We start from the raw sequence: 142223 nt of genomic DNA, 5'->3' as shown, positions 1-142223 counted from the left end.
AAGAAAAACCCTTGAATGAGTAGGTGTGTCCAAACTCTTGACTGGTACTGTATATATAATAATTGACGACATAATACTGAAGTTGTTAGCCTGTCCTCTTGGAATACCATAATAACCAGACCTGTGTTTTCCTGTGGTCCATTAACACATTTCACTAAGATGTCTACAGCTCCATTACTATGGTCTCTTCTTTCCCCATGCCTGCTTCCAGTGGAAGTCCTGATCTGCCTCAGTAAACCCTGTGGTTTCTGAATTCTAAAATGGATGGAGGGTCAAACCTATCTGCTTGAGTTTTAAGCTGTATCCCAATAGTCTGAAATAGGTTCCTTTGCTTTACTAGTTTCCTTTTTCTTTAGAACCTGACAGGTGAAATGACTGGTTATGTACCAAACATATGGCGCACGTCTATACATTTGTGAGGGAGCCGTTTTAGGACTATTGAGACATGGCCATAGTGACAGTGATGACCAGTTATCACAATGGAATGGATAATCCATAGAATTGACTAATTCTTCTGAAGGGTGGATTTTTCATGGTCTGGCATCACTGTTAACAGTATTCCTTTGATTACATTTTCAGTGTGACAGGCCTGAATGTTAATGGTAAATCATTGATGAAAAGATCATCTGGCTTTTGTCCCTCTGCTGAGAAAATGCACTCTTCTCTACTTTTGTATTTTGTATTTCATATTTCACTCGTATAGTTTTGTTTCTGGCTGCACCACAAATACTCTTGCAACCTCAAGTCATTTGAGGGGGCATTGACCATGATATTTTTACATTTTAGTCATTTAGCAGACACTCTTATCCAGAGCGACTTACAGTTAGTGAGTGCATACATTTTCATACTGGCCCCCCGTGGGAAACGAACCCACAACCCTGGCGTTGCAAGCGCCATGCTCTACCAACTGAGCTACAGGACTGTAATTAGTCATTTGTACAGTCTGTCCACATTGAACACTACCTGATTCACCAACATTGTCCCTAGTCTCATGGAGTTTCTGGCACAACTTCTTGAGACCTTCTGAAGTTTCTCTAACCTCAGTGGGAACTTAACCTCTCATCTCTACTAGGGAATAGAGAAGGTGTCCTGGTTGCTTAAAGGCCCAGTGCTGTCGAAGTGATTTTCCTGTGTTTTATGTCATATTGTACAACAGCTGATGAAACTAACACTGTGAAAAGTGTTATTTCCTGATAGTTGCTGGTTGAAAATACAATCTACACAGGACCTTCTAATTAGCAAGTTTGCATGGGCGGGAGTTTCGGCTTTCCTTAGTGACATCACCATGCGTTAAATTGGTTAATAGACCAATAACAAAGAGTTCCAAACCTCTGCCAATTACAGCTGGTATTCAGTTTTCCCCTCCCCACTCAGACCACTGCCAGACTGCCAATTTTTATGGAAATCTATTATAGTAAGGTACTTAATTGTTACCCAGAAATGATTTGATATTAATATAAAAATGGCTGCTTTGGGCCTTTTTAAGTGTAGGTTCCATGTCTCATTGGAAATTATGAATAGTGTGAATAATCAGTTGACTCATCATGGTCGTATCCTATTACATCCGACTTTGGGTTTTACAAGGTTTCCATGGAACTGGTTGAGTACTCTTCTGTTAAATCAGATCCTGACATTTTTTCTGTGTTTGTTTCATGTTTATTTTCTTGGACAGAACTGTCAAATCATCATGACAGATAATCACTGAACACTAAGTGGGCACTAGGAGATGGAATTATTGGATCAGAATGAATATGGAGTGTTATGATCATTACCTATAGCAAGAACCGTACAAAATATCGGTCCCTAGCATCAGAAAAGTGCACTAACATTATAACACATTTTCGATATGGTTTTTCACTCAAGCAATCCCATCAGGCAGTTCACTTGAAAGAGAATGGTTGACTTTGGGGAGAGAAACCTTCTACATTTGAATAATCTACTTAATACAGACTTTTAGAAACTCGTAATGCACCGTGAAGTATTTGCATTTTAATTTCTCTAAAGGAATGAAAAAAACTCTCTAGGCAACTGTTTTAAATGGTGGTAGTGATGGACTTAACAGTTTTGTGTGGATTTAATTGTGTGTGGTGGGTAAAATGTTTTTTCACTCATTGGCTGAGGTGACTGGGGTGCTTACAGCACTTAGGGTTGATCTATGGAAAATGTTTAGACATGACAGCATGATTTATTGCTTTTAACTGTTGTAAAACAATCATCCTTATAGGAAAATGCTTCCTTAACACTGTTGAACATAATACGACAATGTGATTTTAAGGATACATTGATTGAGATCATTGATTCTTTGACTTGCATGTACTACATCTGTATCAATTGGATACATCTGTAAATGTATTGAGTTGATATTTATCAGAATCCTGCTATTTTTTTTGTCTGTAACGTAGTTTTAAGAGGATATGAGTAAGGAAGCCAGATTATCTTGCACTGAAAGATAAATGAATGTTTATGGCTTGTATATTTGTGGGTGTAAAATTATTGCTTCTGTGTATAATATTGTGAATTCACTTTAGACCAGGGTTAAAATATATTTGTATTTGAGTATCTGGTATTTAAAATACTTTTCTGTATTTTCAAAGCCCAAAATAACTACTTTTATTTGAGTATTTTAAATTTCATTTGTGTAAAAAAAAAAACTTCTTAATTAAAATACTATTTTCAAATTCCTGGGTTAAATGCATGTGAATGAGTATTTTCAAATACTTTCCAAATGCATTTCCAAATACATTAAAATATTCAACTACTTGTCTTTTCAAATTAAATATATATGAGTACTTACTTTGAATGTATGTGAAAGTAATTGAGATATTTTCAATAGTATTTGAACCCAGGTCTGATTCACTTTGCTCCCTGAAAGTTTGGATAATCTGACACAGTATGACTTGTATACTGTGACTCACATGCTTTAGGTGTGGTGTTTCATAACCTTCAAGAGACCTTCTCTTACATTGGGTTGGTGTGTTCAAATGTTCCCCATTTGGTAATGACAGAAATCGAACCAAATTCCCCTGTTACCCAGAAAAAGGTTGATTTTAATATAGACGTGGAACAGACACCTAAAGTCTTAAAGCTCTACCGTTATTATAGTGATAATCACTAGTCACTACAACATGCTCACAGCACTCTATTTCAAATTGAATTCCTAACAGTCATCAGCATTAACAAACAAGGCTTTTTGGTTCTGTCATTTCTACAGAATAACTTGTCCACCCTTCCCTTGAATAGTGCTGCTGTGTGCAATTGTCTTAAGGTCCTCAATCAACCCCTTTATTTGGTCTGCATAAACAAATTCCTTGAGCTCCTACAGTTATTGAAATTCCAATGAAAAATAAGACTGTGGCTTTCATTTTAGGCAGCGTTTAATTTAGGATTTCACTGTGGCGTGTAATATTTCCTGCAGAACAGTCATTCCAATAATGGTGGGAGGAATCTTCGCAAAAAAACAGGAGTTCTCTTTTTGCATACTTTGACGCTTCTGCTGGGGCCCCTTGCAAATGTATATACAGTACTGTGTACATATTTCTGTATATATCTAATAAACCAAATTGTACTTTATGGAATGTGTGACTGTCTCTCCAACACAATGCTCCATTGGAGGGCAGTCCTGTAAAAGGCTCTTAGTAGAACCCATAAAACACAAGCTGGAGAGCACAGCCTGTTAATTCCAGATACTTAGTGACTAAAATAAAATGGGAAATGCATCTTGTTCTGAAAGATCTTCCAACCGAGGATGAAGCCATTTACCTACTTCCCCAGAGTCTGAGGAACAGGAACAGCGAGCACGCTAACTGTAGACTTCGTCATTGTGCTAACGTTAATTAGCATTGGCTCGTGAGACTACCTCTGCGTCCAGTATGAAGGAAGTCAGACATAAAAATGGTATCCATGATGGTATTCTGTTGCAGCTAGCAATTTTCACAAAAATACCCACATTAAAAAAAAAATATTTTAATTGTGGAGCCCCTGCAGTACCCCCACAGACCTGTTTTAAAATCAGTAGATTTTGCTACAGTTGAAGATGTAAACTCAATGCATCAAAGATAATGTATGGAGATTCAAAACTGTCACACTTGAACCGAGACCAACTCCCCTCCCATTCTTCCTCCAAGGTGACAGCCCTGTAAATCACACTAACAGAGGAGCAAGTCACACAATATGAGAAACTGCGATAAGTATCCATTGCCAAATGGCGAAGCTGAAGAAAATACCCGTCTTCGGTCATCAGTAGAAAAGAACATCTCCACCCAGACCAGTATGTGGGGCTAACTGTTCATGCAGAGTTAAAATAAACATGTATTGGAAAAATAGGTAGTCAGAGTCATGGCAGTACTGTACATGCATTACTTTTATTCTCCAGATAGACAAATATACATTAATGGTGTGTATAAAACCTTGGGTAGACTCATGTATACAACTTGTTACAAAGATGTGACAATCTGACATTATGGCTAACGCTAGCCTTATGAGTCAACATGTCATGAGACAGACTATTTTAGCAAGCGTTGACTGAGTATTCACAATAGCTCTTCATTATTATTTTGGTTGTTTGGAAAGCAGTGGGATAGCTGTGGATGAAGGATGGCTCCCTTAACGGTCTCAGAAACTGAAATGGTTCTTGATGTCCTTGATCTGTTTCATCATTTCTCCTATGTGCTCTCCCCTGGAAGAGAGAGGGAAACAAGAGGCTACTTGAGGGAAATAACACTGCTAGATCATATTAGACAAGACTCAGGACCAACATTAAACAGTAGGGACAACATTCAAAGTTTGGGATCATCTCCAAACAAAACGGGTCAATGGGTGTCATATGGCCAGCAGGCTGAACACCCAGGGAAGAGCAGCTCATACTCACTGTTCTTTTATAACCTCCTGGACACACTTCCTCTGGTGCGCGTTGAGGGCAACAGTAGCCCTGGCTGGAGACACCCCTTTGTCCATCTGTTTCTTCTGGTACTCCTCCTTCATATTTACCTGGGAGAAAATAAGACACCAGCCCAGTTATTACTGTGAACCAGTACGAGGCTCCATGAGGATGATGACGAAGACCTCAAGACATATCAGTGTGGATGTCGGATCACCACCTCAAGCTGAACCTCGGCAAGACGGAGCTGCTCTTCCTCCCGGGGAAGTACTGCCCGCTCCATGATCTCGCCATCACGGTTGACAACTCCATTGTGTCCTCCTCCCAGAGTGCAAAGAACCTTGGTGTGACCCTGGACAACACCCTGTCGTTCTCCGCTAACATCAAAGCGGTGACCCGATCCTGCAGGTTCATGCTCTACAACATTTTCAGAGTACGACCCTGCCTTACACAGAAAGCGGCACAGGTCCTAATCCAGGCACTTGTCATCTCCCGTATGGATTACTGCAACTCGCTGTTGGCTGGGCTCCCTGCCTGTGCCATTAAACCCCTACAACTTATCCAGAACGCCGCAGCCTGTCTGGTGTTCGACCTTCCCAAGTTCTCTCATGTCACCCCGCTCCTCCGCACACTCCACTGGCTTCCAGTTGAGGCTTGCATCTACTACAAGACCATGGTGCTTGCCTACGGAGCTGTGAGGGGAACGGCACCTCCTTACCTTCAGGCTCTGATCAGACCCTACACCCAAACGAGGGCACTACGTTCATCCACCTCTGGCCTGCTAGCTCCCTCTACCTCTACAGAAGCACAGTTCCCGCTCAGCCCAGTCAAAGCTATTTGCTGCTCTGGCACCCCAATGGTGGAACAAGCTCCCCCACGACACCAGGACAGCGGAGTCACTGACCACCTTCCGGAGACACTTGAAACCCTACCTCTTTAAGGAATACCTGGAATAGTATAAAGTAATCCTTCTACCCCCCCACTCAAAAAAAACTTTACAAAAAGTGGTTGTCCCACTGCCTATCATAAGTTGAATGCACCAATTTGTAAGTCGCTCTGGATAAGAGCGTCTGCTAAATGATGTAAATGTAAGAAGGCGGCTCACCTGTTTGATGCCGTTGCCCAGGTGACGCAGCTGGTCGTTGATAGTCTGCAGTTCTTTCTTCATGTCCTTCTCACTGTCAGACAAAACGGGCAGCTGACCGCGCAGACTGCCCAGAACCTGCTTCACCCTGGAATAGTTGATGTAATAGAAGCTCTGAAGCAGATAGCTTTTGTTTTTTGAGAGGAAGTCAGTTCTTATGTTGCTTGAGTCTGTCTGTTTTGAAGACTTTAAAAACAAAATGTATAAACAAATGTAAAGACTTCTGAAACAAGCCATGAAGAAAGTTTAGATTTGAAAGAGGAGCGTAGAGAGACGGGTGTAGCTAGCTACCTGTTCATGGTGGCCTCCTGGCGATACTTGGCATCCTCGTACTTATCAGCCAGACGCTCTGCAGACTCTCGCAGGCTTTTCCTATTGATAGAAAAAGAAATACAAGATGACATATCTCCAAAGTATATGAAATGCATGGTAAAGCTCATATGAAGCCTCAGTACTTCCATCACTGTAATTCAAATGCTTCTGTTTGGCCTCTAATTGCATTATCAACCCCAGACTGCCGGTCAAACCAAATCAGTCACATCACATTCAATTACATATGACATGACCTCATTGAATATTCATAGTATATGTACACTGGGAGCAAACAGGATAATAAATACACATTATTACTCAATTAAACAGTGCTGAGAGTATACTTTTGTTCTAAGACTACTTGGAGCACATTTCTGCCACTGCTGATAACTCTGATGCACTGTAAGATGCATTTTCTGAAGCCTTTTCCACATCTGCTGCTACCTGCTCTTGTTCTTCATGCAATACATGTCCCTGTCTTTCACTTTACCTCAGCATAGCGTAAGTGAAATGCATTAGTATTACAATGTTCCATTAATATTTTAAGTGCTTTAATTGTTATAGCACAATTCTGAGTTGCTGTAAACCTTGGGAGTGCATAGCTATGGCCATCAAGTACTAAGTTTCTTGGGAAACTTTGGTGTCTCTAGTTTACCTCTCCTCTCTGCAAAGGGCCAGGTCCTCAAGCTGCTTGTTCTTCTGTCCTGTCAGCAGTTTCACCCTGAAGAAGAAACACCAATCAGCAACATGCTTCCTGACATGGCTGTGTCTGATTACCCATACCTGCGTTCTAAATAGTATGCTTTTTGGGTATGCCGAAAATAGAAAGTTATATAGTATTTGAGATTTCAAAAGTTTTGTATGCTTTAAAATGTCAGGATGTCATACTCATTTCGGCTTTTCATCAAGTAGAATTCGCTGAACACATTGAGGAAGAGAATTGTCTTTTCACACTCACGTGTTTGACAACAGCTGATAATTAGAATAGGGGACGCGCTCTACAAAAATGTACGATTGGCGGGGAACAAGCACGATTGCGATTTAGATGACGCCTTTTCAGTATGGATGAGTAGTATGTTGTGTTGCTTACTGCACGTTTTTCCTAAACGGTCCGTTCTAAATAGTATGTAGTAATATCAGTACACAGTATTGAGGTTTAGTAAAAAGTAGGCAAGACAGATTTTGTACACAGCCTGTGTGTGTGTGTGTATCAGAACTACAAGTGATCATGTGTGTTGTTGATTAAATGTGTGTATGCATGTGTGTGTGTATGTATCTGTTAATGAGAGTGACATTTACCTTCTCTGCATATCCTCGCGGGCCATATCCTGTTTGAGGATGTACTCCTCTCTGAACACCTGGGTGGCTCTGCTCAGCAGCTGGAGACACTCTGGAGGAGGGGACGATGTGTCCTTGTCCCCTGCCCTAAACGCACAGGACAACACGACTGAGTATACACAATAAACCAAGCATAATAGTGATATTTTTGTTTATAGGGGAAGATGGGCATGCTGTAAAGTTTTATCTAACCGTTATCAAGCCAGTTCATTGAGAACTAATTGTCCTTCACAAAAACGGCCATAAGGGAGAATACTACATGTCAAAATGGCACAGCATGATGCCAAAGCATGTTGCCATGGAGTCATATGGCATCTGTGCAAATCCAAGATCTCCTACAGGGGTGTTTTCAACGCACTGTGGTGAGTGTGTTACCTCAGCATGAGAGGATTGGTGGAGCTTCGGGCCAGGATGTTTCGAATGTGCTGCTCAAAGGAGTCGTCATGCAATCCACGCAGAGGAGAGCTAGCTGAGCCTACTCCCGGGTGGGAACACAGCAGGGGAGGAGAGGGAGGCCGGATGGAACTCCTAGGACACACACAGACATGCACCATCAGCCTGTGACACACTTTCCTATCTAGATATTTTTTTAATTGCCCCCTATATAATGAAATAAAAATGTTTAGGCCATTATAGGCCAGAATTGACAATCAAAAAGGAAATTGAGTAAATACTGAACCGTACAGGAGAGGCAGTAGTAGACACTCGTAGGTGCTGGTAATGCAGATCATGGTGGCACCCAAAGACAGGTCAGACACAATCCAGAAGCCCCGTACTGGAGCTGACAAACTGTGGCCAGAGAGCGAGAGAGGAGACTTTAAAAAAAAGTTAAATACACGAGCAAACAACATTTACTGCCACGTTGACAATCTATGACAACAGTCCCCAGTTGGTACTTATGACTAAGGGGTGCCAAGGAGAATCTCAATCTATTCAATGACGTCATATTAATATCTGGTGCCTTGATAGTTGTGCTACCTGCTACTGAGGGGCCTGGTACAGAGGATGTGCTCTACGATGCAGCGGTGCTCCGCAGCCAGCTCCTGAAGACTATCCTTGTCCTCCTCATCTGTGGAGAGAGAGCATTATGACAAATCAGGCAAATTAATGCACTAATATGCACTAACCACCTCCGATTTATGTGGTAAACAAAGTAATTGAATAGACACCCCATCTGGACATGAAGGACTCACCTGACTGGAGGAACTTGTGCAGTTTGTTGAACCAAGTGAGGCCTACACTGTGCACTCCTGCCTCATGCGTACAGTGGTATCTGTGCTGGCACAGGGGGTCTGCAATAGGGTATAAAGCAAGTTTCAATGAAACATAAGGAACACCACAGAAAAAAACAAAATCACATTGAAAGTACATTAGACAAACATGATGATGGCGTGTGGACTTTTGAGACACAGCCAGACCTGGTGGGAAGTATCAATGAATCCCATTTTAGCATTCAACTATATCAACCAATCAGCATGACTCACTCACCTCTGTGCAGTCTGATTGGGCAGGTGAAGTCAGACTCCACAGGCGGCTCCTCCTCCCCAGCGGCCAGTTTGAGGGTGAGCTCCAGTTCCACACACTCAAACACATAAAGAGAGGGCACCGCCTCAGAGCCCCGCATCCACCTCTCCACTGCCTGTCAATCACACAGAGAAGAAGATTCCTTGGTGGACATACAGTGTACACTCCTGGGCTGTATTCAGTGAGGTGAAATGTTCAGAATATATGTAACGAAGAGCCAACACGATTCCCTGTTCTACTGGACAGACAATCATATCTGTTTTTCACAGAACATTTCTGAATATTCTGTAACGCTGCACTGTCTAGTACAGTACTTACTCCTGTCTCCTCCTCCTCCTCCTCTGCTTCCAGCACCACGCAATGATACAGTGTGCCCGTTTCCGTGGCAATGACCAGGATGTTGGGCACGCAGGGCAGGCAGAGCACGGCACAGGCGTCATAACCATAGTTATCCTCTGCCGCGGGGTACATGGGTAAGGGCCCAATGGGCTTACTGAGGCTACCCGAACTGAAAGACAGAAAAATGTGGTCTAGGAATGAGATTCAAATGAGATTCCTACTAATGGATGATCTTTTATCACATTTTCCTCAAACAGTAGCATAATATACTGAACAAGAATATAAACGCAACATGTAAAGTGTTGGTTCCATGTTTCATGAGCTGAAATAAAATATTCTAAAAAATGTTCCATGCGCACAAAATGCTTATTTCTCTCAAATGTTGTGCACAAATTTGTTTACATCCCTGTTAGTGAGCATTTCTCCTTTACCAAAATAATCCCTCCACCTGACAGGTGTGGCATATCAAGAAGCTGATTAAACAGCATGATCATTATAACAGGTGCATCTTGTGCGGGGGACAATAAAAGGCTACTCTAAAATGTGCAGTTTTGTCACAACACAATGCCACAGATGTCTCAAGTTGAGGGAGCGTGCAACTGGCATAATGACTGCAGGAATGTCCACCAGAGCTGTTGCCAGAGAATTTAATGTTCATTTTTCTACCATAAGCTGCCTCCAACTTCGTTTGAGAGAATTTGGCAGTACGTCCAAACGGCCTCACAACCGCAGACCACGTGTAACCACGCCTGCCCAGGACCTCCACATCTGGCTTCTTCACTTGCGGGATCGTCTGAGACCAGCCACCCGGACAGCTGATGAAACTGAGGAGTATTTCTGTCTGTAATAAAGCCCTTTTGTGAGGAAAAACTCATTCTGATTGACTGGGCCTGGCTCCCCAGTGGGTGGGCCTATGCCCTCCCACGTCCACCCATGGCTGCGCCCCTGCCCAGTCATGTGAAATCCATAGAATAGGCCCTAATGAATGCATTTAAATTGACTGATTTCCATATATGAACTGTAACTCAGTAAAATCTTTGAAATTGTTGCGTTTATATTTTTGTTCAGTATATATTTATAAGGTCGACTGAATAAGCTTCACCATGTTTTATTCATTGCAATTCAATCAGACCAAGCCAGAGAATACAACTAACTGCAAGCTGACTCTGCCTTTCCCTGGCTAATACAAATCTTGGTCGACCGAGAGTCATCTGTTCTTTTGACCAATTGATTGGTCTAAATTTTAAAATGTGCGTTTCTCCATATATACACACCCTACAGTGCAGTCGGGAAGTATTCAGACCCCTTCCCCTTTTCCACATTTTGTTACAGCCTTATTTTACTCAATCTACATACAATACCCCATCATGACAAAGCGAAAACAGGTTTTTAGACATTTTTGCAAATGTATTACAAATAAAAACAGAAATACCTTATTATTGCTATGCTATGAGACTCGAAATTGAGCTCAGGTGCATCCTTTTTCCATTGATCATCCTTGAGACGTTTCTACAATTCAATTGATTGGACATGATTTGGAAAGGCACACACCTGTCTATATAAGGTCCCACAGTTGACAGTGCCTGTCAGAGCAAAAACCAAGCCACGAGGTAGAAGGAATTGTCCGTAGAGCTCAGAGACAGGATTATGTCGAGGCACAGATCTGGGGAATGGTAGCAAAAAATGTCTGCAGCATTGAAGGTCCCCAAGAACACAGTGGCCTCCATCATTCTTAAATGGAAGAAGTTTAGAACCACCAAGACTCTTCCTAGAGCTGGCCGCCCGGCCAAACTGAGCAATCGGGGGAGGCCTTTATGGTAGAGTGGCCAGATGGAAGCCACTCCTCAGTAAAAAGCACATGACAGCCCACTTGGAGTTTGCCAAAAGGCACCTAAAGGACGCTCAGACCATGAGAAACAAGATTCTCTGGTCTGATGAAACCAAGATTGAACTCTTTGGCCTGAATGCCAAGCGTCACATCTGAAAAAACCTGGCACCATCCCTATGGTGAAGCATGGTGGTGGCAGCATCATCCTGTGGGGATGTTTTTCAACGGCAGGGACTGGGAGACTAGTCAGGATCGAGGAAAATATGAACGGAGCAAAGTACAGAGAGATCCTTGATGAAAACCTGCTCCAGAGTGCTCAGGACCTCAGACTGGGATGGAGGTTCACCTTCCAACAGGACAACAACCCTAAGCACACAGTCAAGACAATGCAGGAGTGGCTTCGGGACAAGTCTCTGAATGTCCTTGAGTGACTCAGCCAGAGCCCGGACTTGAACCTGATCGAACATCTCTGGAGAGACCTGAAAATAGATGTGCAGCAACACTCCCCCTCCAACCTGACAAGAGCTTGAGAGGATCTGCAGAGAAGAACAGGAGAAACTCCCCAAATACAGGTGTGCCATGCTTGTAGCGTCATACCCAAGAAGACTCAAGGCTGTAATCGATGCCAAAGGTGCTTCAACACAGTACTGAGTAAAGGGTCTGAATACTTATGTAAATGTCATATTTCAGTATATATATATATATATATATATATATATATTTTTTTTTTATTGCACAAAATTCTTAACCTGTTTTTGCTTTGTTATTATGGGGTATTGTGTGTAGATTGATGAAGGATAAAAAAACAATTTAATCAATTTTAGAATAAGGCTGTAATGTAACAAAATGTGGAAAGAGTCAAGGGGTCTGAATACTTTCCAAATGCACTGTATGTGTTTTAATAAAATCAACTATGGACTGAGCTTGTTTGATGCTTTAAGAGCACTGTTTTATGAAATAATTAAGACACAAATAACTCAAGATGGAGCCAAAGATCAAGATAACCAGATGAAAAAAAAACTGTTCCCGACCCTCCTTCTTCCGCTGCTGCTGGCCTTCGCAGATTCTGCCGTTATGCTCCTGAAGTTGCCGGTAATAGGCTAAAAAAAGGGGTCGGCAACTTTTTTCATGTGGATTGCCAATTTACCTTACCATTTCTACCGATCTGCATGCCAGTTATGATTTTCATATGCACATTTTCGTGGAACAGTTTCATTTCAATAATAATGTCTTCGTATCTCAAAATCATTGCCATGTGGTTAACATAAATTATATCTAAATGATACAAAGCTAAAATTAATATAACTTAAGAGCGCCTGCCTCTGCCAAATGGACACATTGTCCATACACAGTTGCTGCTTTTCGACTATAAAGCCAGTGTTACACTAGTGTACACACCCTTATGTTATACTAGAGAATTTGTGTTTCCATAGCTTGGACTGACAGTCAGAATTTGTGAAGAGCAGAATCAACAATACCTGCATAATCAAAACAGATGCTTTGTGAGAAGGTGTTAAAGTTCACAGTTAGCCATTGTTATGTAAATAGAGGCTAAAAAGTACCAGTGGCCTGCCTTTGGCCCCAAGTGAGAGCAGGTCCGCCGAAGCCATGGCCCAGTGAGACACAGGGTGCCGGCCGGCCCATGTAGAGCCAAGTCTGAGCCTTTTGGGTAAAACACTGGGGTAAATCCTGTATGGAAATGGCAGCTAAAGAACATAGCGCAGAATGCAGAGATAGGCCTATATACCAATGCAAGTAGGCCTAACTTCCATTGCTAACTAGGTAAAAATAGCCTACATAAAGCCAACAAATAAAAACATTGCAGGTAGAAAATATCCTGATAAAAATAAATATTCTATAAATCACATTGTCTATGCAGTTTGTTCATGTTCTTTCAATCACAATCCTCTCTCTACTCCGCCTGTCTGCAATGAACTTGAAACATTGTATCAACTACTGTATGTCAACTGGATCCAGCCTGAAGCTTGTGCTAGCAAACTTGCAACATTGTCTCAACTATTCTGGGCCCTCAAGAGTTTCCCAGCTCTGGACAGACACAGCTGTATGTGCGCAATGTATACGAATAAATCAGGTATTTTATGACGTTTGCACTGGATCAGAGCATGACATTTTTCAGTTTCACGCCGAGGCTAGGTGGTTATTGAAAGGAAGAGAGCTGGAAAGATTTTTCAAATACATGAAAAGTCAGTCTCAATGGATGTAAAAACAGACTTTGTTTACTTGCTGTTTGAGGTGAAGAAAAAATTACTTTGAGATGCTCCACAGCTCATTAGTGGTGGTGAGATAAGACAATCAGAAATACTATCAGCCATCCCCAAATGGGCACATTTATACATTTGCACGCAGGCCAGGTAGCCTAGACCTACTTCTATGCGAAATCACCAGTAGTACATTTACCGTTAATCTCCATAATTTCTAATCTACAATATTTGTTTGGATTCTGTTAATGCATTCAATATATTATTATTACAGTCGTTTAACGTTCTCATTGTCGGAGTGGACACATTTGCAGAGCTCACAACCTATGCTACACTTGTGAGAAACAAGTTTTGGTTTATTTCATTCCATTTACGTGTTTTGTCAATTTATTCATTGTCTTTTGTTTGCAGCGCTCCTGTCAGTGTTGAGTAAGGACGTGTTTTACCCTTATTCAACACTAACAGGAGCGCTCCAAATAAAATAATGAATAAATTGACAAAACTCTCAAATGGAATGAAATAAACCAAAACTTGTTTCTCACAAGTGTAGCATAGGTTGTGAGCTCTGCAAGCATGTCCGCTCCGACAATGAGAACGGTAATCAACTGTAATAATAACATATTGAATGCATTAACAGATTCCAAACAAACATTGTAGATTAGAAACTATGGGGATTAACAGAAAATGTACTACTGGTGATATATGTAATGGGAAATTGATAGACTAACAATCAAAGGGAAAACAATTCACACAATGAAGTTATGAAACAGTGAATGTGCACAAATTGGCAGGAGAAAGCGCATTCTGGAAAGAGACGCGCTTGGCAGTCTTCAAGTTCAGAACTCAGGTAGTTGTAAATGACAAAAACAAGAGTGTACCCTGTAATTGTGCATCAAGACACTGCCTCTGAGCCCCTTACCTGTGTGCGAGGCTGGTGTAGCTGAGATAGGTCTCTCCATTCTCATAGAGTATGTAGAGAGGGTACACCAGCACATCCTCCTTGGACCGCTGGCCTGTGAGCTGTCGAGGGGCACCTGCCACAGGTCCAAAGTCGAACGCCACAGCGATCTCCCCCAGAGAGGCTGCATAGGAGCGCCTGAGAAAGAGGGGTGAGCGACAGAGATCTCATTAGTAAGCCAGATAGCAGGGTGTAGGTCAATTACATTTTGATTCGGTCAATTCAGAGGATGAAATAACTCACCCTCGAGTGTGTACACTGCTGTCCTCCTCTGATTGGGACACTGATAGCGCTCTAGCTGGAGTCTGAGGCTCTTTCAACCCATAGAACCTATACACACCAATCAAATGTCAATGCAGTGTAATTGTATGGTCAATACACATATAAATCACTCGTAGGAGCTGGTGGTGCAGATCACAGTGGGGCCCTAGCTAACAAACCCATTGATTGATGAGACATAAAAATAAATTAAAAAAGAAAACTATCACAACTGTCATTATATCAGTGCTTTGTAAATGGTGCTGTGCATGTTCACCTGATGGTGTTGTCAGAGGTCAGCAGCACTAGGTGGGGCTCCTCCGTCTCACTGGGGAACCAGGCGGCCTGCCGCAGGGTCACTGAGGCTGAGCTGGTGAAGAATCGCTCAGCTACAGGAATAGTCCTGGTAGAGGGTAAATCACATTTCACTCAGCACAGAATCCTTAATTAATCTACCCCATGGAATAGAGTCAACACAGGATTTAGAGTGGTGTAAGAATGTTTATTTGATATGAACCAAAATATGAGATTTTCTTTGAACTCAAGACAATAAGCGTGGGATGGGGATACTTCCTTACAGTAGGCTATATGGGCCATTTAGTTACAGCCCACGGCACAATTCTGTTATAGAGAAAAATAAACTATGATACAGGTGCTTCCTAACTGTTCAAGTAGGGACCCTGCAGAGTGCTCTTCAGATCCCTAAAGGGACCAAGATATAAAAATAAAAATAAAATGAGTCAGATAGTTATTTATGATAGAAATGGGTATTGGGATAACGTTTCATACTCACTTGCAGTTAACTTCGCTCCGTCCTCCTTCAAACTCTGACCTCTTGCCCCACCGCTGTGGTAATTCTAGAATGGTGGCACCCCGTTGTCCAATGAGTGCGACATGGTACTGTGTTGGGCTCAGCAACACCTGGCATACTTCGAACCGTGGTGGATTGATGCACAACAGAGTCTGAGGAAAGAAATGAAAGTCAACTGATGTAAGTCTTCAACATCACAATGCTTATCACCAAAAAATACACTGACTGTACAAAACATGACAGACTGACCAGGTGAACGCTATGATCCCTTATTGATGTCACCTGTTAAATCCACTTCAATCAGTGTAGATGAAGGGGAGGAGACATTTTTAAGCCTTCAGACAATTTTGACATGTCTGCCATTCAGAGTGTGGATGGGCAAGACAAAATATTTAAGTGCCTTTGAACGGGGTATGGTAGTAGGTGCCAGGCGCACCGGTTTGCGTGTGTCAAGAACTGCAACGCTGCTGGGTTTTTCCCGCTTAACAGTTTCCTGTGTATCAAGAATGGTCTACCACCCAAAAGGACATCTAGACAACTTGACACAACTGTGGGAAGCATTGGAGTCAACATGGGCCAGCATCCCTGAGGAACGCTTTCGACACCTTGTAGAGTCTATGCCCCGACGAATTGAGGCTGTTCTGAGGGCAAAAAAGGGTGCAACTCAATATTGGGAAGGGGTTCCTAATGTTTTGTACACTCAGTGTAGATGGTAACATTGATTAGGAGTTGAGAGGATTTCATTTGATTTAGGCAATATGATAGCTCCACCTTGCCCGAGCTAGGTGGAATATTTGCCATATTGCTTCCACCTGTCCAATCCTCTCAGATCTCCACAAGCGCTAGAGGGTAGTATATAGGGGTAATGTGTTGTTTCTGGACAAGGCCTGAAACAGTATCTGGGCAGAGGAGGAGATGATAAATATGACGAGTCTCCTCTCTAGCCCAGTTAGCTACCATTCATTTTCCCATTAGATAGCTCTACAAGCGTTATGTCAAAATACTGCATGTTCGTTACTCACCAAATATGGAGTTTCGCTTAGCAACTATTGTCATTTACTGCCGTCACGCCCAGTATGTACTTCCAAAAAATTTCCTTTATTTTTTTGCAAACAAAAAAATAAATCACTCATTACTGTCACACACAGGTCGGCTGATCCAGCAGCCGTACAGTATCCCGAATGATCATTGATTATCACCTACAACAGTGTATGAATGTCATATCAACCTGTTGTTTCACATGCACTACATGGAATGCAATAATATTTAAATTAAGTAGACAATATAGGGTATGTTTTTAGTGATATTTCCAAAGAGGTGGATTTGGCACATGCGCACTTGGTCAAAAACAATACATAGCCTAGATAAATTTTTTCAGTTGCTTGTAAATTTCTATTTAGACCTTTTTTAGAAGCACGCACCGGCCGTGATGGCAGTAAATGACGCTCAGCAAAACTCCATATTTGGTGAGTAACTAAAGTATTTTGACATTATATTTTGACACTGATTAGCCAGTTCATCCTCTTTTAGACTGCTGATTGGCTAGCTCATTCTCCTCAGGAGTATGGCATCATACTCCTTGAGGAAATTGCAAGCATTTTTTAAATGGTCTGTTTGAGATACAAGTTTGAGATTGAGTTTTTTAAGTGTTCTTTCCCCAATGTATGCTTTGGCCACAAATACAAGTACAGGACGAGTCAACAACATTATTTGGATACAGTGGCGGCTCCTGAAAAAATTCTCAGGGGGGGCAAATTTTCTGATGATTTAGGTGACCTACACACATTTTAAAAAAGATATGTCCAGCAACAACATGAAGACAGGGGCAGCATATAAGTCAATACCAGAAGCATTTATTGACTGATCTCAAAAGTGTTGGCTTACCAGGGTTGGTGGAGCCCTCAGTTTCATCTTTGCCTCGCAAAGCTAACTCAAACACTCCGCAAAACTTCACACACTAGATTAGCCGGCTGAGGATGTGGCGGTTCTTGCTAATGTCGTAGTAAATATATTTGTTATAGTGAATATGGAATATGATATGTTGAGTAAAATGTTGTGCTAAGATCTATTTAGGTCAGGAGCTGGTTATAAGTTCTGTTCCTATCCAATAACAATGGACAAAAGGGTCCTATCTTGTCAGCCTTGTCAGTTTCAGTTCTCCAGTAAACTTGTGATTATCAACACTAACCTCATCGTTGTGGCGGCGGACAGCTAGCCTGTATCCCTCATCCAGTTGAGTGGGAATGTTCACTCTCCCCAAAGCAGACAATCTCAAACAGGTATCCATGTGGGTCTTTGACAGCTCATGTTTCTTAATCTTTCCTGAAAGATGGTGCATGTCCGTTACACACCAGTCGCTGTCCAAGCGGTGCTGTCTGCCATGCCGCCTTCAGGGTGAAAGAGTAAGCAGGGGGTAGCAGAAGACTGCATTAGCTACATCGCAGCCTGCTAGCCAGGTTTTTCGTTCGTACCAATTTTTGGAAAATCCTCGGGTGTAGGACTTCCCCCCTTTAGTAGAAACCTGTTGAATTATTAAATTTGGTCTGGGAGGTCCTAATTGTTTCGTTGCCAATTTATCTTCATTTGTTCGCCGACAAAAAGGAACTTCTTTCAAAGACACAATCGAGTTGCACTGAAGCCTAGCCATTTTGACAGTAATACTGAATTGATTGACGCTGCTACCCGCTCTTTTCTTAGTTACGTTCATGGTTATGTTACGTATGACGAAAGCGCGTAAGTGCAAGCCCTCAGAAACCCATAGAGATTGTATTGAAAGCTCTGATATTTGAAAAAAAATAGATTTTACATGGGAGTCTATGACAGACTTCTGGGCGATTTTCAACCTGACTGAAATCGCCCCAAAAGGGGGGGGGGGGGCATTTGAAGCACGACTTTAGCCTGATTGGACATTTAGTGGCACTGTGGCAGATCAGACGTCTAGATTACAACACTGATAACTACTGTTGCCGTGATATAATTGATTAGAAAAAAAATCCCTTCCTTTTCCCGTTTGGCAGTGCGTCGCCCATATCGCCCTATTGAACACACCGCCCCTGTTTGGATATGAGTTAACAGAATATGAACTTTCAAAAGTGAGAGTTTCACTGGACAGTTACTTTAGAACTGCAATTATTTCTCTCAGCCCCATGACAAAATGTGTAGAATTGCAATTCTAAACACATTCTGCTAACTTTGCCACCGCTGCTTAAAAGAATACTAGGGGAAACACTGGGTTCAGACAAGGCCACTGTGAAAGCGATTGCATATTGTGCCAGGAATTAATTGGAATTAATGGGAGTGGCAACTGACTGTAATTACATTGCCGAGACTATTCTAGCTAATATAATTCGTTAAAAAAACTTGTCAGAAAGTAGCTAGCTAGATGAAGAACCAACCTTTAACCACGTTATCTAGTAACTTACTCACCTGGTATTTCACACTCTCATTGCTGTCCTCTGAATTGAGCTGCCTCAGGTTTGTCGTGTAAAAAACACTGTCTGCGTCATTCCACAAGAATATGTCACCATTGAGGCAAAATGTAAGACTCTTTGCAGTTCTTCTGCAATTCGCTTTGGGTTCCAAATCAAGTTCCTCTCGTAATTTATTAAAAATATCATGACTTGGGAGCTCGCTTCGCCATCGCTCTCCAGCAAACACCGCCATTTTTCCTGTCTTCTTCTTCGATGAGGTTTAACTGCGGTTGGCATCCAATTTTTTGCATTACCGCCACCTACTAAACTGGAGTACAACTCCCTTTTATTTTGCTTGAAAAATAAAATTAAGAAATACCCTACCATCTAACACTACACTCACAAATTCAAAAATATTATTAATCATTAACACCACCCTACTCCACTATTTAAATATATTCATTCCTACCTCATGCCCTCAACCTGAAATGATGGGACATCACCACTCCCTGTAACCCTTACATTTTTACATGTTAGTGATTTAGCAGACGCTCTTATCCAGAGCGACTTACAGTTAGTGAGTACATACATATTTTTTTTTCATACTGGAATGGGTTCGCCCCGAGAGAGGGGCCCAAGCCCTGGAAAGCGTCGCGGTTCTGATGTCAAGACTCGCACACACAAATACCTCTCTGCAGCTGCCACCACAACCTCAATTTTCTTCGATTTACCTTCAATCCCTGCAGTACAATTAATAACCATAGCTATAAATGCTAAAAATCCAATCTTACTGAAACATATATCACTTGTTGGCCTATCCCTCTGTACTGGTACATATCTACTACTCTCACCACTCCTCCCCCTTTGACCCATCTTCCTCTACTTTCTTCACTGCCTCAGCATATGATAACTTCTTCACACTACTCTTACCCTGGAAACCTCAACCTGCCTCTCTCGCACGGGACATTTCTGATCCCCAGCCCCATGGGCAACAATTTTAGAATCCTACCAATGAAAACGAGCTTCAGAATTCATACAACTCAATCATCCAATCAGATCCAGATGCAAGCTGAACGCGTACAAAAAATGGGAATTGTAGTTTTTACAACCACTGATATTGAAACGAAAGTTGCCTCAAAAGTTGATACATAGTAACAACATAGCTGCTACAAAATTACGCAATGTAACAACAATCAAGGAAGTGAAAATGGTTGCAATATTTCATTTGCGAGACTCACACAGCATAACTGCACACTTGCCTACATACATTTAAAATGCTTTAAAATGTAAGCTACATAATGTTTAATATTTCATACATATTCTTTATTTTTAATTTTTTACTCATTTTGGGGTATTTAGGAAATACAGGACTTCAGCAGGCAATAATAAAATACTTCCAAACAAAATCGTGGCAGAGGTTTCTTACTGTTTATAACCTTTGCTTATAAACGACCGTGCCTTCCTGTGGTTGTCAGTGGCATTACATTAGCTGCAAACGTGGTAAGTATGTGTCGCTGCATCTTGTATTGTCTCCGCCAACAGAAACGTTCCATTCTCACTACGCGGTCTGCTTCAACACAACACGCGCTTGTGGCTGTGCTATTCAATGCGAACGAAATGGAACCAAATGGGCATGCAAACGAAGTCGTCTGAACTGCGTGTGAAGGAATACAATGTCCAATTTTAAGGACACGAACTCTATCCCAGACGGGTATAGGGCTCTAAACACCAATGAATTGCAGGAGCTTTTACAAGATGAAGAAAAAATGGACCAGATCGTCCGACTCAATGAGAAGGTATTTGGTTCTACAATGTGGCAACTATCGAATAAAACCACACAGTTTTGCTAAATTTATCTGTCAGTTACATGTGGTTGATATTTAATTTTCCATACTATTAGGCTACATTCAAACTCAATTAGGTCTCTACATTATGTTCTCTGCTGATTTCTATAGAGCGCGAAATAATTGCTTTGATGCCTCATCCTATGGCACATCATGTAGGCTATAGGCCATGCATGAGCCGCTTTAGTATCCTACTATGGCTCTCTGCATTATTGTGCGTGGCTTCCAATGGGAAAAGCTTCGTTCATATTCCATTCGTTTTTTACAGAATGGTTTTCCATACCAATCAACCTTAACAGGGAATTCCTGCTTGCCATACAGGACATGTTCAGTGAGCAACAGGATCAACCTTTTCAAAATGCTATAAAGGCACTAAAAGGTTCCTTTGAAAACATATAATCGGTCTCTCTGTCGCGCAAATGCACCTCTTTCTGTCTTTCTGTCTTATTCCTCACTAGAACATCTATTCCTAAACGTAATGTTAAATTACTAGGGCAGTTTGTTCTTGTCCTATTTGTCTTGCACAGTTCAAAACATTGTGATTCATGGTACATAGCCCTCTGCTTGAACTCATCAGGTTTGGCATTCATTCTTGGACAGAGAGAAAATCGTTACTCGCATGTGTCCAATTCAGATCAAGACATGACATTTGAAACCTGCCTCACTGCTGCAGGGAATGAGAGATGTTTCCAAAGTGGTTGCATCTCACTGAGAGAGGCCATGGAATTCTCCCAAGGGACTGGATCAGAATTACTTATCTAGAGCCATGGTAGGGATTTCAGTAATGGTTGTAGTAGCAGCTGCATTCGACTTGACCAAGACATTTGACCGAACATACATTTATAAAGTGTTACATGCCAGTAATAAGCCAGGCAATATGATACTGTAGGTTAGTTAAGACATTCACACACACACACACAATTCTCATTTACACTTTGTGTAACTAAACATCAGTAGGGTGTCTGGGTGTGCCCCCCTCCCAGTGTCCTTCCTGCAGTTGCCATTGTTAGTTTAATAAAGCCCCCATATGCATGGTTGACTGACATGTGAGCATGTGGTAGTGGTAGTTGAACTCATTGTGGCGGCTGGGTCCACAGCCCCTATGATCCACTGGTGAGCAGCGCTCCAATTCATTAACGCTTTGGGGTCTCCAAGGGCAACCACCCTGAAAGGGTCATTAATGGCACAATAAGATGGATGCTTGTGTAGAGCCCATATCTCACTAGCTACTGGCTAGCTCCCTCTGGAGAATGTTCTCAGCCTCCTGACTGGCATAATTGCTATCCTCTACTGGCTCCATGGGATTTGACATGGGGTAGTAAGCACTAACTGGGAAAATTTAATTACAGTCATCTGGACACTGTCACTGCTCCATTTGAAGACACTCAGTCCCTGAGCACCTCAGCTTACCACAAATGGCAGTGAAGGAGAAGAGCAACACTCAAGCCCTTTTCCCCCAAGACAAATCTAACTGGTAAATTCTTGCAGGTTGTACAGACTTGATGGAAAATGAGCATATTAAATCATAACACAGTTGTCATGTTTGTATAATATATTTCCCAATATCAAATGTCAAACAATTATATTTTGTACTAGGTTCACATCAATTTTTATTGTATTTCCAGTTCATGTATCTTCACATATTGACCCACAGAAACTGCCACAACAGTACATTTTCAACTCGAGAAGTTCAAACAACATTGTACTTCTTTCCAAATCCAAAGTGCCCTTCAAGTGTTGTTTGTCAGTGACGGCAAACACTGTCAGGTGGTTGACTGAGTGGCGCAGTGGTCTAAGGCACTGCATCGCAGTGCTAACTGTGCCACTAGAGATCCTGGTTCGAATCCAGGCTCTGCTGTAGCCGGCCGCAACCGGGAGACCAATGGGGCGGCGCACAATTGGCCCAGCGTCGTCCAGGGTAGGGGAGGGAATGGCCGGCAGGGATGTAGCGTTGATAGAGCATGGCGTTTGCAATGCCAGGGTTGTGGGTTCGATTCCCACGGGGGGCCAGTATAAAAAAATATGTATTCACTAACTGTAAGTCGCTCTGGATAAGAGCGTCTGCTAAATGACTAAAATGTAAATGTAAAATGTTTGCTTTACAACCAGTGCATCATCACAAGCACACAGAACCAGGGACTCCTGGACCTCCCGCTTGCTAAACAGGGGTAGGAGCAGCCACAGCAGGAAATGGAAGGTCTGTTGCTATTCCTGTTTAGGGAAAAACGCTGGCGATTATGAATAGCCATGGATGACAGGGATTTAGAGTAAAATGAGCAGTACAGTGTCCTTGTAGTCAGGAAATTCAAGGGAGAACAGTGGAGCTGCAGTGTCTTTGTGTACACAGTGCTTATTTTGACTCTGGGCCAAATGCTCCGGATTCCACAGAACCTGGGGCTCTGATTGCCTTGCAAATGATCATTATACAAACCACAAGTGTAAGACACTTGTGGATGGACTGAAGTAGCCCAGTGTTGAGGGAGACTATTGAAAAACACTTGGAGCTAAATCACACTTTAGCAAAATCACAGGAACTGTTAGACACTGATAGAATCTTTAGAGCACTTTCAAATGGGCTGCTAAGATTTGTGGTCTCTCTAAATTGCGTGCGGGCCACACAGTGTGGTGTCATAGAAGTAGTTTAATACCCTATAGACTATGCCATCTTGCCTGCTGTGACGTGACAATGCAGACATTTCAAGCTGCTCCGATGACAAGAATGAAGTATGCACAAAGAGGTGTGACAAGCCTAAGAGACAGAATATTGGCCTAGATACGAAAACTAGAGGGGCTCAGTTTAGAAAGTTCGAATGCATTTGGGAATGGCAAATATACTCCATTAACCTACAATTAATAACTAGACTAAACGTTAACATTCAGATTATTTTACTACATGGAATGAGTGTTTAAATATTTCATTCTCATTTAAAATGAATACAGAAGTGGAATACTAGAAGCAAATACACTACATTTGGAGCATTTGTAACACAGCAAGGAAATCCAACCTCAAAGCAAACACACACAAGCTAAAAACGTGTTTTAAAAGCTTTTTCATGCTTATACAGTTTAATTTCAACACATTTTAAAGTTACAATATTCTTAAAAGCAATCAACAAGTAATCCAGAAAAATGTATAATGTAACCTGTAGGGCATATTCTTGTTTAGATTAAGTCGTCAAATGAAAAGGTATGGAAATAATTGATCACCCCACCAGATGATCTACATAAACTAAATCTTGACCTGACAAAGAAAAGTTGGTCAAGAAACAGTTCCAGGGAAAAGTGTTTGCACAGTATCTTGGGTAACATCTGTGGAATAAGTCACACATTTTTACTGATGACTTTCATGTCAACATGTCAGTGTCCACCATCATTGGTTGCTTTGAAAAGTGTCACCTAACCGGCAGTAAAACGGCAGATGAGATGTTTCTTGGGGTAGAATTCTAACCTCTCAGCATCAGATGTCCCTTCGTCAAGGTAATCCCAGAGAGCTGTCTGAAACGAGATCACATATGCAGCTGTGATGTCCAGAGCCATGATCCAATTGAAGCCACAGTCTTTTATTTCCTGCGGCTTCCTACTGGGCAAAAACTGGTTGAATCAACGTTGTTTCCATGTCTTTTCAACCCCAAAAATAAATGTGATGACATTGAATCAATGTGGAAAACTGATTGGATTTGCAAAACGTCATCAACATAAGGGCATTGTGTTTTGTTTACCCAACTTTTAACCTAAATCCAATGACATGGTGATTTTTTTTTGTTTTGATTTCACGTTAAATTAAAATTCACATTAGTTGACAACTCAACCAAATTTAAATCAAAACTAGACGTTTAACTGACGTCTGTGCCCAGTGGGTTGTGACTGAAATCATATTTCAAGCCGTCACTACTTCATCAGATTATGCATTTATCATGTTGTACAGTACATCCTCCACAGGGGATTTTTAGTCATTGTAACAATCAGACATACTTCTCATTTGTGTATACAGTCAGTCAGTTAGTGGTCTGAAACATCTGCATGTCCTTACATACCCAAGCCTCTCGATGATGCTGAGGGAGAGGGCTAGGTCTTAAGCAGTTCTGAGAAGGCCCCTTCATTCATTTGAGAATGGGAGCCCTTGTTAAAAAAGTCCCTAAGACTTTTTGTTATTTTCCTCCATTTGATTCATAATTTTAAAGAACACAGATTAAAGACTTGCTGGTACATTCCACACTCCCCTCCCTTTTCAGCCCATCATAGCTAAATGAAATACTTTTTTCAAAGTGCTTCTTCAACCTCAAAGTCTGAGACGACTAGGGGTTTAAGTATCGAAGGGGAAATACATGTATTTTGGACCCGCAAAGCTTCTTTGATTATTACAGTGCAGGGTTTGTAAAAAAGCCTGATATGTCCAGCCAGACACTTTTCACTGAACTGGATTCCCGGGAGCGATGACATAGTTTTGAAGTTGGCCAAAGTTAGAAACAGCCTTCTTCATGCTGACTGCCGAGTTAAGCTTTTAATTAGCAATTGATTATCACCCTGAGCCAGAAGTCTTCTCAGATAAGGTGGGCAGTTTGAAATGTTCTCTCATTCCCTGTACATATAACTGGCTTCAATTAGAGAAGAAGTCTTATCTAGCATCTTGCTCTGCAGTTTCAGCTTGCAGGAATGGAAACATTTAATCTGAAGAAGACTTTATATTCCCCTCCATTTTGCGAGGTGTGAGGCATACAAGGCACCTTTGCTTGGAGACCACTATGATTGGATCAGTGGTTTCTGACTTTCTCTGGTTGGGGGGTGGCATTCGCTTCGGATTCCTGTTGCAAGAAACTCATGTGGTTTCAGTCGATGAAGTGAGGGTTATACGGAAACTCTGAAGTCGAAAGAAACCACTTGAGGAGCCATTGACTGAGCATTTCAAAACCATAATTCAAGCTGCAAGAAAACTCAATGCTACCCAGCTGCATCAATGACAAAGATCACTATCAGTGATTGTGACTCAGTAACTTGGGAAACATGCCAATAAAAGCTGTAGATAATAATCCTCCCTCCTAATTCCCTTTGGCCACTCTGCAACAGTACGCCCTCTCTGTCTCATGAATTTGACCTCCCTTAATCCCACTTTCTGGTGACACTGAGAAGCTCTTCTTCCTTGGCTCTTTTTCAGTCTAAAGCACTTTCAACAGACCCACTTTGTTGTGTGTTTGTTCTTGATGCAATGAACATAAAGTCTCACATTCATGTAAGCAAATTCATTTAAAGTGGAGGCATGCCCCATGAGGACAGCCAAACTGGATTTTGGTCATAAAGCAGAGTATTAAGTGAGGCAAAAATCTCATATTCATTTAACAAAATAAACCATTAATCCTCGGTATGCTTTTGTGAGCTCAGCCAGAGTTAACAATATCCCTGAGTTTTTAAACAGTGGAATTGGCAGCTAAATAACCTCTCCGAATTCATAATTTTACTTCAGGCAGAATAGCGAATCTCAATAAAAGCCTCCACACTTTTGACCTCAGACAATTGGAGTTAACAGTGGGGGTTGTGGTTTACAATCCTGTCTGTGCTATGCAAATGTCTTCCATGAGGACATTGGTTGGAATTCCTCGAGCTCCATAGCTTAAGTTCGCTGGTGGCTATTGGAGTGGTCTTGAAGGAGCTTTTTGTGTCATTTTAGGAACAAGATGGATGGAGCTACCGATGACAAGCCACAGAATCACTTCATCATGCGACTGTGTTTTTCTCATTGGGTCCACAGTGATGCATAGCAAAAAAGCCACTGGACACACCATTAGTCCTGACCACTGGACCGCTGGGGCTGGCCCTTTAAATGGAATACTTCTCAATACATATTCTAATTGTACTTCAGTTTGAGGATTATTGCCATATATGGACACTTACTTAAATGCAAAACAGGTTTTTGTATAATTGAAGCCTTTCGCCTTGATCAGACCGACAGCACCAGAAGTACATACATTTCCAATGGAGTTTGCCTTGCAGCATTGCAGAGGCAGTTGCAGTGCGTTCTGTGTGGTGCATACGCTGGATTTTTCCAACGTATGCAACAAATTGTATGCGTAGACTTGACAGAAATAGTAGCAAATGGTAAATGTTGAACTTTTTTCTTATTTTTACTATTTTCTACATTGTAGAATAATAGTGAAGACATCAAAACTATGAAATAACACATATGGAATCATGTAGTAACCAAAAAAGTGTTAAACAAATCAAAATATATTTGAGATTCTTCAAATAGCCACCCTTTGCCTTGATGACAGCTTTGCACACTCTTGGCATTCTCTCAACCAGCTTCATGGGGAATGCTTTTCCAACCGTCTTGAAGGAGTTCCCACATATGCTGAGCACTTGTTGGCTGCTTTTCCTTCACTCTGCGGTCCAACTCATCCCAAACCATCTCAATTGGGTTGAGGTCGGGTGATTGTTGATGGTTTTTGCGACTGCACTTGAAGAAACTTTCAAAGTTCTTGAAATTTTCCGAATTGACTGACCTTCATGTCTTGAAGTAATGATGGACTGTCATTTCTTTTTGCTTATTTGAGCTGTTCTTGCCATAATATGGACTTGGTCTTTTACCAAATAGGGCTATCTTCTGTATACCCCCCTACCTTGTCACAACACAACTGATTGGCTCAAATGCATTAAGAAGGAAAGAAATTCCACAAAATAACTTTTAACAAGGCACACCTGTTAATTGAAATGCATTCCAGGTAACTACCTCATGAAGCTGGTTGAGAGAATGCCAAGAGTGTGCAAAGCTGTCATCAAGGCAAAGGGTGGCTACTTTGAAGAATCTACAATCTAAAATATATTTTGAATTGTTTAACACTTTTTTGATTACTACATGATTCCATATGTGTTATTTCATAGTTTTGATGTCTTCACTATTAATCTACAATGTAGAAAATAGTAAAAAATTAAGAAAAACCCTGGAATGAGTAGGTGTGTCTAGACTTTTGACTGGTACTGTATAGCCACAAAAATGTTGGATTGCATAATGAAAAAAGTTTGACTGAATAATTTATTACGCAGTATTGATGCAATGATGCTGTCGGTTTGATCGAGGCGTTAGTCTGTGGAACTGTCACTATTAATTACTGTACATATATGCATTTTCTTGCCTGTGGTATGAAGATTCTTGAAAGTGTAAGCAGTAGCCTGACTTTAGTCTTGAGTTTGGTTTTTGCACAACTTTAAATGGTTGATATGTGAAGTAAGCAAAATGTTACTTCACTAGTGCCAAGTCATCAACTGAATCCTCCCAGTGTGTATGCCAAAGCCACAAGCGTAGTCATGCGGTCCATGTGTAACATGAGCAAGGCTCTTGACCAGGAATTCAAAGTCCGCTATTTGCCAGAGGTGGAAAGTCACATTGGTTTGGGAATGTGGCATATCAATTATTTTTTTAACACCAACTTTTATTGATCTTGTTTAACACATCTTGACTTAACCGTCACATGAAATTAGATTTGTCACTGGCTGAGATGTTCTTAGTATCAAGTGCCCTCAGTTTTATTAAGCCTGGCTGGGAAAGTCCTTTGATAGATTCAATATTTAGCATAGACCTACTAGCTGAGGTTCACACCTTGGAACAGGTTTTGTTCTTAAGTAACTCACCGTCAAACGTTCATGTATATATAGTACGCCCTTGTTCCTTCCTGTGTTTCTGGCCCTCAATGACCCTGCTGTTTCTCACAGTTTCATACTTTCCATATTGACTAACCCCTTTGCTGTTGCTTTCTCTGCTCAAACCCTATGAGAAAACATTTTCCAGCTCAATACATTTCAAACTCAGTGTGTAGAGCATTTCCTGCAGAGTGAGGTTAACCTTGAAGATCTATTGTTGCTTGACAATTTGTTTTATTTAACTATGAATTCTGGGAAGGCTCAGTTGAACAGATTTTTAAACATCATAAATATGTACATTTCCAACTGTTATGCCAACTCCTGTTTATCAAGATGCTATAAGTAGGTTGATACACGTACACCTGTATTACTGGAATACTATTTTAAACATGGCAGCTCACCATCACAGTCTGCTATTGTTTCAGTTAATCCATTGACCTTTTATTTGTGTGTGCTGAGCTGTACATTCTCAGGGTTCTGACTCCATGCCTGTCTCCAGTTTCAGGAGCTGCAGGTGGACAGAGAGATACTGCTGACCTCCAACCGGAGCTTGGCCGAGGAGAGCCTCGCCTGGCGACCCCGCCTCAACAACGGCAAACTCCAGCTGGCTGAGAAATACTGGGATCTGACCAATCTGGCAACCGCCTGCCGGGAAAAACAGAGCCGGCTCGGTGAGTCTACATGTGCCCAAGAGAGGCAAAGGGGAAAAGAAGACTGTCTCTGTTTCTGGGTGTACATGGAATATTGCTGTCAGCCATGAGTCAGGATTAAGAATATAAAAATAATGTATGGAAATATATTGTCTGTGTGCGGCGTGTGTGCGGCGTGATCATAGACCAGGGAATGAGGTTTTGATGAGCTGTTGTAGCAGACTATTTTTGAGGTAAGCCGCAAAATCTACAATGGTTTATTAATAACATGTAAATAATCCCAGGGTGTGTGCCTTTGTGTCTGTGGAAACACATCATAGTTCCATAACAACGCCCTAATGTCAGCTGTTTCATTTATGAGACCAGTGTTGCGACCTCATGTGAATTGTTATTACATTTGACAGGTTGGCGGGTGAAATCTGCTGGTATTGTTGGGATCCAAACCCTGGACCTGGTCCACCCCCCTCCCCTCCCGTCCCCCTCATGGGTGTGAGGGGCGGAGGTGGGGGTCTTGCAGAGCGATCGTGTTCCCATGGGTGAGCTCAGGCAAAGGGGTTCCCACCTTGCTGTTCCACCCCACTTTCAACACTAGCCAAGAATTACCACTGGAGCATGTATGAAATAGGACTCCTGCTCCACATGAGCCTGTTTAATTTCCCAAACAGTGAACAGGGTCGCTCCTCTGCTAAGGGAGCTGTTGTTATAGTTTTTTTTTCATTTGGCCAAAAGGACTGAATATTGTGTTTCTCCTGGTTTCCTTCTTGGCAGTGTAAGAAACAGACTGTTTTCTCATGGTCAGACAGAGTCGCACATCTCAGGGTCATCTTTGACTCGCTGAACCAAAGAATATGATATTTAAACAGACAAATAAATAAACAGAATACAGAATAAAATGCTTTTTCATATGGTACTGTTCATGCAACTTGCTGAGCTACCCACAAGGCCAAAGTAAACTAGGCAGAAACCTCAGCACCCAAAGGAGCGCCATCACTCTAACGTCCTCGGGCTGAGTAATTGTATTGTTTAGTCCACGGTGGCCCTCATTGCCTTACCTCGTGTTTTCTGAGACAAAGGGGCCCCTTATTGGAGCAGTCCTGCTGAGACTTGAGAGAGAAAACGTCAGTCTTGCTTTCTTATCGTAGCCCTTTACACTGGGTTGAAAATGGCAGATTTGGGCACTAATAAGCGCCTAAATTGGAACATAGTGGCTGTACAGTAACATGCTATACATGACGTCAGAGATCTGCGTCTGCACTTCACAGCGCTGTATGGGTTTTGACTGACAGAACTGCACGCGACAAGAAGATGGCCCCATCCCTCCCGGTAATTGGAGAACTTTAGAAATGTTTCGGGTAGCCTTCCACAAGCTTCCCACAATAAGTTGGGTGAATTTTGGCCCTTTCTTCCTGACAGAGCTGGTGTAACTGAGTCAGGTTTGTAGGCCTCCTTGCTCGCACACGCTTTTTCAGTTCTGCCCACACATTTTCTATAGGATTGAGGTCAAGGCTTTGTGATAGCCACTCCAATACCTTTACTTTGTTGTCCTTAAGCCATTTTGGCACAACTTTGGAAGTATGCTTAGGGTCATTGTCCATTTGGAAGACCCATTTGCGACCAAGCTTTAACTTCCTGACTGATGTCTTGAGATGTTGCTTCAATATATCCACATAATTTTCCTTCCTCATGATGCCATCTATTTTGTGAAGTGCACCAGTCCCTCCTGCAGCAAAGCACCCCCACAGCATGATGCTGCCACCCCCGTGCTTCACGGTTGGGATGGTGTTCTTGGGCTTGCAAGCAATCCCCTTTTCCCTCCAAACATAACGATGGTCATTATGGCCAAACAGTTCTATTTTTGTTTCATCAGACCAGAGGACATTTCTCCAAAAAGTACGATCTTTGTCCCAATGTGCAGTTGCAAACCGTAGTCTGGCTTTTTTATGGCGGTTTTGGAGCAGTGGCTTCTTCCTTGCTGAGCGGCCTTTCAGGTTATGTCGATATAGGACTCGTTTTACTGTTGATATAGATACTTTTGTACCTGTTTCCTCCAGCATCTTCACAAGGTCCTTTGCTGTTGTTCTGGGATTGATTTGCACTTTTCGCACCAAAGTACGTTCATCTCTAGGAGACAGAACGCGTCTCCTTCCTGAGCGGTATGACGGCTGCGTGGTCCCATGGTGTTATACTTGCGTACTATTGTTTGTACAGATGAACGTGGTACTTTCAGGCTTTTGGAAATTGCTCCCAAGGATGAACCAGACTTGTGGAGGTCTACAATTTTTTTCTGAGGTCTTGGCTGATTTCTTTTGATTTTCCCATGATGTCAAGCAAAGGCACTGAGTTTGAAGGTAGGCCTTGAAATACATCCACTGGTACACCTCCAATTGACTCAAATGATGTCAATTAGCCTATCAGAAGCTTCTAAAGCCATGACATCATTTTCTGGAATTATCCAAGCTGTTTAAAGGCACAGTCAACTTAGTGTATGTAAACTTCTGAACCACTGGAATTGTGATACAGTGAATTATAATTGAAATAATCTGTCTGTAAACAATTGTTGGAAAAATTACTTGTGTCATGCACAAAGTAGATGTCCTAACCAACTTGCCAAAATGATAGTTTGTTAACAAGAAATTTGTGGAGTGGTTGAAAAACGAGTTTTAATGACTCCAACCTAAGTGTATGTAAACTTCCGACTTCAACTGTATATGGACGAGCGATGTCAGAGCGGCATGGATTACGATTCAGTAGAATAGTATAGAATACAGTATATACATATGAGATGAGTAATGCAGGTAAGGTAAACATTATTAAAGTGACTAAGATACAGTAGAATAGTATAGAATACAGTATATACATACACTGCTCAAAAAAATTAAGGGAACACTAAAATAACACATCCTAGATCTGAATGAATGAAATAATCTTATTAAATACTTTTTTCTTTACATAGTTGAATGTGCTGACAACAAAATCACACAAAAATTATCAATGGAAATCAAATGTATCAACCCATGGAGGTCTGGATTTGGAGTCACCCTCAAAATTAAAGTGGAAAACCACACTACAGGCTGATCCAACTTTGATATAATGTCCTTAAAACAAGTCAAAATGAGGCTCAGTAGTGTGTGTGGCCTCCACGTGCCTGTATGACCTCCCTACAACGCCTGGGCATGCTCCTGATGAGGTGGCGGATGGTCTCCTGAGGGATCTCCTCCCAGACCTGGACTAAAGCATCCGCCAACTCCTGGACAGTCTATGGTGCAATGTGGCGTTGGTGGATGGAGCGAGACATGATGTCCCAGATGTGCTCAATTGGATTCAGGTCTGGGGAACGGGCGGGCCAGTCCATAGCATCAATGGCTTCCTCTTGCAGGAACTGCTGACACACTCCAGCCACATGAGGTCTAGCATTGTCTTGCATTAGGAGGAACCCAGGGCCAACCGCACCAGCATATGGTCTCACAAGGGGTCTGAGGATCTCATCTCGGTACCTAATGGCAGTCAGGCTACCTCTGGCGAGCACATGGAGGGCCCCCCAAAGAAATGCCACCCAACACCATGACTGACCCACCGCCAAACCGGTCATGCTGGAGGATGTTGCAGGCAGCAGAACGTTCTCCACGGCGTCTCCAGACTCTGTCACGTCTGTCACGTGCTCAATGTGAACCTGCTTTCATCTGTGAAGAGCACAGGGCGCCAGTGGCGAATTTGCCAATCTTGGTGTTCTCTGGCAAATGCCAAACGTCCTGCACGGTGTTGGGCTGTAAGCACAACCCCCACCTGTGGACGTCGGGCCCTCATACCACCCTCATGGAGTCTGTTTCTGACCGTTTGAGCAGACACATGCACATTTGTGGCCTGCTGGAGGTCATTTTGCAGGGCTCTGGCAGTGCTCCTCCTGCTCCTCCTTGCACAAAGGCGGAGGTAGCAGTCCTGCTGCTGGGTTGTTGCCCTCCTACGGCCTCCTCCACGTCTCTTGATGTACTGGCCTGTCTCCTGGTAGCGCCTCCATGCTCTGGACACTACGCTGACAGACACAGCAAACCTTCTTGCCACAGCTCGCATTGATGTGCCATCCTGGATGAGCTGCACTACCTGAGCCACTTGTGTGGGTTGTAGACTCCGTCTCATGCTACCACTAGAGTGAAAGCACCGCCAGCATTCAAAAGTGACCAAAACATCAGCCAGGAAGCATAGGAACTGAGAAGTGGTCTGTGGTCACCACCTGCAAAACCAGTCCTTTATTGGGGGTGTCTTGCTAATTGCCTATAATTTCCACCTGTTGTCTATTCCATTTGCACAACAGCATGTGGAATTTATTGTCAATCAGTGTTGCTTCCTAAGTGGACAGTTTGATTTCACAGAAGTGTGATTGACTTGGAGTTACATTGTGTTGTTTAAGTGTTCCCTTTATTTTTTTGAGCAGTGTATGAGATGAGTAATGCAAGATATGTAAACCTTATTAAAGTGGCTAGTGTTACATTTGTGGCCAGTGATTTCTAGTCTATGTCTATAGGCAGCAGCCTCTAATGTGCTAGTGATGGCTGCTTAACAGTCTGATGGCCTTGAGATAGAAGCTGTTTTTCAGTCTCTCGGTCCCAGCTTTGAAGCACCTGTACTGACTTCGCCTTCTGGATGATAGCGAGGTGAACAGGCAGTGGCTTGGGTGGTGATGTCCTTGATGATCTTTTTGGCCTCCCTGTGACATCGGGTGCTGTAGGTGTCCTGAAGGGCGGGTAGTTTGCCCCTGGTAATGCGTTGTGCAGACTGCACCACCCTCTGGAGAGCCTTCCGGTTGCGGGTGGAGCAGTTGCCGTACCAGGCGGTTATACAGCCCGACAAGATGCTCTCAATTGTGCATCTGTAAAAGTTTGTGAGGGTTTGTCATATACAGTGTCAACGTTTATGACCACTATGTTTGATGTACAGTTACAAGATTACATGGCATCATACCCTGGGTTGTTCTGATCAGAATGAGCCTATGTTTGTTTATTGTGAAGCGCGTCACACGCACCTGAATGCATTCATGACCAATGTTCCCTCAAAAAAATGTTGTCACTGAGCAAATTTCAGGTCTGCTGAGCGCAAAGTTGAATGTTGTGAAAATTCTGTGCAACTTCCAGGACGCGTTTACTGTGGACACTGAGGCTGTACCCGCTTTAAATTACAGTTTTAAGTAGGCTACTGTGGCTATTTGATCATAATGTAGGACTACAAGAGTGGCCTACCAATAAAAACAATGGAGAAAATGCATCCCATAACATTTTAACATGGAAAAAGCTGTTCTATCGTTCAGCCTACAGTAGCAGCCAATGTGTGGTGTTCAATGTAGGCCTACATTCCATGAGACTTTTGAAAAAAACATGCAGAGCTTGACATTAACTTGTTTATCCACTTGTCCTTCAGACAAGGAGGTGACTGAAAATGTTGTTGTGTTGTTTGATGCAAGAAACCACTTTACAAAATAAAATGCATCATTATTCCCATACCATTATTATAGAGAATCAGACAAATTATGCTACCCTCTGCCTATTAGCTACTTAGCTTATTCAAGCCTGTCTCAAAATACAACACTGCCCCTTTAAGACAAAAAAGCTCTTTACCTGACTTGCTTTTCAAAGATGTCTAGAAATGCACATGTTTTGTGCTTTTGTAGGAAGCAATCACGCCTCCATTGCTGACTACAAATGATCTATAACTGGGCTAATAACTCACTAACTAACAAAGGATATGAACAAATGTACAAATGTGCACACTTAGCTACATGTAGCTCTCGCTTTGATCTCAAAACAAGTGCATCTACTCATGACCGCTCATGCTGTAAAAACAGTCCAGCTCAACGTGAATGGCACAGATCCATATATGGCAAGGTCTATTTGTAGATAGGCCAACTGCAGCTCTGATTGGTTATGGCGTACCGGTCTGTGTAGAGTATGGGCCTGAGTCGTGCCTGTCAATAGAATCCTACTCCGATGCGTTCTGCCTACAACAAAATCTCTTGCATAGTTCGTTTTGCATACTATGACGTGCATAGTTCATTTTGTTTCAGTATGTTGCATTGAAAGTTACTAATATTGTGTTGATTCGATCACAATTCCCACAGTAAAGGGAAATGTTGATAGTGTTAACTAACAGGGAAAACTCTAGAAAGTTGAGTGAAGTTCAATCTCGTGCTTCTCTGTACGGATTTATATTTATTATGCGCAGCAGTTCCAGGGAGCACAGCTTAGAGGGAACATTTCTCATGTCTCCTTTCTATGCACACCAAAATTACGATCTGTTTCTCTGATTTGCCTTGTGAAAGCCTAACACTGTAAGATCGTATTTTATAACTTAGCTAGTCATGTTGGCAATAGAACAAGCTTTCAAATCATGCCTACCTGTCCCAGATTGCGATTTATAATGAACTGTTTTTTAAATTGTGTAAACAACAGTAAATGTGTGATGGCGGGTTGTGTTCCAAATGAAACGACTACAAGTGTGCTTGCTGTAGTTCCTCAACGGCACAGCTAGGAGAGCATTGACATTGCTTAGGAACTGTGCACACTTGGAGACACCAGTTAGTCCCCTCACTCAAACCCTTGTAATTGTTTTGTCTTATGTTGCACCTACCCCAAATTTTTCAGGAATATTCTTATCATGTTACTGAATGTAACCAGAATATTTTCAAATGCGACATAAAGTACAGTAAATGTAAAATGCACATAAAATCAATAGTGTAATGTTTGGATTCAGTATTGTGAACTGTTGTGTACTCACCTTTGGTCTAATACATTTCCCCATTATCTCCAAACTGTTCCCTTTGTTTTTCATATTTCTTCTGTAAGAAACATTTCAATTTAGCTCTATCCATATAGACCAATTCCCACGAGTGTAAAGGGTTAAACGGTCATCTTTGTTTGAACTCCACTCGGCTCTTCAACAACCCGGGCTCAGCGCACTGCGAATGAATTATTTAGATTATGGACATTTAGGGGAGCACAAAACAAAGTCTAGATTAGCTATAAGTCTCCCAGGTGCACCAAGTTATGCAGTAGATAAGAGGACAAGCATAGGAATGAGATTGCAACACCTCCCCACCCTACTTCCATTCAATCCCACTCCCAACCTGCATTTCCCTACAGCCTCAGCCAGTGTTCTAGCATTCAAATCAGACAAGGAGATATTAATTATTTCTTGACTTTCACCCCGCCCACCCCTCTCCCCTCCCCACTGTTGTACAGTCCATGTGGTGCTGCAAATCTATATGAAAGGCTTTTGTCTGCTGCTCTCCCACTAGCTGGTAGTTCAAAGACAAGGGCAAGTTTCACATGATTGTAGATGGTTGCTTCCAAAAGCCTCTTAAGGCAAGCAGCCCACCCCTCAGGCTGGGTTTTCGCGGCTGTAACTGTGTGCAAGCTCACCAGCTAATGGTCATGGGAAAGATTGGGCGCATCAATGCCAGCAGGAAACTGAGTAGTTGTCAGGGGATTTGGGGGTGGAAAGGGGCCTTGTCTTTGCTTAGCAGAGGCATGCTGTTGACAGGACGACAGTAGAGCTGCACCAGTGGGGTATGTTAGAGCTCTTAAATGCTTTAGCAGAGCAGCAGCCGCTCGGTAGAGGAAGCCTTAAACCCCTCTTCCTGAGCCTCATGGGTGATAGAGCAGGTGCTGCTCAGATCCACAGATGTTTAAATCAGTTAAATTGCCGAACACCTATTTTGATGTTTATACTAATTTATCCATATTATGTAGATTAGGAAATCTCAAAAGCACCTGATTTAAATTAATCCTTGTGTACAACGGGCATGTTTTGAAGCCAATCGTTCCTCCCCTTTTATCCCCTTTTACAGCCTTAGCAGCTGTCCAATGATGGAAGGAGGGTGGAATGTTCACCTTCCTGTCACCACACACACAAACACACACACACACATACTAGGCACATGTACTGTACCAACACTCCAGCTGCACCAACAAAGCAGGATGGGTGGGAGTCCGTCCGTCCGTCCTTCCTCCACAAAACATCTGATTCTCATTTGGCCAGACGAGAGGGAAAAAGGTGGAAAAAAAGAAGAATTCCTGAGGCAAGAAATCGCAGAAGAGTTACGCTGTGTTCTGGCTCAACGTAATGCGCGTATTGCGTAATGCAGCTTGCTTAGAGATGGGTCAAGGTTGCTGTGGCAGCCTTGGTCTGTTTGTCTGTCACTCGTCACATCAACTTCCCACCACCAGCTCACGTTCTCTTCTTTTTAGCTTGTTCCCACTATTGCTAATTAGTAGTATTGACTTCCAAGTTGAGATATATTTCTCCCCCTCGCTTCAAATTACTGTCAGCACTGAGGCTTAAGCTTATTTGTGAATTTTGTTTGCACAAGTTTCGGCTATAACTTCTGACAGAAAGTTGGCCACAAATCTGATCTATGTATTTAGAGTTTCTTATTTTTCTCTATAGTTGGCATGTGTTTCTGATGTCACCTCCTCTCTTCAGAACACACAGAAATAAACCTGTGGTTGATGCTTCCGCCCACATTGAATTTACTCAAAATGGGACTGCTGCAGAAAAGTATGCCCCCCTGCTCTCCAACGTGGGCTCTTCCCACTCACAGCTAGAGATCTTTCAGCGTGGCTTGAGAACCCATCTGGAACCATTACAATAAAGGGCCAGGGGGGGTGAGAGAATCAGGTCATTATACATGCAAACGTGAAAAGAAGCACCAAGACAAACAAAGTCCACTTCTCTGAGTGACCATGAAGTGCAAGGCTTTTAATGGCTGCTTACACACCCACGGCTTCAGACTGATCGGAAGCCAGACACTTTAGTGCGAGAGTGTGAGATTGCACTGTGACTGGTGGGAGTCAGTAATTAAGTCCATTTCATTTTGGTATGTGTGTTGGTGGGGGTAGTTATCAAAGTTGGATTAAGGCTATTGAACTCCCCTTACACTAGACCTTACCACATGGGGGGAGAATGGGGCCCTTTGCAGGCTTTTGTACTCAATCCCCCTGAGAATCAAACCACAACTGCCAGCTAGACAAAGACAGCCCTCACTTATGTGTAACAAATGATACATATAGTAGTTATGTAACAAATGGAAAACAGTTTTTCTCAACATTGTACATTCCAATGGGAATTGTGTATGCATAGTTTTGTACAGTGTGTGTGTGTGTGTGTGTGTGTGTGTGTGTGTGTGTGTGTGTGTGAGAGAGAGAGAGTCATCTCTGCAGCATGAGGAGACCTTCAGTAGTCTGAACATGTTTTTTTTGCCTGCACCCATATTTAACTATATTCTTCCCATTACCCTTTCGAGAGCTGTTAAATCTGACAGGGGGGTAATTAAACATGTTAGCAATGGCCTATGTAAGGTGCTTTCCCTCCATTACCTCACACAGTGTAGGCCTGCTGTAAGGAGAAAATAAAAATGCCCAACAAATGTGATATAGTGGTGAGCTGTGAAAGCACACACTGTAGGCAGTTATCTAGAGACAAAATCCTCCACCTTTCAACTAGCCTGAAGGTGTAATCTATCTTGCTGGATTTGTATTTAGAATTCTTCTCATGTTATTTTTAGCTGCTGTAGAGAAACAGTTATGTCGTTAGCTGCTGAAGGCACTAGAAGATGCTAACGGTGTTGCTGTTGTTAGACTGTACTGTGGTAAAGTAAAGATGAAGCCACAGAGCTGCTGTCACGACTTCCGCCGAGGCTGCCTCCCCTCCTTGTTCAGGCAGGCTTCGGCGTTCGTCGTCACCGGCTTACTAGCCACTGCCGCTCCATATATCATCATTCCATTTGTCTTGTCTTGTCAATTACACACACCTGGTTCATATCCCCTCATTAGTCCGTGTATATGTGTTCCCTCTGCCCCCTTGTCCTAGTGGGTGATTGTTTTATGTGAGTTGAGTGTAGCTCAGTGGAGCTACTCATACCTTGTATTGCCGGGTAGAATATTCCCCTGTGCCTGTATTTTGTTGGAGCTTCCCGTACCTTGTATTGCCGGGGTAGATTGTTCCCCTGTGCCTGTATTTTGTTGTCGCTATCCAGCGCAACTGTGTACGACGGAATAAACTCTGTATTCAGTGATTTACCCTCCTGCGCCTGACTCCTAATCACACTCATCACAGCTGCTACACACTCAGCTCCAATCCGGAGAGCTAGCACTGCTCTAACCTCTTCTGCTTGCACACAGTCTTCTTGGATCTGAGGAGAGCTGAGAAACCATTCTGTACTAATCTCATTATACAAGATGCTGGGGCCCCATTTATAACCGTTGCGTAAATTTCACACTAAATATCTGCGTGCGGTATTTCTGAAAAGAATACATATGTTAAAAAATATTGAGATTTATAAACTTGGCGCACGCCATACATAGGCTACGCATGTTTTCCGTTATAAATCAGACCTGTCGTAAAACTGTGCGCGTGTGTGTAACATGTTTGGTTGTGTTTCCACTTGACACTTCAGAAATATGTATTTATGTATTCCTATTGGTTGGTTGAATTTAAATATCAATAAAGTGTTATGCCATTGATCATGCTTGCAGATAGGGGGAGAACGTGAACGTAAATTCTTCCCAGTCTGATATTGACATGCAAGCGGTAGGTCACGTTCTGAAATACTATATTCTATTATCATATTTAACGTGTACGAGTTCACTATGTACATGTCCAGATTTATTTACAGTGCCTTCAGAAAGTATTCACACCCCTTGACTTTTTCCACATTTTGTTGTGTTACAACCTGAATTTAAAACGTAATAAATTGAGATCAGTGGCGGTCGGTGACGTTTAAAATGAGGGAGGACAATTTCTTTATTTTTATGAGCATGGCGTTATTTCTATTACAGCATATTGGATGACTGTCATTCGTATTCCATTAACCCAGCTCCATGTAACATCGATAGGCTTACGCTACTACCTGATATTCAAATTTTCCGTATACCCATCATGAGGTTGCTACAACCTAGCCTATGAATGAAAGTTTACAATGTAGGTGCACAGGTCGAGAGAAACAATTGAGTAATCAAGGTGTCAGACAGTGACACTTTCAATACCGCCTTGCAGACTCTTGCCTGCATCTAGCTGATCTAGGGTGTAATCATTAGTCCAACAGTTGCAAATGAGAGTTTCTATTGGACAAATTCACGAATGTTTATCCCCGTTTTGTTTTGTTTGCTTCCGTTTAAGATACTTTCTTCAACAGAATCGGCGGAATGAATACACCCCTGATCACATGCAAACACAGTTCACTTTCATAGCAGCCACATACAAACAGCATTATCATTTTGCACGTTGTATAATTCCTTCTCGCATCTACTCGCTCTCCTACTCTCACCTTTTCCCTACGCTTGTGGACTTCAGTGCACAACACAACAGCTGTCTGTGACCAGGCGAAAAAACCTTTCCAAGCCACACCTTCATATCATAACCGCTATGTACACCATATTAGCTAACGTCATAGTCAACATAGCTACTAGAACTAACGTGTCAGTAAACCCGCTACAATAATGCAGTACAGTTTACAGTCAGCAAGCAGTTTAGCAGTTACCCCGGTGGCAATAAATTAATAAAACCAAAAGCTTACCTTGACTTGGAAGAGTTCCAGTGTTGGATAGCCATAGCCAGCTAGCTAACATAGCATCCCTCTCTGTTTGAGCCGGGTGTTTGAGTAGGCTAAACTAGTTAGCTACATAGCTAAGTGAAAGTTTAAAAAATAATAAAACAATGAAATATAGCTAGATCTCTCTCCCTCTTGCTTCTCCTTCATTTTTAAATGAATAGATTTGTTCAAAACTGTTCAACTATTGTATTTCTCTCTCTTTGAGTCAACTAGTCACCACATTTTATGTACTGCAGTGCTAGCTAGCTGTAGTTTATGCTTTCAGTACTAGATTCATTCTCTGATTCTTTGATTGGGTGGACCACATGTCAGTTCATGCTGCAAGAGCTCTGATAGGTTGGAGGACATCCTCCGGAAGTTGTCATAATTACTGTGTAAGTCTATGGAAGGGGGTGAGAACCATGAGCCTCCTAGGTTTTGTATTGAAGTCAATGTACCCAGAGGAGGACGGAAACTAGCTGTCCTCTGGCTAGACCATGGTGCTACCATACAGAGTGCTTTTGAGGCTACTGTAGACCTTCATTGCAAAACTGTGTTTTAGTAAATTATTTGGTGACGTGAATATATTTAGTATAGTTTTATCTAAAAAGGATAACTTTTTAAATGTTTCACTATAAAAAAATAACAATAAAAATCACTAAGGAGGATGGTCCTCCCCTTCCTCCTCTGAGGAGCCTCCACTGATTGAGATTTTTTGGTCACTGGCCTACACACAATACCCCATAATTTTTACAAATTAATCGAATTGAAAAGCTGAAATGTCTTGAGTCAATAAGTATTCAACCCCTTTGTTATGGCAAGCCTAAATACGTTCAGGAGTAAAACATTTGCTTAACAAGTCACATAATAAGTTGTGGACTCACTATGTGTTTAATAATCATTTTTAACATGATTTTTGAATGACTACCTCATCTCTAAACCTCACACATACAATTATCTGTAAGGTCCCTCAGTCGAGCAGTGAAATTCAAACACAGATTCAACCACAAAGACCAGGGAGGTTTTCCAATTCCTCGCAAAGAAGGGCACCTATTGGTAGATGGGTAAAATAAAAATAAAAGCAGACATTGAATATCCCTTTGAGCATGGTGAAGTTATAAATTACACTTTGAATGGTGTATCAATACACCCAGTCACTGCAAAGATACAGGCGTCCTTTCTAACTCAGTTGCCGGAGAGGAAGGAAACTGCTCAGGGATTTCACCAAGAGGCCAATGTTGACTTTAAAACAGATACAGAGTTTAATGGCTTGAAAACCTGGTTCAGTCTGCTTTCCACTGGGAGAAAATTCACCTTTCAGCAGTACAATAACCTAAAACACAAGGAGTTGGTTACCAAGAAGACAGTGAATGTTCCTGAGTGGCTGAGTTACATTTTTGACTTAAATCTGCTTGAAAATCTATGGAAAGACCTGAAAATGGTTGTCTAGCAATGATCAATGGGCTCCTGAGTGGCGCAGGGGTCTAAGGCACTGCATCTCAGCACTTGAGGCGTCACTACAGACCCCCTGGTTCAATTCCAGGCTGTATCACAACCGGCCATGATTGGGAGTCCCATAGGGCGGCGCACAATTGGCCCAGCGTCGTCCGGGTTTGGCCGGTGTAGGCCGTCATTGTAAATAAGAATTTGGTCCTAACTGACTTGCCTAGTTAAATAAAGGATAAAATAAAATCAACAACCAATTTGACAGAGCTTGAAGAATTTTGAAAACATTCATAATCGGCAAATGTTGCACAATCCAGGTGTGGAAAGCTCTTAGAGATTTATCCAGAAAGACTCACAGCTGTAATCGCTGCCAAAGGTGATTCTAACATGTATTTACTCAGGGGGTTAATCTAATCAAGATACATATTTGTCATATTTTCTTTCTTTTTTAATGTTAGAATTTTTCTTCCACTTTGACATTACTGAGTATTTTGTGTACATCGTTGAAGAAAAAAAATACAATTAAATAAATGTTAATCCCACTTTGTAACACAACAAAATTTGGAAAAAGTCAAGGGGTGTGAATACTATCTGAAGACACTGTATATGTGTACAGTACCTATTAGATATTGGAGGCATCCTGGGATGTGCTTTAGTATGTTATTGATGTAAGAGTGAGTAAGCTAGCATGCTCTAATTGTAATGGCTGCATTAGCTCCCTGCTAATTCAAAATTATTTTCATTCTACATTTTACATATTGTCATTTAGCAGACGCTCCAGAGCGACTTACAGGTGCAATTAGGATTAACTGTCTTGCTCAAGGGCACATTTTTCACCTAGTCAGCTCGGGGATTTGAACCAGCGACCTTTCGGTTATTGAACAAACACCCTTAACCGCTAGGCTACCTGCCAAATCAAGAATCTACAGCCATCAACATACTGTTCTCCTAATGTGCTTCCTTGTGTCTATCATCAGAATAAACACCAATCAACTGGGATCGCTGGCTGGACAATCCTTTCTTTAATAACATAACGCAAGAGAGTTACGAAGTACGATCACATCTGTTACACTGGTGCCGAGACCAGTCTTCTTGTCTTTGCTGGACATCTGTTACATGTGAACAAGCATTAAAACTTTGCCTTGAAAACGCCCTCCATTCACCTTTTATGGTAACAATAACACCCTCTATTTTCTGTATAATTTGGCACTATTGGAATTAGACCACTGTTTGTAAAAGAAAGCGCAATGGCATATTTGATCACATTTCTGTAGAGGTTTGGGCAGAACGTTTAGTTACAGTAGGCTACATACAGTAGTAACATACATACACTACATGACCAAAAGTATGTGGACACCTGCTCGTCAAACATCTCATTCCAAAATCATGGGCATTAATATGGAGTTGGTCCCCCGTTTGCTGCTATAACAGCCTCCACTCTTCTGGGAAGGCTTTCCACTAAATGTTGGAACATTGCTGTGGGGACTTGCTTCCATTCAGGGTAATTAGGCCTGGCTCGCAGTCGGCGTTACAATTCATCCCAAAGGTGTTTCGATGAAGTTGAGATCAGGGCTCTGTGAAGGCCAGTCAAGTTCTTCCACACCAATCTCAACAAACCATTTCTGTATGGACTTCGCTTTGTGCACGGGGGCATTGTCATGTTGAAACAGAAAAGGGCCTTCCCCAAACTGTTGCCACAAAGTTGGAAGCACAGAATAGTCTAGAATGTCATTGTATGCTGTAGAATTAAGATTTTCCTTCACTGGAACTAAGGGGCCTAGTCCGAACCATGAAAAATAGCCCCAGACCATTATTCCTCCTCCACCAAACTTTACAGTTGGCACTATGCATTGGGGCAGGTAGCGTTCTCCTGGCATCCGCCAAACCCAGATTAGTCTGTCAGACTGCCAGATGGTAAGGTGTGATTCATCACTCCAGAGAACGGGTTTCCACTGTTCCAGAGTCCAAAGGCGGTGAGCTTTACACCACTACAGCCGACGCTTGGCATTGCGCATGGTGATCTTAGGCTTGTGTGTGGCTGCTCGGCCATGGAAACTCATTTCATGAAACTCCCGATAAACAGTTCTAGTGCTGACGTTGCTTCCAAAGGCAGTTTGGAACTTGGTAGTAAGTGTTACAACCGAGGACAGACAATTTTTACGTGCTTCAGAACTCGGTGGTCCCATTCTGTGAGCTTGTGTGGCCTACCACTTCGTGGCTGAGCCGTTGTTGCTCCTAGATGTTTCCACTTCACAATAACAGCACTTACAGTTGACCAGAGCAGCTCTAGCAAGGCAGAAATTTGACAAAGTGACTTGTTGGAAAGGTGGCAGCCTATGACGGTGCCACGTTGAAAGTCACTGAGCTCTTCAGTAAGGTCATTCTACTGCTAATGTTTGTCTGTGGAGATTGCATGGCTCTGTGCTCAATTTTATACACCTGTCAGCAACGGGTGTGGCTGAAATAGGCACATATATTGTACTTTAAAGTAAAATATCAATTGTCATGATGTTCACCTTTTTAATTTGTCTGTAGGCTATAAACCACGCTGCTTATGGGATCACATACAGCAAAACTTGAAATACATAGCGCATATCTATTTACATAGTGTCACGCCCTGGCTCTGGGACTCTGTTATGTTGAGCCAGGGTGTGTAGTTTCTATGTATTTGTGTTCTAGGTTCTTTATCTAGCTCATGTGTTTCTGTGTTGGCCGGGGTGGTTCTCAATCAGAGGCAACGAGTGTCAGCTGTTGCTTGTTGTCTCTGATTGGGAACCATACTTAGGCAGCCTGTTTTCCACAGTGTTTTGTGGGATCTTGTTCCGTGTATGGTTTGTGGCTGTTACCTAGGACTTCACATATCGGTTTGTTGTTTTGTTTCGTATGGTGAATCAAATAAAAGTATGTTCACTCATCATGCTGCGCATTGGTCCACTTCCTCCAACGATTGTGACACATAGGCCCAATTAAATGAGAGATGCACATGGTAATTTGCTGTATGACTACTTCAGTAATATGAACTCATCACAGCCAGAAAAGGTGAGGAATTTATTCTGCAATTTATTCTGCAATAAATATTGAATAAATAGGAAATAGGTTCCTATGTCTAATTATTTTAGATTCCAAAAATAAAACACACTTGATTTTCGCTTTTCTCACTAACGGCAAATTGCTGCATCTTGTTAGTTTGTTTTTATGAATAAGTGTGTCATCATTTCTCCATTTGCATATCCCCCACTTGCCTGCTTGCTATACAATACTTCAACTACTAGAAGATGTGCATACGCATGGTCTAAAGTTTGCGTGGAGGAAAGGACATTCTCACGTCATGTTCAGTTTTTATAAATGCCAACTTTTGCGGGATAACTGGCGCACGCACATTTTGGGGTATATTTTGTACGTACGGTTTATAAATGAGGCCCCAGGTATGCATTTTATCCTCCTCATCTACATCCTAAAAGATTTTTGGGAAGTCTACCAAACTTGTCAGAGGGAGGCATAGCAAATGTCAGCACAGTGCCTTTATGTTATAAAAAACTTGAAACGTTGCAAAGAGACAGGGTGACACATTCAGAAAACATTAGTGTGTGTCTCTTTGTGTGAAGGCCATCAAGCTCATTTTATCATCCCCATTCAAGAGGAGCAGCAGTAGTCTGCAGTATTTACAGTATCTCCACATACCCATGAGAACACCCACTGTTATGACAGGAAGAGTGTGTGTGTGTGTACGCATATGTGTGTGTCTGGGGGAGGGGGCTTTCATTTCACTGTATAAAATGGTATAGGAGCTTGCGTGCTTTGTCTTTTTCATCCTGACCTAATTTGAGAGAGAAGACATGTTGGGCTATGTAGGCATCTAAACCGGGCCAGGGTCCTGCAGAGTTATAATTTCCTGCTGACCCACTGGCTAATTTTGAGGGCTCTAATACACCAAGCCCTGCAACACCCCATCTGTGATACTATGACCTATTTGCGTAGCATCAGTATACAGCAGTACGAGCTTCCACGTTAGAGGTTTAATATGAATTCCCATATTAATTTGATAGGTACACTACCATTGGAAAATGAGATTCCTTTGGACACATGGCCTTTCATTGGTGTCTAGCTGCAGTGCTGCAGGCATACCAGTCAGCAGTAATGCTATCTAATAGCCATTGACAAGAGACAATGTCAGCCGCAGTTCAATCCTAAAATCGGTCTTCTTTCTGTTGGCTTGGTCGGAGAACAGACCTTTATACTGTATGTTGTACTGAAGGAGTCCAAAGAAGTGTTTGGAATGTACTACATACTCTTTTTCAAATATCTTATCAATAATCAGTTCAAATACAGTTCAACATGGGTTCATTTCTACTGGTCAGTGTTTTGTCAATAAAATCCATCACCATTATCTATGAATGCATGACGCAGTCAAAATGTAAATTGATTTGAAGGTCAATTCCAGTAAAAGACATTTGCGTGTTTTCCCCCAAAAGTGGGAGAAACTTTCCTTAACCCCAGACATTCCAATAAAGACACCAGGTCAGTTACTACAGGGCCTCCTGGAGCTCAGTTGGTAGAGCATGGCGCTTGCAACGCCAGGGTTGTAGGTTCAATTCCCACGGGGGGCCAGTATGAAAAATGTATGCACTCACTAACTGTAAGTCGCTCTGGATAAGAGCGTCTGCTAAATGACTAAAAATGTAAATGTCAGTTCAATAAAACTTTAATAATATTACATGAATGCAACGTATGTAGGGTTACATTCTCACAGTCAGTCTGGGTCACATCGCTATGGCTCCTGTTCTTGACGCAATCCGCTAGTGTGTTCGGCTAAAAGGTTGGTGGTTAGAACCCGGGGACGGGTTGCTTTCATGAGTTGACTGTTGCTTCAGATAATAGGGGCAGTTAACTGACCATATCTTGTTTTCTGAAAACAGTGGGGTGAAAAATCCTAAATCCTCTGCTGTGGGTGTCAGCACGCCAACTGCCACTCCCAGAGGATGGGGTTGGTGTTGCTCTTCCCCCCCACACAATTCCCCCCAGAGGTGGACCCACTAGTACTATTGTGTTAGCCAGTTAGCCTACCAGCCTGCTGAATTATTTATTCCCTCAATGTAGGTCACATGCAGCTGCTCCTGTAGTGTGTCTGGATGTCTGTCTCCTCCCATTACACCCCAACATCTGTAACACAGGGTCATGCACGTGGCACGCCTCACCATTTCCCGCATGCATGGTTCTCACGTATTTGAAGGTACATGTTCACACAGCTCTTGCCAGAAGAGGCCTTACTGTTGGTTTGGATTATTCATGTTCAGGCAATGGAGACATGAATGGAGGCGTAGGTGCAAAGTTGTAATGGGCTTGTTGTTGGAATGTTCACTATGGTTTGTTGTTTTTGTGTGAACACTGCCTGTGGTGCTCTGTATAAATCATTAGCTTGCTAAAATGCATTATCATAAGTCGACTGAAGTGACATGTTAAAGGGAAGATCTTGTGGAGACATGTTCAACTACGGTGGTAAAAACACCACTAATTGGCTGGACAAACAAGGAGATAGTGTACAATTAGCTATTATGCATTTGTTGAAAAATAGTAGGCCTGTTTGCCACAGCTGTTGGGCTTGTCTTTGCATATCCTGCATTTTTGGCTCCATCTGTCTAGATACAAGGGTGGGGGCTTCTCTCAGTAGCGCAGAAAGATAGTGTCATCACCGTGACCTTTCTTTGCTCCACGGTTACGCTGGCCAACTTGCCTGTGCCACTTACTACCCTGCAGCCGTAAACAAATGAGGGCACGTTAGTATGATGACATGTTTCCATAGTAACAGCAAAGCTACACTTCAAGGGACAAGCCCCCATTTTTCATCAGCTGGGTTGAGCTAATAGATTGTGTTTGCCTTATTCCCCTGCCCTGGGTCCTACTGATGACACTGCAAACATTATTCAATGGAAGTGGAGCCTTGCTGTGTGTGGATGCCTCTTTCTCGTGTTGACAGGCTGAGAGAGAAATGCTAGAGGTTTTTCTTCAGCTGAGCAAACCTCAATGTTTTTAAATGTTTACTCACAGGCAACATTTACAGCTCTCCAGGCCCTCACACACCCCTAAAGGGGTCTACAGACAATCCGCAAACAGGGCCGACGGAGCGTAGCGCAGTGTTGCAATGTCGTTTTTCGCCACAAAAGAGGCGGCTCCTTGTAATACGCGCCGTCATTCAACACTGTTTTTTCCTACCTGCAAAAAGACCCAACGTATCATTCCTTGCGAATACAGAGGGGCAGGATTGAGTGAGTTTTGCAATGTAAGTCCCGCCCCTGTGTCTACGTCATATATTCTGTAAACACAGAAGAGATGTTCTGCTACTTCGCTTCTACTATTTGCAAGCTTCCTTTTTTGTGCTTTTTATTTTGAAATTTGCTAAGCGCTGTGTCCAGTTTAGGGGAGTGTCTGTGCGAGCTGATGAGACAATACGAGAACCTTTACAACCCTTCAATGCGGTTGTATTCGGACAAGCAAGCAAAAGTCAACAGCTGGTGGGAGATATCTTGAAATTTGAACACCGATACTGATATCAAAGAAACATGGAGAAAGATTCGGAACCGGTATGTAAACAATCTGAAAAGGGTGAAGGAGACGAGGAGAGGCAAAAGGAGTGGGGCTGCTGCTGGTGTGTCCCACTGATTGTCAGACAACTAGATTGGCTTCGTGTTCACGTGAAACATTGTCAGACAGACACCAATATGCCAGACACAGTATGTACTCATCATTCAGCCGAGTCCTTTGGTACAATCAGTGTGTGTGTGTTTGTGATCTTATGTTTAGTAGACCTAGTTAGAACATGTGACATCAGCTCTTTTCTGGATGGAGGAAATTGTGAGTGGGAAATATTCAGTGCCTGTGTTATCATAATGATCAAACATCAGAAAACAGACAGTGTGTGTGTTAATTAGATTGAGGTGTTTATGAAATCAGTTATTTTGGGAAAAACATTTTAACTCCATGGAGCCCATATTTTAAGATTGCTTGCATTGTATTCTAATGTATTCGCCATGTGCTTGTAGGTGTTGGAGGGGGGTGATGTTTTGGACAGTCCAGAGATAGAGATGAGGGCCCATCTACAGGTGGTTCATCGCCCCTTGATTCATCATCTCCCCAGCCTGGTTCATCACCTGTCCGGCCCCTCTCTCCAACACCCAGGCCCTTCTCACCAACACCCAACCCACTATCCAGGCGCACCCGTGCCCTCTGCCCTGCAACTCCATCAACCTCCACCCCATCTCCCTGACTCAGCTCCAATGGCCGTAAGAGGAAGACAGCTGAAGATCCTTTGGACACTGACATTATGCAGCGGGTGGATGACTTAAAGAAACAGCAGCAGTGTCCAGCAAAGGCCGTCTACAACGTCATGGTACCATGGATGGGTCTATTCCTGCTGATCAACGTCTCCCGTTTGTCTCACGACAAAAACTGTTGTTGTGTGGTTCTTTTTTCTTATTCATATGTACATTAGGGTGGTGGGTAATTTACTGCCGGTTTTTGTGCATGTTTCTTATAATTATTTTCTCATTCACATGTTACTTAGTTTTTTCTCTTATTTCCCCTTTCATCACACTTTTCCCCTGTGCATTACATTGATTTTACATTGCACTATTGTGATAGTAAATACATATCTAAAAAGGTCTGCAAATGTATTTGTCTGGTTATTTGTACTTGTGGCAGAAAATATTACTGTTTTGAATCAGTCACTCAGTAAACTTGTACTGCTTTGTACATGAGCTATGTAGATGAGGTTATTGTTTTGGGGGGCTCTGTCCTTATTGTCTACAGCTGGACAGCCATTCTCACCCATTTGCTATAGCAGGAAAGTTCTCATTAAAAGGCCACTACACAACACAAGGTTAGGTAAATGTCTTGAGGGTCTAGCCTCCCAAAAAATATTAAAACTGAAGTGACAGTCATTATAGTAATCAACCAGAAGAAGAGACGGTACAGTGAGGGAAAAAAGTATTTGCTCCCCTGCTGATTTTGTACGTTTGCCCACTGACAAAGACATGATCAGTCTATAATTTTAATGGTAGGTTTATTTGAAAAGTGAGAGACAGAATAACAACAAAAAAAAACAGAAAAGCGCATGTCAAAATAGTTATTAATTGATTTGCATTTTAATGAGGGAAATAAGTATTTGACCCCTCTGCAAAACATGACTTAGTACTTGGTGGCAAAACCCTTGTTGGCAATCACAGAGGTCAGACGTTTCTTGTAGTTGGCCACCAGGTTTGCACACATCTCAGGAGGGATTTTGTCCCACTCCTCTTCGCAGATCTTCTCCAAGTCATTAAGGTTTCGAGGCTGACGTTTGGCATCTCGAACCTTCAGCTCCCTCCACAGATTTTCTATGGGATTAAGGTCTGGAGACTGGCTAGGCCACTCCAGGACCTTAATGTGCTTCTTCTTGAGCCACTCCTTTGTTGCCTTGGCCGTGTGTTTTGGGTCATTGTCATGCTGGAATACCCATCCACGACCCATTTTCAATGCCCTGGCTGAGGGAAGGAGGTTCTCACCCAAGATTTGACGGTACATGGCCCCATCCATCGTCCTTTTGATGCGGTGAAGTTGTCCTGTCCCCTTAGCAGAAAAACACCCCCAAAGCATAATGTTTCCACCATGTTTGACGGTGGGGATGGTGTTAGGCAGCATTCCTCCTCCTCCAAACACGGCGAGTTTAGTTGATGCCAAAGAGCTCGATTTTGGTCTCATCTGACCACAACACTTTCACTCAGTTCTCCTCTGAATCATTCAGATGTTCATTGGCAAACTTCAGACGGCCCTGTATATGTGCTTTCTTGAGCAGGGGGACCTTGCGGGCGCTGCAGGATTTCAGTCCTTTACGGCGTAGTGTGTTACCAATTGTTTTCTTGTTGACTATGGTCCCAGCTGCCTTGAGATCATTGACAAGATCCTCCCGTGTAGTTCTGGGCTGATTCCTCACCGTTCTCATGATCATTGCAACTCCACGAGGTGAGATCTTGCATGGAGCCCCAGGCCGAGGGAGATTGACAGGTCTTTTGTGTTTCTTCCATTTGCGAATAATCTCACCAACTGTTGTCACCTTCTCACCAAGCTGCTTGGCGATGGTCTTGTAGCCCATTCCAGCCTTGTATAGGTCTACAATCTTGTCCCTGACATCCTTGGAGAGCTCTTTGGTCTTGGCCATGGTGGAGAGTTTGGAATCTGATTGATTGATTGCTTCTGTGGACAGGTGTCTTTTATACAGGTAACGAGCTGAGATTAGGAGTGCTCCTAATCTCAGTTTGTTACCTGTATAAAAGACACCAGGGAGCCAGAAATCTTTCTGATTGAGAGGGGGTCAAATACTTATTTCCCTCATTAAAATGCAAATCAATTTATAACATTTATGACATGCATTTTTCTGGATTATTTTGTTGTTATTCTGTCTCTCACTGTTCAAATAAACCTACCATTAAAATTATAGACTGATCATTTCTTTGTCAGTGGGCAAACGTACAAAATCAGCAGGGGATCAAATACTTTTTTCCCTCACTGTATGTGTGCACACGTTTTCCAAACCATACTCCAACATTTACTGTAGGGTGCCACGTGTGATAGCAGCATCCTAGAAAGACACTTGACCTGTTGATGTGAGGATGTAGTCCTTGAGGTTGTTGCGCACATCTATAGCAATTCTGGTTGCACTGTCTGACGATATGTTTCTTGGGTCCAGTAAGCTGGTGACCCTTGTACCACTTGTCTCCACTTTCCTGGAAGCAGGCCCCCAGTGGATGTGGAGTGGTCAACAAACTTGGGGTGGATGTACTGTGTTGATCAATCTGTGTTGTCTGTGGTGCAAAGGTAGTTGTGTAAGGCCACGTAGGCCTTCACAATGGTCTCAGCTTTCTCTGGGGCAACCTCAGGGGCTCGTCCCAGGATCCTCCATCTTGCAGCAAGGATCCCAAAGCAGTTCTCTGAAATTCTTCTGGCTCTTGAGTGGCGGTAGTTGTAGATCTTCTTGGCGTCATCAAGGCCAGAAGAATCTTTGAATAATTAAGTGTTTCCATTAGTATTGAACAGGAACATAAATGCTATCAAATGTGAACTGTAACAACTGTGTAGCCTATGCTTTGGACATAGGCCCCCATCCTCTTATTGGGATCACTTTTATGTGAGGCATATTACAACATCTATATTGGTATCATTTTCACATCATATGTATATAGTCACATGTATTTAGCGTATCTTACCTGGATATGGTCGGTACCTTGCATCGCAGACTGCCATCAGGACCATTGAGAAAAAGCCCTTGTAGTTGTAGTAATCACTGCCCGTCGACAGTTCCTGCACGATATGGATAATTCCAACGATCCCCAAAATCTCTGCAGATTTCTGCCCATTGTGCAATGGAGAGATAAGCAAAAAAATCCTCCTTCAGGACATGCCAGATAGCCTGGCACACTTCCGTGATGATGGCACAAACTGTCAAGATTCCTAGCTTATAAATTATAACACACAGCGATACTTTGCTGTGTGCTGCCACTTGCCAAAAACCAAAGGGTCACACAGCATTTCTGCAACAATTACGGGCAAGCTGTGAGTTCTCTCGTACGGAGATGTAAAGGGCAAGCCGCTGAAGCAAGTCGTCAAATCTGGCAACCGATATCTGAAAGTATTGAACATGTCTTTCCTTGTCAATGCTTCGCAAAGATGGACAAGAGACGTGTATTCTCACATTTTTCTGTCTTGTTTTTCTTCTCCACCTGATTAATAGTAGCATTTCAAGCTCTTGCTGTTCAAGCTCTAGCAATTGCAATTCAAAAAGAGACATGTTTGCTTCTGTGGCTAAAAAGTAGTGTTGTAAAGCATAGAACACCAGACATGGAGCTAGCATTTGTAAACTCTGTAGCTCAGCTGGTCCTCTGTAGCTCAGCTGGTAGAGCACGGCGCTTGTAACGCCAAGGTAGTGGGTTCGATCCCCGGGACCACCCATACACAAAAATGTATGCACGCATGACTGTAAGTCGCTTTGGATAAAAGCGTCTGCTAAATGGCATATTATTATATTATAGTAAACAGGCATATAACACCGGATCCGGAAGTTCAAACGTCATCGCTAGCCAGAGTCAAAAAGAGTGCCTTGGCTCCTCTTGCTTGGTAAGCTACTCTGGCTCCCCAAACCCCATAGTGGATATATACTACACAAGGCAGACTCGTGGGTGGAATGCAACGAAAAGAGTCCGCTGCTAAAAAAAAAACACTCCACCCACGAACATGCTGTAGATCTACGCACGTTAACCATGTAGACCCCTTAAGGGACGGATCAAAATATACAGAATAGTTACCTGGACGAAAATGGGGGAGGGTCATGCTTTTTAGTCTGTTTTTAATCTAGTCCAGGGGAGGGTCATGTAATTTGTAATTGATAAAATGTCTATATTTCTCAGTGTTTTAGAATGAGTTGCTTATTAGGCTATATATCGGCCTGATGCCGCCCCTCATCTCTGATTCTCCGCTGGGCGAGCAATATCAATTGCGCCTATAGGCTATTTAGTGTGGTCTCAATCAAATGATCCATAGCCTTTAGCCTACGAAGTGCATGCTCGGAGAAGCACAGAGCAAAATTATATTTCTAAGATAGCTGCTGGGATGGTGTAAATAAAACTACGCTGCCTTACACACTGCAATGGATATTCCAACCCTGAGCCCAGGCCTGCTCTGCTCTTGCTGATCAAAAACGTTTTTGTGTGCTGCTTAACCAATGGCTGTGCTGTGTAGGGCTACAGTGGCAGTTCAGGAGGGTAGTCAAAGGTTTCTTCCGAATGTTTTTATTTATTAGGCCTAGTCCCAAAAATTCACCATCTTGCTTGCGGACTACCCTATAGCCTGTGTTCTGTTCAGTTTGAGAAGGAGAGCGCGAAGATGAGAAGGAGGACTAGCTCTCCTCAAACTGAACAGAACACAGGCTATAGGGTAGTTCGCAAGCAAGGCCTAATAATTGTATTAAAAACAATATGTTTCTTGCCCATGATGTATTTATCTGATTTATTGACCTCACAATAAGCTAGATTCAAGTAACTTACATTGTGGTACATTGTCAATCCAGAATCAATTGGAAATGGACAGCTGATGGTGCTGAAAGTAGGCAAATTCGTGTAGGCATAATTCATTTAAACCGTCTTTATTTTAATTAGACTTCACCAACAACAAGAGGGCTTTGTGTTGGAGCCTATTTTTTCCTATTTAAGAAATAAGAGGTAAGCCTACCTGTTTGACAGACGAAATTAGGGTATAGGTTGCTATATCCATACATTTGTTGGTCTACCTTTTATGAAAGAAAATGGCAAAAAGCACAGGCCCAACCCTTGTTAGATTATACACTGAGTGTACAAAACATTAAGGACACCTTCCTAATACTGAGTTGCAAATCCCAGCAGCGTTGCAGTTCTTGACACAAACCGGTGTGCCTGGCACCTACTACCATACCCCGTTCAAAGGCACTTCAATCTTTTGTCTTGCCCTTTCACCCTCTGAATGGCACACATACACAATCCATGTCTCATTTGTCTCAAGGCTTACAAATCCTTCTTTAGCCTGTCTCCTCCCCTTCATCTACACCGATTGAAGTGGATTTAACAAGTGACATCAATAAGGGATCATAGCTTTCACCTGGTTTCACCTGGTCAGTCTACGTCATAGAAAGAGCAGGTGTCCTTAATGTTTTGTATACTCAGTGTATAACGTGATCTATAACAGTGCTTTGTTCGCGAAACAAGCAGTAAAATACCTGGTAAAGACGTGATTCCGATGCATATGGGGATATCATTGTTTCGTGTCTTAGATATTCAGAGGCTGACTTCGCTTGGGAAAATTCTGTCCCTATCAATTGATTAAGCTATTCACTTCAGCCACCTCTCAGAGTCTGGTTCCTCTCTAGGTTTCTTCCTAGGTTCCTGCCTTTCTATGGAGTTTTTCCTAGCCACCGCGCTTCTACATCTGCATTGCTTGCTTTGGGGTTTCTGTATAAGCATTTTGTGACATCTGCTGATGTAAAAAGGGCTTTCTTTGTTGTTGTATTTCGTGATATCCAATTGCTGGTTACAATCTTGTCCCATCGCTGCAACTCCTGTACGGACTCGGGAGAGGCTAAGGTTGAGAGCCATGCATCCTCCGAAACACGACCCTGCACGTTTAACCCGGAAGCCAGCCGCAGCAATGTGTCGGAGGGAACACCGTACAACTGGCGACCAAAGTCAGCGTGCATGCGCTGGAGTCACTAGAGAGCGATGGGACAAGGACATCCCGGCTGGCCAAACCCTCCCCTAACCCGGACGCCGCTGGGCCAATTGTGCGCCGCCTCATGGGTCTCCTGGTCGCAGCCCGCTGCGAAACAGCCTGGGATCGAACCCGGGTCTGTAGTGATGCCTCTAACATTGCGATGCAGTGCCTTAGACCGCTGCGCCAGTCGGGAGGCCATAAAAAGTGCTTTATAAATAAATGTGATTGATTGATTGACTTTCTGTACAATAGAATATGTTTAAACCCAGTCAGCTTTTAGGGAAACACTTGTGACCTTCTCTCATTGGGTTAAGGTGGGCCTAACTTTTGAAAGTACCGTTCCCAGATTCCCAGATGACGTCTCAGATTTAATCAATTGACAGCCCATGCATCCCATGAGAAACCGGGGAGCCACAATTGAGCAGGAGGCATGTGACAGCCCTCAGTTGTCTCTCTCCAGAATGAAAGGCCTCCCCCAACCCCCATAGCCTAGCCTATACTGTATGTCCACATCACATTTAATTAATAACACTCTGTATTCCACACAGTCTGCTCAACGGTCTTTACCATGAGCCACAACCTTCTGGCCTGCAGCCCTGTGCATCAGAATTCCTGCGTTGCCATGTAATGCTTACAGGACGAAGAACAGTTTCTAAAACGTATATCTAAGGCTCTGATCTGTCTAAGAAGTGAGGGTAAACAGTAGACATGTTCTCTACTATCCATTTTGTTTTAATTATTATTTTGGGTATAGGGGAGGGTCACTTGTTTTTTCTTCAAGCATTCAGAGAGAGTTTAGGTAAAATATATTTTGCGGAAGGCAGGGCCATCCATTTTCATTTCAGAGAGGTCCGATTTTGAAATAATGTTCATTCCCTAAAATGTTATTTGTTTTAAAATGATTTAATCTCTCCTGGTTTCTCAGTGACTAAACCACCCTCAGTCTTGAGCTAGTCATAAGTCACTCTTTTGGTAAGCTCTTTTTCTTAACTGCTCCCTCTATCACTGTCATTCCCTGTGAATCAATTATGTTTCTTTGTCCTTGCAGAGGCCGACATACAGAAGCACAGTCTCCAGACAGCACAGAATCTTCTCCAGGAAGATGTGGCGCGTGCTGATGAACAGTCCGAGGTAAATCCAAAGCCCTAACTCTAATGTTTAGTCTTAGCATAAACCACTGAGTGTGTTCTTTGCATTGTCAGCACTAGTGTTGAATAATTGAAAAGCCTCCGCGCCAGTCAACAGCCAGGCCACTTTTGTTCATTCTGCACTCCAGTAAAGTCGGACAGATTACTGCTTGTTCTAGGAATAGTCCATGAAACTCATGTGTACTTGAGTATTCAAGCCTGCAGCAGTTATGATCTACACTGTACTGGTTGCCGTTTTCAAGTGAGATTTAAAAAATGAAGGATTTTGCCCAGCGTTTTCTATGCCCTATACTACACCTGGTCACGATTTCAATAGAAATGTCCATAGTTTGAAAGAGAACATTTGCCTAGACCTCTTGATTTCAAAAGAACCAGTTCTTTCAAATGTTCATTTGCGTATTAAACACACAATGTTATTGACAACCAGACAGTTAACAGAAATCCATACATGGGGATGACCCGCTCCATTTCCAAAAATGTTCTAGACTGAGCAATAGTGTAATCACTGTACAAATCAATGGACAGCCCATGCATCCCATGAGAAACCGGGGAGCCACAATGGAGCAGGAGTCATGTGACAGCCCTCAGTTGTCTCTCTCCAGAATGAAAGGCCTCCCCCAACCCCCATAGCCTAGCCTATACTGTATGTCCACATCACATTTAATTAATAACACTCTGTATTCCACACAGTCTGCTCAACGGTCTTTACCATGAGCCATAGCACAGAACCCCCCCTAATGCCTCATCTCAGTTCGTGTGATATTCCGCAAATACGTGTGAGTGAAGGAGGACAGGGAATATTTATAATGTTAACAGCGCTGGGAAATGTAACACTCAAACGCTGACATGGTTGGGTGGATTTATAGATATAGGCCTACCTTTGATGAATTATAGCATGTGCATACATTTACATAAATGTGTATATGTATATTCAGCTACTTTTTAACGTGCACTGCAAGTTAACTGGCACGGTTTACTGAAAAATGTAAATACCTCAGTAACCTAAAGCTACAATTTTTATATAACTACACTGAACAAAAATATAAACGCAACATGTAAAGTGTTGGTCACATGTTTCACGAGCTAAAATAAAAGATCCCCGAAATTTTCCATACGCACTAAATGCTTATTTCTCTCAAATTCTGTGCACAAAGTTGTTTACATCCCTGTTAGAGAGCTTTTCTCCTTTGCCAAGATAATACATCCACCTGACAGGTGTGGCATATCAAGAAGCTGATTAAACAGCATGATCATTACACAGGTGCACCTTGTGCTGGGGACAATAAAACACTACTCTGCAGTTTTGTCACAACACAGTGCCACAGATGTCTCAAGTTTTAAGGGAGCGTGCAATTGGCATGCTGACTGCAGGAATGTCCACCAGAGCTGTTGCAAGAGAATTGAATGTTCATTTCTCTACCATAAGCCGCCTCCAACGTCGTTTTAGAGAATTTGGCAGTACGTCCAACCGGCCTCACAACCGGCCTCACATGCATAAACCGTCTCAGGGAAGCTCATCTGCGTGCTCTTCGTCCTCACCAGGATCTTGACCTGACTGCAGTTCGGCATCGTAACCAACTTCAGTGGGCAAATGCTCACCTTCGATGGCCACTGGCATGCTGGAGAAAGATGCTCTTCACAGATTAATCCCGGATTCAACTGTACCGGGCAGATGGCAGACAGCGTGTATGGCGTTATGTGGGTGAGCGGTTTGCTGATGTCAAGGTTGTGAACAGAGTGCCCCATGGTGGCGGTGGAGTTATGGTATGGGCAGGCATAAGCTACGGACAACGAACACAATTTATCGATGGCAATTTGAATGCACAGAGATACTGGGATGAGATCCTGAGGCCCATTGTCGTGCCATTCATCCGCCACCATCACCTAATGTTTCAGCATGACAATGCATGGCCCATGTCACAACGATCTGAACCCAATTCCTGGAAGCAGAAAATGTCCCCGTTCTTCCATGGCCTGCATACTCACCAGACATGTCACATGTTTGGGATGCTCTGGATCTGCGTGTATGACAGCGTGTTCCAGTTTCCACCAATATCCAGCAACTTCGCACAGCCATTGAAGAGGAGTGGGACAACATTCCACAGGCCACAATCAACAGCATGATGAACTCTATGCGAAGGAGATGTGTCGCGCTGCATGAGGCGGATTGTTTTAGTTTTGTAGGCTACCTATTTAATTATTTAATTATGGATCAAGCTTTAGCAGTCAGTCTGATCTCGTTCTCAATGATCAGTGCTTTAGTTTATTATGTTACTGTCCAGCGTTTCTGAATTTGCGATGCACCCGACTGTCTACGTTATTCTGTGCAATAGCCTTTCGATTTGAACATTTGAAAAGGTTTGGTGTGTGTACTAGGCTATTTGATTTATTTTATATACGTTACAGGACTTTGGTTTCACTAATAAATACAGTTGAAGTCGGAAGTTTACATACATCTTAGCCAAATACATTTAAACTCAGGTTTTCACAATTGCTGTCATTTAATCTTAGTAAAAATTCCCTGTCTTAGGTCAGTTAGGATCACCACTTTATTTTAAGAATGTGTAATGTCAGAATAATAGTAGAGAGAATGATTTATTTCAGCTTTTATTTCTTTCATCACATTCCCAGTGGGTCAGAAGTTTACATTCACTCAATTAGTATTTGGTAGCATTGCCTTTAAATTGTTTAACTTCGGTCAAACATTTCGGGTAGCCTTCCACAAGCTTCCCACAATACGTTGGGTGAATTTTGGCCCATTCCTCCTGACAGAGCTGGTGTAACTGAGTCAGGTTTGTAGGCCTCCTTGCTCGCACACGCTTTTTCAGTTCTGCCCACAAATTTTCTATAAGATTGAGGTCAGGGCTTTGTGATGGTCACTCCATTACCTTGACCTTGTTGTCCTTAAGCCATTTTGCCACAACTTTGGAAGTATGCTTAGGGTCATTGTCCATTTGGAAAACCCATTTGCGACCAAGCTTTAACTTCCTGACTGATGTCTTGAGATGTTGCTTCAATATATCCACATAATTTTCCTTCCTCATGATGCCATCTATTTTGTGAAGTGCACCAGTCCCTCCTGCAGCAAAGCACCCCCACAGCATGATGCTGCTACCCCCGTTCTTCACGATCGGGATGGTGTTCTTGGGCTTGCAAGTCACCCCCTTTTTCCTTCTAACATAACAATGGTCATTATGGCCAAACAGTTCTCTTTTTGTTTCATCAGACCAGAGGACATTTCTCCAAAAAGTACGATCTTTGTCCCCATGTGCAGTTCAAACCGTAGTCTGGCTTTTTTATGGCGGTTTTGGAACAGTGGCTTCTTCCTTGCTGAGCGGCCTTTCAGGTTATGTCGATATAGGACTCGTTTTACTGTGGATATAGATACTTTTGTACCTGTTTCCTCCAGCATCTTCACAAGGTCCTTTGCTGTTATTCTGGGATTTATTTGCACTTTTCGCACTAAAGTACATTCATCTCTAGGAGACAGAACGTCTCTCCTTCCTGAGCGGTATGACGGCTGCGTGGTCCCATGGTGTTATACTTGCGTACTATTATTTGTACAGATGAACGTGGTACCTTCAGGCGTTTGGAAATTGCTCCCAAGGATGAACCAGACTTGTGGAGGTCTACAATTTTTTTTCTGAGGTCTTGGCTGATTTCTTTTGATTTTCCCATGATGTCAAGCAAAGAGGCAGTGAGTTTGAAGGTAGGCCTTGAAATACATCCACAGGTACACCCCCAATTGACTCAAATGATGTCAATTAGCCTATCAGAAGCTTCTAAAGCCATGACATCATTTTCTGGAATTTTCCAAGCTGTTTAAAGGCACAGTCAACTTAGTCAAATCAAATCAATTTTTATTTGTCACATACACGTGTTTAGCAGATGTTATAGCGGGTGTAGCGAAATGCTTGTGCTTCTAGCTCCGGCAGTGCAGTAATATCTACCAATTACACAACATATACCCAATACACACAAAAAAGTAAGGAATGGGATTTAAGAAAATATACATATATGGACAAGCAATGACAGAGCAGCATGGACTAAGATACAGAAGAATATTATAGAATAGAATGCAGTATATACATATGAGATGAGTAGTGCAAGATATGTAAACATTATTAAAGTGACTAGTGTTCCATTTCTTAAAGTGGCCAGTGATTTCAATAGGCAGCAGCAGCCTAGTGTATGTAAACTTCTGACCCACTGGAATTGTGATACAGTGAATTATAAGTGAAATAATTTGTCTGTAAACAATTGTTGGAAATATTACTTGTGTCATGCACAAAGTAGATGTCCTAACCGACTTGCCAAAACTATAGTTTGTTAACAAGAAATTTGTAGAGTGGTTGAAAAACAAGTTTTAATGACTCCAACCTAAGTATATGTAAACTTCCGACTTCAACTGTATGTTGAAATGGAACCAAATGATCTGTTTCTGTCTTCAGTCCTTTTTAAATAGGATAGATGGGCTATATGGGCTATGGTATAGTTTGAATGTGATAGTCTGCCTATAAGCAGCCTGAGTAGGCCTATAACTCCATTCCTATTCTATTCAGAGTTTAGTTAAATTAATTGAATTGGAAATGAGGTATTATCAGGCTCGTTAATGCGATGCATGTCTGTTGAATTTGGAAAAATCCACCCGCACTCGGCCACGCCCCACCTACTCAGCTAGTCAGGAGCCGCTACTGTGTTGCGGCCTTGGCATACTGCATACTTTTTACTAAACGGTACGTGCTAAATAGCATGCGACAATGAGTACATAGTATGCCGTTTAAGTATGTAGTACGCTTGTATGGGTATTCGGATATGGCCACTGTTGTTTTCAGTAACTTCTTTGTTGTTGTAATATCGAAAACAGATGTGGCTAGCCCATCCATAGAAGAGCACAATATGTACTGCAATTTTTTTATCATGCTGCAAGACGCTCCTCAGCTTGGCAACAAAAACAATAACAACGGAGGTGGGGCGGCCAGTGGCGCAATTTACCCTACTGCGGATTCCATCTTTAAGTCTTTATAAAGACTTCAACATTGACAGTGTACAAGATAAAATATTTTTGCCATCACACAACAGAACACTTAAACTGGAACGACACTCTCAGTAATGGTTGCACAAAAAGAACAGTGTGCAAACCACGTCTCAAAATATTCTAATGAGCCCCCGCCTCTAGATTATGAAGTAGCTGGGGTTGGTGTGGGCTAGCCCGTGTTGGGCTTGGTGTGGGCAAGCCCGTGTTCGGTTTGGTGCGGGCTAGCTCGTGTTGGGTTGGTGTGGGCTAGCCTGTGCACACCTTGCCAACCGCACGGGGCAATGGAAATGGAATCATGGGGTCATGTTTGCTAGGTATATATCGGTATGTTTTTACCCTTGTGTGAAAGGTTATTTTTACAAGACAATTTGTGCAACCTCGACACATTTAATCCGCCCTCACACGGTGCTAGGTGATAAAACATTTTATTTGGAGAGGAACGTATGGCACTACACATTTATTGAGCTTGAGCCATTAGCAAGTGGTCCTTGTAATCCTTCATTTAACAAACCATTTAAGTAGGTGACCGAATGCATAACCGTGAACAGACAACAGTCCTATACAGCACGTTCCCATCATGAGAAAGGCTTACTTCCACAGACTATCCCCCCACACACAATCCTTCCAACAGGTTTTGATTTATCCATGCAAGGCCGTCCAGCTAACAGATGTAAATAAACGGTGCTTCCTCCACCTCACACAACCCCGATTGATGGCTCCATGACTCAAAGTTGTTAGGGCAGCAGTCAGCCTGATTGATTGGGTGACCCTCATCATAACAGGACTGTGTTGAGTGATGGCTCTTAGCCAGCACTGAAAAAACACAGGTCACTTGAAAATAGACGACCTCAGCCCATTTGTTTATTAGATGGATTTCACACAATCAATTTCTCTAACATATGGCAGTAAGGGTGGTTCCTTTTGTGTGTTCCAGCCTTCTGACACCATTTGGTCTTATGTATCGCCACACATGAATATCTTTAGCGGCTCCGTGTTGAAGCTGCCAGATTTCAGCCCCCGAGGCCAAAGGTAATATCATAGAGGGTTGATTGTGTCAAGCCCTCTACAGCTGGCAACTGTGAAGAAAGAAACAGTGTCCAGAGCAATTATGGTGGTACTGTGGGGACCATTTGCACTGCTCCGATATGGAAGAGACACAGTAATGACCTAAGCCTTTTTTGTGTGCGTAGCCAGTGGCTGCCCGTTAATTGAGTCATTTCCATTGGCTATGCTCAGACAAAGGTTAGAGTGTTTGGGGAGGTGGGCTGTGCAGACTAGACTGTCATCAATTATTCACTCCCCCCATACTGGGCTAGACGGGTCTTCCACCTGCTCCCCATGACTGGGGGCACAGTTGCCAGTCAGACTGATTACAGTCATTCTAGGGCTGTTCCAGTGGAAGTGTTACTGGATGTACAGGTTTGGCCTATGTAAAAAAAGAAAGAAATGATCTACACTTACAACTGTTTCAAAGTTAATGGAAAAACATAAGTTAATGTGAAATCCCCTTTTACAGGTGAGGCTGTGTTTGAACTGTTCCCAGGGGTTGGGAATCCTTTTGTTTGAATTCCTGTCTTCTGATACCCGTTTATTTGTGGGCCTCTCCTTCACAGGACCTCCTGGAGAAGTTCATGGAGGGGAATGTGCCCCTGGAGGGGTTTCTTGATTCCTTCCAAAGCTCCAGGAAGAGCTACCACATCCGCCGTGCTCAGGCCGAGAAAATCCAGGAGCTCAACCGAGCAAAACAGAATTCCAGCAAACCCAAAAAGCCAGAGGAGCGAGAGGACAAGATGCGGGAGGTGAAGAGGGACGAGCACCCGGAACCCCAGCGGCCCAACGGCTTCATGGCCCAGGGCCCGCCCCGGGTCTTCCAGCTCCGCTACGGCCTCACCCCCGCCATCCTGCTTCCCCACTTCCCCCTGCCACCCTCCTCCACCACCTCGCCCTCTGCCCCGACCCACACCAGTCTACCTCCGCTGGACTCCCAGCCAGGCCAGACCCACATCCTGAGCCCCAGTGCCCCGCTCTCTGGACATGGGCATCCTGTGAACCTCCGGGTCATTGGACAGTTACCCGGTGGCTGGTCAACCAGACCGATGCGGTTACAGCAGCTCTATAGGCCCGCCCCTCACCAGCCTGAGCCTCCATACAGATAACTGAGGAATGGGCCCTAGAGGTCTCTAGACATGGAACCAAACAGTGGCTACCAGACTCATGCACGCAAAGATGGCTGTTTGTGGAATTGATCTGAATCATATGTTCGCCATCGATGACACAAAATGTAAACATACCTAAAAAAGGGAGATAACCGGAAGCCATAAAGCACGGAAGAAATTTAGTTGAAAGCAAGGGAGTAAATGAAGGAGAAACAGGGCATGGTTTTCATTTTTTATTTGAATGTTACACTTCCAGGGCATTACAGTGTTGTAAAACACAGCTATGATATGGAAATGTCACAGATGGACTAGTGTCTCCAGTTTGTCATAAAGGACCTCATTGTCCATTAATCCGACTGAGAACTGCAAGGCTTCTATGAAATGGCCTGGTGTCATTTTGCTGATGATCAATAAAGTCCAAATCATGGTGTTTATTATTAACCTAAATCCTTGTTATTACTTGTTTCATAGTTCGATCCAAGCAATGCATTCATATTTATGCAGCTTTGGAACCATTTCCAAGCCATCGTCCTGAAATTGCAACACAAAGATTAACCAAGAACACGATATGTGGCAGCGTTTATGCAGCTTCCATTTTCAAATGCACATTTAGTGCAGATGGTCTAAAATGTATTATTTATCCAGCCAGTAGATATACACTGGCAACACAACTGTTTGCTCTTCAAAAAATGGTGTTATCACGTGGATTTTATTAAATGAATAATATCGCTGAGAGGGGATATGGGGAAACACAGTAACATTGTTATCTTTGGCCAGGCTCCCAAACAGGGCTACATTTTCTAAAGGGTCATCAAGATTCTCAGGCGAAGTTGATTACTGTCACAAATAAACCTTGAAGAGCGCCCAACTCTGTGTTTGTTATTTCACAAACAGTGTCGAAGCATTCACATCTGCAAATTATTTACGGAAATTCTATTTTAAATGCCCAGCTACAAAGGCTTTTGCTTATTCTGATAAATGAGAAACTGCATTTACATTTTAGTTATTTATCCAAAGCGACTTACAGTAGTGAGTGCATCCATTTTTTGTACATTCACATACTGGTCCCCCGTGGGAAACGAACCCACAACCCTGGTGTCATAAGCACCATGCTCTACCAACTGAGCCACACAGGATCTTTCAGGAGATCAGATTTGTTTTATTTTCTCCTCCGAACTGAGTAGGAGAGCGTGTACATTTTATCTCTGTGAGAAAGCCAGCCTTCTGCAGGCTGATCTTAGACAGCACATACTGTTATGATTTAATATGAAACTATTTATTTCCTCAAATTTCCTTACTACCAGTCCAGCATATAAGTGCACTTTGGGGAAAATAGGATAATTAAGCAATAAGGCCCGATGGGGTGTGGTATATGGCCAATATACCATGGCTAAGGGCTGTTCTCAAGCACGACGCAACGCTGAGTGCCTGGATACAGCCCTTAGCCGTGGTAAATTGGCCATATACCACAAACCCCAGAGGTGCCTTATTGCTATTATAAACTGGTTACCAACGTAATTAGAGCAGTAAAAATAACTGTTTTGTCATACCCGTGGTATACTGTCTGATATACCACGGCTATCAGCCAATCAGCATTCAGGGCTCGAATCACCAAGTTTATAATAGGTAATTATAACGTTCTGTTTTTGCAGTTCAAATCGATGGGGTGCTAAATTTGCAGCAATAAAATAAATGTCTCTCAATGATGTGATTAGCATTAGATTCATTGGGAGAGAGCTACTATCACAGCAGCCCGACAAGGTCCATTACATCAGTAGGCACAGGAATCTCCACGCGACAAGTCACGCCTCCAACCAACCAAAACACCTTGTTTAGCCTCTAGCATTATGATGGACAGTATCAAAGGCTCCAAGGTGAGTGTGAACTTTATAGCTCAGATCTTGTGCCCTCCCATAGGAGACCCCTGCCAGAGCGAACAACCATGGCATGACTGGGGGGGAGGACTCTGGTCACAAACAAGTCTTCCCTTATGTCCTCAATATTTTATTATGGCAATAAGATTGTACAGAGTTCATGAGTGACTTAAGGGACTAGAATAAGAGGACTTTATTGAGCCCACATTAATTGTTTACCAGGCCTTTCAGCTCATGTTAGAGTACTGAAGTTACTTGTGTTTTAACACGTGTGACAGTGCAGATTTAAATTCTAACCCAGATATTAGGCCTAATGATAATAAACAGAAGCTATCACAGAAAGTCTTTATGAAAGGGAATGGTATACATATATCAATGTGGGGTTTCCATTCTGTTTCAGGATCACATCTAAAGCTTTTAGCATTTTGTCCAGTACAGTATCTTTCTCTTCCCTCATCAAGGTAACTGAATACTCTTGCATATTTCCTGAAAATGGGGGGGAATGTGAATTAGAGTACATCAAATCCAATGTGGTGGTTATTCACTAGCCAAAAACAATACTATTGACATGAAAAGCCCACTTTTCATATCAGTAGATTATGGTTGCAAGCACTTCTAGGAAATGTCCAGAGTATGTCAAAATGTATCATTCAATTTCCCCTTTTTTGCCTGTTGTGTATTTCACTGCAATGTCTCAATATGAATGCGTGTGGCGTCTAAAATATGAGTGTTGAGAGAAAGGGCCCCGGGGCAGGCCGCTCCGAATAAGATCATGGTGAATAAGATCATGGCGTCTCAGTAGGTAAATGTCCATTTGTATGCATGTCTCGACACTGAACTGCCAGTGACCTGATTGCGTGAGGAGAAAAAAAACAGAGTTGCGGTTGTGTGTGAAGAAGCATACTAAACGAGAGACAACAATGATTCATTACAATACTTACAATCTCATTATTTAAACTTGGCCTGCATCAACAAATCGTTTATTGTTTTTCACCCCTTTTTCGTGATATTCAAATTGGTAGTTACAGTCTTGTCCCATCGCTGCAACTCCCGTACAGACTCGGGAGAGGCGAAGGTCGAGAGCCATGTTTCCTCCGAAACACGACCCTGCCAAGCCGCACTGCTTCTCGACACACTGCTCGTTTAACCCGGAAGCCAGCCACACCAACGTGTCGGAGGAAACGCTGTAGAACTGGCGACCGTGTCAGCATTCATGCGCCCGGCCCGCCACAGGAGTCGCTAGAGCGTGATGGGACAAGGACATCCCGGCCGGCCAAACCCTCCCCTAACCCGGACGCCGCTGGGCAAACTGTGGGCCTCCTCATGGGTCTCCCGGTCGCAGCCGGCTGAGACACAGCCGGGGATCGAACGGGGGTCTGTAGTGACGCCTCAAGCACTGTGTTGCAGTGCCTTAGACCACTGCGTCCCTTGGGAGGCCTAAACATGATAAAATCTTAACAAACACAAAGTAGAAATACACACAATGTTTAGCCTACAGTATATCGTAAATTAAAGACGTTGGCCTTACTTGTATTCCCTACAGGAGAGGGGCAGAAAGCCTGGCCATCTCTCGGTTGACTTCCCACCCCATGGGCCATCTGGAGTCTCATCAGCCTCCTGTGCTCTCTCTAACAGGCCCCATGGGCAACTCAGTGGCCGTGGCTGGACAGAGGGGGCAAGGCTTGACAATGGGTAGTAGCACCACAGGCCTTGTCAAATAGAGGAATGTTTCCTGCTCTGTTCAGCAACATTTTATGTCAACAACAGCTTTTGTCACTGGTGGTTTATCTGACAAAATTGCCCTCTGTCATCAGCTCATTATTAACCTTTTAGCTCTCTTTGGGCAAGGAGTTTTATTTTATTTTAGAAGAACCCATGCTCACTTTCTCCCAGTGTTTTTTGTCCCTGCCAATTTCATCTATTAGGAAGAAACACTATTTTTGAATTCATGAAAGCAGCATTGATAATGTTAGAAATATGGACTGATCAGGAACAGCAAATCCTTCAGGTTTGAGATATTCACTTACATTAGAGCATAATGAATGCAGCATTTTGATCTAGTCTTAGCCTACCACACCCTAACATTGATGTGGCAGGTAGCTTAGTGGGTAAGAGCGTTGTGCCAGTAACCGAAAGGTCGCTGGTTCTAATCCCCGAGCCGACTAGGTGAAAAATCTGTCGATGTGCCCTTAAGCAAGGCACTTAACCCTAATTGCTCCTGTAAGTCGCTCTGGATAAGAGCGTCTGCTAAATGACGTAAATGTAAATGTAAATAAATGTAAATAAAACGTGGCCATATGTGGAATAATTAATATTTTCACCATAGTAACCCAGTCAATGCAAATGAATGTTTTGGCACAGTGATTAGGTGCGCCTTCAATTTCTTTGAAGCTTAACTCCAGCTCCAATCCTTTGCATTCACACCATAAGAATCATCAGCTATATTTCATAGTTGAAAGATACATTTGATCTATGAAAACAGATTAGCCTTTTTCCTATGTACAGTATAGAGATTTAAGTCAGGTGAATATTTTATGTTTAATTAAGGCAGAAATATTTTATATTTATTTTCCCTTCCAACTATTCACAGTATGGGATCGGGTGAAAACATTGTGTGCGAGTGTTTATGTTGCTCATTAGCCCTATCAAATGTCCCTGTGGTGGGGGGGGGACGGGACATTTATCCGCCTTTGATCTTTTAGCAGGGTCTATCTGGTGAGTGGTTTGGGATAGAACTGAATTTGAGGAGAGGAAGGGGCAGGGCCGATCAATGTCAAATTCATGAGGGCTGTATCAAATTAACATAAGCCCCTGTGCCCCAAAGACAGGGGGCTGTAGCACAGCATATCCAGTACATCTCTCTCTCTCTCCCCCCACCCCCCCCCCCTCTCTCTCTCTCTCTCTCTCTAATCCCCAACCCTTCCATCCAGATTCATTTTGCGCCCATCTGCAAGTTTTAAACATCACATTGTGAGTGTGCTACATGTTACGTAACTGGGACATCCCTGCTTACATTAAGATGCTGTGGGCGTAATAGGGAAAATGAAATCATATAGACTAGAGCCCACACAACGCCTCCAGAGAATGCCACGCAGGGCGAGTGGCATAAACAAGTCCTGTACCCTAGAGAGAAACTCTATGGGAGGTTGGGGGGGGACTGAGGGGTAACCGAGCAAGGGGTGAGTACAGTGTCTGCTTTAGCCAGGCATTCATGAAGGGAGTCTGCGAGCACATTCACAAATCAGCTCAGACAGGGTTTACTGGGAGAAACCATCCTGTTGCTTCTGGATCTCCCTCAACCTGTTAAGCACATGTGCATGCACAAACGCAGGCATGAACAAACACACACACTCACTCAGTAAGTGTGTATGGTGTATGTGTGTCTATTGGGAGTTCAATTATGTTTATATCTGCCTGGTTGACTCCCCATAAACATGTTCTCCCTATGGTTGATGTGTAGAGGGGGGAAATATCCCTACTGCTCTCTGTTTAGGATGTAACCAGTCGAATTAATTCAAACGCAATGAGTTGATGCATTTTGAGTGTGTATCATAATTGCCTTGCGTAATTGCCTTTCTCGGAGGGACTGAAAGTAAGCCTAATTGAAACAGCATTTTCTCTGTAACGCTGTGGCTTTGACCATTCAGAGCATTTTGCATAAGAGTTGTTATATGTTTATTGTCATAACAGAGACCATCGATTGTGTGTTGGCTTTAGTATAGATAGGTGAGGTTAGGTTGTTCTGTACTGAGCAACGTGCATGATGTTGATGTTCAGGCTAGATGATAGCATGTTCAGAGTCTAACTAGGAAAGCTACACTAAATAAAACAAAATATTTCTTTTATGGAAAGGAATTGAGTTACATGCATATTCGTTATTTTTCTGAGGGTTAGGGCTAACCTTACGCTTGCTCCTCTCCTGGGTGATGCTGATGCATCATCTTATACCAACAGGCCTAAAAAGCATTAGTTGTTGAGCAATGAGCAATAAAGAAATCATGCATCTTATCTCAAGTAGGGGAGTTGGTTACATGGTCACAATAAATGGGATGTCACTTTTAACGTGCAAGGGCTGTGGAATCTGTTTCTCAAGGTAGGACCAAGCCAAGCCTCCCAAGCTTTTGCCTTTAAAGGGGCAATCCACTGTTGAAACAATAACAAAGCGTTTCCCCCACCACTGTTTGGGTAAAAAGCTGAGGGATGGGGCTGGAGTAATGCAACCACTCAAATTCATAGACAGAGCTATGGATGCAAGTACTGACCATTATATAAACATTATAGTTTTAAGCCTGTTTTGAGTCTATAAAGAGTTTGTTTACATATACTTTGTTCACAAACATTGGAGTAAAACAAGCTTAGGCTATATTTTGGGTTCTGATGGGGTATGACAGTTGAACTAAGCTCATGAGGCATTTTTAAGTTAAAGTTTATGTGAAATAAATTGGCACCCTTGCACCATTCTTAAATAATTCCCAATTTCTTCTAAAATGAGTTGAAATAATAAATAAATGAAAACGTTTGGTCACCACACATTGTTATTGAATTTTCTACATTGCAGAACCAATTGTATTTTTTTTAACTTAAGTTTACAATTTTTATTTAGAAAATGGAGACAAACGGCAGTACTAGCACCCAGCACGCCTTTTGCCATGATAACTGCAGACAAACACTAGGCGGCAGGTAGCTTAGCGGTTAAGAGCGTTGTGCCAGTAACTGAAAGGTTGCTGGTTCTAATCCCCGAGCCAACTAGGTGAAAAATCTGTCGATGTGCCCTTGAGCAAGGCACTTAAACCTAAGTCGCTCTGGATAAGAGCGTCTGCTAAAATGTAGCCATCAATGAGTTTGCTACACCTTTCTACTGGCAATTTGGCCCACTTTTAAGGAGCAAACTGCTGTAAATCTTCAATGTTTGAGGGGTGCCCTCCACCAACTGCTGTTTTATGATCTTGCCGTAGATAATCTGCTGATTTCATGATGCCTTGCGCACGCATGTTCAAGGCCCCCAGTACCAGAGGCAGCACAGCAACCCCGCGATATGCAACTTTTCAGGGAAGTCAGGAACCAATATACACAATCAGTTAGGAAAGCAAAGGCTAGCCTTTTCAAACAGAAATGTGCATCCTGTAGCACTAACTCCAAAAACGTGTTGGGACACTGTTAAGTCCATGGAAAATAAGAGCACCTCCTCCCAACTGCCCACTGCACTGAGGCTAGGAAACACTGTCACCACCGATAAATCTACAATAATCGAGAATTTCAACAATCATTTTGCTACGGCTGGCCATGCTTTCCACCTGGCTACCACTACCCCGGCCACCAGCTCTGCACCCTCCGCTGCAACTTGCCCATGCCCCCCCTGCTTCTCCTTCACACAAATTCAGACAGCTGATGTTCTGAAAGAGCTGAAAAATCTGGACCCCTACAAATCAGCTGGGCTAGACAATCTGGACCCTTTCTTTCTAAAACTAGCCGCTGAAATTGTCGCAACCCCTATTACTAGCCTGTTCAACCTCTCTTTCGTAACGTCTGAGATCCCCAGAGATAGGAAAGCTGCCGCAGTCATCCCCCTCTTCAAAGGGGGTGACACTCTAGATCCAAACTGTTACAGACCTATATCCATCCTGCCCTGCCTTTCGAAAGTATTTGAAAGCCAAGTCAACAAACAGATCACCGACCATTTCGAATCCCACCGTACCTTCTCCGCTATGCAATCCGGTTTCCGAGCTGGTCATGGGTGCACCTCAGCCACGCTCAAGGTCCTAAACGATATTATAACCGTGATCGATAAAAGACAGTACTGCGCAGCCGTCTTCATCGACTTGGCCAAGGCTTTCGACTCTGTCAACCATTCTTATTGGCAGACTAAATAGTCTTGGTTTCTCAAATGACTGCCTCGCCTGGTTCACCAACTACTTCTCAGATAGAGTTCAATGTGTCAAATCGGAGGGCCTGTTGTCTGGACCTCTGGCAGTCTCTATGGGGGTGCCACAGGGTTCAATTCTCGGGCCGACTCTATTCTCTGTGTATATCAATGATGTCGCTCTTGCTGCTGGTGACGCTCGGATCCACCTCTATGCGGATGACACCATTTTGTACATGGTGAGTGGTTTGGGTTAGAAGCTGGAGACTCTTATCTCCCTCACTAACTTTAAGCATCAGTTGTCAGAGCAGCTTACCGATCACTGCACCTGTACACAGCCATTCTGAAATTAGCCCACCCAACTACCCCATATTGTTATTTATTTTGCTAATTTGCACCCAGTATCTCTATTTGCACATCATCTTTTGCACATCTATCATTCCAGTGTTAATACGAAATTGTAACTATTTTGCACTATGGCCTATTTATTGCCTTTCCTCCATAACTTACTACATTCGCACACACTGTATATATATTTTCTGTTGTATTTTTGACTTTATGTTTTGTTTACCCCATATGTGACTCTGTGTTGTTGTTGTTGTTGTTGTTGTTGTTGTTATCTCACTGCTTTGCTTTATCTTGGCCAGGTCCCAGTTGTAAATGAGAACTTGTTCTCAACTGGCTTACCTGGTTAAATAAAGGTTAAATAAAAATAAAAAAAATTATCTAAACTCTCCATGTTTGATTGTAGGGAGGGTGTTCTTAATGTAATTTTTTTTTGTTTTACAAAAATTTAATTATTTCTGCAATGTTGCAAATCCAATAACAAGGTGTGGATACCAACGTTTTTTCAATTTCAACTTATTTTAGAATAATCCCATCAAAATCCAATCAAATGTTATTTGTCAAATGCGTCGAATACAACAGGTGTATGTAGACCTTACCATGAAATGCTTACTTACAAGCCCTTAACCAACAATGCAGTTTTAAGAAAATAGAGTTAAGAACATATTTACAATATTTACTAAATAAACTAAAGTAAAAAAAAAAAGGCTATATACGGTCCAGAGTCAATGTGCAGGGGTACAGATTAGTTGGGAATAGAGAATTATATATTTTTTAAAGTGCAAGGGTGCCAATATATCTGGCCGCAACTATATATTCTTCAAGAATCAATGGGTACATATCATTAATGTTTAAGTCTACAAATGGTAGTAGCAACTGAAGATTGCCCCTTTAAACTAGGGCAGGGTTCCCTAACTGGCAGCATGTGTGCCTAATTTGGCCTGTGGGTGATTTTACTTGGTTCCCCAAGTTTTCTGAGCCAAAATAGATTTTTTTTTATTACATTTTAGTAAATTGTTGGACATAAAGACTGTAAAAACACCAGCAGGTCAGCTCCAAGTGATTTTCATTTTGGAAATCTGTTCCAAAGTATTCCCATGCATAATCGAGAGATATATGCATAATCGAGAGATATATGTGAGCGTATACAAATGTAAGCAAGGTTTGAAATGATTATGTTTTAATCAAATGTTATAGACTCCCAAGTGGCGCAGTGGTCTAAGGCACTGCATCGCAGTGCTAGCTGTGCCACTAGAGATCCTGGTTCGAGTCCAGGCTCTGTCGCAGCCGGCCGTGACTGGGAGAACCGTTGTCCAAGGTAGGGTAGGGTTTGGCCGGCAGGGATGTTCATTTCAACTATGAAAAAAAAACATGTATGCATTCACTAAGTAAGTCGCTCTGGATAAGAGCGTCTCCTAAATGTGTATCTGTTTGGGCTTCGTGCGGTCAATTTGCAGTCTACAAATTATTTTTAATTATGTTCCGGCCCCCTGACCATCCGATCAATAAAAAAAAATAGTCCCACGTCTGAATCTATTTGATGTACTCCCGAGTGGCGCTGTGGTCTAAGGCACTGCATCGCAGTGCTAGCTGTGCCACTAGAGATCCTGGTTCGAGTCCAGGCTATGTCGCAGCCGGCCGCGACCGGGAGACCCATGGCGGCGCACAATTGGTCCAGCGTCGTCCAAGGTAGGGGAGGGTTTGGCCGGCAGGGATGTGGGTTCGTTTCCCACAGGGGGATGAAACAACAACAGTATGAAACAACAAAAAAAAATATATAAAACAAAAAAAAACATGTATGCATTCACTAACTGTAAGTCGCTCTGGATAAGAGCGTCTGCTAAAGGACTAAAATGTAAAATGTAATGATCCCTGAAATAGGGGGAGGAGTGCCCCCTACTGGCCTATCAAGACCTCTGCATTACAACTTTCCCAAGGAGGTGCTGAGCCTACTTTAGAATAACGTTCTGCAAGGTAAATCCACTACCTTCATTTGAAATAACATCGTTAATTGTGTTTTCTACGAGTGCCTGCCTAATATACCAACAATAAAATAATAACCTCACCAATTTAGCTCAATACTCATTTATAATTTCCAGGAATGCACCAATACGCTAGGCGGAGCTAAACCTTGTACTTACAAATCAATGTAGAAGAAGACAAAGATCATATTCTAAAGATGGCGGTGACCAAGGAACAAGATGGGCGACCAGGGAAGCCGCCAGGAAAGGAATCTCAACGTTTGATTATAGCCAAAACTCCCGTAGAGGAGCAGCGCCTGAAGTTGGAGAGATTGATGAGAAACCCTGTAAGTGGCTGTGGTGGTTCTGGCCTTTGAGGATATCTTCAAATGGGCACATGTTTATCTCCACAGCTAGCAAACGATGTTAGTTAGCACCAACAGCAGTGAATCTGTGCTTAATTTTATGGTAGGTAACTAGAACAGCGAGTGACTATAGCTACTAACGTTAGCTAGTTAATTTATCGTAAAAAATCAACGAATACTTACGTATGTTTGCAGGATAAACCTGCTCCTATCCCAGACCGACCGAAAGAATGGAACCCCCGGGCTCCTCCGGAGTTTGTGCGGGATGTGATGGGTAAGCCTGCAATCTGGCGGATGAATTTGTGAATTCTCAGGTAGCGGCATGTGCGGTGCCCTTTTATTGAAGCCCAAGAGTAGAGCGAGCCCTTGCAAGAGAGAGCCATATTGACGGGCATTTTTTGAAATCACTTTAGCCCAGGCAATATGTTTTAAACCCACTGATGAGATATGTAATTAATCTCCTCCAGGCTCCAGTGCAGGAGCTGGCAGTGGAGAGTTCCATGTGTACAGACACCTTCGCAGGCGAGAGTATCAGAGACAGGACTTCCTGGACAAGATGACTGAGAAGGTGGGCATCTAGTTTTTTTTAAGGGGGTGCCCCAAGGATAGCCGACTACATCATTTCTCATCTGAACCAATTTCTTTCAAGCGTGGGGTTAACCAATAAGAAACACATAAAATGTTTACTTGCAGCAAAAGATGGATTTGGTCTATCTTGACAAGGTCTCAGATAACCAACAGGCAGCTGATGAAAGAACAGCCAAACGCAGGAAGAAAAGGTTGGTGCATTAATCAAGGACATACTAAAAATAAAATGTATTGAGCCTATGGCTTTTATTCTTTGAGTCTCTGCTGTAAACTTTATACTTGCTGATGGTTTATGTTACACATATGTATGTGTATTTCAGGGAAAAGCTGAAGCAGAAGAAGCTTATGGCAAAAAAAGCCAAGCAGGATGCCAACAAAGGTGAAGGTAAATGAAAAAACAACATTTAAGTTATGGATTTTATTGAAACGTCCCCTTCAGATGTTTGAAGTGTGACAGAGCAAGTCCACTACTTGTTTTGCTATTGCCACACTTACAAAAAAAGATAGCAGTTTTGAAACTACAGTAAAAGTGCAGTAACTGCAGTCGAATGTGGTATTTTGGACGCAGTAATTGCAGAGTTACTGCAGTTATACTGCACTCTAACTGCAGTTACACTGCAAAATTACTGCAGTAAAAAAATGTATTTTGGATGCAGTATTTGCAGCATACTGCACTCTAACTGGCATGGAACTTAAGCCTATGAGTGTTTTAACGATGCATTGTTTTCGTAACGGCCAAAGATGTAACATGCGTTTCCCAAAACACATTGACATATTAGTCATTTAGCAGACACTCTTATCCAGAGTGAATTACAGGAGCAATTAGGGTTAAGTGCCTTGCTCAAGGACACATCGACAGATTTGTCACCTAGTCGGCGCGGGGATTAGAACCAGAGACCATTCCCTTTTTTGCATATTCGAATCTGATATTTTTTCCTGTAGTTTCTACAGCCAAAGAGCACATGGAATCAGATATTTCCATCCACATTTCAAACCACTTTCATAGGTGGTTTAAAATCAGATATTAATCTGATTCCTGGCCATGGATCTTTTCTGAACAGTTAAATCTGATTTATTTGCCCTCAAGTGTTTAAGAGTTATTTGGCATATCCTGGCCCTTGCTAGTTAGAACATGCTAACTAGCTTGTTAATTGTTTACAAACAAATGCGTGAATGTGCTAGCAAGCTAAACAGCTACAGTGGGGGAAAAAAAGTATTTAGTCAGCCACCAATTGTACAAGTTCTCCCACTTAAAAAGATGAGAGGCCTGTAATTTTCATCATAGGTACACGTCAACTATGACAGACAAAATGAGAATTTTCTTTCCAGAAAATCTCATTGTAGGATTTTTAATGAATTTATTTGCAAATTATGGTGGAAAATAAGTATTTGGTCAATAACAAAAGTTACTCAATACTTTGTTATATACCCTTTGTTGGCAATGACACAGGTCAAATGTTTTCTGTAAGTCTTCACAATGTTTTCACACACTGATGCTGGTATTTTGGCCCATTCCTCCATGCAGATCTCCTCTAGAGCAGTGATGTTTTGGGGCTGTCGCTGGGCAACACGGACTTTCAACTCCCTCCAAAGATTTTCTATGGGGTTGAGATCTGGAGACTGGCTAGGCCACTCCAGGACCTTGAAATGCTTCTTACGAAGCCACTCCTTCGTTGCCCGGGCGGTGTGTTTGGGATCATAGTCTTTCTGAAAGACCCAGCCACGTTTCATCTTCAATGCCCTTGCTGATGGAAGGAGGTTTTCACTCAAAATCTCACGATACATGGCCCCATTCATTCTTTCCTTTACACGGATCAGTCGTCCTGGTCCCTTTACAGAAAATCAGCCCCAAAGCATGATGTTTCCACCCCCATGCTTCACAGTAGGTATGGTGTTCTTTGGATGCAACTCAGCATTCTTTGTCCTCCAAACACGACGAGTTGATTTTTACCAAAAAGTTATATTTTGGTTTCATCTGACATTCTCCGAATCCTCTTCTGGATCATCCAAATGCACTCTAGCAAACTTCAGACGGGCCTGGACATGTACTGGCTTAAGCAGGGGGACACGTCTGGCACTGCAGGATTTGAGTCCCTGGCGGCGTAGTGTGTTACTGATGGAGGCTTTGTTACTTTGGTCCCAGCTCTCTGCAGGTCATTCACTAGGTCCCCCCGTGTGGTTCTGGGATTTTTGCTCACCGTTCTTGTGATCATTTTGACCCCACGGGGTAAGATTTGCGTGGTGCTCCAGATCAAGGGAGATTATCAGTGGTCTTGTATGTCTTCCATTTCCTAATAATTGCTCCCACAGTTGATTTCTTCAAACCAAGCTGCTTACCTATTGCAGATTCAGTCTTCCCAGCCTGATGCAGGTCTACAATTTTGTTTCTGGTGTCCTTTGACAGCTCTTTGGTCTTGGCCATAGTGGAGTTTGGAGTGTGACTGTTTGAGGTTGTGGACAGGTGTCTTTTATACTGATAACAAGTTCAAACAGGTGCCATTAATACAGGTAACGAGTGGAGGACAGAGGAGCCTCTTAAAGAAGAAGTTACAGGTCTGTGAGAGCCAGAAATCTTGCTTGTTTGAAGGTGACCAAATACTTATTTTCCACCATAATTTGCAAATAAATTCATTAAAAATCCTACAATGTGATTTTCTGGATTTTTTCCCCTCAATTTGTCTGTCATAGTTGACGTGTACCTATGATGAAAATTACAGGCCTCTCTCATCTTTTTAAGTGGGAGAACTTGTACAATTGGTGCCTGACTAAATACTTTTTTTCCCCACTGTAGCTAGCTAGTTGACTGTTGTGGTTAGCCAAAAAGGACTAGTTTTGAATCATCTTATCCTCTGAGGCTTTAAAAGTGTTCTTACACTATGATTTCGAACATTCAAAGCAACTGGGAAACTTCCATGGCAGGCATTGACACCTTAGCTTGCTACACAACTTCTGAGTGAGAGGAAGCACCACCACCAATCAGCCTATGCCACCTCACACACACACACTAGCGTTGCCATGTCAGCAAATGACTACAGTCTGAACACACACAAATCTAATGTCTTTGCTGTTTGGACAGTCAGTATTCCAAAACAGATTTGAAAAACAAAACTGATTTGAGCATTAAGGCCTGCAGTGTGAACAAGGCTTAAGTGTGTTGTTGTATACTGAGTGTACAAAACATTAGGAACATATTTCCTAATATTGAGTTGCGTTGCGCTGCACTGCCTTTTGCCCTTAGAACAGCATCAATTAATCGGGCATGAACTTCAAGGTGTTGAAAGCGTACCACAGGGATGCTGGCCCATGTTGACTCCAATGCTTCCCACAGTTGTCAAGTTGGCTGGATGTCCTTTGGGTGGTGGACCATTCTTGATGCACACGGGAAACTGTTGAGCGTGAAAAACCCAGCAGCTTTGCAGTTCTTGACACACTCAAACTGGTGCGCCTGGCACCTACCATACCCCATTCACAGGCACTTAAATACACTGCTCAAAAAAATAAAGGGAACACTTAAACAACACAATGTAACTCCAAGTCAATCACACTTCTGTGAAATCAAACTGTCCACTTAGGAAGCAACACTGATTGACAATACATTTCACATGCTGTTGTGCAAATGGAATAGACAACAGGTGGAAATTATAGGCAATTAGCAAGACACCCCCAATAAAGGACTGGTTTTGCAGGTGGTGACCACAGACCACTTCTCAGTTCCTATGCTTCCTGGCTGATGTTTTGGTCACTTTTGAATGCTGGCGGTGCTTTCACTCTAGTGGTAGCATGAGACGGAGTCTACAACCCACACAAGTGGCTCAGGTAGTGCAGCTCATCCAGGATGGCACATCAATGCGAGCTGTGGCAAGAAGGTTTGCTGTGTCTGTCAGCGTAGTGTCCAGAGCATGGAGGCACTACCAGGAGACAGGCCAGTACATCAGGAGACGTGGAGGAGGCCGTAGGAGGGCAACAACCCAGCAGCAGGACCGCTACCTCCGCCTTTGTGCAAGGAGGAGCAGGAGGAGCACTGCCAGAGCCCTGCAAAATGACCTCCAGCAGGCCACAAATGTGCACGTGTCTGCTCAAACGGTCAGAAACAGACTCCATGAGGGTGGTATGAGGGCCCGACGTCCACAGGTGGGGGTTGTGCTTACAGCCCAACACCGTGCAGGACGTTTGGCATTTGCCAGAGAACACCATGATTGGCAAATTCGCCACTGGCGCCCTGTGCTCTTCACAGATGAAAGCAGGTTCACACTGAGCACATGTGACAGACGTGACAGAGTCTGGAGACGCCGTGGAGAACGTTCTGCTGCCTGCAACATCCTCCAGCATCACCGGTTTGGCAGTGGGTCAGTCATGGTGTGGGGTGGCATTTCTTTGGGGGGCCGCACAGCCCTCCATGTGCTCGCCAGAGGTAGCCTGACTGCCATTAGGTACCGAGATGAGATCCTCAGACCCCTTGTGAGACCATATGCTGTTGCGGTTGGCCCTGGGTTCCTCCTAATGCAAGACAATGCTAGACCTCATGTGGCTGGAGTGTGTCAGCAGTTCCTGCAAGAGGAAGGCATTGATGCTATGGACTGGCCCGCCCGTTCCCCAGACCTGAATCCAATTGGTGTTTGGACAGTCAGTATTCCTCAGTAATTTTCCATCCAATTTGTCAGACCCTGGTGGCTTGTCATTGTTGATAGACAACAATAATGTCTTCATTTCCACACTCACTTTACGGAATTCAAAATTACAATGCTTGTCTTTCATAATTTGGTCAGATATACTTGGATGTGTAGTGTCAGCATTTGTTGCTTGCATGTCATGCCTAAATTTGCTAATCTTGCCAAGTAGTTGGCAAAATGTGAGGAATGAGCAATGTAATTCAATGAATGATGGCGCTGTGTTTGCCTTTTTGCCCAAAATGTCATTTAAGGTGCTTCAAAGCTTTTTACTATCATTTTTTTTGTCATTTGTCTTTGTTTCATAGTATAGTTTATTCTTATTTTTATTGAGTTTAGTCACATGATTTCTCAATTTGCAGTACGTTTGCCAATCGGTTGTGCAGCCAGACTTATTTGCCATTCCTTTTGCCTAATTTACATTTTAGTCATTTAGCAGACGCTCTTATCCAGAGCGATTTACAGTTAGTGAGTCCATACATTTTTCACACTGGCCCCCCGTGGGAATCGAACCGACAACCCTTGGGTTGCAAGCGCCATGCTCTACCAACTGAGCTACAGGAGGCCTCATCCTGCTCAACCATCAGCTATCCATGGGGATTTAACTGTTTTTAGTCTTTTTCTTAATGGTTGCATGCTTATTAGTAACTGGGATAAGCAATTTCATAAATGTTTCAAGTGCACTGTCTGGTTGCTCCTCATTATACACCACAGGCCAACAGATATTCTTTACATCAACAACATAGGAATCACTACAAAACGTATTGTATGACCTCTTATACACTATATTAGGCCCAGCCTTTGGAACTTTGGTTTTCCAAGATATGGCAACTATATTGTGATCACTACATCCGATGGATTTGGATACTGCTTTAAAGCACATTTCTGTAGCATTAGTAAAGATGTGAACAATACATGTTGATGATTTAATTCCTGTGCTGTTTGTAACTACCCTGGTAGGTTGTCTGATAACCTGAACCAGGTTGCAGGCACTAGTTACAGTTTGAAGCATTCTCTTGAGTGGGCAGCCTGATGAAAGCCAGTCAATATTTTAATCACCCAGAAAATATACCTCTCTGTTGATATCACATACATTATCAAGCATTTCACATATGTTATCCAGATACTGACTGTTAGCACTTGGTCTATAGCAGCTTCCCACCAGAGTGGGCTTTAGGTGAGGCAGATGAACCTGTAGCCATATTATTTCAACAGTGTTTAACATGACATCCTCGCTAAGCTTTACAGGAATGTGGTTCTGTATATAAACGGTAACACCTCCACCTTTGGCATTTCTGTATTTTCTGTAGATATATAACCATGTATTGCTACCACTGTATCATCATAGGTATTATCTAAGTGAGTTTCAGAGATTGTCAGAATATGAATGTCATCTGTTACTAACAAATCATGTATTTATTTCATGAACCTTGTTTTTTAAGCTACATATGTTAACGTTGGCTATTTTTAGCACTTTTCTGGGATGCTTGATTGTTTTCATTGCTTTAGCTTAGCAGAAGTAGACATGCTCATGTTATTTATGTTCAGGGTGAGCTGCACACAGTGGACTTCCTACTAGGGCACACTACCTCAGTGCTAACAGTATAACTCTGGTTCATAGGCACATGACTACTGCATACAATAGCTGTGGGATCAGCAGAAGCTTTCAGGGCAGTAAGAGGGACATAAATTAGGTTACTTACATTGTGCCTTCCAACGTCCCTGGGATAATGTACATTTGCTGAAGCGTTATGACAACTCAGCAACACTATGGTAGAGATTAACTTAGCTGGGCTTGGGTCATTGATAAGTCATTGTCTCAACTTAGCCTTATAATGCTGTGAAAGGAACCAGGAACCCAAATGATTTGGGTGGATCCCATCCTCTTTATAAAATGAGCTTTGTTTCCAGAAGGTATCAAAATTGTTAATAAATGTTACACCCACAGAGCTGCAATAGTCTTGTAGCCAATTATGGAGGGCTAAAAGTCTGCTGAAACGTTCAATGCCACGATTTAGGGAGGGCGGAGGGCCAGATATTATGGGTTGTTTGTTGGTGTCAAGCAGTGACCAAATCAGTTCTTTAAACCCATCTTCAGCTGTTCTGAACTGCCCTTCATAATGTCATTGAATCCCACATGAACTATGATAGACGCAATTTCCTGATGCTGGTTTAAAGTGTTTGGGATCAGCTTATTGATGGCCTGTACTCTTGCTCCTGGATAGCACAACGTTTTTGCTCCAGGGACTGAGACATTTCTCACCATTGAACTGCCCAATACAACGGCCGGAGAAGGGAATGGAGAAATCTGCCCATTCCTAGCATTTACACAATTCGTTGAACAATTCGTTTGAAAAAGTGTACATGTAATGTTGGTGATTTACTGCCACCTGCAGGACTCCTGAACCAACTCTCGTGTCATTCATGTATTGTGTCCACTAGATGGCGGTGATATAGCTTGAACCATAGGCAACCCAATTTTAAGAATACTCTGATTAGGGCTGTGCTGTGACGGTAATGGAATATACAAGGTGTTGTGTAGGAACTAGAATATTCCAGTTATATTTCTGCTGTGCGCAGCCTTGACAGATCCCATGTGATGATACAGGGATAAGCCTATTGTTTGCTGTGTTATAGGCTATAGCCCTATTTAGACTGAACTAGTATTACTAGAGACGTTCGTAATATTAGTTTGTTTCAATGTTTATTCGCCACATGCACAGGATACAACAGGTGTAAAACAGTACAGTGAAATTCTTACCTCGAGAGCTCTTTCCCAACAATGTAGTGATAATTATAATATAGGGTAATAGAAAATATAATGAAAAGTAAGAATAAAAACCACACAAACTACGATGAGTTAAAGAAACACGAGAATGCAAATGTATACAGGTCAATACCAGTACCTTATTCAATGTATAGGCGTACTGGAGAAGGGTTTAGGTTGGTTTATACATAAAAAGTGACTGGTAGTAGGAATATATAAATACTACCTGATGAAGCTGATTGAGAGAATGCCAAGAGTGTGCAAAGTCTGTGGGAGAGAGAAAGCACTAATTGTTAGCCATGTAAGGCCAGGGGATAGAAGCTGTTTAGGAGAGTGTTTTTCTGAGCCTTGATGCACCGGTACCGCCTGCCGGATCGGAGCATGGAGAACAGTCCATGTCTTGGGTGGCTGGAGTGTTTCACAATTTTTGGGGCAAATTGGAGTGGGTCTGGGATGATGGCGGTGATGTGTGCCATGACCAGCCTCTCAAAGCACTCCATGATTACGATGTTAGTGCTACAGGGCGGTAGTCATTGTGACGGGTAGCCTTGGAGTTCTTGGGAACAGGAATGATGGCCAGGTTGAAACAAGTAGCGATTAAGGAAGTCAGTGTTTGGTCTATAGAAACAGTCCTTTAGCTTTCTAAATCTGGGTTTGCTTTTGAACACAATTGCTGCGCTCCTCTGGAGAGGAGACTTGACTTCTATACAGCAGTCTGAAAGGCACAGTCACATAGACACTCAATAAGAAAGGACTAAAACAGAAACACAAAAACACAATATTATAACAGTGTATCAGGGGCGGCAGGTAGCATAGCTGTTAAGTGTTGGGCCAGTAACTGAAAGGTTCGAATACCCAAGCCGGCAAGGTGTAAATAATGTTGTTCTGCCCTTGAGCAAGGCAGTTAACTCCCAACAACAACACTTCTCGGGTGCCTTTCAGACTGCAGTATAGAAGTCAAGTCTCCTCTCCAGAGGAGCGCAGCAATTGTGTTCAAAAGCAAACCCAGATTTTAAGGCAGCCCCTCACACCTCTCTGACTCAGAGGGGTTGGGTTAAATGCGGAAGACACATTTCGGTTGAATGCATTGTTGTGCAACTGACTAGGTATCCCCTTTCCCAGGTTGATTACAGACTGGGACAAGGAGAGATTGAAAATGACTGTGAAGATGCCTGCCAGCTGGTCTGCACGTGCTCTGAGAACACGCCCTGGGATACCGTCTGACTCTGTGGCCTTGCGAATGTTGACCAAATTAAAAACCTTACTCAAGTCTGCCTTGGAGAGCGAGATCACCCAGTCCTCTGGGACGGCGGGGGCCCTCGTGCACAGCTCGATGTTGTTTTTGTCGAAGCGTGCATAAAATGCATTGAGTTCGTCTGGTAGAGCGGCATCGTTGGCTAGATCACAGCTAGGTCTACCTTTTGTAATCTGTAATGGACTGTAGCCCCTGCCACATGCGTCGGAGCCAGTGCAATAGGATTCCATCTTGTTCCTATATTATCCTTTTCCCTGTTTGATGGCTCTGCGGAGGTCATAGCGGGACTTCTTGGACGCGTTCCTGTCCTCAGCTGTAGCCTTGGGGTTGGCTGTGATAGCCCTGTGTGTGGTAGCTCTGTCCTTTAGTTTAGCGCGTACCTCAGTGTTAATCCAGGGCTTTTGATTGGGGAAGCAGCGACCCTTCACTGTGGGGACAACGTCGGCGATGCATTTCTGAGGTGGTTACCTCGTCGAATCTATCGGCGGAGTCCCAAAACATATTCCAGTCAGCGCTAGCAAAGCAGTCTTGCAACAGCCTCCGATTCGGCGTACTATTTCTCAACGGAGCGCATCACGGGTTCTTCCTGTTTGAGCTTCTGTTTGTAAACAGGAAAGAAGAGTATAGAGACATGATCTGATTTGCCTGGTGGCCGACCTGACTATGCCTGGCAGTGCCCCTCCCCTCTCTCTCCCTCGCTAGCTCGCTCTTTCTTTGATGTGAAAGATGCAAGAGTTTCTGTTGTCTGAAGTAGCCTACGGCAACTATTCTGTCTCCTCCGTTGCAAAAATACTGACTCTAAGGACTCGATTCCTAGTGAAATCGAAGCTTGACACCCAGAAATTGGAGTCGATACCAGGAGTCAAAGGGCAAGTAGTCGAGGAATCAGGTAGTGGTGAACGACATTAACTGGGCGATTGATTATGAATGCATATGGAGCCGTCTGACAATATCTACTAACCTAAATATTCAAGGCTAATCAGTAGCCTACGTCAGCCTAGTTGCTTAGGCAAATTGTATTATTATTATTTATTTTGGGGTCTACTCTCCACGACTACATGTTGCATACATACTTGACGTTCGCTAGCCTAGCATGGATCTCAACTTCGGTTTTTATAACGTCATTGATGATTGACTTTAGCTTATAAATGTCCACACTCACCAAGAATGATATTTGATAGCTAATTTCAGCATAGTGGTGATTTAAGGGTGTATGTTAGCATATTCTACCATATTTACAAACCAGCACTGTAGTACAGATAATGTTACAGCATCAAAGGGAGCGCATTTTGAAGGAGAGTGTGTGCGTTGGGAGGAGATGGAGACAGTTTGATATAAATGGATTCAGGTAGCAAAACAATTGTTAACAATTATAAATTTACACTACTGCTATTGGGAAAGTATATCTACTACTTGAATGAAGTTGATAATACATTCATTTTAGAAAATATATTTTGAAGACGGTTATGGCGTTTTTGTTTTTCATTAACATCGGTTACACGATTATGCAATTAGCGTGCCAGCCCTAGCACTGATCATTGCCTGATCGCTCCCAACCCATAGAAATCCCCACCCTGTTGACTACTTTTAAATGGTGGAAGCCGTCAATTGCAATCTCCATGCTAAAAGGAGTTATATTCATCTAGAGCCCACTTTCACCTCGTATGTTGTAAATTGACTTGGGAATGCAAAATATAATCTAACGACGCACTTAGCAGTTCTACGAGTGGTTTGATGCATTCGTTAGATTACAAGCGCAACGTTATTAATGATGGTTTTGGGAAACAGATCGGTTTCTTAGTGGAAAATGTTAAGGGTAATAAATTATGTCAGAAGAGGCTGATTTTGATTATTTTTGGTGTCCCCTCTGTTTAGATTCTGAGAAGTCCTCCTCCAGCAGTGAAGAGGACGACCAGGAGAGAGAGGCTGAGGATGATGCGGAGGCGCCCAGCTTCGTCATGGGGAAGAGGTGAATGCATGGCACCTGGTCATGAGACATGTTCCAAGAAGAAATTGAACGGGGGGCCAACATCTAATACCTGTACAGTCAACACAGCCGAGCAACACAGCCCAGCTTTGATCAATGTCATGGATTCAGACATTGTCTGAGAGAGAACTAAGGGAGATGAGCCTCTGTTGGGTAACTGATATTCTTCCCAACTTGTGGTTGTAGTTAGATTCTGTGAATTGAGGTTGACAAAGCTGGGTTGTAACCAAATGGAAGAAAACGGGCTGAAACAGGGAGGGACTACCTGAACTTGAAATAAGACGTGCTCATTTTCGTTTTCCGTTGCAAAAAGCTTTTGCTACAGTGTTCCCTGATTTAATATGATGATCAAGGTGTTAATTTCATGCATGTCTCTACTTTGAAACAGTTTCCTGTTGTGTGGTAGCATTATTTCTCACATTTTATTTTATACTATGCTTGTGTATATATTTTTCATAAACATCTGGGTAGAATTGGGCCTATATTTGCTGTATTTTTCCCCCTATAGAATCTTCTGGAATGTATCACTAAATGATAACCCAATTTCACTAGCTAGACAATTACTTTAGGTAGCACTTTCAAGCTATTTCCACAATGCTGAGCAGGACATAATACTCCTATAGGGGTCGCTCTCCACTCATTCCACCCTCCATGTGAAATGAATTTGGATGGCATTGCAGATGACTATGTAAACAAGACCTGCCTATATCTAGGATGCTATCGTATGTATTGTTTACGGTCTCATATCAACAAATTTTGTTTGTAGTCTTTAATGGAATGAGTTTTTAACTAGTTTGCTGGTATGGCATACCTTTTGACCTTGACTTGCAAATCGGCTACCGGCGGTTCCATTGTACAACAAGATTGGTGTAATGCTTTGTTATTTTCCTTTCTCAAATATGTGTATTGTTGGTTGCCAAGGACTCCCACCCACAGTTACTCAGTTTTCACACCTGCTAGACAGGTTCGGTGGCTATTGTCAAGGGTCTGAAGTTTTCTAATCAGCAGTAATGGTATCCCAGGCATTTTCATCCTTGGCTAGTACACCTTACAAAGGAAGCCTATTGAATAATGGGAGATGACCATTTAAAAGTTGTAGTAAACCGTGGCCTCTGGGGAAATAGCCATAGGACTCATTATGTGTGTCTGGATGAGTGTCATCAAAGCAGAGGGTAAGTTTGATCATCTGCTTAATTGGCTCCCCTTCTTCCATGACATACGGTGTTAAAGATTACTGTACACTGTACCTTTTTGTATTTAATTTGGAATCAGACATTTGAGTAGATATAATTGAGATTATATACCATTATTTGTGTTTTTGTAACATGTTTTGTAATGTATTACACATTTTCAATGGTGCTTTGTCATAACTGCATGAGCAAATGACTGACATCCACTGATCGTATCACAAAAGCCAAAGATCGATTGACCAGTACAACCATGATGCCGGAACTACCACTATGCTACTTCGACAGCCTGAGCAGCCTTGCTTGCGCTACAAACCAATGTGAGATATGGTTGGTGGTTGCCAAGAATACTAGTGAGTCCATGGATGTCTTATAATGGTGAATAGAAATGTCAGGGGAAAGAGATTCTGTTCCCCATGATCAAAGTGATTATTTATATTTTTAGATGTGTGAATGGCAAGCTCCTCTGATGTCACTATTATAATAGTTATTGACAATCTCACCAACAGGCATTGAGGTTTGAGAGCGAGAAAACAAGCAGTGACATTTTGATCAAGTCACCTTATTCAGATGCCTTCCGGACTCAAGTATCCCCAAACTACTTCCTGACAAAGGTTGGGGCTCAGAGCAGTTTGCCTTGTGGGGGTATGTCCTCTGGAGCCTCCTACTTCAGAGTGGGGGCCCAAGTGGTCTGTGAGGAGACCAACTGCAATAGGGTCCTACCAATAGGCTCCACTGTCAAGTAAGAATTTACTTATGTGTTTTCTCCTACCGAACTGCATCTTACTTGCTCTTACCAGATGCTTATGTCTGTAGGCTTTGCCATTCAGCAGAGATGATTTGGTTTACATACAGGTTGAAATAAGTGGCATTATTGACACGGTCCTGTTATAACCTGTGACCATCCTTATTCTTGTGTATCTCCCCTTTCTTCTAGAGTAAAATACGTACTGGTGGACTCAAACAGCAAAACAATACGTTCTGAAACTAGCTGGTGCCCAACCTGTAACTCTTATAACACCTATGTGCTCACATTTTTTAGACATTGTAAAAGAAATTTGCAAAATTACCATACGTTTTTGTATTTTGATCATGTCTATGTGTGTTTCTCTGTCTGTGGAGCGATGTCCTGGTCCTCCATAGATGAGTTTATAGGGAAGCGCTCTGGTGGAATGGTGGTCATCACAGTCATCTCTTCCTGTCTGCTGGCTGTCCTGCTACTACTGCTGGGAGCTGTGCTGCTGCTGGACGGGTGAGGCACACAGGGAGTGAACCTAACAATGGGTACTTTTAACCTGGAATCAAATAGTAGTTAGCTATTTTAATTTCAATAAATGCAAAGGCAACAAAATTATGAAATTATCAGGTCATTTCTAAGTAATACCAGGTTATATAGACCATTTATTACATATCCTTTACCAATTTAATGTCTCTTGGGGTTGTGTGTTTGCAGTTATGGCTGATCCAAAGACCAGATAGAGAGATCAACTTCAACTGCACTCAGCCATGGGATCGCAAACTACAACGCACACCACCTTAGTAACAACTACTACAGCATGTCCATTGAGGAAAATACACTTTGCTTTACAATGGAGAAGACCTAACATGTCCTTTCTTTTAAAAACAGTGACCTCCTATCACTACAGTTTTACACAGATGATGAATCAGGTTTTGTCTCATTTTGAAAAACAATCTCTGTATCAAGTCCTACAGCAAGTGTTATATTTAACATACAGTACCAGTCAAAAGTTTGGACACCTGCTCATTCCAGGTTTTTTTTAATTTATTTTTTACTATTTTCTACATTGTAGAATAATAGTGAAGACATAAACTATGAAATAACACATGGAATCATGTAGTAACCAAAAAAGTGTTAAACAAATCAAAATATATTTGAGATACTTCAAAGTAGCCACCCTTTGCCTTGATGACAGCATTGCACACACTTGGCATTCTCTCAACCAGCTTCATGGGGAATGCATTTCAATTAACAGGTGTGCCTTGTTAAAAGTTAATTTGTGGAATTTCTTTCCTTAATGCGTTTGAGCCAATCAGTTGTGTTGTGACAAGGTGGGGTGGTATACAGAAGATAGCCCTATTTGGTAAAAGACCAAGTCCATATTATGTCAAGAACAGCTCAAATAAGTAAAGAAAAACGACAGTCCATCATTACTTTAAGACATGAAGGTCAGTCAATCTGGAAAATGTCAAGAACTTTGAAAGTTTCTTCAAGTGCAGTTTCAAAAACCATCCAGCGCTATGATGAAACTGGCTCTCATGAGGACCGCAACAGGAAAGGAAGACCCAGAGTTACCTCTGCTGCAGAGGATAAGTTCATTAGAGTTAACTGCACCTCAGATTGCAACCCAGATAAATGCTTCACAGACGCATCTCAACATCAACTGTTCAGAGGAGACTGCGTGAATCAGGCCTTCATGGTCGAATTGCTGCAAAGAAACCACTACTAAAGGACACCAATGAGAAGAAGAGACTTGCTTGGGTGAAGAAACCCGAGCAATGGACATTAGACCGGTGGAAATCTGTCCTTTGGTCTGATGAGTCCAAATTTGAGATTTCTGGTTCCAACCGCTGTATCTTTGTGAGACACAGAGTAGGTGAACGGATGATCTCCGCATGTGTGGTTCCCACCATGAAGCATGGAGGAGGATGTGTGGGGGTGCTTTGCTGGTGACACTGTCTGTGATGTATTTAGAATTCAAGGCACACTTAACCAGCATGGCTACCACAGCATTCTGCAGCGATACGCCATCCCATCTGGTTTGTGCTTAGTGCTATAATTTTGTTTTTCAAAAGGACAATGACCCAACACACCTCCAGGCTGTGTAAGGGCTATTTGACCAAGAAGGAGAGTGATGGAGTGCTGCATCAGATGACCTGGCTTCCACAATCCCCCAACCTCAACCCAATTGAGATGGATTGGGTGAGTTGGATGGCAGAGTGAAGGAAAAGCAGCCAACAAGTGCTCAGCATATGTGGGAACTCCTTCAAGACTGTTGGAAAAGCATTCCAGGTGAAGCTGGTTGAGAGAATGCCAAGAGTGTGCAAAGCTGTCAAGGCAAAGGGTGGCTACTTTGAAGAATCCAGAATATAAAATATATTTTAATTTGTTTAACACATGATTCCATATGTGTTATTTCATAGTTTTGATGTCTTCACTACTATTCTACAATGTAGAAAATAGTAAAAATTAAGAAAATCCCTTGAATGAGTAGGTGTCCAAACTTTTGACTGGTACTGTACATAGGATAACTTTGTGTGAAAGTTGTGAGCATACACTATATATACAAAAGTATGTGGACAACCCTTCAAATTAGTGGATTCGGCTATTTCAGCCACACCCGTTGCTGACAGGTGTATAAAATCGAGCACACAGCCATGCAATCTTCATAGACAAACATTGGCAGTAGAATGGCCTTACAGTAGACCTCAGTGACTTTCAACGTGACACGGTCATAGGATGCCACCTTTCCAACAAGTCAGTTTGTTAAATTTCTGCCCTGCTAGAGCTGCCCCGGTCAACTGTAAGTGCTGTTATTGTGAAGTGGAAACGTCTAGGAGCAACAACAGCTCAGCCGCGAAGTGGTAGGCCACACAAGCTCACAGAACGGGACCGCCGAGTGCTGAAGCGCGTAAAAACTGTCTGACCTCTGTTGCAACACTCACTACTGAGTTCCAAACTGTCTCTGGAAGCAACGTCAGCACAATAACTGTTCATCGGGAGCTTCATGAAATGGGTTTCCATGGCCGAGCAGCCACACACAAGCCTAAGATACAATGTGCAATGCCTAACGTTGGCTGGAGTGGTGTCAAGCTCGCTGCCATTGGACTCTGGAGCAGTGGAAACGCGTTCTCTGGAGTGATGAATCGCACTTCACCATCTGGCAGTCCAACGGACTAATCTGGGTTTGGCGCATGCTGTGGCCTGCTGGAGGTCATTTTGCAGGGCTCTGGCAGTGCTCCTCCTTGCACAAAGGCGGAGGTAGCGGTCCTGCTGCTGGGTTGTTGCCCTCCTACGGCCTCCTCCACGTCTCCTGATGTATTGGCCTGTCTCCTGGTAGCGCCTCCATGCTCTGGACACTACGCTGACAGACACAGCAAACCTTCTTGCCACAGCTCGCATTGATGTGCCATCCTGGATGAGCTGCACTACCTGAGCCACTTGTGTGGGTTGTAGACTCATGCTACCACTAGAGTGAAAGCACCGCCAGCATTCAAAAGTGACCAAAACATCAGCCAGGAAGCATAGGAACTGAGAAGTGGTCTGTGGTCACCACCTGCAGAACCATTCCTTTATTGGGGGTGTCTTGCTAATTGCCTATAATTTCCACCTGTTGTCTATTCCATTTGCACAACAGCATGTGAAATGTATTGTCAATCAGTGTTGCTTCCTAAGTGGACAGTTTGATTTCACAGAAGTGTGATTGACTTGGAGTTACATTGTGTTGTTTAAGTGTTCCCTTTATTTTTTTGAGCAGTGTATTAATAGTTCTGCTGGTATATTTTCAGCTTCTCAAGCTTCGACATTTAAACCTTATTTTACCAGGTAAGTTGATTGAGAACACATTCTCATTTACAGCAATGACCCAGAGAATAGTTACAGGGGAGAGGAGGGGGGGGATGAAGGTGCCAATTGGAGGACATAATGTGATTATTTCCTAAACCTGTTTGTTTACAATGTGAAAAACCCCATCTCTGGAAAAATGAAGTAACAATTGGGTAACTGGTAATGCATACCTGCCCAGAATATGTCAAAGAATATTCACCTGCATGAAATAAGTCAACATGGGCTATGCCATGAGGTTTTGGTGTATTAAGCAAATCAAACAAAATGTGACAAAAGAATGGGCATGTCTAGGCCTGCAAAACACCACAAACAGTTTCTATCAGGAATAACCACACACACCCATACAAACCAACCTGTGTTTGTTTGATTCATTCTCTTTTAAAAGGGGATGGGTAGGGAATCTAGGAATGTGGTCAGGACTTTTAAAACGGTTCACATCAGCCAAGTTCAATCACTTTCCCAGGAGCAGGCAGGACCATACAGCATCCCAAAGTGTTTGAAGAAATGGCATTACTCTTCTATGTGGTGTTGTGCCTATCTGTTGACTAGGATGGGGCAAAGTAAGTGGATGTTTTCATAAAAGTATAAGTTGTAATATTCACAATATGTTGAGTGTCTGAATAGTTTTTAGTGGATTGTTAAAGTTCTGAATATCAAGGATGATCTTTAAGATATGATCTTAAAGGTATTTACCTGTTTCAGTTATGTAAGTTATGGATGATAAGTGAAAACAAGTTACAACAATTAAAGAAAGTAGGGATTTGAATTTTTTTTTATGGTATTGTATTTAGGCCGCATGGAACTATTTTGCAATGTTATTTGGACTTCCTTTTGTGTATTCAGTTGACTCCAGAGAAAGCATACTGTACATGACTCGAGTTTTTGCTGAAAAACTGTGTTTTCCATAAAACATTTGCACTATTAAAGACCAATCTTTTTTCTGAATAAATGCGTGAAACTATCAAGCTGGCTATCCACTGGTATTAGTCAGAGGTGCTGAGTTTCTGCTGTTGTATCCTGTGCATGTGGCGAATAAACATTGAAACAAACTAATATTACGAACGTCTCTAGTAATACTAGTTCAGTCTAAATAGGGCTATAGCCTATAACACAGCAAACAATAGGCTTATCCCTGTATCATCACATGGGATCTGTCAAGGCTGCGCACAGCAGAAATATAACAGGAATATTCTAGTTCCTACACATCACCTTCTATATTTTAAGAAAAGTCATTTTAGAAGTTGATAAGCAAATGGGCAGCATCATGCTCATGCCAGTCCTCTAGAACACGAAAATAGTTTTCCTAGTAGGACTCTGCAATAATGAGGTGGTGTGTGAGCTGCAGTTTCAACGTGTTTTGGGAGTCGAGGTCCGAGTTGACTCCAAAAATCCTGGTGTAGTTCACCCCTATCAGCATGACCACTGCATGATTATTTGTTATGTGGTTGCTAGGCAACAGAACGCAACGGCCCCACTGCTATGAGCAGCCAGCAGACAGGAGAATATTAGCTTGCAGAGTCTTAAAGAAGTGTACCAAAAAAATGTCTGCAGCATTGAAGGTCCCCAAGAACACAGTTGCCTCCATCATTCTTAAATGGAAGAAGTTTGGAACCACCAAGACTCTTCCTAGCAGTGGCGGCTCCTGAAAAAATTCTCAGGAGGGGCAATTTTTCTGATGATTTAGGTGACCTACACACATTTTAAAAAAGATATGTCCAGCAACAACATGAAGACAGGGGCAGCATATAAGTCAATACCAGAAGCATTTATTGACTGATCTCAAAAGTGTTGGCTTACCAGGGTTGGTGGAGCCCTCAGTTTCATCTTTGCCTCGCAAAGCTAACTCAAACACTCCGCAAAACTTCACACACTGGATTAGCCGGCTGAGGATGTGGCGGTTCTTGCTAATGTCGTAGTAAATATATTTGTTATAGTGAATATGGAATATGATATGTTGAGTAAAATGTTGTGCTAAGATCTATTTAGGTCAGGAGCTGGTTATAAGTTCTGTTCCTATCCAATAACAATGGACAAAAGGGTCCTATCTTGTCAGCCTTGTCAGCAGGTGGCCAAGGACAACACCCACGCCATAGGCCTCTCAGTTCTTCCAACTCACGAGTTCTTGCTCTGAGGACACACACACACACACAAACACACACACACACACATCATCACTGTTAAACACACACACACACACACACACACATCATCACTGTTAAACACACACACACACACACACACACACAAAAATCCCCTCTCTTAGGCTGAACATTTGAAGACAGAGAACCCGACTCAGAGCCAATGCAACAGTGACAGTAGCCTGCAGGGGACCTCGCCCAACTCATCAGGACCAATCAGAAGATCAGAACTACTAGATTGAACCTACTTCATTTATTGCATAAAATGTCTGCACACAATGTTTCGGGGCTCTCTTCAGATAATAATAATAATAATAATAATAATAATAATATGCCATTTAGCAGACGCTTTTATCCAAAGCGACTTACAGTCATGCGTGCATACATTTTTGTGTATGGGTGGTCCCGGGGATCGAACCCACTACCTTGGCGTTACAAGCACCATGCTCTACCAGCTGAGCTACAGAAAGTGGATACTCATGGATGCGCATTGCAATTGTAAAATGTCAACACAATTGGAGACACCACGTCATTTTTGGAGACATGTTATTGACAGTAAACTATTGTAGATGCGACTGCTAACTAACTAAAACATTTTAGCTGGCTAGCTAATCATCTTAGCTAAATGTGGGGCAAACAATTCAGTTATTTACCGTTAATTTGAGGGATTGGGGTGAAAGAAATCGAGTTACATAGTGATACTTTACGATATACTGTATTGACAATATCGCAATATTTTAGCGCTAGTTGGCTGTACCTGCACCAAAACACCATTATTGTTCCTTCATAGCTTGTTCTCAATCTTTTCACATTGGGAGCCAATTTGTTTTCAGCACTTTTATTTCCATGACTGATCAAAACTCGTTCTCATGGCTTTCTGATCCCTCTGCAACAGACATATGGTGCGCAATAAAATCACAGTATCGAATCGCAATACGTATAGAATCATGAGACTCGCAATGCTGATGCATATATCTTATCGTGAGGTTCCTGGCAATTCCCAGCCCAAGTTCATTTGCCACAACAAATCTCTTCGCTAGCAAACGCGATGTCTTCTCCAAAACGGCAATGTGTCTCCAGCAATGTTTACTTTTTTGACGTTCTATGGCATCTCCACTTTCCAAGCATATATGACCACATGTAATATTTTGGTAAGTGATGCAAATAGTGAACTATGTAGGGCCAGGATGTAAAATATATGTAGCTGCAGCAATTTCTCTTATCTGATATGGTAAGTAATGGGGCTTAATTTATAGCTCCCTAAGAGTTTGACGAACGGGTCCGTGAACGCGATTCCAGATATATTTACCTCTGAATAAACTGCCTTTATTACACCATATCCACATCCAGTAAACTTGTGATTATCAACACTAACCTCATCGTTGTGGCGGCGGACAGCTAGCCTGTATCCCTCGTCATCCAGTTGAGTGAGTGGCAATGTCTTTTTTCGTTCGTACCAATTTTTGGAAAATCCTCGGGTGTAGGACTTTCCGCCTTTAGTAGAAACCTGTTGAATTATTAAATTTGGTCTGGGAGGTCCTAATTGTTTCGTTGCCAATTTATCTTCATTTGTTCGCCGACAAAAAGGAATTTCTTTCAAACAATCCACTCTTTTCTCAGTTACGTTCATGGTTACGTAACGTATGACGAAAGCGCGTAAGTGCAAGCCCACAGACACCCATTGAGATTGTATTGAAGGCTCTGAAATTTGAAAAAAATAGATTTTACATGGGAGTCTATGACAGAAGTTCTGGGCGATTTTCAATCTGACTGAAATCGCCCCAAAAGGGGGTGGAGCCATTTGAAGCACGACTTTAGCCTGATTCGACATTTAGTGGCAGTGTGGCACTGTGGCAGATCAGACGTATAGATTACAACACTGATAACTACTGTTGCCGTGATATAATTGATTAGAAAAAAAATCCCTTCCTTTTCCCGTTTGGCAGTGCGTCGCCCATATCGCCCTATTGAACAGGCCGTCCCTGCTTCCTAGAGCTGGCTGCCCGGCCAAACAGCAATTGGGGAGAAGGACCTTGGTCAGGGAGGTGACAAAGAACCCGATGGTCCCTCTGACAGAGCTCCAGAGTTCCTCTGTGGAGATGGGACAACCATCTCTGCAGCACTCCACCATTCAGGCCTTTTATGGTAGAGTGGCCAGACAGAAGCCACTCCTCAGTAAAAGGCACATGACAGCCCGCTTGGAGTTTGCCAAAAGGCACGTAAAGACACTCAGACCATGAGAAACAAGATTCTCTGGTATGATGAAACCAAGATTGAACTCTTTGGCCTGAATGCCAAGCGTCACGTCTGGAGGAAACCTGGCACCATCCCTACGGTGAAGGATGGTGGTGGCAGCATCATGCTGTGGGGATGTTTTTCAGTGGCAGGGAATGGGAGACTAGTCAGGATTGAGGGTAGGTGATGAACGGAGCAAAGTACAGATAGATCCTTGATGAAAACCTGCTCCAGAGCGCTCAGGGACTCAGACTGGGGGGAAGGTTCACCTTCCAACAGGACAATGACCCTAAGCACACAGTCAAGACAATGCAGGAGTGGCTTCGGGACAAGTCTCTGAATGTCCTGGAGTGGCCCAGCCAGATCCCGGACTTGAACCCGATCTAACATCTCTGGAGAGACCTGAAAATAGCTGTGCAGCGACGCTCCCCATCCAACCTGACAGAGCTTGAGAGGATCTGCAGAGAAGAATGGGAGAAACTCCCCAAATATAGGTGTGCCACGCTTGTAGCGTCATACCCAAGAAGACTCGAGGCTGTAATCGCTGCCAATGGTGCTTCAACTAAGTATTGAATAAAGGGTCTGAATATTTATGTAAATTTGATATTTCAGTTCTTTTATTTTAATACAATTGCCAACATTTCTGAAAACCTGTTTTTTGCTTTGTCATTATGGGGTATTGTGTGTAGATTGAAGGGGAAAAAAACAATTTAATCAATTTTAGAATAAGGCTGTAACGTAACATAATGTGGAAAAAGTCAAGGGGTCTGAATACTTTCCGAATTCACTGTACCTCCATACTACCATTCATAAAAATAAAAAATAACTGGTACCTGTTACCTTTAGACGAGTCCCGTGAAACTTGTGGGGGTCGTAGAGCAAAACTAAGAACACCATCGTGTTCGTGACGGTGAAACCTATTAGGTTGTAGGCCAAACCATTCGGACGCTACAGACGTTTTCGTGAGAAGACAGATTTTTCAGAATGTCTCATGGTCTGACAAACACCTCCGTAGCTCGGCCACCTTCCACCACAGATGCAGAAGGCTCCCATAGGTGGATGGGGTGGATTGAGACGTTTATCTCTAGTTTAAACTGACGGATTTTGACTGGTATTTTTATTTTATTTTACTTAGATTGACGCACCGGGTTGGAAAACCCACTCACACTTTGTTCATTTGGAAAATCTTTCTACTTCACCTACAATTTGAGAGGAGAATCAATTACTACTACTAATAATAATAATAATATGCCATTTAGCAGACGCTTTTATCCAAAGCGACTTACAGTCATGCGTGCATACATTTTTCGTGTATGGGTGGTCCCGGGGATCGAACCCACTACCTTGGCGTTACAAGCGCCGTGCTCTACCAGCTGAGCTACAGAGGACCACTTGGTTCAACGTAATTTCATTGAAATGACGTGGAAACAATGTTGATTCAACCAGTGTGTGCTCAGTTGGTAGGTATAGTGTCTCATACAGTATGTTGCACAATAACCTGACCTCCCTCACTGGTTTAGCCAGTATTGAGAAATTGGACCATTTATTTAACAAGTGCAACTTGATCAAGATGACAGGTGTGTGTGTGTCTCTATTTAAAAATATATTGATGCATGTTTCCTGCCAAGTTGGGGCTTCAGAAAGACTACACCTACCACCCTGTCGTAACAGAATACTTCAGGGTTGGCTCTGATGGGAACTGTTCCACTATTAACTGTAATGGAGTATTGCCTGTTGGTTCCACTGCCAAGTCAGAACCCCTCCTTCACCCCAAAGCATTGACTTTGGATCTAAGTTGAAGTACCATTTTGTGGATTCAATGCAACCAACCTTAATTATGACCTTTCAAGAATATATATATATATATATATATATATATATGTGTGTGTGTGTATCTATCTATCTTCTCCTATTTCAGATTTAAGTATGTTCTCATCAACCCAGCGAACAAGACGGTTGTTGCGGAGTCTGGTCCAACAACATCACTCTTTACTCTTGTAAGTGCTTCCCATATATTTTCTGAATCTATACAGTCTATCGGAAATGTCCATGTACCTCTGCTTAACATAAAAACAATACCATTTGTCAATTCCTCCAGTGAAAGACCCTGACAGCATTAATGATGTTCTTGCGGGAAGGTCTGCGGCCATGATTGTCTTAACGTCTATTCTGTGTGCCTTCCTGGCCTTGCTGCTGTTGCTCATCATGCTGACCTACCTCTTTAAGGAATACCTGGAATAGTATAAAAGTAATCCTTCTACCCCCCCCCCCCCCCCCCCCCCCCATTAAAAAAAAAAGTTGAATGCACCAATTTGTAAGTCGCTCTGGATAAGAGCGTCTGCTAAATGATGTAAATGTAATCTATGCCCTGTGAGTTATATAACCTACCACCTTTCCCAGTTGAACTTCATAGACATAGGGACAATTGTTGGGGAGTTCTATGTTCTGGCACATTATGCCCATAACAGGTCCAGGAGTTGTGCCTTTTGGTTCATAATGGTTTAGAGTAGGGATGGAGACGGTCCAGCTGCTGAGGTACATATCTGGATTTGACTGTGTCTATTTCCATAGTCTGCTGTGTAGCATGTATCTAATAGGCTACCTGACATTAATTGATTTCTCAAACCCTCTATGTCCTCAGCAGTTGCTGTTGGAAGGAGAAACAGACCATCCAAGTTCCAGGATCATTGCGCATGTATGCCACTCCGTCCCCCTATGTAAACCGTGCTTATGAGGATGAGCCGCAGGGAACCATAGCCTCTCGTGTCCAAAATGTCACTAACCCAATTAGGCTCAAGAGCTACACTGACTATGATTTGCCAAAACCAGCCACAGAATTGTAGTGAGGGTTTGCAAGAAGAAAATGTTGCGGATGAAAATGTTGCACTTAGTGGTCCATTGCCAACATACATTTCATTCATGATCAATATGTTTATGATATTAAGGCTGGGGTATAATGCAAATTAATAACTAGTTTGATGGATATTTAGAGGTCTACTTTTTTAACTGGAGTTTAAAATACAATGCTAAAAGTCACATATTATAGGCTACATTTATTTGAAGGCAATGATTTTTGGCATATAAAATATATATGCAATTGTGCGAATCAAATGTATTTTTTTAACTCATATTAATTATATTTATTTTTACAATAATCAAAATAGAAAGAGGAGTACATAATAATAACAACCCATTTATCTCATGTCCCCTGTATGCTGTCATCATTACTGTGTAATGTGTAAACACACCTGGTGTGTTTAAATTTGCAGCATTAATAAGCCCCCTAGCCTTTTTGGGGCCCTAAGCAAAATGTTGTTCCCCATAGGAGAACCCTTTGAAGAACCATTTTTGGTTCCAGGTAGAACCTTTTTATGTTCCATGTAAAAAACCTTTCCACAGAGGGTTCTACATGGAACCAAAAAGGGTTCTCCTATGGGGACAGCTGAAGAACCCTTTTGGAACCCTTTTTTCTAAGAGTATGCAAGTTTAGATAGCTGGCTAGACTAACCTACCAATCTAAAATAAATGTAGCTGATATGGGCTAGTTGAGTGACTGTCAGTGACTGACATAACAAGAGAGAAACCGCTTATGCACTAGAGGTCTTCTTGGGTCCAAAAAGTTGGTCCTAAACACACCCGAGGGCAATCAGACCCGGACGTACGGATTCTATCCCCCCCCCCCAAAAAAGGGGAACCCGAATGGACCCGAGGACAACCAGACCTAGACCTGATTTATGTTAATCAGCCAAGTTGCTCTTCTGGTTAAGGAAAAGGTATTTTATATGTTGGCTAGGCCTTCTATAAGTCAATACATTCACCTTATTAGCCAAAAATAAATATGCTATAGGCTATGCAGAGCCATGGTAGGGTCCACACGGGTCTATCAGCTGTAGTTACATAGACCCAAGACCCGATGACAATCAAACAGGACCTGACCCAGACAGAGGGACAAGTTAGAATTCTGGACTTGGACCCTGTCGGGTCTCGGGCATTTGGGTTCGGGTAGACCTATGAAGACCTCTATGATGCAGAACCACATTTCGAAATTGCACCTTTGTGTATTCTACTATTCTAACTCTCAACACCAGTGGCGGCTCCTGAAAAAAATCTCAGGAGGGGCAATTTTTCTGATGATTTAGGTGACCTACACACATTTTAAAAAATATATGTCCAGCAACAACATGAAGACAGGGGCAGCATATAAGTCAATACCAGAAGCATTTATTGACTGATCTCAAAAGTGTTGGCTTACCAGGGTTGGTGGAGCCCTCAGTTTCATCTTTGCCTCGCAAAGCTAACTCAAACACTCCGCAAAACTTCACACACTGGATTAGCCGGCTGAGGATGTGGCGGTTCTTGCTAATGTCGTAGTAAATATATTTGTTATAGTGAATATGGAATATGATATGTTGAGTAAAATGTTGTGCTAAGATCTATTTAGGTCAGGAGCTGGTTATAAGTTCTGTTCCTATCCAATAACAATGGACAAAATGGTCCTATCTTGTCAGCCTTGTCAGCAGGTGGCCAAGGACAACACCCACGCCATAGGCCTCTCAGTTCTTCCAACTCACGAGTTCTTGCTCTGAGGACACACACACACACAAACACACACACACACACATCATCACTGTTAAACACACACACACACACACACACACATCATCACTGTTAAACACACACACACACACACACAAAAATCCCCTCTCTTAGGCTGAACATTTGAAGACAGAGAACCCGACTCAGAGCCAATGCAACAGTGACAGTAGCCTGGAGGGGACCTCGCCCAACTCATCAGGACCAATCAGAAGATCAGAACTACTAGATTCAACCTACTTCATTTATTGCATAAATTTCTGCACACAATGTTTCGGGGCTCTCTTCAGATAATAATAATAATAATAATAATAATAATATGCCATTTAGCAGACGCTTTTATCCAAAGCGACTTACAGTCATGCGTGCATACATTTTTGTGTATGGGTGGTCCCGGGGATCGAACCCACTACCTTGGCGTTACAAGCACCATGCTCTACCAGCTGAGCTACAGAAAGTGGATACTCATGGATGCGCATCGCAATTGTAAAATGTCAACACAATTGGAGACACCACTGCATTTTTGGAGACATGTTATTGACAGTAAACTATTGTAGATGCGACTGCTAACTAAATAAAACATTTTAGCTGGCTAGCTAATCATCTTAGCTAAATGTGGGGCAAACAATTCAGTTATTTACCGTTAATTTGAGGGATTGGGGTGAAAGAAATCGAGTTACATAGTGATACTTTACGATATACTGTATTGACAATATCGCAATATTTTAGCGCTAGTTGGCTGTACCTGCACCAAAACACCATTATTGTTCCTTCATAGCTTGTTCTCAATCTTTTCACATTGGGAGCCAATTTCTTTTCAGCACTTTTATTTCCATGACTGATCAAAACTCGTTCTCATGGCTTTCTGATCCCTCTGCAACAGACATATGGTGCGCAATAAAATCACAGTATCGAATCGCAATACGTATAGAATCATGAGACTCGCAATGCTGATGCATATATCTTATCGTGAGGTTCCTGGCAATTCCCAGCCCAAGTTCATTTGCCACAACAAATCTCTTCGCTAGCAAACGCAATGTCTTCTCCAAAACGGCAATGTGTCTCCAGCAATGTTTACTTTTTTGACGTTCTATGGCATCTCCACTTTCCAAGCATATATGACCACATGTAATATTTTGGTAAGTGATGCAAATAGTGAACTATGTAGGGCCAGGATGTAAAATATATGTAGCTGCAGCAATTTCTCTTATCTGATATGGTAAGTAATGGGGCTTAATTTATAGCTCCCTAAGAGTTTGACGAACGGGTCCGTGCACGCGATTCCAGATATCTTTACCTCTGAATAAACTGCCTTTATTATACCATATCCACCCTGTCCAAAGTCTCTACTTGGTCTCAGTTCTCCAGTAAACTTGTGATTATCAACACTAACCTCATCGTTGTGGCGGCGGACAGCTAGCCTGTATCCCTCATCCAGTTGAGTGAGTGGCAATGTCTTTTTTCGTTCGTACCAATTTTTGGAAAATCCTCGGGTGTAGGACTTTCCGCCTTTAGTAGAAACCTGTTGAATTATTAAATTTGGTCTGGGAGGTCCTAATTGTTTCGTTGCCAATTTATCTTGATTTGTTCGCCGACAAAAAGGAACTTCTTTCAAAGACACAATCCGCTCTTTTCTCAGTTACGTTCATGGTTACGTAACGTATGACGAAAGCGCGTAAGTGCAAGCCCACAGACACCCATTGAGATTGTATTGAAGGCTCTGAAATTTGAAAAAAATTGATTTTACATGGGAGTCTATGACAGACTTCTGGGCGATTTTCAACCTGACTGAAATCGCCCCAAAAGGGGGGGGAGCCATTTGAAGCACGACTTTAGCCTGATTCGACATTTAGTGGCAGTGTGGCACTGTGGCAGATCAGACGTATAGATTACAACACTGATAACTACTGTTGCCGTGATATAATTGATTAGGAAAAAAATCCCTTCCTTTTCCCGTTTGGCAGTGCGTCGCCCATATCGCCCTATTGAACAGGCCGCCCCTGCTCAACACTAAGTTTTGTATTTATTTTTTGGTGGCGGGACCCAAAGTGGTCGCTTATGCGTAGGTCCGGCCTTGAGTTTATGTATGTAAGCTGGCATTTTATTGATTTTGTAGGAATTTGAGCTTATATTATCATTGGAGGCTTACGATTTTGTGGTTATAATTTAGCTAATTTAATTATACTTTTAAAGTTGTGTCCTTGACGAACGTTTTATTGTCGTTTCTCCAGGAAAGGTGAACTCCCACAGACTACTAACGTTACAGTTTCAGTTCACCTGCACACACCACAGAGAAGACACGGTAACTTACTGGAAAATATATTTTGTCTAGCGAAATACTAATTGTAGGAACATCGGAGGCACATTTTGACAGTCTCAATATCAACACAAATATCTGCGATGTCTTGGACGTTTATATTATATACATTTTTCATCCGTGCATTTATGTTCGGAGTCCGATCACAAAGTAAGTGTTACAGCCAAACCTATATGTTTCGGGGAGGGTAGTGATGTGAGCACAGGGCTTTATTGATAACTTAGACAAAGTTTGTTAATCTTTTAATGTGTCATCATTTTTTAATAGGCTTAATACTTTATTGTATTCTAACCACCCTTCACTTACATACAGGCTATCATGTTGAAAGAATGCTCTTAATTTGGTTTTATTATATATGTTATTGAACCTAGGCTATCGCTAATAAAGATCAAAATGTTACAAGACCCAAATAAATGTTTGATGATCGAAAACAGAATACTTTCAAATACTTTAACTTTATGTAGCCATACTGGTTAACGTTTTTAAAACCTAATCAGTTTTTTTATTAACAGATTGAATGATTAGATTTGGTCTTATCAATACCAATTGATAAGCTAAAATTGATATATGCTGTTGATGTAGAATAGGTCATAGAATAGTTTTTAGGACTGTTTTACTCCATAAATTATGCTATTGGTCAACATAAAAAGAGCAAGACATGGTGAAAGATGGCTACATGAATAAGTGCTTGTTTTTAGTTGGAATAGAAATGTGTCCTTATTCTAAACATGCCCTTGTAACCATTCACTTGGATGATAAGATAATAGGATAGACTGGTTTTTCAGGAAAATGGACATGGTGCTTTCTCCCCCTCAGGGTGCGTACTGCCCCCTTGTTTTACTGTTCATCCTTAAGAGATCTTTGCAGTGCAAACATGGTCGGTGTACACCGTGACCTAGCTCCTCAGTGAGCCACAACATGCGGGTGTGATTGTCACTATCCAAAACAAGAAATTAGATCATTTGTATGCACTTTTACTGCAGCATCAGAGATCTGTAAAGCTAGTTATGATATTAATAGTTACTGTAGTGAATTCAATTATCCATCTGAAAGTAATGACAATCTGAGAAAGCATAATGAGGCCTTTCTACAGTAATTATTCACTTGAGCTTGTATTGTCCTCCCATTGTCTGAGATTACAGACAGATTCAAGAATTCTGTGACATGACAAGACTGGGAGGAAGAACAAGAGTCACGTTTCTTATGCTCTCCCACAGAGAGCATCCAAACCCTGGTGTCTTGGTAGCGAGTGGTGTACATCTGTATAAATGTTTTGCATCAGGATCAGACAGCAAAATCAAGAATATGTTTCTCAGAACGTAGAATCTAGTCCACTAGCTAGATAATGAGCAGATAGCCACCCCTTCCTCTTAAGGGCTGTTTATCATCTTCCAAGGGAGGGTAATGGGTAAAGAGGCCATCAGATAAACTACTCACAAACTGATATCTTCTCTGGAAATGTTTCTGATCTTACTTCTATGACAGCGGTGTGGCCCAGCTTTGAGAGAAAGGGTTTAATACAGAGCCATACTGTGAGGTTTCATGTGGCTCTGGTTTAAAATCTACAGCATTAAAAGGAATTATCCAGAAGTAGTAAATCATTTTTTTGTTCTGTTTGTGTAGTTGTGTCTCTGGATTATATTCCTGAGATCCTCCCCTATGAGGCGAGCGGCAGGGTAACCAGCAGTACCATTGTGCTGGGCCAGCCTCTGTGCTACTTCAACACACTGACCCAGCTCAAATGCAGTCAAAGCACCTGTCAAGTATGGGCTGCCATCGCCTCTGGACCAGGTAGGTCTCAACTGGATGTGGCAAAGTATTTAAAGACATTGAGGGGGGGGGGGGGGGGATCCCTAATAAATACAAATCTTAACTTTGATAAAATTATTCATAATGATTAATCCCTCAGACGACAATTCCAGTGCAGCTAAATCAAAATCAAATCCGATACTAGATAAATAGATGTACGATTGTCCAGCCCAGTGATCATTTTGTCTTTTTTCATGGCCCTTTGCACATCAGGCGTCAACAACTTTGACATTGACAAGCTGGAACCAGTACAGATCGTCAGTGCCTCTCCATACCCTATGGCCTTCAGCAGTCAGACTAATAGAATGTATTTCGTCACCAAATTGGGACGCCCTAAGGACTTCCCCTGTGGCCAGTTGCCTGGCATCAAGTACTTCAGAGTAGGTGCGGCGGGAAACTGCACCAACACCAACTGCAATGGGGTCCTACCTCCGGATTCCACTGTCAGGTACCATAATACCATAGCAATATATTTACAGAGGGGAGAACAATTATTTGATACACTGCCGATTTTGCAGGTTTTCCTACTTACAAAGCATGTAGAGGTCTGTAATTTCTATCATAGGTACACTTCAACTGTGAGAGACGGAATCTAAAACAAAAATCCAGAAAATCACATTGTATGATTTTTAAGTAATTCATTTGCATTTTATTGCATGACATAAGTATTTTGATCACCTACTAACCAGTAAGAATTCCGGCTCTCACAGACCTGTTAGTTTTTCTTTAAGAAGCCCTCCTGTTCTCCACTCATTACCTGTATTAACTGCACCTGTTTGAAGTCGTTACCTGTATAAAAGACACCTGTCCACACACTCAATCAAACAGACTCCAACCTCTCCACAATGGCCAAGACCAGAGAGCTGTGTAAGGACATCAGGGATACAATTGTAGACCTGCACAAGGCTGGGATGGGCTACAGGACAATAGGCAAGCAGCTTGGTGAGAAGGCAACAACTGTTGGCGCAATTATTAGAAAATGGAAGAAGTTCAAGATGACGGTCAATCACCCTCGGTCTGGGGCTCCATGCAAGATCTCACCTCGTGGGGCATCAATGATCATGATGAAGGTGAGGGATCAGCACAGAACTACACGGCAGGTCCTGGTCAATGACCTGAAGAGAGCTGGGACCACAGTCTCAAAGAAAACCATTAGTAACACACTACGCCGTCATGGATTAAAATCCTGCAGCGCACGCAAGGTCCCCCTGCTCAAGCCAGCGCATGTCCAGGCCCGTCTGAAGTTTGCCAATGACCACCTAGATGATCCAGAGGAGGAATGGGAGAAGGTCATGTGGTCTGATGAGACAAAAATAGAGCTTTTTGGTCTAAACTCCACTCGCCGTGTTTGGAGGAAGAAGAAGGATGAGTACAACCCCAAGAACACCATCCCAACCGTGAAGCATGGAGGTGGAAACATCATTCTTTGGGGATGCTTTTCTGCAAAGGGGACAGGACGACTGCACCGTATTGAGGGGAGGATGGATGGGGCCATGTATCGCGAGATCTTGGCCAACAACCTCCTTCCCTCAGTAAGAGCATTGAAGATGGGTCGTGGCTGGGTCTTCCAGCATGACAACGACCCGAAACACACAGCCAGGGCAACTAAGGAGTGGCTCCGTAAGAAGCATCTTGAGGTCCTGGAGTGGCCTAGCCAGTCTCCAGACCTGAACCCAATAGAACATCTTTGGAGGGAGCTGAAAGTCCGTATTGCCCAGCGACAGCCCCGAAACCTGAAGGATCTGGAGAAGGTCTGTATGGAGGAGTGGGCCAAAATCCCTGCTGCAGTGTGTGCAAACCTGGTCAAGACCTACAGGAAACGTATGATCTCTGTAATTGCAAACAAAGGTTTCTGTACCAAATATTAAGTTCTGCTTTTCTGATGTATCAAATACTTATGTCATGCAATAAAATGCAAATGAATTACTTAAAAATCATACAATGTGATTTTCTGGATTTTTGTTTTAGATTCCGTCTCTCACAGTTGAAGTGTACTTATGATAAAAATTACAGACCTCTACATGCTTTGTAAGTAGGAAAACCTGCAAAATCGGCAGTGTATCAAATACTTGTTCTCCCCACTGTGTGTGTATATGTATATATATATATATATATATATATATATATATATATATATATGTATATATATATATATATATATATATATATATATATATATATATATATATATAAAGGATGCGTTTAAGTCATTGTCAGTCTTGAAAGCAACCAACCTTTTACACCTAGAAATGTCCCACCTAATTGAAAGTATAATTTATGGATTTGTTGTGGTCTTTTTAAGGTCAGTGCGGGTCACGTGTAAATGTGTATTTTCTTATTTTTCAGGGTGAAGTACATCCTCATTGATCCAGTCTCCAGAGGCGTGGTCTCGGAGTCTAAATGGTCATATCCCATTTCTCTAACATCAAGTAAGATAAAGCCACTAAAATAAACAATGAACATTATTATTATTATTATTATTATTATTATTATTATTATTATTGCACAAATATAGCCTATAATCAGCACAATATGTTTACCGGTCGTTCCACTCCGGGGAGACAAAAGCCCTGGCCTGAATTGAAAATGATGAAGGTTTCAAAAACAGGTTTATTGTGTTCCCTCTTAAAGGCCAATTTTACTCTGTTTTTATTTATTTTTAAACATTTTATTCTATTCTCTGTGTCTGTGCAGTGAAGTCCTGGTCCTCCATAGATGAGTGGATAGGGAAGCGCTCTGGTGGAATGGTGGTCATCACAGTCATCTCTTCCTGTCTGCTGGCTGTCCTGCTACTACTGCTGGGAGCTGTGCTGCTGCTGGATGGGTGAGGCACACACACATTTGACATTTTAGTCAGTAAGCAGATGCTCTTATCCAGAGCGACTTACAATTCATGCCACACAATACAATACCATACCAAACCATACCCTAGGATTTTTTTCAGCAGCGGTGGCAAAGCTAACGGGTAGATTTGTTTAAATAGAATGACTGTGAGAAGGTCACTTCTGTTGTCTTTTTGCAAAGTACATTCTATTCCAAAATGCATGAAAATATAATTATGTTGACACCATCTGAAATATAATTTCCCCTTTAAAAGCATTATAACCTGTAGCCCAAGTGATGCAGCATAGATGTTTTAAATAAATAGGCTGAAGCATAGGGTTGCCCATCTGCATTTATCTAATTGAAAAACCCAAAGACTCTGAATGCATCAAACGTTTTTAAAATGCATTTAATCGCCACTGCTCGCTCTGGTTGCTACAAATATACGTTGTAACTTGTCACTCTGATCTTAAAAGCGTGTCTCGGCAGAAATATACAGTACCAGTCAAAAGGTTGGACACACCTACTCATTCAAGTGTTTTTCTTTATTTTTACTATTTTCTACATTGTAGAATAATAGTGAAGACATAAACTATGAAATAACACATGGAATCATGTAGTATTCAAAAAAGTGTTAAACAAATCAAAATATATTTTATATTTGAGATTCTTCAAATAGCCACCCTTTGCCTTGATGACAGCTTTGCACACTCTTGGCATTTTCTCAACCAGCTTCACCTGGAATACTTTTCCAACAGTCTTGAAGGAGTTCCCACATATGCTGAGCACTTTTTGGCTGCTTTTCCTTCACACTGCGAATCAACTCATCCCAAACCATCTCAATTGGGTTGAGGTCGGGTGATTGTGGATGCCAGGTCATCTGATGCAGCACTCATCACTCTCCTTCTTGGTAAAATAGCCCTTACACAGCCTGGAGGTGTGTTGGGTCATTGTCCTGTTGAAAAACAAATGATAGTCCCACTAAGCCCAAACCAGATGGGATGGCGTATCACTGCAGATTGCTGTGGTAGCCATGCTGGTTAAGTGTGCCTTGAATTCTAAATAAATCACAGACAGTGTCACCAGCAAAGCACCCCCACACATCCTCCTCCATGCTTCATGGTGGGAACCACACATGCAGAGATCATCCGTTCACCTACTCTGTGTCTCACAAAGATACAGCGGTTGGAACCAAAAATCTCAAATTTCCACCAGTCTAATGTCCATTGCTCGTTTTTCTTGGACCAAGCAAAATTCTTCTTCTTATTGGCGTCCTTTAGTAGTGGTTTCTTTGCAGCAATTTGACCATGAAGGCCTGATTCAATCAGTCTCCTCTGAACAGTTGATGTTGAGATGTGTCTGTTACTTGAACTCTGTGAAGTATTTATTTGGGTTGCAATTTCTGAGGCTGGTAACTCGAATGGTCTTCCATTCCTGTGCCGGTCCTCATGAGAGCCAGTTTCATCATAGCGCTTGATGGTTTTTGCGACTGCACTAGACGAAACTTTCAAAGTTCTTGACATTTTCCTTATTGACTGATTTTCATGTCTTAAAGTAATGGACTGTCGTTTCTCTTTGCTTATTTGAGCTGTTCTTGCCATAATATGGACTTGGTCTATCTTCTGTATACCACCCCTACCTTGTCACAACACAACTGATTGGCTCAAACACATTAAGAAGGAAAGAAATTCCACAAATTAACTTTTTAATAAGGCACACCTGTTAATTGAAATGTATTCCAGGTGACTACATCATGAAGCTGGTTGAGAGAATGCCAAGTGTGCAAAGCTGTCATCAAGGCAAAGGGTGGCTATTTGAAGAATCTCAAATATAAGATTATATTTTGATTTGTTTAACACTTTTTTGTTCCATGTGTTATTTCATAGTTTTGATGTCTTCACTATTATTCTACAATGTAAAAAATAGTAAAAATAAAGAAAAACCCTTGAATTAGTAGGTGTTCTAAAACTTTTGACCAGTAAAATAAAAATATGAAAATGTTTTACATTTTATCTGATTTTGGGGAGTGGCATCAACATGCTAAATGAATAAAGGGGAAACACTGCCATACCATAGTAGCACATATCCTTGGAAATAGAAACTTCACCCTACCTTGCTCAACACAAAAATTACTTATTTGCTTTCTATTCAAGGCACTGGCAGCATTGGGGTTAGAAATGAGAAAAATGTTGTACTGACTTGATAATGTGGTTGCATCTAAATATGTCAGCCTTACGAGAAATGTAATCTAACGTTGTGCTTCCTGCCTCTCCCTTAACACAGTTTGGGATCATTCCGTAGAGGCCATGACATCACCACTTGACATGGGATACTGGGACAATACTCATACTAACTTCCTCCACTCTCAGACCAGTCCAGCACTCCTCAAGACATGTATGTGACCATTGATGTGGATACTCACTGTGCAACTAGCATAGCCCTAGGATGGAAAGATGCGTATGGTTATACCTTATGTTAATGTTCTGATGCCATTTCTACATTGCCTTGCAAAAGTATTCAGACCCCTTGGATTACTTCACATTTTATTGTGTTACAAAGATAAAAATGGATGTAATTGTCCTTTTTTTGTCAACAATCTACACAAAATACTCTGTCCAAGTCGAAGACAAATTCTAACATTTCTTAAAGATTAATAAAAAAAATGATCAATCAAATATAGATGTTGCATCAGTATTCACTTCCCTGAGTCCATATACGTTAGAAACACCTTTGGCAGCGATAACAGCTGTGAGTCTTCTTGGGTAAGTCTCTAAGAGCTTTGCACACCTGGAATGTGCAATATTTGCCTATTATTATTTTCAAAATTCTTCAAGCTCTGTCAGGATAATGGCTAAACAGCGATTTTCTTTCCATAGTATTTCAATCAGATTTAAGTGAAAACTGTAACTTTGCCACTTAGGAACATTCACTGTCTTCTTGGTAAGCAACTCCAGCGACTAGCTCTTAGGAAACTTTGCGATATTTTGTTTTTTTATGTATAATTTTTTACATTATTAGTTCAGAAAGTGTTTTGTATCATTACATATAGCCGGGAAAAACTATTGGATATCAGAGCGGCGGTCACTCACCAGCATTACGACCAGGAATACGACTTTCCCGAAGCAGATCCTTTGTTTGCTCTCCCCAGGGCAATTGAACTGATTCCAGCGGCTGACCCAAAACATCGCCGGCAGAGGAGAGGCACTCGGAGCAGCCTGCTGGTTCGGCGCGCACACCACCCACTGCTTCCAAGTATACTACTCGCTAATGTTCAGTCTCTGGTTAACAAGTTCGATGAGCTCCGGGCAAGGATTTCTTTCCAGAGAGACATCAAGGCCTGTAACATACTTTGTTTCACGGAAACATGGCTCTCTGGGGATATTCTGTCGAAATCGGTCTAGCCAGATGGGTTCTCAGTTCATCGCGCAGACAGGAATAAATATCTCTCCGGGAAGCAGAAGGGCGGAGGTGTGTGTTTCATGATTAACGACTCATGGTGTAATTGTAGTAACATACAGGAACTGAAGTCATTTTGTTCACCCGACCTAGAATACCTCACAATCAAATGCAGACCGTGCTATCTCCAAAGATAATTTTCTTCGGTTATAGTCACGGCCGTGTATATCCCCACCAAGCCGATATCACGACGGCCCTCAAAGAACTTCACTGGACTTTATGCAAACTGGAAACCACATATCCTGAGGCTGCATTTATTGTTGTCAGGGATTTTAACCAAGCAAATCTGAGGACTAGGCTGCCGAAGTTCTATCAACATATCGACTGTTGTACTCGCACTGCTAAAATCCTCGACCATTGCTATTCGAACTTCCGGGATGGTTATAAGGCCCTCCCCCTCCCCCCTTTCGGCAAATCTGACCACGACTCCATTTTGCTCCTCCCTTCCTATAGGCAGAAACTGAAATAGGAAGTACCCGACTATTCAACACTGGTTTGACCAATCGGAATCCACGCTTCAAGATTGTTTTGATCACGCGGACTGGGATATGTTCCAGGTAGCTTGCGAAAATAATTTAGATGAATACACTGAAACGGTGACTGAGTTTATCAGGAAGTGTATAGGTGATGTTGTGACTATTAAAACCTACCCTAACCAGAAACCGTGAATAGATGTCAGCATTCGCGCAAAACTGAAAGCGCGAACCACCTCATTTAACCATGGCAAGGTGACTGGGAATATGGCATAATACAAACAGTGTAGTTACTCACCCTGCAAGGCAATTCAACTGGCAAAACATCAGTATAGAGACAAAGTGGAGTCGCAATTCAACGGCTCAGACACGAGACGTATAGTGAGGGAAATAAGTATTTGATCCCCTGCTGATTTTGTACATTTGCCCACTGACAAAGAAATTATCAGTGTATAATTTTAATGGTAGGTTTATTTGAACAGTGAGAGACAGAATAACAACAAATAAATCCAGAAAAACGCATGTCAAAAATGTTATAAATTGATTCGCATTTTAATGAGGGAAATAAGGATTTGACCCCCTCTCAATCAGAAAGATTTCTGGCTCCCAGGTGTCTTTTATACAGGTAACGAGCTGGGATTAGGAGCACACTCTTAAAGGGAGTGCTCCTAATCTCAGTTTGTTACCTGTATAAAAGACACCTGTCCACAGAAGCAATCAATCAATCAGATTCCAAACTCTCCACCGTGGCCAAGACCAAAGAGCTCTCCAAGGATGTCAGGGACAAGATTGTAGACCTACACAAGGCTGGAATGGGCTACAAGACCATCGCCAAGCAGCTTGGTGAGAAGATGACAACAGTTGGTGCGATTATTCGCAAATGGAAGAAACACAAAATAACTGTCAATCTCCCTCGGCCTGGGGCTCCATGCAAGATCTCACCTCGTGGAGTTGCAATGATCATGAGAACGGTGAGGAATCAGCCCAGAACTACACGGGAGGATCTTGTCAATGATCTCAAGGCAGCTGGGACCATAGTCACCAAGAAAACAATTGGTAACACACTATGCCGTGAAGGACTGAAATCCTGCAGCGCCCGCAAGGTCTCCCTGCTCAAGAAAGCACATATACAGGCCTGTCTGAAGTTTGCCAATGAACATCTGAATGATTCAGAGGAGAACTGGGTGAAAGTGTTGTGTTCAGATGAGACCAAAATGGCGCTCTTTGGCATCAACTCAACTCGCCGTGTTTGGAGGAGGAGGAATGCTGCCTATGACCCCAAGAACACCATCCCCACTGTCAAACATGGAGGTGGAAACATTATGCTTTGGGGGTGTTTTTCTGCTAAGGGGACAGGACAACTTCACCGCATCAAAGGGACAATGGACGGGGCCATGTACCGTCAAATCTTGGGTGAGAACCCAAGGAATGTATGTCTTTATTACAGACATAAAAAAATACATTAAACTCTCTGGCAACAACTCTGGTGGACATTCCTGCAGTCAGCATACAAATTGCACACTCCCTCAACTTGACATCTGTGGCATTGTGTTGTGTGACAAAACTGCAAATGTTAAAGTGACCTTTTACTGTCCCCAGCAGAAGATGCACCTGTGTAATGATCATGCTGTTTAATCAGCTTCTTGATATGCCTCACCTGTCAGTTGGATGGATTATCTTGGCAAAGGAGAAATGCTCACTAGCAAGGATGTAAACTAATTTGTGCACAACATTTGAGAGAAATAACCTTTTTGTGCGCATGGAAAATGTCTGATCTTTAATTTCAGCTCATGAAACATGGGACCAACACTTTACATGTTGCGTTTATATTTTTGTTCAGTGTATTTGGCCAAATATTTATCATGAATGTGTTAATATAATGTTGGCTTTTGGTCTTTCATATGACATAATGTTGAATGATTAAGTGGTGAACAGCCTACTATGAATTTACCACCAATGCCATATCTGTCTGAACTAAGGGTAAGCTTTTCACCCACAGTAAGCACATGGATTTTATATTATCTAGTCTCCCTATAGGCAAATGGGTTCAAGCAGAGCTATAATGCTTAGTGAAAGTCTACACGCTCCTTGCACAGTTGTCTCAGAAAATACTACTTGTACACTGGGAGCAATGTCAGTGTGCGTTCACGTGCTTTGAACTCGTTGAGCAAGCTTACTGGCTAAAGGCAAACATGCTGGGTCAAGCATAAACTAAAAGTTCAAAAACCTTATGAATTTATTGATTTTTATAATGTTTTGTTATTGCATCTAACTGCCGAAAATGCTGTTATCAAGGTAATTTCCTTAGTAGGTGAAGTCGGAGTTCATCATGTGGGAGCTCAGAAATGATAGACTAGTTTCCCACTAGTAATTACGAGTTGGAGGGGTGTTCAAGAGGATTTTTCCCAGTCGTATGCTCGTATTTACGAATTTACGAGATGTTATGAACGCAGCATAAATATTCTCTGGAACCCTATTCCCAATAGCTAAAGGTCCGAAGCTTCTGCGCATGTGTGAGAGACTACTTTACGGACAGATTTGAATAAGATTCTACCAACTTCGCACAACTGTTGGGGCAACATATATCCATTGATTTTGTCAAAATTGCTCAAGCTCAGTGGTTGGGAATCATTGATTTACAGCAATATTCAAAACAGATTTAAATCAGGACTGACACTGGACCACTCAGGAACACTCAACACCACTTGGAAGGGCATTCTGGTGTGTCTTTGGCATTAAAATGTGTGTAAATGTCCCGCTGAAAAATAAAACTCCATCCCAGGGTATATTCAGAAATCTGAGGCAGGTTTTCCTCTAACTTCTTACTGGGGTTTTGCTTCTTTCGTATTTATTTTGATCCTAACAAACTCCCTAGTCCCTGCTGGTGACAAGCATACCCATAACATGATGCTGCTACCACAATAATTGAAAATACAGAGTATCAACGACATTGCATTCACTCCACATTACTGGCCTGTATGAAAAGATGTGAAATTATGTGAAAAGATGGAAGCTTGTGTTTAAAAAATCCACTCCAAATAATCTATTCTGTTTTCAACAAGGCTGTTAAGTAATACTAAAAGACAACATGGAGGAAATGAACTTTTAGGTCTAAATTAAAAACTTCAGATGTGATGGGTCAAATCCAAATCAACACAGTGAAACTTGTATTTTCAAGTATTGTGGTAGCAGTGTCATGTTATGGGTATGCTTGCCACGGGCAGGGACTGGGGAGTTTGTCAGAATATTCAGTCTTCTGAATATCTAACCCTGGGATAGAGATGTATTTTTCAGCGGGACAATTACACACACATTTCTGCCAAAGACAGACCAGAATGGCTTTCCAAGTTGTGTTGAGTGTTCCTTAGTGCTTCAGTCTTGACTTAAATCTACTTGAAAATCACAGACAATGTTTGAATATTGCTGTCCATCAATGATTCCCAACCAAATTTAGTCTACTGAGCTTGAGCAATGTTGACAAAACCAATGGATATACAGTATTTTGCCCTTAAAGTTGTGCAAAGTTGGTAGAATCTTATTCAAAATGATTCACAGCTGTAATGGCTGCGTGAGGTGCTTCCACCATCACAAAGTATTAACTCTGAAGACATACACAATCAAGACATCTTAGTTTTTTTATTTTTATAACAAATAATTTGGAAAATGCTCTATAATTTTCTTTCACTTTGAAAATGTGAAGTAGGCTGTGTAGATCGGTAGGAGAAGCATTCAATTTAATCCCTTTTTAGATTTAAATGAAGGCAGCAAAATGTGACAACTTCAAGGGTTGTAGACTTTCACTAGCGACTGTATATTTTGTTACACTCCAGCATGATAGGCGGCGATAGGTACCTGTCGCGTTGAACTCGAGGGAAAAACGGAGAAAGAAGAAAACGACGGAAGTACACACGGGGTATTTTTCAATTGTACCTCCTCGCGTCTTTCTCAAAACCCATTGGATGAGAAAGCCAGCTGGTCCCGCTTTGCTGACCTTCTCCTCCAATGGGTGTTAAGAAAGAGGCGAGAGGACGCGAGGAGACACAATTGAGATTCTCCCACGGTGAGGATCTTTGAGCACACATTTTTCTATCAGCACAGTCATCTAGCTAGCTACAGTCATACAATAAACGATGGCAACGTTTTTCGGAGAGGTTTTATCCGTTTACTCACGTGCAGTCGAAGAAGACGACGATGATCTGGATGCTGAAAATGAAGATGAGCAAATTCACAGAGAGATAGAAGAAAAGAGGTAACTAACAGCTAGCTAACTATAAATGCTAACGACTCACAAACTGCACGCGATTGAGCTTTCAGTTTCACTAGGTAACTAACGTTAGATAGCGAAGGCTTTTAAATGTTTGACGTTTGTAGCTTAGTATGCAGCAGATTGTTCTTTTGAAATATCCATCGCTTGTCAATAAAATAACCATGTCCTCTGTTCTCAACTATACACAGCTCCTTTTATTGTTTCAATAAGTTAGTACACGGTGACTGAGTGTAAAGATTATGATTTTGACTGACTGTTGTTCTGGCATAACAGGGAGGTCCATATTGCGTGGTGCACAGAAGTCGCACAATCACTAGAGGGCTCTGGCAGCAACAAATTGCAATGCTCAGACCTCATCATTGCCGTGGGCCCTAATGCTGCAGGTAAGCTCACCTGAGACGACTGGGGTGTATTCATTAGTCGGATTCCGTTGCAAAACGTTTTGGGAAGATTCTATAATTTATAAAATGCAGCTTGTGCCAAACGCTCTGAAGACTATTCGGATTGGAATAGGAAAACCGTACCATTAAAATTAACTACACCTTCCGTTTGAGAACGAAATGGAACCAAACAGCTTTTATGTCACGTTTTGCAATGGAATCTGACTAATGAATACACCCCTGGTCTAACTCTCTTCTCTTTATCTCAAGGAATGAACATTCTCTCCTATTGTTTTCAGGATTTCTGTCTGCGTATGTGTTGAACACTGAAAGCTGGGATGCAGTGGGCCATGCGTCACTATGGAATGAGAGGAGTAGGGGCTCCAGTAGACAGAGCATTGCCCCACTTCCTGGAGAGCCAGCCTGTCTCTTCTACCGACACAGGGACAACCCAGCAGTGAGTGGCTGATCAAACACAATGCACACCAACAATTGTACTTAGGATACACTTAAAGGTGTAAGTAAGCCTTGTACAAACCACAACGGCCCATAGTCAATGTCAGACGCAAAAATATCCACGCATGTGCACAGGTGCGTTTCACACTGCTGCAATATTAGAGCTGCGGGATAAAAACAGTAGAGAATTTAAGCCTCGCTCTTCACATTCTTAATTGTTTCTTCTTAAACGCTTCACCTTCTTAAATGCAACAGACTAGCGTCCAGAGATAGGCTCCTGAACTATGGGCCGTTACTTTGTGGATCGCTGACTTTACCTTTAAAGGTGTGTTCCAACAATATTTTCATTGCTACTGTAGTCAGTGACTCAGCGATTACAGCAGATTCTGTAAAGCAGTGGTCACCAACCTTTTCAGAGCTGAGATCACTTTCAGAGTCAAAATGCAGGCCGAGATCTACAGCTCATATATATATATATATATATATATATATATATATAGAAGGTCAGCATCCCGGCGTCGCCTCATATATAGGCAGAGTTGCAAAGAAAAAGCCATATCTCAGACTGGCCAATAAAAAGTAAAGATTAAGGTGGGCAGTCTGAGATATGGCTTTTTCTTTGCAACTCTGCCTAGAAGGTCAGCATCCCGGAGTCGCCTCTTCACTTTTGACGTTGAGACTGGTGTTTTGCGGGTACTATTTAATGAAGCTGCCAGTTGAGGACCTGTGAGGCGCCTGTTTCTCAAACTAGACACTCTAATGTATTTGTCCTCTTGCTCAGTTGTGCACCACTCCTCTTTCTATTCTGGTTAGAGCCAGTTTGCACTGTTCTGTGAAGGGAGTAGTACACAGCGTTGTACGAGATCTTCAGTTTCTTGGCAATTTCTCGCATAGAATAGCCTTCATTTCTCAGAACAAGAATAGACTGACGAGTTTCAGAAGAAAGTTATTTGTTTCTGGCCATTTTGAGCCTGTAATCAAACCCACAATTGCTGATGCTCCAGATACTCAACTTGTCTCAAGAAGGGCAGTTGTATTGCTTCTTTAATCAGCACAACAGTTTTCAGCTGTGCTAACATACTTGCAAAAGGGTTTTCTAATGATCAATTAGCCTTTTAAAATTATAAACTTGTATTAGCAAACACAACGTGCCATTGGAACACAGGACTGATGGTTGCTGATAATGGGCCTCTGTACGCCTCTGTAGATATTCCATTAAAAATCAGCCGTTTCCAGCTACAATAGCCATTTACAACATTAACAATGTCTACTCTGTATTTCTGATCAATTTTATGTTATTTTAATGGGGAAAAAATTGCTTTCCTTTCGAAAACAAGGATATTTCTAAGTGACCCCAAACTTTTGAATGGTAGTGTATACACACACTACCAGTCAAAAGTTTGGACACACCTACTCATTCAAGGGTTTTTCTTAATTTTTACTATTTTTTACATTGTAGAATAATAGTGAAGACAACAAAACGATTAAATAACACATGAAATCATGTAGTAACCAAAAAAGTGTTAAACAAATCAAAATATATTTTATTTGAGATTCTTCAAAAAGCCACCCTTTGCCTTGATGACAGCTCTTAATGTGTTTGAGCCAATCAGTTGTGTTGTGACAAGGTAGGGGGGGTATACAGAAGATAGGCCTATTTGGTAAAAGACCAAGTCCATATTATGGCAAGAACAGCACAAATAAGCAAAGAGAAACGACAGTCCATCATTACTTTAAGACATGAAAGTCAGTCAATATGTAAAATATCAAGAACTTTGAACGTTTCTTCAAGTGCAGTCGCAAAAACCATCAAGCGCTATGATGAAACTGTCTCTCATGAAACCGCCACAGGAATGGAAGACCCAGAGTTACCTCTGCTGCAGAGGATAAGTTCATTAGAGTTACCAGCCTCAGAAATTGCAGCCCAAATAAATGCTGCAGAGTTCAAGTCACAGGAGGGAGTCTGGAAGGGCCTCTAGGAATCTTTGGGTTGTCCGAGAATTTATAGCATGGCTTTTGATGGTCCTTGGTTGGGGTCTGAACAGATTATTTGTTGCGATTGCAAACGTAATAAGATGTTGGTCCGATAGTGCAGGGTTATGAGGAAAAATATTTTGATCCACAATATTTATTCCACGTGACAAAACTAGATCCAGGGTATGACTGTGGCAACGAGTAGGTCCGGAGACATGTTGGACAAAACCCATTGAGTCAATGATGGCTCCGAAAGCCTTTGAGTGGGTCTGTGGACTTTTCCATGTGAATATTTAAAGTAACCAAAAATTATAATATTATCTGCCGTGACTACAAGGTCCGATAGGAATTCAGGGAACTCTGTATACGGCCCAGGAGGCCTGTAAACAGTAGCTATATAAAGTGATTGAGTAAGCTGCATAGATTTCATGACTAGAAGCTCAAAAGACAAACTCAGTAATTATTTTGGTGGTAAAGTGACATTTGCATCAAGATTATGATTAGTTAATTGACCATAACTGCCTTGGAAGTGAGGGATCTAACATTAAGTAGGCATATTTTGAGATGTGAGATATCACAATCTCTTTCAATAATGACAGGAATGGAGGAGGTCTTTATTCCAGTGAGATTGCTTAGGCGAACACCGCCATGTTTAGTTTTGCTCAACCTAGACCGAGGCACAGACACTGTCTCAATGGGGATAGCTGAGCTGACTACACTGACTGTGCTAGTGGCAGACTCCACTAAGGTGGCCATCTCATTGTGGAGCTAGAGGAGTTAGAGCCCTGTCTATGTTGGTAGATAAGATGAGAGCACCCCTCCAGCTAGGATGGAGTCCGTCACTCCTCAGCAGGCCAGGCTTGGTCCTGTTTGTGGGTGAGTCCCAGAAAGAGGGCCGATTTTTTTATCTACAAATTCTATATTTTGGGAGGGACAGAAAACAGTTTTCAACCAGTGATTGAGTTGTGAGACTCATCACTCGCCCTAACTGGGAGGGGGCCAGAGACAATTACTCGATACTGACACATCTTTCTAGCTAATTTACACGCTGAAGCTATGATGCTCTTGGTGACCTCTGACTGTTTCATCCTAACATCGTTGATGCCGACGTGGATAACAATATCCCTATATTCTGTACTCTCGCCAGTTTTTGCATTAGCCAGCACCATCTTCAGATTAGCCTTTACGTCGGTAGCCCTGCCCCCTGGTAAACAGTGTATGATTGCTGGATGATACATTTAAAGTCTAATATTGCAGGTAATGGAGTCGCCAATGACTAGGTTTCAATTTGTCAGAGCTAATGGTGGGAGGCTTTGGTGGCTCAGAACCCGTAACGGGTGGAGGAGAGACCTGAGAAGGCTCGGCCTTTGACTCCGACTCGTTGCTTACTGGGGAGAACCGGTTGAAAGTTTCTGTCGGCTGAATGAGCAACAACGGTTGAGCATGCCGACAGCATTTCTTTCCAGAAGCCATGAGAAAATTGTCCGGCTGTGGGGACTGTGTGAGGGGATTTATACTACTATCTGTACTTACTGGTGGCACAGACTCTGTTTCATCCTTTCCTACACTTAAATTGCCCTTGCCTAACGATTGCATCTGAAGCTGGGCTTGCAGCACAGCTATCCTCACCATAAGGCGATAGTTTTCCTGTATGTTATGAGTACAGGGACTGCAATTAGATGGCATAGTGTTAATGTTACTACTTAGCTTCGGCTGGTGGAGGTCCTGTAGAACCGTGTCCGGGGAGAAAAATATTGAGCGAGGGGAAAAAATTATATAAAAATAACTAAGACGTTGGTTAAATGAAGATTGATTAAATGGTTTTTAAAAAGTAAAAACCGTCAAGTTTGGCAGGTAGCCAAGCAGCAACAAACAGCGTAGCACGGAGACAAGTGAAACGCTCAGAACGGAAGTGACAGTAAACAGGTTTCGATGGTTTGGGATGAGTCGGACGGCAGAGTGAAGGAAAAGCAGCCAACAAGTGCTCAGCATATGTGGGAACTCCTTCAAGATTGTTGGAAAGAATTCCAGGTGAAGCTGGTTGAGAGAATGCCAAGAGTGTGCAAAGCTGTCATCAAGGTAAAGGGTGGCTATTTGAAGAATATATTTTGTTTTGTTTAACAGTTTTTTGGTTACTACATGATTCCAGATGTGTTATTTCATAGTTTTGATGTGTTCATTATTATTCTACACTGTAAAAAATTGTAAAAACAAAGAAAAACCCTTGAATGAGTAGGTTTGTCCAAACGGTTGATTGGTACTGTGTGTGTGTGTGTGTGTGTGTGTGTATACAGTGGGGGAAAAAAGTATTTAGTCAGCCACCAATTGTGCAAGCTCTCCCACTTAAAAAGATGAGAGGCCTATAATTTTCATCATAGGTACACGTCAACTATGACAGACAAAATGAGAAAAAATTTCCAGAAAATCATATTGTAGGATTTTTAATGAATTTATTAGCAAATTATGGTGGAAAATAAGTATTTGGTCAATAACAAAAGTTTCTCAATACTTTGTTATATACCCTTTGTTGGCAATGACACAGGTCAAACGTTTTCTGTAAGTCTTCACAAGGTTTTCACACACTGTTGCTGGTATTTTGGCCCATTCCTCCATGCAGATCTCCTCTAGAGCAGTGATGTTTTGGGGCTGTCGCTGGGCAACACAGACTTTCAACTCCCTCCAAATATTTTCTATGGGGTTGATCTCTGGAGACTGGCTAGGCCACTTCAGGACCTTGAAATGCTTCTTACGAAGCCACTTCTTCGTTGCCCGGGCGGTGTGTTTGGGTTCATTGTCATGCTGAAAGACCCAGCCACGTTTCATCTTCAATGCCCTTGCTGATGGAAGGAGGTTTTCACTCAAAATCTCACAATACATGGCCCCATTCATTCTTTCCTTTACACGGATCAGTCGTCCTGGTCCCTTTGCAGAAAAACAGCCCCAAAGCATGATGTTTCCACCCCCATGCTTCACAGTAGGTATGGTGTTCTTTGGATGCAGCTCAGCATTCTTTGTCCTCCAAACACGACGAGTTGAGTTTTTACCAAAAAGTTATATTTTGGTTTCATCTGACCATATGACATTCTCCCAATCCTCTTCTGGATCATCCAAATGCACTCTAGCAAACTTCAGACGGGCCTGGACATGTACTGGCTTAAGCAGGGGGACATGTCTGGTACTGCAGGATTTGAGTCCCTGGCGGCGTAGTGTGTTACTGATGGTAGGCTTTGTTACTTTGGTCCCAGCTCTCTGCAGGTCATTCACTAGGTCCCCCCGTGTGGTTCTGGGATTTTTGCTCACCGTTCTTGTGATCATTTTGACCCCGCGGGGTGAGATCTTGCGTGGAGCCCCAGATCGAGGGAGATTATCAGTGGGTCTTGTATGTCTTCCATTTCCTAATAATTGCTCCCACAGTTGATTTCTTCAAACCAAGCTGCTTACCTATTGCAGATTCAGTCTTCCCAGCCTGATGCAGGTCTACAATTTTGTTTCTGGTGTCCTTTGACAGCTCTTTGGTCTTGGCCATAGTGGAGTTTGGAGTGTGACTGTTTGAGGTTGTGGACAGGTGTCTTTTATACTGATAACAAGTTCAAACCGGTGCCATTAATACAGGTAACGAGTGGAGGACAGAGGAGCCTCTTAAAGAAGTTGTTACAGGTCTGTGAGAGCCAGAAATCTTGCTTGTTTGTAGGTGACCAAATACTTATTTTCCACCATAATTTGCTAATAAATTCATAAAAAATCCTACAATGTGATTTTCTGGATTTTTTTTCCTCAATTTGTCTGTCATAGTTGACGTGTACCTATGATGAAAATTACAGGCCTCTCTCATCTTTTTAAGTGGGAGAACTTGTACAATTGGTGCCTGACTAAATACTTTTTTTCCCCACTCTGTGTGTGTGTGTGTGTATGTATGTGTGTGTGTGTGTGTGTGTGTGTGTGTGTGTATGTATATATATATATATATATATATATATTTTTTTTTTTATGACTTCATCGTAAGCCTATGCCACATGAACCTATCAAAAACTGTTTTGTAGCAATGAGGTTTGTGCATAAGCTATAAGCTCAATACATTCTCACTGCATATAGACTTCTTGAATTGTCCTGCCAATGTTGTGCTTCTCAGACCGTTTTTTAAAATTATATTTCAAAACGTGAGGTATATGATCACACTGGTAATATATAATTTGTAGCATTACTTGGGAAGCATACATTGAAATGGTTTATTTTACTGGACTGATGGTGCCTGCATCTGATGGTCAGTCTCAGCGGAGGGCGGGTTTCGAGAGAGGCTGCCTCTAATGGTTTTCTGGCTCATGCACCAATTAATGTTACTCGTATGACCAGATAACGTGAAATGGGCTACTCCTCTATATTAGAAAGACAAGCCGATAATAACAACGCAAGTCTATCGATAAACTTTGTAGCGTGAGTGGATAGGGGGAGTTTTTTTTTATTGCTTATAAATGTGTTGATAGTGCTGAATAAAATCTTAAACATTAACGGCAGCTCTTTGCTATATTCGTTGACAGTTTCTAGTCATGATTTTTTACGTTTTGAATCTCACACAGTAGAGTCGACTATCAACTTCGCTGTGGGCTCGTGGAAGCTGCAGACACGGTGATCTGAGCTATCTGATTGGCCAGCAGTAGACCTATGGGTGTACTTAATTTGCTCCCCGGGCCTGCCGGGTATGTTGAGTTCGTTCCTTCAGACACATGAAATGGTTAAAAATGGGAACACTTCGATACCCGGCACGCAGGGCAGTTGAATCAACTGCACCTACCGGAAACAGTGCGGAACAAATAAAAAAATAGGAACGCAAGGCTTTATCGTTGTTTTTTTAAAATTAGAAATGTTTGGCGATTGAGTAGGAAAGCCTTGGAGATGGGGAAAAACTAGGAAAGCCTCGCGATCGACTGGTTGGTGACCACTGCTTTAAAGCATATTCTTGTGTTGCTTTTGTAGGTCCTGGTCTGCCAAAGCACTTGTTACATTGCGGAGGACCAACTGTTTCAATGGACAGAAAAGGTAAAGCTCTTGTGATTTTATAGTTGCCTTGTAGAGGTTTAGGTTGATGCCCACTGCTTGATATGATTATAAGTAGATGTGACTGTAAAAGCACTGGTCACCAATGACTATGGTCTCTTAACTTTCTCCCTTCTTCCATCTGGTTCTAGGTGTTTGGCTGCCTCCAGAAGAGAGGGCTCAGTGTGATGGTGCTGTCGGACAGCCCTGTGGCTGAGTACAAAACGCCAGACTACCTCTATGGTAGCGCTGTCCCCTTCCTACGCTCCCTCAAGAGCAGTGCCTCCAAAAGCCAGGCCCTCTGCCCTGCACTAGAGCAGCCCAACATCCTCACTGGACTGCCAGCTGCAGGTACCACCATACTGATGTCTTTGATTCCCTGGGTTGAAGTCTTCCATTTCATTCCACAGAATTAAATAATGGGCTATTTTCAATTCATTCAATTGATCGACTTTGAAATGGAATTGACCCCAACCATGTTCAGGCATGTTTTACTTGCGTAAAAAGCACTTGCATTAACGAAACTGATTTAATTTGTCAAATATTCTTGCTGGATCATGCATATTAGCCAACTTGCTGAATTGATGTCATTATTTCTCCTTAGGACCTTTCCATGGATTACATTCTGGAAAATTCCAAAACGTTATGGTTATTTTTGGTTCATTTCTGTTTCATTTTCACACAGAATGTCAACTTAAATGGATCTCTATTCTTTCCTCAGTACTGAGCCACTGCCAAGTCCATCAGATTCCAGCTGTTCTGTACCAGTGCTACACTGATGTCATCAGCCCAGACTCTATCACCATGGAAACCTACAAACCTGTTCTGTTGTGTCTAAGCAAGTTGGTCAAGGTGAGCGCATACATTGTAGAGCAGGGATGGGCACCCCCCACCTTGCGAGCAAAACATTTTAGTTGTCTCCCTCGTGTCAGTGAAGATACATAAATGTGTGGTCCTCTGTAGCTCAATTGGTAGAGCATGGCGCTTGTAACGCAAGGGTAGTGGGTTCGATCCCCGGGACCACTCATACGTAAAAATGTATGCACACATGACTGTAAGTCGCTTTGGATAAAAGCATCTGCTAAATGGCATATTATATTATTATTATAGTTACATTTAATTTCCTGCAATTCTAGACATTTTGCCATAGGATAGAGGCAAATGTTTGCAGTTTTTAATATATCTGATGAGCAATGGGGCCTATCCCAGTCAGTAATTCGACCATGCTTACTACAAGTTTAGATAGTCTAGCGGCCAGCTAATTTACCAATCTAAAAGAAAAATGCTGATATTGGCTAATTGAGTGACTGCTGATGCACAACCAAATTTTGAAATTGCACCTGTGTGTTCTATTATTCAAACTCTCAAAGGTAAGTTTCCAACAGTTTCCCATCCCTGTTGTAGAGTATTTAATATCCTAATGGTAGCTATTCAACACTGTTCAGTGTTCTCAAAAGCTTTGTCTTCCGTTGCTGATCTCTCTCTATCTCCCTCTCTCTCCCCCCATTTTACCTCCAGTTGGAGCCTTGTCTGAGCGCTGACGTCCTCCGAAAGTTTGCCATAATCACTGAGGCTCAGAGTAACCTGTATACTTAAATGTGGAAGATTTATTTGTACTGAATAGGCTCTGTATTTTGTCTTTTACCTAAAGGACAGGTTCACTTTATTTTAACCAAATCTGTTTTTTGGATGAATATGGCATTTTATAGAAGTGTTCAGACACTTTTTTGCGATTTCACTTGGTTTTGAGAAACTTACCCCACCAGCGATAGACTTCCTCATGCTCGTTCTGCAGTTGCAGGGGCACAGATAAAACATGAACAAAAGCTAAAAAAACACCCAAATACGTTCTTTTAAAAACGGCATTGATCTCAGTATAGTGATGCAGGTCTTTAGACATTGTACACATGAGATTGTGTCTTTCCGAACTTTAAATTCAAAATTGTTGGACTCGAGCGATACTTCTCCGTGTAGCCCTTCTCCGTGCATCTTTCAAGACCTGCATCACTATACTGTGAGCGTTACCGTTTCTAAAAGGATGTACTTGGGTGTTTTTGGAGCGTTTGTTCATGTTTTATCTGTGCCCCTGTAACTGCAGAACGAGCATGAGGAAGTCTATCGCTGGTGGGGTAAGTTTCTCAAAACCAAGTGAAATCAAAAAAAGAAACATGCCATTTAGAAAAAAAGTCAACCTGTCATTTAAACTAAAATAATATGTAATTCATGTTTTAATTTGGAAAGAGTGGAGGGCACCTTAATTGAAAAGGAAAAGGCACAACACTCGCTCAGCATTAAACTCAACCTAGCCATTGATGGCCGAAACGTCAAGGTTTTTAACTTGGGGGACTTTGCGCAGTTCTGGAGTGGTTCCGACTGACATTTTCATGTACAAAGCACTCTGTGAATGTTGTAGGGACCTGTGCCTTATAGTGCCAGACAGCCCCATCTGTCTGCACCCATCTGTCTGCACCCGACATTTGCGTAGCGAGTGACGTGTCACATTTTCTGCCCTGTCCAGACAAATAATATATTTGCTCTTCCTCTGAGTGAAGGAGCCCTGCCTGGGATACGGTATATGAAAGGGGACAGTCTAGCGAATCCAACAGTTGTGGTTTCATCTCACCGTGATATTCTCAGCCGGATTTAGAGCTCTCAAAATGACATAATACTAAATAATTTCATAGAATTTAAACAAGACCACTTTCTCTTGGTCACAGATGGATGAAATCACTTTGTGTTTAAAGCTGAAGTTGTAAAGAGTCTGCACACATTGAATTGTCTCTGTGCTGCTCAGTGGACGTTTAGGAGAACATTCTGTCAGTTGTATGAAATAGTGCCAATATTGTACTGTCACTAAGTATGATCATATTTGTTTTAGTTATAAGAAAGGCGCAATCTTATAGTAAGTCATTTATAATTTGATTGTTACTATATTTACAAAGCATCAGTCATTTCAAGCCCTATTGCTCCACATTTGTTGAATAGGGGAAAAAATCATGATTTTTCTATTTCATATTTTCATAATATTTGTGCTATGTACTTGAGCTTGTGTCCTCAACAGTGAGTACACCTCAGCAATTACAAATGATTTTTTTTACCAGAAAGGTGTGTTCCAGACCTTTCTAAAACTATACAACATTACCTGTTATTGTTTATGGCCATCTCATGAAAAATGATTACTTTTGGGTATGTCTATTTAGGCAGAAATCTACATTTTCCCCCATTATTCAAGAGGTTAAAGAAAACAATTAGTTTTTAATGGTGAGCGAGCGTTGTGCCTTTACTTTTTCAAGTAGTGTTACATTTAAATAAACATCCTGAAATTCTGTGATATTTAAATGTGTTTACATTCATATTAACACTTTGAAAATGTACTGATATTATTAGAAGTTTCTAAATAAATACCATCCCCAAATCTTTGTCTCAAATATGCCTTAAAAGGTCAGACTGTACACTGAGTATACAAAACATATTAAGAACACCTGCTCTTTTCATGACAGACTGACCAGGTGAATCCAGATGAAAGCTATGATCCTTTATTGATGTCACTTTGTAAATTCACTTCAATCAGTGTAGATGAAAGGGAGGAGATGGGTAAAATGATTTTTAAGCCTTGAGACAATTGAGACATGGATTGTGTACAGTGAGGGGAAAAAAGTATTTGATCCCCTGCTGATTTTGTACGTTTGCCCACTGACAAAGAAATGATCAGTCTATAATTTTAATGGTAGGTTTATTTGAACAGTGAGAGACAGAATAACAACAAAAAAATCCAGAAAAACGCATGTCAAAAATGTTATAAATTGATTTGCATTTTAATGGGGGAAATAAGTATTTGACCCCTCTGTCCTAATCTCAGCTCGTTACCTGTATAAAAGACACCTGGGAGCCAGAAATCTTTCTGATTGAGAGGGGGTCAAATACTTATTTCCCTCATTAAAATGCAAATCAATTTATAACATTTTTGACATGCGTTTTTCTGGATTTTTGTTGTTATTCTGTCTCTCACTGTTCAAATACACCTACCATTAAAATTATAGACTGATCATTTCTTTGTCAGTGGGCAAACGTACAAAATCAGCAGGGGATCAAATACTTTTTTCCCTCACTGTAGATGTACCATTCAGAGGGTGAATGGGCAAGACAAAAGATTTGTGCCTTTGAATGGGGTATGGTAGTAGGTGCCAAGCGCGCCGGTTTTGTCAAGAACTGCATCACTGCTGGTTTTTTCCACGCTCAACAGTTTCCTGTGTGTAACAAGAATGGTCCACCACCCAAAGGACATCCAGCCAACTTGACACAACTGTGGGAAGCATTGGAGTCAACATGGGCCAGCATATCTGTGGAATGCTTTCGACACCTTTTTAGAGTCCACGCCCCGGCGAATTTAGAATGTTCTGAGGGCGAAAGGGGGTGCAACTCAATATTAGGAAGGTGTTCCTAATGTTTGGTATACTCAGTGTATATGGCCCAACCCCTGCTCGGTCCCAGTCAGCCGAGTGCCACACAGTCCCCATAACAAGGTCTGTTTCTCAAATGGCATCGTATTCGCTGCATAGTGCAGAACCCTATGGGCCCTGGTCAAAAGTAGTGCATTATAAAGGGAATAGGGTGAGATTTGGGACTCTATCCCACGGTTGCAGTTGAGCCACCCACACATCCAATCCATAAGTGGGATGACTGTGGTGAATCAGGCTTCTTTATTGCTGTAATATTTTAGTTGTTTTCTGGCTCTTTCCTTCCTGTATGTCGCTACCATATGTTCCCCAGATGTAGCCTTGGCAGTGTGGTTATTTACCTTCAAAACCAGTCCATTCTCCTGGGAGGGTCTCTCCCTTATCTTTGTATTTTCTCATTTTCTATCCCTCTTCTCCTTAAACCAATTAATTGTCTCCTATTTATCATGTGAGACCTTCAATGACCACTTGTGAGTTTCTGGAAATCTTCGTAGCAAACGTGGCAATTTATTTCCCTCAACACAGTCGTGAGAGAGGAGCAATCATTAAATCAATGCTCGATGGTCAATCTTCTGTGTGTGGTTATGAGCAACATTTACCAAATGAAGCACATTGATGTTAGTGTTCTGGATCTTTGTCATGGAAATCATGTGGTTCACATACACTGCATTCGGAAAGTATTCAGGCCCCTTCACTTTTTCCACATTTTGTTACGTTGCAGCCTTATTCTAAAATGGATTAAGTAAAATTTTCCCTCAATCTACGCACAATACCCCATAATGACAGTGAAAACAGGTTTTTAGACATTTTTGCAGATTTATTAGAAATTAAAACAGAAATACCTTTATTTACATAAGAATGTAACGTAACAAAATGTGGAAAAAGTCAAGGGGTCTGAATACTTTCCGAATGCACTGTATATACAAAAGTATGTGGACACCCCTTCAAATAAGTGGATTTGGCTTATTTCAGGCACACCCGTTGCTGACTGGTGTATAAAACCAAGCACACCGCCATGCACTTTCCATAGACAAACAATGGCAGTAGAATGGCCTTACTGAAGAGTTCAGTGACTTTTAACGTGGCACTGTCATAGGATGCCACCTTTACAAAAAGTCAGTTAGTCCAATTTCTGCCTTGCTAGAACTACCCTGGTCAACTGCTGTTATTGTGAAGTGGAAACGTCTAGGAGCAACAACGGCTCAGCCGTGAAGTGGTTGGCCACACATGCTCACAGCACAGGACCGCTGAAGCGCATAGCGCAAAAAAATTGTCTGTCCTCGGTTGCAACACTCACTACAGAGTTCCAAACTTCCTCTGGAAGCAACATCAGCACAATAACTGTTCGTTGGGAGATTCATGAAATGTGTTTCCACGGCCGAGCAGCTGCACACAAGCCTAAGATCATGTCAATGCCAAGCGTCGGCTGGAGTGGTGTAAAGCTTGCCGCCATTGGAATGGAGCAGTGGAAACGCGTTCTCTGGAGTGATGGATCACACTTCACCATCTGGCAGTCCGACAGACGAATCTGGGTTTGTTGGATGCCAGGAGAATCCTACCTGCCCCAATGCATAGTGCCACCTGTAAAGTTTGGAACTGTTTTTGTCATGGTCATGGTTCCAGTGAAGGGAAATCTTAACGCTACAGCATACAATGACATTCTAGATGATTCTGTGCTTCAAACTTTGTGGCAAGTTTGGGGAAGGCCTTTTCCTGTTTCAGCATGACAATGCCCTCGTGCACAAATCGAGGTCCATACAGAAATGGCTTGTCAAGATCGGTGTGAAAGAACTTGACTGGCCTGCACAGAGCCCCGACCTCAACCCCATCAAACACCTTTGGGATGAATTGGAACGCCGACTGTGAGCCAGGCCTAATCGCCCAACATCAGTGCCCGACCTCACTAATGCTCTTGTGGCTGAATGGAAGCAAGTAATGCTGCAACATCTAGTGGAAAGCCTTCCCAGAAGAGTGGAGGCTGTTATAGCATCAACGGGGGACCCTTGCTCATGATTTTTGGAATTAGATGTTCGAAGAGCAGGTGTCCACATACATTTGGTAATGTAGTGTATATAAACCATTAGTAAGTAGTCTTCTGTTTTAACTGATAAATGAACCTGAGGGCTGTGTGTGTGTGCTTTCTTTGATTGTGGCCGTTTCTCTGAATTTGAAATATTGTATTTGTCCACAAGATGGTGCAGGTACTCCATGCAATTTCACCATACTTGTATTTCCCTTCAATAAGCTAGTCAGCCCTCTGTGTGACTAGACTGCAGTACCTTGGTCACACCCTTTATAGTTTGGCTCTGGTTTGCACTAATAAGGGAAAAGTGATAGACTGGTATTGTTTGGTCTGGCAAATTAACATTTATACTGCAATGAAACATCAATGATACCAGACCTTAGAGGACTTACATAAATAGTTCAAGGCATCTCTAATTTGAATGCAAGTAAGCTATTTTATAATACATACAAGTAAGGCATCTTACATTGCATCTTGGTGAGCAAACCTTGCACAAAGGTTATGACCAGTCAGGTTATCCGGAATTGAATTAATCTTTAATCTTGAGGTCTACAGAATTCAGATAAATATTTTGCATACATCCTGTGATGTGAAAAGGAACAAAATGACATTCACATTGAATATGATTACACGCCAGATGGCCCAATATGGGCATGCAATTAATTTGGTTTACATGGAGATTTGTTGATGTGTGATGGTCCATAGAGGTGGTATGATAGAAATCAACACTTTGCTGCAATGAATAAAGATGTCCCTTACAAGTCTTCAGTGATCACGTCACACTGAGAAGTTAACAGTTTCTGTTTTTGCTTTAGCCTGGTGTTGGTGCTCATCTGTGGTTTTCAAAGAACTCACACTCCCTCCATGCTTCCACAGCCAGAGTGTTGGGGTGCTAATGATCACTCCCTCTCCCTGACATACTGTATGTGATCATTACTCATCATTGAGCCAACATGGTGGCTCGATGGCCAGTTGCCAGCTGGTGCCTTTTGGATGGGTGATGTGTTAGTGCTCAAGACTATTTCCACTGACATTCTGCTTCTTCTATTGCCTTTACGAGCTACTCTTGTCCCTGGGGGGGGGGGTTGTATATCATGGAACACAGCGTCCTAGTGTTATTCGCAGGCACTTTAGTTAAGATTCCTCAAGAACTGACAAAGCGGTACACACTAAATCACGTCAGCTTTTGACAGATTTTTCCAAAGCTTGCACTCAGAAGATTCTTCTGTCCAACCACCTTCAGAATATGTCCTATCTACTGCAGACCTATATGTCTCATGTTTCTTTCTTACTGAGTTGTGTCCAGAGATGTTTTTGGTGTTGAGCGTTGCAGAAAATATGGAAAGATTTGGTTCTACACAAGAAACCCTATTACATCACTGATGACCCTGTCAGTATAATTTGGAACTCCCGAGATGACATCTGTAAAACATATATTCAGCAATGTAATGAATGAATGAACAAAATTATTCTAGGATTGTAGTCTAATCTGCTGTTAAACATCACTTTCCAGTTACATAAAGTGCCTTCAGAAAGTATTCACACCCCTTGACTTTTTCCACATTTTGTTGTGTTACAGCCTGAATGTAAAATGGATTAAATAGAGATTTTTTTTTCACTATGCACAATACCCCATAATGTCAAAGTGGAATTATGTTTTTTGAAAGTTTTACAAATTAATTAAAAATAAAAAGCTGAAATGTCTTGAGTTAATAAGTATTCAACCCCTTTGTAATGGTAAGCCTAAAGTTCAGGAGTAAAAATGTGCTTAACAAGTCACATAAGTTGCATGGACTCACTGTGTGCAATAATAGTGTTTAACATGATTTCTGAATGACTACTTCGTCTCTTTACTGCACACATACAATTATCTGAAAGGTCCCTCAGTCGAGCAGTGAGTGACAAACACAGATTCAACCATAAAGACCGGGGAGGTTTTCCATTGCCTCGCAAAGAAGGGCACCTATTGGTAGATGGAAAAAACAATACACCCAGTCACTACAAATATACACCCTTTCTTCCTAGCTCAGTTGGAGGAGAGGAAGGAAATCGCTCTGGGATTTCACCATGGGGCCAATGGTGACTTTAAAACAGTTACAGAGTTTAATGGCTGTGATAGGAGAAAACTGAGGATGGATCAATAACATTGTAGTTACTCCACAATACTAACCTAATTGACAGAGTGAAAACAAAGAAGCCTGTACAGAATAAAAATATTCCAAAAGATGCATCCTGTTTGCAACAAAGCACTAAAGTTATACTGCAAAAAATGTTGCAAAGCAATTAACTTCTGTTAACAAAGTGTTTTGTTTGGGGCAAATCCAATACAACACATTACTGAGTACCACTCTCCATATTTTCAAGCATAGTGGTGGCTTCATCATGTTATGGGTATGCTTGTAATTGTTAAGGACTTGGGAGTTTTTCAGGATAAAAAGTAAATGGAATGGAGCTAAGCACAGGCACAATCCTAGATGAAAACCTGGTTCAGTCTGCTTTCCACCAGACACTAGGAGATTAATTGACCTTTCAGCAGGACAATAACCTAAAACACAAGGACAAATCTACACTGGAGTTGCTTACCAAGAAAACAGTGAATGTTCCTGAGTGGCCAAGTTACAGTTTTGACTTAAATCTGCTTGAAAATCTGTCAAGACTTGAAAATGGTTTTCTAGCTATGATCAACAACCAACTTGACAGAGCTTGAATAATTTTGAAAATAATAATATGCAAATATTGTAAAATCCAGGTGTGCAAAGCTCTTAGAGACTTACCCAGAAAGACTCACAGCTGTAATCGCTGCGAAAAGTGATTCTAACATGTATTCACTCAGGGGTGTGAACACTTATCGAAATGAGAGATTTCTGTTTTCAATGCATTTGCAAAAAATTCTAAAAAAAAGAATTCGGCCTGTAAAAACAAAATGTGGAATAAGTCAAGGGGTATGAATACTTTCTGAAGGAACTGTAGTTGCCTAAAGTACTCCACCTGCATAGATTAGACTGTAACCGATTTTAAATGATTCAAGGTATTATCATAGTTTCCAAAGCATCACATTTCTTGGGAAGAGCTGAAGGTTTGGAATGTTACATGAAGCACTGATTCTAATGATGTCAGTGGTAATCATGATTAGAAGTATGAAATTGCAGCCAATTGACAGACTACTACCATACCTACCATTAGGGAGCAGGGAGATGCACTGAGTCATCGGTCGTTTGTGTGCGAGAGCGATACAGAGTGTGAATGTGCTGATAGGATGCATCATGCCAACCTGTTGGTTGCTTCACAAGGGCACTGGATACAATAAGGTGGGCTGGAGTCTGGGGGCATTTCCCTTGACAGATTCAAAGGTATTTCCTGTTGTGTCACTACTAAGTGGGAAGAAAAATGTAAAATAATGTTTTTAAGAAACATTTTTGGGCATTTCTTCTGTCATTGGCGTGTCAAGTGTCAGATTATTGTTTTAGTATTGTCATGTGTTAATCATAACAATCTAGCCTTTCATTCGGTCATTCATATGGTCCTCCCTAAAATCAAACATTCAGTTTGATTCATGCTACACACTTCATTGAGTGAAAACGTAATGATAATGTTGAGATGAAGTAGGAGTTTTTACAACAGTAAGCATCCATCTGAATGAAGCCCTGCATATTCTGCTGAAGATGTAACTGAGATGGACCCTTGCTAGCTTGTTGCTATAGGGAAGCTTGGTGTGATTATCATAGCCCCGTGGCTGACATTGACAGCTTTAAAAAGCGTTCAATAAAAGCCTGATTTTGTTTGAGGACAGTTGATGTTCCAGGTGAGCATCTGTTTTACTGTTCCTCTGGGTCGTATACAAGCTGATAGACTATCAATGTTTAGTGTCATAAAACTATAAAGGTGTGGCAGTGTCTATGTTGACACAGGTACAGACTACACTGAGTCACTCTGACGCATTAACAGACCCCCACCCTCCATGTCAAACATTAGCTGTTGTGTCCTTGCTGAATGACACTGCTGAATGACACTGTGATGACAGTTTTTTTCATATCTATATTGCTGTATGGCGTCAATGTGCGCCTCCTTTTGTGCTGCGGTTTCACTTTGAATCATTAACGGGATGCTGCCGTGCGTCATATAAGCTTCCCTGTAAACCACAATGTATAAAATCATTAAGTTCAACGTGTACACTCCGCACAGCTTCCAACACAAAGAGAGAAGTAAAAGGCATGTGTACTTTTTCTCTTGGAGGGCATAAGGTCAAAGATGATCACATGAATCAGAGCTTTCAGATTTGGTTTGAGCTGTGTTCAAGGGAATCTTGTCTAGGTATTTCTGCAAATGTTTAATTTAATCTGAAATATCATGCACATCTCCACTTCCGGGTGAGTCAACTGGCCCCAGCAGCACAATGTTCATCAAGCAATTTTTTGTTATATCCTGCTCTGTATATTAGCTACAGAAAACTAATAAGAACACACAGTTATTTCTTAATGAGGCAAGGGCTTACCGGTTGTAATGCAATAATGGAGCGGCCTAATCCGATATTTGGTTCTTTTGAAGGAGCCATAGCCATTTCCTCTTTATGGTGAAGTTGTTAATGTTGCAAATGGTGACATTGACAATGTTGCGAATAAGTGGGAGCCGTTGGAATTTGGCAATGCCAACAAGTGCAAGTGAGAACATTTTGAAATGGTGAAGAAATCAGAAGATGACACGTGCACTTCCCGGCTGTTTCATGCTGATAGTAGTACAGCAATGCTCTCTATCATCACTGTTATTATGTTTCACTACATGTTAACCACAGAAAAGTTTTGATAAGATGTGTAATTCTTAAACTGGCATTTTTCACCTTGTTATTTTTGCTGGGTTTTACAGATGAAATGAAATGCTCAAGCCATCAAAATGACTTGACGTAATAAATTAAATATGGAGTTGACAAATTGTTTCACCTGGAGTTATTTATTCAAATTTTGCTTATCACTTGTTTTCTTTGAGGGAGTCTGGTCTTTAAAGGGGCAATCTGTGATTGCTAGATGCTATATCCCCATTTGATTCTTGAATAATTTAACTTATAAATGCCTCATGAGCTTAGCTCAACTGTCGTAAGCTTGTTCTACTTCATACCTTTCAGACCGTCAGTACAGTTGAAAGTATGGATTCTATCCCTAGTGCTCTGCGCATGTTGAGTAATAATAACAACAATGTCCCGCCAGTGATGTGACAGCGTGGGAGGACGTGTCCACGCGGTTTATATAAAACCGTACATCAGACCACGCACTGTCTCTTATTTCTTCTCGCGAAGTTAGCTTAGCCAACTGCTCTGCTGCTCCCGTTTTTCTGATTGCTCATCCCAGGCCCCGGTAGGGTAAGCTAAACTCTGTGTGAGTTGTGTGTACTGTCAGTCTGTAACCAACAGCTGTGACATCTCTCCTACCTATCCCTTTTATATCGGAGGATATCGGGCTTCCTTGTCTTGTGCGGACTTAAATCAAATAAAATTGTATTTGTCACATGCACCGAATACAACAGGTGTAGTAGACCTTACCGTGAAATGCTTACTTACAAGCCCTTAACCAACAATGCAGTTTTAAGAAAATAGAGTTAAGAAAATATTTACTAAATAAACTAAAGTAAAAAATACCAATATACAGGAGGTACCACTACCAAGTCAATGTGCGGGGGTACAGGTTAGTCGAGGTAATTTGTACATGTAGGTAGGGGTAAAGTGACTATGCATAGATAATAAACAGCGAGTAGCAGCAGTGTAAAAACAAACTGTTAAGGAGCCTTTTGGACCTAGACTTGGCACTCCGGTACTGCTTGCCGTGCGGTAGCAGAGAGAACAGTCTATGACTTGGGTGACTGGCGTCTTTGACAATTTTTTGGGCCTTCCTCTGACACTGCCTAGCATATAGGTCCTGGATTAGCCCACCAGGTAGTGTGTGTTTGTGTTGGCCACCGTACTCCGGTGCTAACCATGTCAAGATATCCTCCACTGCCATTCTCATTATCGAGGCCACTGGGCACTAGTCGTCCTTCAACTATTTAAAACTAGAACGGGTCACTTTCCCTAGATAACCGTGTTTCAGTGCGCACGCCGTCTAGGAAGGAGAGAATGAAAAATAGCTTCTATCTTAAGGCCATCAGACTGTTAAATAGCCATCACTAGCACATTAGAGGCTGCTGCTGCTGCCTATTGAAATCACTTGAAATCACACTTCAAGAAATGGAACACTAGTCACTTTAATAATGTTTACATATATTGCACTACTCATCTCATGTGTATATACTGCATTCTAATCTATAATATTCTACTGTATCTTATTTTTGTAAAAAAAAAATCACCTTTATTTAACCAGGTAAATTGAGAACAAGTTCTCATTTACAACTGCGACCTGGCCAAGATAAAGCAAAGCAGTGCGATATAAACAACAACACAGAGTTTACATATGGGGTAAAAAAACATAAAGTCAAAAATACAACAGAAAATACATGTATACAGTGTGTGCAAATGTAGCAAGTTATGGAGGTAAGGCAATAAATAGGCCATAGTGCAAAATAATTACAATTAGTATTAACACTGGAATGATAGATGTGCAAGAGATGATGTGCAAATAGAGATACTGGGGTGCAAATGAGCAAAATAAATAACAATATGGGGATGAGGTAGTTGGGTGGGATAATTTCAGATGGGCTGTGTACAGGTGCAGTGATCGGTAAGGTGCTCTGACAACTGATGCTTAAAGTTAGTGAGGGAGATACAGTGGGGGAAAAAAGTATTTAGTCAGCCACCAATTGTACAAGTTCTCCCACTTAAAAAGATGAGAGAGGCCTGTAATTTTCATCATAGGTACACGTCAACTATGACAGACAAATTGAGATTTTTTTTCTCCAGAAAATCACATTGTAGGATTTTTAATGAATTTATTTGCAAATTACAGTGGGGCAAAAAAGTATTTAGTCAGCCACCAATTGTGCAAGTTCTCCCACTTAAAAAGATGAGAGAGGCCTGTAATTTTCATCATAGGTACACGTCAACTATGACAGACAAATTGATTTAAAAAAATCCAGAAAATCCCATTGTAGGATTTTTAATGAATTTATTTGCAAATTATGGTGGAAAATAAGTATTTGGTCACCTACAAACAAGCAAGATTTCTGGCTCTCACAGACCTGTAACTTCTTCTTTAAGAGGCTCCTCTGTCCTCCACTCGTTACCTGTATTAATGGCACCTGTTTGAACTTGTTATCAGTATAAAAGACACCTGTCCACAACCTCAAACAATCACACTCCAAACTCCACTATGGCCAAGACCAAAGAGCTGTCAAAGGACACCAGAAACAAAATTGTAGACCTGCACCAGGCTGGGAAGACTGAATCTGCAATAGGTAAGCAGCTTGGTTTGAAGAAATCAACTTTGGGAGCAATTATTAGGAAATGGAAGACATACAAGACCACTGATAATCTCCCTCGATCTGGGGCTCCACGCAAGATCTCACCCCGTGGGGTCAAAATGATCACAAGAACGGTGAGCAAAAATCCCAGAACCACACGGGGGGACCTAGTGAATGACCTGCAGAGAGCTGGGACCAAAGTAACAAAGCCTACCATCAGTAACACACTACGCCGCCAGGGACTCAAATCCTGCAGTGCCAGACGTGTCCCCCTGCTTAAGCCAGTACATGTCCAGGCCCGTCTGAAGTTTGCTAGAGTGCATTTGGATGATCCAGAAGAGGATTGGGAGAATGTCATATGGTCAGATGAAACCAAAATAGAACTTTTTGGTAAAAACTCAACTCGTCGTGTTTGGAGGACAAAGAATGCTGAGTTGCATCCAAAGAACACCATACCTACTGTGAAGCATGGGGGTGGAAACATCATGCTTTGGGGCTGTTTTTCTGCAAAGGGACCAGGACGACTGATCCGTGTAAAGGAAAGAATGAATGGGGCCATGTATCGTGAGATTTTGAGTGAAAACCTCCTTCCATCAGCAAGGGCATTGAAGATGAAACGTGGCTGGGTCTTTCAGCATGACAATGATCCCAAACACACCGCCCGTGCAACGAAGGAGTGGCTTCGTAAGAAGCATTTCAAGGTCCTGGAGCGGCCTAGCCAGTCTCCAGATCTCAACCCCATAGAAAATCTTTGGAGGGAGTTGAAAGTCCGTGTTGCCCAGCGACAGCCCCAAAACATCACTGCTCTAGAGGAGATCTGCATGGAGGAATGGGCCAAAATACCAGCAACAGTGTGTGAAAACCTTGTGAAGACTTACAGAAAACGTTTGACCTGTGTCATTGCCAACAAAGGGTATATAACAAAGTATTGAGAAACTTTTGTTATTGACCAAATACTTATTTTCCACCATAATTTGCAAATAAATTCATGAAAAATCCTACAATGTGATTTTCTGGATTTTTTTCCTCATTTTGTCTGTCATAGTTGACGTGTACCTATGATGAAAATTACAGGCCTCTCTCATCTTTTTACATTTACATTTACGTCATTTAGCAGACACTCTTATCCAGAGCGACTTACAAATTGGTGCATTCACCTTAAGTGGGAGAACTTGCACAGTTGGTGGCTGACTAAATACTTTTTTCCCCCACTGTAAGTCTCCAGCTTCAGAGTTTTTCCAGTTCGTTCCAGTCATTGGCAGCAGAGAACTGGAAGGAATGGCGGCCAAAGGAGGTGTTGGCTTTGGGGATGACCAGTGAGATATACCTGCTGGAGCGTATACTACGGGTGGGTGTTGCTATGGTGACCAATGAGCTAAGATAAGGCGGGGATTTGCCTAGCAGTGATTTATAGATGGCCTGGAGCCAGTGGGTTTGGCGACGAATATGTAGTGTATCTTACTCCATGCCGCTCTGTCATTGCTTGTCCATATATGTAAATTTTCTTAAATTCCATTCCTTACTAGTTTTGTGTGTATTAGGTATATGTTGTGAAATTGTTAGATATTACTTGTTAGATATTACTGCACTGTCGGAGCTAGAAGCACAAGCATTTCGCTACACCCGTTAAACACGTGTATGTGACAAATAACATTTGATTTTGTTAGCCTAGCCAGCTATACCGCATGAGATTCGGACTGTCTCCCCAGGCATCCCTCTTCCCTGGTATTACTAGAATGCTACAAGCTAGCTAGCTTACCAACTCAACCTAGCTGCCACTGTGTGTCATCAGCTTGGCTTACCAAACAATGGCCATTCGTGCGTGTTTCGCATAAATAAGCCTACGTTTAAACATGGTATTTTGCGGTTGCTGTACAACTTCTATAATTACTCATGTATATACAGAAATAAATAAAATCATTCAAAATACTGCACCAGAAAGCATGACTTAGCCACAGAGGAATCGAGGATCATTAGCTTCTTTTAAAAAATTGCTGTGGATTGTTTCAAATCACAAGCTCGTAGACCTATGCCTATTTGGGAAGCGTGTGTGGCAATAGGCCTAGCTGATTATTGAGTTGCGGCAGTCAGTGAAAAGCGTCTAAAATATGTGTGAAGATGATGTACAGTTGAAGTCGGAAGTTTACATACACCTTAGCCAAATACATTTAAACTCAGTTTTTCACAATTCCTGACATTTAATCCTAGTAAAAATTCCCTGTCTTAGGTCAGTTAGGATCACCACTTTATTTTAAGAATGTGAAATGTCAGAATAATAGTAGAGTGATTTATTTAAGCTTTTATTTCTTTCATCACATTCCCAGTGGGTCAGAAGTTTACATACACTCAATTAGTATTCGGTAGCATTGCCTTTAAATTGTTTAACTTGAGTCAATCGTTTCGGGTAGCCTTCCACAAGCTTCCCACAATAAGTTGGGTGAATTTTGGCCCATTCCTCCTGACAGAGCTGGTGTAACTGAGTCAGGTTTGTAGGCCTCCTTGCTCGCAAACGCTTTTTCAGTTCTGCCCACAAATTTTCTATAGGATTGAGGTCAGGGCTTTGTGATGGCCATTCCAATACCTTGACTTTGTTGTCCTTAAGCCATTTTGCCACAACTTTGGAAGTAAGCTTGGGGTCATTGTCCATTTGGAAGACCCATTTGCGACCAAGCTTTAACTTCCTGACTGATGTCTTGAGATGTTGCTTCAATATATCCACATAATTTTTCTTCCTCATGATGCCATCTATTTTGTGAAGTGCACCAGTCCCTCCTGCAGCAAAGCATCCCCACAGCATGATGCTGCCACCCCTGTGCTTCACGATTGGGATGGTGTTCTTCGGCTTGCAAGCTACTCCCTTTTTCCTCCAAACATAACGATGGTCATTATGGCCAAACAGTTATATTTTTGTTTCATCAGACCAGAGGACATTTCTCCAGTAAGTACAATCTTTGTCCCAATGTGCAGTTGCAAACCGTAGTCTGGCTTTTTTTATGGCGGTTTTGGAGCAGTGGCTTCTTCCTTGCTGAGCGCCCTTTCAGGTTATGTCGATATAGGACTCGTTTTACTGTGGATATAGATACTTTTGTACCTTTTTCCTCCAGCATCTTCACAAGGTCCTTTGCTTTTGTTCTGGGATTGATTTGCACTTTTCGCACCAAAGTACCGTTCATCTCTAGGAGACAGAACGCGTCTCCTTCCTGAGCAGTATGAAGGCTGCGTGGTCCCATGGTGTTTATACTTGCGTACTGTTTGTACAGATGAACGTGGTACCTTCAGGTGTTTGGAAATTGCTCCCAAGAATGAACCAGACTTGTGGAGGTCTACAATTTTTTTTCTGAGGTCTTGGCTGATTTCTTTTGATTTTCCCATGATGTCAAGCAAAGAGGCACTGAGTTTGAAGGTAGGCCTTGAAATGCATCCACAGGTACACCTCCAATTGACTCATGATGTCAATTAGCCTATCAGAAGCTTCTAAAGCCATTACATCATTTTCTGGAATTTTCCAAGCTGTTTAAAGGCACAGTCAACTTAGTGTATGTAAACTTCTGACCCACTGGAATTGTGATACAGTGAAATAATCTGTCTGTAAACAATTGTTGGAAAAATGACTTGTGTCATGCACAAAACTATAGTTTGTTAACAAGAAATGTGCGGAGTGGTTGAAAAACACGTTTTAATGACTCCAACCTAAGTGTATGTAAACTTCCGACTTCAACTGTATCTTGAGTATAATTTAAAATGTTGAGACCAGAAGAAGGGGAGGGGTGTGTGGTGAAGATATAGGCCAGTGTCTCTCCGGAATGGCTCAGCTGTCTCCCACCAATTCTTGTAAATTCATTGTTTCATTGTGTGAATTGTTTGCCCTTAGATTTTTTGATATGATCAATTCTCCATTACGTATGTCACCAGTAGTAACTGTACCATTAATCCCAGTCATTTGGTTACATTAATTTCTGTTAACCTCTTAAGGATCAGACCCTTTATTTCAATTTTCGCCTAAAATGACATACCCAAATCTAACTGCCTGTAGCTCAGGACCTGAAGCAAGGATATGCATATTCTTGATACCATTTGAAAGGAAACACTTTGAAGTTTGTGGAAATGTGAAATTTTCCTTTTGTTTCTCCATCTTTGAAATGCAAGAGAAAGACCACAATATAATATTGTAGTTTAGGCGCAATTTTGGCCACTAGATGGCAGCAGTCTGCCCAAATGTGCCGAATGGGTCAATAGATACATTTTCAAGTACATAACTATAGAGAACATACATTTTGTATTACCATAACATTTTTGTAAGTTTACACACTCCCAGGAATGTCATACATGATGGATCATTAGTTTATACACTAACTTTCACACATCTAGATGGCCAGGCGGGGTGGGTGTGGAGCCAGAGACAGCAGGGGTTCAAACTGTAGAACCCAGTTCCTACATTTGAATATAAAAATTGATTTTATCAAACAAAACTATGCTACTTTTTATCTCTGAGACCCTTAGGATGACAAATCAGAGCAAGATTACTGAATGTAAGTACGTTATTTACCTTCAGAGGTGAACGTATCAAACCAGTTGCGGTGATACGTTTTTTGTTGTTGTGCACTCTCCTCAAACAATGGCATGGTATTTTTTCACTGTAATAGCTACTGTAAATTGGACAGTGCAGTTAGGTTAACAAGAATTTAAGTGTTCTGCCCATATAAGACATGTCTATGTCCTGGAAAGTTTGCTGTTACTTACAACAGTCATGCTAATCACATTAGCGCACGTTAGCTCAACCGTCCCGTATACGGGACACCAATCCCGTAGAGGTTAATGCTTGTATTAATTAGTAATTTACTGTTCTCATTCTCGAAGTGGAAACGTTGTTTGCAGAGTTCACAACCTGCTACACTTGTGAGAAACAAGTTTTGGTTCATTTCTTAACCATCATTTACGAGAATTTGTCAGTGTTTTCATTGTCTTTTGTTTGGAGTGAGCAATGTGAGCAATGAGCATGTGTCTGGTTTCTCTGTCCTGATAATGCTGAGGGAGCATGCGCGCCTGTGCACCCATAGAAGTATCTACATCCATCTGATGTAGTAATCATAACATAGTAGCCATATCTAGGAAAACCAAAGTTCCAAAGGCTGGGCCTAATATAGTGTATAAGGTTTTGTAGTTATTTCTATATTGAAGATGTAAAGAATATTTGCTGGTCTGTT

At 42.1% G+C, this 142223-nt stretch overlaps 5 protein-coding genes across 7 annotated transcripts; 4 read left to right on the top strand and 1 right to left on the bottom strand.

Moving 5' to 3' along the window:
• Positions 1-4342: 4342 nt before the first annotated feature.
• On the bottom strand, positions 4343-19286 carry LOC311142458 (nucleoporin 88-like). The gene is made up of 17 exons (XM_084178108.1): positions 19034-19286; positions 15590-15759; positions 15074-15199; positions 14782-14868; positions 14500-14676; positions 9513-9702; positions 9159-9309; positions 8864-8962; positions 8649-8739; positions 8355-8459; positions 8046-8198; positions 7632-7757; positions 6988-7053; positions 6312-6392; positions 5982-6108; positions 4868-4986; positions 4343-4675 (listed from the first exon to the last, which is right to left on the bottom strand). Exons 1-17 carry the CDS (start codon positions 19268-19270, stop codon positions 4612-4614), a joined length of 2169 nt encoding a protein of 722 aa, XP_084034234.1. The 5' UTR covers positions 19271-19286; the 3' UTR covers positions 4343-4611.
• Positions 19287-20568: 1282 nt separating this feature from the next.
• LOC311142682 (vacuolar protein sorting-associated protein 37D-like) lies at positions 20569-64632 on the top strand. Its single transcript, XM_084178336.1, has 4 exons — positions 20569-20813; positions 28990-29161; positions 56473-56555; positions 63224-64632. The coding sequence occupies exons 1-4, from the start codon at positions 20691-20693 to the stop codon at positions 63764-63766; spliced, it is 921 nt and encodes a 306-aa protein (XP_084034462.1). The 5' UTR covers positions 20569-20690; the 3' UTR covers positions 63767-64632.
• Positions 64633-74013: 9381 nt separating this feature from the next.
• LOC311142324 (PRKR-interacting protein 1 homolog) lies at positions 74014-86801 on the top strand. Of its 2 annotated transcripts, none has more exons than XM_084177952.1 (6): positions 74014-74274; positions 74367-74445; positions 74639-74739; positions 74865-74950; positions 75080-75144; positions 85324-86801. In XM_084177952.1, exons 1-6 carry the CDS (start codon positions 74230-74232, stop codon positions 85419-85421), a joined length of 474 nt encoding a protein of 157 aa, XP_084034078.1. In that variant the 5' UTR covers positions 74014-74229; the 3' UTR covers positions 85422-86801. The 2 variants fall into 2 exon arrangements, with proteins under 2 accessions (XP_084034078.1, XP_084034077.1); XM_084177951.1 differs by having other exon boundaries at positions 74020-74153; positions 85324-86794.
• Positions 86802-102027: 15226 nt separating this feature from the next.
• Positions 102028-109795, top strand: LOC311142194 (uroplakin-3b-like). Of its 2 annotated transcripts, XM_084177788.1 has the most exons (7): positions 102442-102640; positions 104114-104281; positions 104513-104747; positions 106268-106327; positions 106646-106728; positions 106994-107123; positions 109406-109774. In XM_084177788.1, exons 1-7 carry the CDS (start codon positions 102574-102576, stop codon positions 109443-109445), a joined length of 783 nt encoding a protein of 260 aa, XP_084033914.1. In that variant the 5' UTR covers positions 102442-102573; the 3' UTR covers positions 109446-109774. The 2 variants fall into 2 exon arrangements, with proteins under 2 accessions (XP_084033915.1, XP_084033914.1); XM_084177789.1 differs by lacking the exon at positions 106268-106327 and having other exon boundaries at positions 102028-102640; positions 109406-109795.
• A 5304-nt stretch (positions 109796-115099) lies between these two features.
• On the top strand, positions 115100-126574 carry psmg1 (proteasome (prosome, macropain) assembly chaperone 1). The gene is made up of 7 exons (XM_084178066.1): positions 115100-115300; positions 115592-115701; positions 115998-116155; positions 123100-123162; positions 123312-123510; positions 123881-124011; positions 124678-126574. The coding sequence occupies exons 1-7, from the start codon at positions 115182-115184 to the stop codon at positions 124753-124755; spliced, it is 858 nt and encodes a 285-aa protein (XP_084034192.1). The 5' UTR covers positions 115100-115181; the 3' UTR covers positions 124756-126574.
• The last annotated feature ends 15649 nt before the right edge of the window (positions 126575-142223 follow it).

The sequence above is a fragment of the Coregonus lavaretus genome (assembly GCF_964263955.1).
Source record: "Coregonus lavaretus genome assembly, chromosome: 15".
Lineage (NCBI taxonomy): Eukaryota > Metazoa > Chordata > Actinopteri > Salmoniformes > Salmonidae > Coregonus > Coregonus lavaretus.
The sequence above is the reverse complement of the archived record's forward strand: the minus strand, read 5'-3'. Positions and strand labels throughout refer to the sequence as shown.

Bases quoted from the DNA above. Each gene is read 5' to 3' on its own strand.
- LOC311142458 (XM_084178108.1), bottom strand. From the start codon at position 19,270: ATGGCGGTGTTTGCTGGAGAGCGATGGCGAAGCGAGCTCCCAAGTCAT. The intron at 14,869-15,073 runs GTGAACATGCAC...TGGTGTGTATAG, and splicing joins ACCTCTGACAACACCATCAG to GTTCTATGGGTTGAAAGAGC. The intron at 6,109-6,311 runs GTAGCTAGCTAC...CAACTATTCCAG, and splicing joins CAGGAGGCCACCATGAACAG to GGTGAAGCAGGTTCTGGGCA.
- LOC311142682 (XM_084178336.1), top strand. From the start codon at position 20,691: ATGTCCAATTTTAAGGACACGAACTCTATCCCAGACGGGTATAGGGCT. The intron at 29,162-56,472 runs GTGAGTCTACAT...TTGTCCTTGCAG, and splicing joins GGAAAAACAGAGCCGGCTCG to AGGCCGACATACAGAAGCAC. The intron at 56,556-63,223 runs GTAAATCCAAAG...TCTCCTTCACAG, and splicing joins GTGCTGATGAACAGTCCGAG to GACCTCCTGGAGAAGTTCAT.
- LOC311142324 (XM_084177951.1), top strand. From the start codon at position 74,025: ATGGCGGTGACCAAGGAACAAGATGGGCGACCAGGGAAGCCGCCAGGA. The intron at 74,951-75,079 runs GTTGGTGCATTA...TGTGTATTTCAG, and splicing joins GCCAAACGCAGGAAGAAAAG to GGAAAAGCTGAAGCAGAAGA. The intron at 75,145-85,323 runs GTAAATGAAAAA...CCCTCTGTTTAG, and splicing joins GGATGCCAACAAAGGTGAAG to ATTCTGAGAAGTCCTCCTCC.
- LOC311142194 (XM_084177788.1), top strand. From the start codon at position 102,574: ATGTCTTGGACGTTTATATTATATACATTTTTCATCCGTGCATTTATG. The intron at 102,641-104,113 runs GTAAGTGTTACA...CTGTTTGTGTAG, and splicing joins GTTCGGAGTCCGATCACAAA to TTGTGTCTCTGGATTATATT. The intron at 104,748-106,267 runs GTACCATAATAC...TTTTTGTTTTAG, and splicing joins CCTCCGGATTCCACTGTCAG to ATTCCGTCTCTCACAGTTGA.
- psmg1 (XM_084178066.1), top strand. From the start codon at position 115,182: ATGGCAACGTTTTTCGGAGAGGTTTTATCCGTTTACTCACGTGCAGTC. The intron at 115,301-115,591 runs GTAACTAACAGC...CTGGCATAACAG, and splicing joins AGAGAGATAGAAGAAAAGAG to GGAGGTCCATATTGCGTGGT. The intron at 123,163-123,311 runs GTAAAGCTCTTG...ATCTGGTTCTAG, and splicing joins TGTTTCAATGGACAGAAAAG to GTGTTTGGCTGCCTCCAGAA.